This window comes from Salmo salar, chromosome ssa01, assembly GCF_905237065.1.
Source record: "Salmo salar chromosome ssa01, Ssal_v3.1, whole genome shotgun sequence".
Lineage (NCBI taxonomy): Eukaryota > Metazoa > Chordata > Actinopteri > Salmoniformes > Salmonidae > Salmo > Salmo salar.
The window spans coordinates 47,881,813-48,025,991 of record NC_059442.1 but is presented as its reverse complement, the minus strand read 5'-3'; the positions used below and the strand labels follow the sequence as shown (position 1 = coordinate 48,025,991).

General features: G+C 43.3%; 1 protein-coding gene, 1 non-coding gene and 1 pseudogene across 2 annotated transcripts; 2 read left to right on the top strand and 1 right to left on the bottom strand.

The window, feature by feature from the left end:
- Nucleotides 1-49,150: 49,150 nt before the first annotated feature.
- Nucleotides 49,151-57,733, top strand: LOC106603914 (39S ribosomal protein L33, mitochondrial). Its single transcript, XM_014198144.2, has 4 exons — nucleotides 49,151-49,329; nucleotides 49,688-49,706; nucleotides 50,230-50,336; nucleotides 57,227-57,733. The coding sequence occupies exons 1-4, from the start codon at nucleotides 49,308-49,310 to the stop codon at nucleotides 57,274-57,276; spliced, it is 198 nt and encodes a 65-aa protein (XP_014053619.1). The 5' UTR covers nucleotides 49,151-49,307; the 3' UTR covers nucleotides 57,277-57,733.
- A 376-nt stretch (nucleotides 57,734-58,109) lies between these two features.
- Nucleotides 58,110-58,205, top strand: trnat-ugu (transfer RNA threonine (anticodon UGU)). Its single transcript has 2 exons — nucleotides 58,110-58,149; nucleotides 58,170-58,205. It is a non-coding gene; the product is annotated as a tRNA-Thr (tRNA).
- A 3,010-nt stretch (nucleotides 58,206-61,215) lies between these two features.
- Nucleotides 61,216-143,030, bottom strand: LOC106602852 (ribokinase-like; annotated as a pseudogene).
- Between the last annotated feature and the right edge of the window lie 1,149 nt (nucleotides 143,031-144,179).

Genomic DNA, 144,179 nt, shown 5'->3' with positions numbered 1-144,179 from the left:
TATGCTAGCTTGAAAATTGGGTGTCTGATTATTTCTGGCTCGGTACTCTGCTGACATAATCTAATGTTTTGCTTTCGTTGTAAAGCCTTTTTGAAATCGGACAGTGTGGTTAGATTAACGAGAGTCTTATGTTTAAAATGGTGTAAAATAGTCATATTTTTTTAAATTGAAGTAATAGCATTTCTAAGGTATTTGAATAACGCGCCACAGGATTCAACTGGTTGAATCCATAGAGGTTAAGAGGAGTTACTATAGGTGTGATGTAAGGAGGAATAATGTGTAAGAAGTCTGTGCCAAGATTGGAAAGTTAGTTGTATTCATGAACCAGCTCCACTTTTATTGTGTTGTAATAAAAGCCTATTTGAACTCACAGGCTCAGGTATTTGTGAAATATGATTGACCGAATATTTCCACGACATTGGCAGTTGAGGGAATCGCTTGCCAGGTGTCCTAGTTCAAGGACTGCTAATATTGCAAACATTTTTACAGGTAAGAGTCAGAGAAACATACTAAAACTACAAGTGTTTATATGAACATGTTAGGGGGTAGCATAGTTATTTTTTAAAGGTGAGTATGTTTCCTTTATATTATAGAATTTGCATAGCTATTTTTCATTTAACACACACACAGATGTTCTGCAGTTATATTCTGAACTGTGCCCCTCATCTCCTTCCCTCTCCAGAGCTTATAAACAACAATGAGACTGACTACCACAGCAGGCAGCACTGGACAGCCATGCAGGCGACGGTAACACTACACACAGTTTCAGCCTAATTTCTCCCTCACAGATGTTGTTGGTGTACCAGCCATATCCGTTTCCCTTCACACCAACACACATAAGCTGTTCATGTGATGTCACCATTACTCTCACTCTTCTTACAAAATATGACTTTACATTTTCGGTTCCAACAGGTCGTTTGCTGTACATCACACATTTTGATTTGAGCGAGGGGCCCTTCCAGCGGTCAGGCTCATACCCTCAAACTCCAGAGGTAAGAGACAGTCCTCTGACATGGGAGTCCAAATAACAGTCTTTTCCCACTTTGGTTTACATTTTTAGGTTTATGTTAAGGAGGCTGTTACAGTGCACAGGTTATTTGGTTTATATCGATGCATCATTGGGAACTTAAGGTCATAAGTCTTAATGTAAACGGATTGGGGAGTGCCATCAAGCGAAGTAAGGTAATAGCAAAGATGAAACTGGAGAGAGTTGACATACTATTCTGGCAGGAAACTCACTTATCCCCTCCTGAACATGAGAAACTCAAGAAAATGGGATATAGGATATCATTTTTTCATCTTATAAAATCCGTAGAAGGGCTGTTGCAATCTTGATCCAAAATTCAGTTAATTTTGAGTTTATATCAAACATAAAAGACAAGGAAGGTAGATTGATCTTTGTTAAATGTAAACTGGATAACAATGAAGTTACATAAATTAATGTATACGTGCTTCCGGAGAGTGATATGGTCTTCTACAGGAAGGTGTGGCACTCTTATCTGTATCACGGCACTCTTATCTGTATCACGGCTCAGGCTAAGTCGCAGAAACAGGAGGTGGACAGTACGAGTCTCAGAGTTGATTCAAGTACAAGGGGCAGGCAAAAGGTAAGTCAAGGCAGGCAAAGAGTCGTAATCTAAATCAGAGTCAGACATGCACTGGACGGCAGGCAATCGGAAGGTCAAGGCAGGCAAATGGTCGTAATCCAAATCAGAGTTATGCAGGTACAGGACGGCAGTGTCATGGTTCCTGCTGGCACAACAGGGCGGCAGAGACCATCCTAGAGACTTGTATTGGACTCAGGTGTATCTTATTTTTTCATGATTGTGTCCCTGTTAAAAGAGGTGTGTTTTCTGTGGTCCTTTGCAGAAGCTTGAATTGTTTTCCGTGTGCGGTCGTTTCCTGAGTGAGTTTTATTTATTATAATTATTTATTGTGTGGATCAGCTTTAACATGATTTTAAACTCGAAGTTGGACAGCACAAATCAAAATCGGAAAATAAGCCTGGTTGCTAACAAGATCAATAGGATGTTACAGGATTTAGGACCGCTTGATGTATAACATCCATATGTCAGATATGGAATATACTTTTTACTCAGCCCGCCACACTGAATACTCCAGGTTAGATTACTTTTTCATGTACAGTGCAGATAAACAAAGTCTTAAGTCGCTCTGCCCGATCCAACAATCCTTATCAGATCATAATACACCTTGATAGCAAACAAAGAAATACTCTATGGAGGCTTAATACAAGCATGCTGAATGATCCAGCATTCAAGGAATCAATAAAGACAGAATGGAACGTCTATCTGGAGAATAATGATGACTGGGAAGTATCTCCTGCTACATTGTAGGATGCAGCTAAGGCGGTTATTAGAGGGAAGATCATAGCCACATGATCTCTCAAGAAAAAGTTTAAAGCACGGACACTGCTGAAATTACAGGAAACATTAGGAAGCACAATCTCATAGTCATTTCATATACCCTATTATATTATGTGAAATTGAAAAGGTAAAACAGGAAATTGACCAGATTTATAGTGAAGAAGTAGAGAAAAAGCCCAGGTTCCTGAAACAACGATATTATGAAGTAGGCTCAAAGGCATCAAAAATACTAACATGGAGATTCAGAAAACAACAAGCACAAAATACAATTTTATAAATTAAAGACCCCAAAACAAAGAAGATTACATACAAATTGGATGAAATATATTGCCTCGTTATTGTTATTTTATTGTGTTACTTTTTATAATTTTTTACTTTAGATTATTTGGTAAATATTTTCTTAAAATGGTGTAAAATAGTCATATGTTTGAAAAATTGAAGTTTTGGGATTTTTGAGGAATCTAAAATGGACTCTTCACGTGCCCGCGTGCCTGCCCGTCTCATTGTTCTCAGATCGACCACTTACCAAATGCGCTACTGTTTTTCAGCCATGGACAGCAGAGTCATCATTCAACGTTCTGGCGCCTTCTGAGAGCCTATGGGAGCCTTGGAAATTGTCACATTACAGCAGAGATCCTTTGTTTTGGATAGAGATGATAAACAAGGCCAAGAAATGGTCTTGGCCTGCCATTTGAGTTCTGTTATACTCACAGACACCAATCAAACAGTTTTAGAAACTTTGGAGTGTTTTCTATCCAGAGCTACTAATTATATGCATATTCTAGTTTCTGGGCAGGAGTAATAACCAGATTAAATCGGGTACGTTTTTTATCCGGCCGTGAAAATACTGCCTCCTATCCATAACAAGTTAACCAACAGTGCAGTTCAAGAAGAGTTAAGAAAATATTTACCAAATAAACTAAAGTAAAAAATTATAAAAAGTAACACAATAAAAATCCAAAAGAGGGTAAAGATAGGAAGGAATGCAGTTCCGATAGATATATTGCAGTTCTTAAACTTAAACCTCTTACATCTAGGCGTCCCGCCAGCGGAACCCCGTTCCGCCAGCGGAACCCCTAGCCAACAGCCAATGGGATCGCATGGCGCGAAATACAAAAACCAAAAAAATCCTGTAATTTCAATTTTTCAAACATACGACTATTTTACACCATTTGAAAGATAAACCTCTCCTGAATCCAACCACGTTGTCCGATTTCAAAAAGGCTTTACAGCGAAAGCAAAACATTAGATTATGTTAGGAGAGTACATAGACCAAAATAACCACACAGCCATTTTCCAAGCAAGCATATTTGTCAATAAAACCCAAAACACAGCTCAATGAAGCACTAACCTTTGATCTTCATCAGATGACACTCCTAGGACATTATGTAACATGTATGTTTTGTTCAATCAAGTTCATATTTATATCCAAAAACAGCTTTTTACATTGGCGCGTGATGTTCAGAAAATGTATTCCCACCAAAAACCTCTTGTGAATTTACAAAAATACTCATCATAAACGTTGACAAAATACATAACAATTATTTTAAGAATTATAGATACAGAACTCCTTTATGCAATCGCTGTGTCAGATTTTAAAATAGCTTTTCTGCGAAAGCACATTTTTCAATATTCTGAGTACATAGCTCGCCATCACGGCAAGCTATTCAGACACCCCCCAACTTCGGGGTCACCTAAACTCAGAATTAGTATTAGAAATATTGTATTACCTTTGCTGATCTTTGTCAGAATGCACTCCCAGGTCTGCTACTTCCACAAGAAATGTTGTTTTTGTTCGAAATAATCCATAGTTAAGTCCAAATACCTCCGTTTTGATCGTGCGTTCAGGTCACTATCCAAAGGGTAACGCGCGAGCGAATTCGAGACACAAAAAGTCAAAATGTTCCATTACCGTACTTAGAAGCATGTCAAATGCTTTTTAAAATCAATTTTTATGGTTTTTTTAAACGTAAAATTGCGATAATATTCCAACCAGACAATAGTGTATTCATTCAAGGAGGAAAATAAAAAATAGTGTGCTCGCGGGAATGCGCATATCCAATCTCTTTGTCCTCAGGCAGACCACTCAGTAACTGAGCTCCTATACTCTGCCCAGAGACAGGATAAGGCTCAATCCACTTTCTGAAGGCTTTAGACAGCCAATGGAAGCCTTAGAAAGTGCAACGTAACAGCACAGATACTGTAGTTTCGAAAGGGACTAGAAAGAAGAACTACATTTCTCAGATCCTACACTTCCTGGTTGAATTTTTGTCAGGTTTTGGCCTGCCATATATAGTTCTGTTATACTCACAGACACCATTCAAACAGTTTTAGAAACTTCAGAGTGTTTTCTATCCAAATCTACTAATAATATGTATATTCTCGTTTCTGGGCAAGAGTAGTAACCAGTTTAAATCGGGTACGTTTTTTCATCCGGCCGTGAAAATACTGCCCCCTATCCATATCAGGTTAACATGGTGTAACAGTCGTCGTAAGGAGTGGACCAAACTGCAGCGGGTATATTAAACATCTTTTTATTACAAGGAAAAAAAACACTTACACAAAACAAACGACGAAAACAGTCCCATAAGGTGCACAGACTAAACAGGAAACAACCACCTACAAACACAAGAGAAAACTAACCCACTTAAATATGGCCTCCAATTAGAGGCAACGACAACCAGCTGCCTCTAATTGGAGTTCGTTCCAAAACCCCAACATAGAAATAGAAAAACTAGATAAACACATAGAAATAGAATAACATACAACAAAACCCGAAACACACAAAACAAACACCCCCTGCCACGCCCTGACCAAACTACAATAACAAATAACCCCAGGGCTGAGGAGCGTCTCTGGAGACTCAGGGCTGAGGAGCGTCTCTGGAGACTCAGGGCTGAGGGCCGTCTCTGCAGGCTCCGGACTGTGGGCCGTCTCTGCAGGCTCCGGACTGTGGGCCGTCTCTGCAGGCTCCGGACTGTGGGCCGTCTCTGCAGGTTCCGGACTGTGGGCCGTCTCTGCAGGCTCCGGACTGTGGGCCGTCTCTGCAGGTTCCGGACTGTGGGCCGTCTCTGCAGGTTCCGGACTGTGGGCCGTCTCTGCAGGCCCCGGACTGTGGGCCGTCTCTGCCGGTTCCGGACTGTGGGCCGTCTCTGCCGGTTCCGGACTGTGGGCCGTCTCTGGCGGTTCCGGACTGTGGGCCGTCTCTGGCGGTTCCGGGCTGTGGGCCGTCTCTGGCGGTTCCGGACTGTGGGCCGTCTCTGGCGGTTCCGGACTGTGGGCCATCTCTGGCGGTTCCGGACTGTGGGCCGTCTCTGGCGGTTCCGGACTGTGGGCCGTCTCTGCAGGTTCCGGACTGTGGGCCGTCTCTGCAGGTTCCGGACTGTGGGCCGTCTCTGCAGGTTCCGGACTGTGGGCCGTTTCTGCAGGTTCCGGACTGTGGGCCGTCTCTGCAGTTTCCGGACTGTGGGCCGTCTCTGTCGGTTCCGGACTGTAGGATGTCGCCGGAAGTTCTGGACGGGGCACTGTCGCCGGAAGCTCTGGACGGGGCACTGTCGCCGGAAGCTCTGGACGGGGCACTGTCAACGGAAGCTCTGGACGGGGCACTGTCGCCGGAAGCTCTGGACGGGGGACTGTCGCCGGAAGCTCTGGATGGGGCACTGTCGCCGGAAGCTCTGGACGGGGACTGTGCACTGAAGGCCTGATGCGTGGGGCTGGCTTTGGAGGCGCCAGACTAGTGACATGCACCACAGGGCTAGTGCGAGGAGCAGGAACAGGACGTACTGGACTGGGCAGGCGCACTAAAGGCCTGGTGCGTGGGGCTGGCTTTGGAGGCGCCAGAACAGTAACACGCACCACAGGGCTAGTGCGAGGAGCAGGAACAGGATACACTGGGTCTTGAATACGCACTGGAGGTCTGGAGCTCACAGCCTGCACAACCCGTCCTGGCTGGATTGTAACTGTAGCCCTGCACGGGCGGAGTGCTGGCACAGGGCGAACTGGGCTGTGCTGAGGCATGATGGCTGCCGTGCGTAGAGCAGGCACAGGGTAGCCTGGGCCTAGGAGACGCACTGGTGGCCAGATGTGCTGAGCAGGCATACTCCTCCCAGGCTGGATGCCCACTCTAGCACAGCACTTGCGGGGGGCTGGTATCAACCGCACCGGACTGTGCGTGAGGATGGGCGAGACCGTGCGCTCTTCCGCATAGCACGGTGCTCTCAACGCCAAACGCTGTCCATAATAAGCACGGGGAGTTGGCTCAGGGCTAACCCTTGGCCCAGCCAAACTACCCGTGTGCGGCTGCCTCCTCTCCTCCTGAAATGGAGGATATAATGCCTCATACCTCCGTTGTTCTGCCTTAGCTGCCTCCAGCTCCTCCTTCGGAAGCTTGTACTCCCCAGCCTGGTGCCATGGTCCTTTACCATCTAGTATCCTCCCATGTCCATGACTCCAAATAGCTCCTCTGTTGCTCCTTCCTCTGCTGCTTGGTCCTTTCTTGGTGGGTGGTTCTGTAACAGTCGTCGTAAGGAGTGGACCAAACTGCAGCGGGTATATAGAACATCTTCTTTTTATTAGAAGGAAAAAAAAAACACTTACACAAAACAAACGATGAAAACAGTCCCGTAAGGTGCACAGACTAAACAGGAAACAACCACCCACAAACACATGAGAAAACTAACCCACTTAAATATGGCCTCAATTAGAGGCAACGACGACCAGCTACCTCTAATTGGAGGTCGTCCCAAATTCCCAACATAGAAATAGAAAAACTAGATAAACACATAAAAATAGAATAACATAGAACAAAACACCAAAAACCCGAAACACACAAAACAAACACCCCCTGCCACGCCCTGACCAAACTACAATGACAAATAAACCCTTTTACTGGTCAGGACGTGACACATGGATTATGAACTAACCTCAGGTTCTTGTCTTTCAAACATAATTGGTAAAAATCCAAATAACTTCACAGATCTTCATTGTAAATGGTTTAAACACTGTTTCCAGTGCTTGTTCAATGAACCATAAACAATTAATGAACATGCACCTGTGGAACGGTCGTTAAGACACTAACAGCTTACAGACAGTAGGCAATTAAGGTTACAGTTATGAAAACTTAGGACACTAAAGAGGCCTTTCTACTGACACTGACAAACACCAAAAGAAAGATGCCCAGGGTCTCTGCTCATCTGCGTGAACGTGCCTTAGGCATGCTGCAAGGAGGCAGGAGGACTGCAGATGTGGCCAGGGCAATAAATTGCTATGTCCGTACTGTGAGACACCTAAGACAGAGCTACAGGGACACAGGATGGACAGCTGATCGTCTTTGCAGTGGCAGACCACGTGTAACAACACCTGCACAGGATCGGTACAGCCGAACATCACACCTGCGAGACCAGTACAGGATGGCAACAACAACTGCCCAAGTTAAACCAGGAACGCACAATCCCTCCATCAGTGCTCAGACTGTCCGCAATAGGCTGAGAGAGGCTGGACTGAGGGCTTGTAGGCCTGTTCTAAGTCAGGTCCTCACCAGATCTCACCGGCAACAACGTCACCTATGGGCACAAACCCAATGTCGCTGGACCAGACAGGACTGGCAAAAAGTGCTCTTCACTGACGAGTCGCGGTTTTGGAATGAGCGTTAAACCAAGGCCTGTACTCTGGAGTGGGAGCGATTTGGAGGTGGAGGGTCCATCATCGTCTGGGGCGATGTGTAACAGCATAATCGGACTGAGCTTGTTGTCATTGCAGGCAATCTCAATGCTGTGTGTTACAGTCTACAAAGGACCCTCCAGCATGACAATGCCACCAGCCATACTGCTCGTTCTGTTCGTGATTTCCTGCAAGACAGCATGTCAGGCATGTCAGTGTTCTGCCATGGCCAGCGAAGAGCCCGGATCTCAATCCCATTGAGCACGTCTAGGACCTGTTGGATCGGAGGGTGAGGGTGAGGGCCATTCCCCCCAGAAATGTCCGGGAACTTGCAGGTGCCTTGGTGGAAGAGTGGGGTAACAGCTCACAGCAAGAACTGGCAAATATGGTGCAGTCCATGTGGAGGAGATGCACTGCATGTTTTGTTTTACATACATTGCAAATGATAATAGTACCTCACAGTATTTAAAAAATCTTTCCATCACTCTCCCGGCCTTGATAATTATCAAGTGTAAAAGAGCAAAATATCATGATCTGATATATCCAACTGAAACGCCATAAAATTACCACAAAACCTTCTGTGCGAGCTCCCTGGCGCAGGAAACTCTTTAATTTAACTTTTTTGTTACTTTTACCCTGTTTTCTCCTCAATTTCGTGGTATCCAATCGGTAGTTACAGTCTTCTCTCATCGCTGTAACTCCCGTACAGACTCGGGAGAGGCGAAGGTCGAGAGCCGTGCGTCCTCCGAAACATAACTCAACAAAGCCGCACTGCTTCTTGACACAATGCCCACTTAACCCAGAAGCCAACCGCACCAATGTGTCGGAGGAAACACTGTGCACCTGGCAACCATGTCAGTGTGCACTGCACCCAGTCCGCCACAGGAGTCGCTAGTGCACGATGGGACAAGGACATCCCTGCCGGCCAAACTCTCCCCTAACCTGGATGACCCTGGGCCAATTGTGCACCGCCCCATGGGTCTCCCGGTCACAACCAGCTGCGACAGAGCGTGGACTCAAACCCAAAGTCTTAGTGGCACATCTAGCACTGTGATGCAGTGCCTTAGACCACTGCGCCACCCGGGATCCCTTGGCACAGGAAACTCTGAGGGCCCAGAATAGACTGTTGATACAATGTTGCAAGTTCGCTAGCCTCAGGCAGGAACCAGTTGATTGATTTGATACAATGTAGCACTTCACTAGTGATAGCTCAACTCAAGACCAATAGAAATGAAGGCAGACAGGTAGAGTAAAGAGATGAATGCAATTGAAAGAACCTGAATTTTCATCAGTTTATTTTCTACTGTTTTTATTTGTCGGCTTTAGGCCTATTGTCACGACTCCTGCCAAGGGTGACTCCTCTCCCTGTTCGGGTGGCGCTCGGCGCTCGTCGTCACTAGCTGCCACCGATCCCTTTTTCCCTTTTCTGTTGGTTTTGTCTTAATTGTTTGCACCTGTGTATGATTAGTGTTTAGTGGAGTATTTAAGCCCGTTTCCCCACCTGTTCTGTGTGCGGGCTTACTTTCTGTTGTCGGCTGTTGTTTATGTAATGGTACGTGTTATTGGATCATTGTGTTTGTTGGATCACACCCAGTTGTGTTTTCGTGGGTGTACTTTTCTGTTACGGTGCAATTCATTAAAAGCCCGTTAGCAACTACTTCTGTTTCCTGCGCCTGACTCCACACCCACTACTGCAGACGTTACATAAGCCCGCACCATACAAGTATGGAGTCAGCAGGAGCAGCCACCACCCCTCTCCCATCTATGGAGGAACGAGTCCTCCACCACACCACCGTGCTACATCGAATCGGGTCGGCGATGGACCAAATGATGGAGAGGATGGATCGATGGGAGAGGAGTGGTCTCCTCTCTTCACCCCCGACTCACCAGAGTAGTCTACCTACTCCGCTCCCTCCTACGTCGGGTTCTGGAGCATTGTGTCTTGCGCTCCCGAGGGAGTATGACGGAGGAGCAGCGGGATGTCAGGGGTTTCTGCTGCAGATTGACTTATACTTGGCTACAGTGAGACCGACTCCCTCGGGAGAGGAGAGTGTAAGCCTCCTCGTCTCGTGCCTAACGGGGCGAGCGTTGGAATGGGCCAACACGGTCTGGAACAGCCCCAACTCAGCGAGGGAGAATTACCCTGAGTTCACCCGCCGTTTCCGGGCCGTATTCGATCACCCTCCAGAAGGCCGGGCGGCGGGTGAGCGACTGTTCCATCTCAGGCAGGAGACGAGGAGCGCACAAGACTTCGCTCTGGAGTTTCGGACCTTAGCTGCGGGGGCCGGGTGGAACGACAGGGCCCTAATGGATCATTTCCGGTGCAGTCTCCGGGAGGACGTCCGCAGGGAGCTAGCGTGTCGGGACAATACACTCTCCCTGGATGAACTGATAGACATGTCAATCCGACTGGACAATCTGCTGGCTGCCCGCGGGCGTTCAGAAGGGGTCCTGTCAGTTCCACCTCCTAGCCCTCCGGCGCCCATTCCCATGGAGCTGGGAGTGGCTGCATCTAAGGGAACCACCAATTGTGGTCGCCGAGGACACACGGTCGACCGGTGCTGGGGGGGGTCCCTCTGGGAGTCGAGAAGGCAGGCAGAACACTCCTCGTTCACCCCAGGTGAGTCAGCACCAAACTCACCCAGAACCCTCTGTTGGTCATATGTTTGTTTAAATTTTTTGTTCTTGATTTTCTCCCTTGTTCCCAGCATAGGGCGCTAGTCGATTCAGGCGCAGCGGGGAACTTTATGGATCGCGGACTCGCCCTTAAGCTGGGAGTTCCGTTAGTACCGTTAGATTCCCTCTTTCCCGTGCACTCCCTAGATAGCCGGCCATTAGGGTCAGGGCTGGTCAGGGAGACTACGGTGCCACTGGACATGGTAACGCAGGGGAATCATAAGGAGCAAATTAGTTTTTTCCTTATCGATTCGCCTGCGTTTCCAGTGGTGCTGGGAGTGCCCTGGCTGGCCAGTCACAATCCTAAGATTTTGTGGAAACAGGGGGTTCTCCAGGGGTGGTCAGAGGAGTGTTCGGGTAGGTGTCTGGGAGTTTCCATCGGTGCCACGTCGGTGGAGAGTCCAGACCAGGTTTCCACTGTGCGCATTCCCCCTGAGTATGCCGATTTGGCTCTCGCCTTCTGTAAGAAGAAGGCGACTGAATTACCACCCCATCGACGGGGATTTTGTGATAAACCTCCTGGCAAACGCTGCGCTTCCCAGGAGTCACGTGTACCCCTTGTCTCAGGAGGAGACGTTGGCTATGGAGACATATGTCACGGAATCTCTGAGACATGGGTTCATTCGGCCCTCCATTTCACCCGTCTCCTCGAGTTTCTTTTTCGTGAAGAAAAAGGGGGGAGGTCTGCGTCCGTGCATTGATTATAGAGGTCTAAATTCCATCACAGTGGGGTTTAGTTACCCACTACCTCTCATCGCTACGGCGGTGTAATCATTTCACGGAGCGCGTTTTTTCACGAAACTGGATCTCAGGAGCGCGTATAATCTGGTGCGTATTCAGGAGGGAGACGAGTGTAAAACCGCATTTAGTACCACATCGGGCCACTATGAGTACCTCGTCATGCCGTATGGGTTAAAGAATGCTCCAGCCGTCTTTCAATCCTTTGTAGACGAGATTCTCAGGGACCTGCATGGGCAGGGCATGATAGTGTATATCGATGACATCCTGATTTACTCCACCACCCGCGCCGAGCATGTGTCCCTGGTGCGCAGGGTGCTTGGGAGGTTGCTGGAGCATGACCTATATGTCAAGGCTGAGAAGTGTGAGTTCTCCAAACGAGCCGTCTCCTTCCTGGGTTATCGCATTTCCACCTCGGGGGTGGTGATAGAGTGTGACCACGTTAAGGCCGTGCGTAATTGGCCGACTCCAGCCACGGTGAAGGAAGTGCAGCGGTTTTGGGTTTTGCCAATTACTACCGGAGGTTTATCCGGAGTTTTGGCCAGGTAGCGGCTCCCATTACCTCACTGCTGAAGGGGGGACCGGTGCGTTTGCATTGGTCGACAGAGGCGGACAGGGCTTTCACCCAGTTGAAGGCACTGTTCACTGATGCGCCTGTGTTGGCGCACCCGGACCCTTCTTTACCATTCATAGTGGAGGTGGACGCGTCCGAGGCTGGGGTGGGTGCCGTGCTATCTCAGCGCTCGGGTACGCCACCGAAACTCCGCCCCTGTGCTTTCTTTTCTAGGAAGCTCAGTCCGGCGGAGCGTAACTATGATGTGGGGGAGCGGGAGCTGTTGGCTGTGGTCAAGGCTTTGACCATGTGGAGACACTGGCTTGAGGGGGCTAGACACCCTTTTCTCATCTGGACTGACCACCGGAACCTGGAGTATATCCGGGCAGCTAGGAGACTGAACCCGCGTCAGGCACGGTGGGCCATGTTCTTTACCCGGTTCCAGTTCACTATTTCATATCGACCAGGTTCCATGAACGCGAAGGCCGACGCACTGTCCCGTCTTTATGATACTGAGGATCGGCCCATCGATCCTACTCCCATCCTTCCAGCCTCTAAGCTGGTCGCACCGGTGGTATGGGAGGTGGACGCGGACATCGAGCGGGCGCTACAGCTGGAGCCTGCACCTTCCAACTGTCCAGCAGGGCGTAAGTACGTGCCACTTGGTGTTTGTGATCAATTGATTCGATGGGCTCATACGTTACCCTCGTCGGGTCACCCTGGGGTGGCGAGGACAGTGTTAGGCCTTAAGGGGAAGTACTGGTGGCCCACCTTGGCTAAGGACGTGAGGTTTTATGTCTCTTCCTGTTCGGTGTGCGCCCAGAGTAAGGCTCCTAGGCACCTCCCTAGAGGGAAGTTACAAGTTAGTGGAGTATTTAAGCCCGTTTCCCCACCTGTTCTGTGTGCGGGCTTACTTTCTGTTGTCGACTGTTGTTTATGTAGTGGTACGTGTTATTGGATCATTGTGTTTGTTGGATCACACCCAGTTGTGTTTTCGTGGGTGTACTTTTCTGTTACGGTGCAATTCATTAAAAGCCCGGTAGCAACTACTTCTGTTTCCTGCGCCTGACTCCACACCCACTACTGCAGACGTTACACCTATGTATTTTACTTAATTGACGGTGGAAGTTAAAGGCCTACTGCTGCATTGGCCTATAGGATATCTTAGTTCCATGTGCTCATTTCTTTAGCCGCCAATGTATCACGGTGTATCAATGTGTCCATTTGGCAGAGGCTGGTGCTTTCACATTAGTTACATTTTTACTTTGAGATTTTTAGCATTTTAATTAAGATTTGTATGATTAACCACGTGACAATGACTTTGAGATATTGAAACAAATTTGTTCCACGAAAATGGCATGCAGATATAACTGGCACGCAGATCGGTAGAAATGGTAGGATAAAATCTAAGCTTTTCCAAACTTGAAACTCATGTGCCACCCATTAAAAAAAAGTGTGCAGCGCATGCACACATAGGAGCTCCCATGAAAAAAATGTGCCCCCCTTTGGAAATCAAATGCCCATACAACTGATTCGTTCTGGCACCGACCCTTGCATGTCCAATGACTTCTAGGAATGAAACCTCGAGCCACATCCCAGAATTCTTTACAAATGAAGGATAAACATGCTTTCGCCATCCCCTCCCACAGCCCAGGAAGTGATTGGAGTGATTGATCAATACTACTTATTTGTATACGTGTGTGTGTTTTCCTGTGAGTCCAGGTCAGTATGACCTCCTCTTTGATGGTGTGATGGATTACAGGTTAGTGGCCTCCTCTGGGATTGCGCATGCACACACTTAAAACACACACAGACAACACACACACACCACACACACACACACACACACACACACACACAGGAAAAATGAGGGTAGACAATTTCCTTTCAGAATCAACAGATGGCAGCAAAGTAGTGCACCAGTCCGCATCAAAATACATGCACCAGTTGGCATGTAATGCAATCATAAGATTTCAGTCAGTGGTTGAAAAAGTACCCCATTATCATACTTGAGTAAAAGTAAAAATACATTAATAGAAAATTACTCAAGTAAAAGTGAAAGTCATCCAGTAAAATACTACTTGAGTGAAAGTCTAATTTAACCTCTTGTCGTTCGCCTAGGATAGGCTAAAGCGATTTTTGAAAGAAATTCGTGCCCATTTTAAACGGCCTCCTACTCAAACTCAGAAGCTAGGATATGCATATAATTAATACTTGTGGATAGAAAACATCCTAAAGTTTCTAAAACTGTTTGAATGGTGTCTGTGAGTATAACAGAACTCATATGGCAGTCAAAACCCTGAGACCGATCGTAACAGGAAGTGGAAATCTGAATTGCGGACTCAACTTCATCAGTTTGCCTGTAAATCACACAGTGGGCAATGGTTCATTGAGCACTTCCTATTGCTTCCACTAGATGTCCCCAGTCTTTACAAAGTGATTTGAGACTTCTACTGTGAAAACTGAATGAATGAGACACAGTGGAACGTGGTCACACAGAGGACCATCACCATTATGACGCCGGCGCCCATTGGCTACCCTCCCCTTTCGAAACGTTTTGAAACACAATGCAATCGTCCCCCTTGAATCTTATTGGAGCTCTGGTTGAAAAAGGCCCTAAAGATTTATGTTATACAACATTTGACATGTTTGAACGAACCTAAATAAAAAAAAATGCATTTTTTCGAAAGTGGAGTCCCGCGCACGACGGAACTTTTGGAGCAGCCTTCAGAACGCACTAACAAGAACAAGCTATTGGAACATAAAGGATTAACTTTTTCGAACGAAAATACATTTGTTGTGGACCTGGGATTCCTAGAAGTGCTTTCTGATGAAGATAATCAAAGGTAAGGGATTATTGACAATAGTATACAAGACTAGATTTGATATGCGATTGTTCCAAGATGGCGCTGACCTGTAACGGTAGCCTATTTTCTGAGTATCGCATCCCCTTTTATCGCAAAGTGTGATTACCCAGTAAAGTTATTTTTAAATCTGGCATTACAGGTGCTTTCAAGAGATATTCATCTATAAATCTTAGAATGACAATATTACATTTTTAAAATGTTTTCGAATAGTAATTTAGTAAATTGTAGCACTGTTTCACCGGATGCATTTGAGGGAAAATAGTTAGTCAACGTTACGCGCCGATGTAAAATGCTGTTTTTATATATAAATATGAACTTTATCGAACAAAAGAATGCATGTATTGTGTAACATGATGTCCTAGGGGTGTCATCTGATGAAGATTGTTAAAGGTTAGTGCTGCATTTAGCTGTTTTTTGGTTATTTGTGATGCATGTGGTTGGTCTGAAAATGGCTATGTGGCTACTTTTACGATATACTCCTCTAACATAATCTAATGTTTTGGTTTTGCTGTAAAGTCTTTTTGAAATCGGACAACGTGGTTCGATTCAGGAGAGGTGTATCTATAAAACTATATAACATAGTCCTATATTTGAAAAAATATATATTAAATTTCGTTATGCTAATGGCGATAGGATTTTTCGCTGGATGTCGAGCCTGACCAGGGGTTAACCTGTTAGGGCTAGGGGGCAGTATTGACACAGCTGGATAAAAAACATACCCGATTTAATCTGGTTACCACTCCTACCCAGTAACTAGAATATGCATATACTTATTACATATGGATAGAAAACACCCTAAAGTTTCTAAAACTGTTTGAATGGTGTCTGTGAGTATAACAGAACTCAAATGGCAGGTCAAAACCTGAGAGATTCCTTTACAGGAAGTGGCCTGTCTGACCATTTCTTGAACTTCTTTTCCATCTCTATCTTTTACTAAGGATCTCTGCTCTAACGTGACACTTCCCACGTCGTCCATAGGCGCTCAGAGCCCGGGAAAAAACAGAATGTCGTCATTCCAGCCCCAGGCTGAAACACATTATCGCCTTTCTCAAGTGGCCGATCAAGGGACTCTGGGCTTATGCGCGTGACCCGACCGCCCCCGCCTTTGTGATTTTTTCCTCTGTTTGCCGAAAAGGAGATTCCCTGTCGGAATATTATCGCTTTTCTACGAGAAAAATGGCGTAAAAATTGATTTTAAACAGCGGTTGACATGCTTCGAAGTACGGTAATGGAATATTTAGAATTTTATTGTCACGAATTGCGCCATGCGCGCGACACTTCTTTACCATTTCGGATAGTGTCTGGAACGCACGAACAAAACGCCGCTATTCGGATATAACGATGGATTATTTTGGACCAAACCAACATTTGTTATTGAAGTAGCAGTCCTGGGTGTGCATTCTGACGAAGACAACAAAAGGTAATCAAACTTTTATAATAGTAAATATGATTATGGTGAGTGCTAAACTTGCCGGGTGTCTAAATAGTGAGCCCGTGATGCCTTGGCTATGTACTTAGAATATTGCAAAATGTGCTTTCACCAAAAAGCTATTTTAAAATCGGACATATCGAGTGCATAGAGGAGGTCTGTATCTATAATTCTTAAAATAATTGTTATGCTTTTTGTGAACGTTTATCATGAGTAATTTAGTAAAATGTTAGCGAATTCCCCGGAAGTTTGCGGGGGGTATGCTAGTTCTGAACGTCACATGCTAATGTAAAAAGCTGGTTTTTGATATAAATATGAACTTGATTGAACAAAACATGCATGTATTGTATAACATAATGTCCTAGGAGTGTCATCTGATGAAGATCATCAAAGTTTAGTGCTGCATTTAGCTGTGGTTTTGGTTTTTGTGACATTATATGCTAGCTTGAAAAATGGGTGTCTGATTTTTTCTGGCTGCGTACTCTGCTGACAGAATCTAATGTTTTGCTTTCGTTGTAAAGCCTTTTTGAAATCGGACAGTGTGGTTAGATAAAGGAGAGTCTTGTCTTTAAAATGGTGTAAAATAGTCATATGTTTGAAAAATTGAAGTTTTCGGATTTTTGAGGAGTTTGTATTTCCACGCCCTATCATTGGATATTGGAGTGGTGTTCCGCTAGCGGAACGTCTAGATGTAAGAAGTTACAATTATAGACTGATAATTTCTTTGTCAGTGGGCAAACGTACAAAATCAGCAGGGGATCAAATACTTTTTTCCCCCACTGTATTATGGAAGCAGCAGTTGATCAAGGCTTCTTCCAGATGGTCAACGAACAGGGAAACCTACTTTGACAACACCACGACCAGCTGGCTCAACTGGGAACGGCTATTGAAGAGGTCCTCCACTTTCTGCAGCGTCTCCAAGTTACCCAAGGGGTATTACCTCCCTCGGGCGGAGGATTATCTTCCAGTGTCCCAGCCCATCCAGCAGTCTGTCCAGGTCAGCGAGGTCTGTTTGTCCCTCCCTCCCGGACAAATACAAATACATCAAAATGCTACTCCAGTGCTCCCTCTACTGCACTCATCAGATTGGAGCCCCCACCACCGAGAGATCCAAGGTTGCTATGGTTATTTCCCTGCTGACTGGATTGGCAATGGTGTGGGCTACGGCCGTCTGGGAGAGGTGGAGCTGGATTCGTATGAGGGGTTCATAGCTCTTTTCAGTAAGGTCTTCGACCATCCACGATGAGCCGGCGCTCCGCACCCTATTCAGAAGAGGATTGTGCGAAGAGTTCCAGAGGGAGTTGGTGTGCCAAGATGACACCCTCTCCGTGGACACACTTATCGTGATGGCCATCCATCTGGATAACCTTCTTCGGGAGCATTGGCATCACCTCTCTCCCTCCTTCGTTGACCATTCTGAGTCAGAGCCTGAACCTATAGGGGTCATGTGCCTTCCCGCGGCTGAGCGACACCGTCGGAGACAGCTCTGTCCTTATTGCGGAGAGGCGGGGCACCAGCTTCAGTGGTGTCTGATGGTATGGTTCCGTGATTATCCGTCTCCTGGGTTTGGCATGAATATTCTACCATTATAATTTTCCGCCAAACCCTTTCTAGTACCCATTTCATTAGCAGGCTGTCTCTCAGCTGTGCTATCTACTGCTCTAGTGGACTCTGGTGCCACAGGGAACTTTATTGACCAGGCCATTGCCTCCTCCCTGAACATCCCCTCATACCTGCTCTCCTCTCCATTTCCGGTTAAAGCACTTGATGGTCGACCACTGGGATCCGGGAATATCACTCACAGCACAGCACCACTCACCCTTACCTTGGGACCAATGCACCAGGACAGCCTTCCCTCCATCGTCAGTGCATCTGCGCAAAAATGCATCCTCTACCTCCCGTGGCTCCAACGGCATTACCCCACCATCTCCTGGTTGAGGATGATCAACACCTGGGCACCAGGATGCCAGAGGACCTGCTTCCCTTCACCCTGTGCGTCCATATTGGTTGAGAGGCCGGTAGGACCCTCCAGCCACATACTCCTTCCTTCCGTATCGTTGGCCCCGTGTTTTGGGATGTAGATGTGGACATCTGCCAGGCTCTGGAGAGGGAACCTGCGCCTGCTACCTGCCCTCCTGAGCGCATATAAGGGACAGGCTGTTGACTGGAGCACACACATCCCTCATCACTGGACACCCAGGCATTTCCCACACCATTCACTCCATCTCCAATAAATACTGGTGGCCCACTTTCGCACAGGATGTGGCTCACTATGTCAACTTATGTTCAGTATGTGCCCAAACTAAATCATCCTCAGTCCAACGGGCAGGTGGAGAGGATGAACCAGGAACTGGGGAGTTTCCTGAGGAGTAGGCCCGATTCCTTCCCTGGGTGGAAGACGCCCAGAATTAATTACATCACTCCTTCACTGGGCTTACTTCGGCTTGCAAGCCGAAGAACACCATCCCAACCGTGAAGCACGGGGGTGGCATCATGATGTTGTGGGGGTGCTTTGCTGCAGGAAGGACTGGTGCACTTCACAAAATAGATGTCTTTATGAGGAAGGAAAATTATGTGGATATATTGAAGCAACATCTCAAGACATCAGTCAGGAAGTTAAAGCTTGGTCGCAAATGGGTCTTCCAAATGGACAATGACCCCAAGCATACTTCCAAAGTTGTGGCAAAATGGCTTAAGGACAACAAAGTCAAGGTATTAGTGGCCATCACAAAGCCCTGACCTCAATCCTATAGAAAATTTGTGGGCAGAACTGAAAAAGTGTGTGCGAGCAAGGAGGCCTACAAACCTGATTCAGTTACACCAGCTCTGTCAGGAGGAATAGGATCAAATTCACCCAACTTATTGTGGGAAGCTTGTGGTAGGCTACCCGACACATTTTACCCAAGTTAAACAATTTAAAAGGCAATGCTACCAAATACTAATTGAGTGTATGTAAACTTCTGACCCAATGGGAATGTGATGAAGAAATAAAATCTGAAATAAATAATTCTCTCTACTATTATTGTCACGTCCTGACCAGCAGAGGGAGTAATTGTATTAGTTTTGGTCAGGACGTGGCAGAGGGTTTGTGTTGTGTGTAGGTTCTAGGTAGGTTTTCTATGTGTAGGTTGGGTGCTGGACTCTCAATTGGAGGCAGGTGTTTCTAGTTGCCTCTGATTGGGAGTCCTATAAACAGGTGTGTGTTTTTCTTTCTGGTTGTGGGTAGTTGTTTGTGAGCACTGCTTTTGTTTAGCCTGCCACACTGTTCTTGTCGTGAGTATTGTTTATTGTTTTTTCATGTGGATGCTTTACTCGTGTTTTATTAAAAAGATGAGTATCCACCTTCCCGCTGCGTATTGGTCCTCCCTTCAACACAACGACATTATTTGTGACAATTATTCTGACATTTCACATTCTTAAAAAAAAGTGGTGATCCTAACTGACCTAAGACAGGGAATTTTTACTAGGATTAAATGCCAGGAATTGTGAAAAACTGAGTTTAAATGTACTTGGCTAAGGTGTATGTAAACTTCCGACTTCAACTGTAGGTATTCTATACTCATTGCACTGTAATGAAAAGTGCTATACAAATTACATGTATTTTTTTATTATTATAGCTGACATCGCATTCTTTCTGCAGACATCTTCGAATCTTAATTTGGAGCCGATATTTAACAGTTTTGGGAAAACGTGGTCGCATAAAAACCTGAGGGAGATTTTACCGTAATTCCGTTACCAAAGTTTGCATCTGCACAGTTCTAACGCTAAATTAGTTTTTGAAAAATGTTCAGTGGAAATTAAAATGTTCAGCTAAATGTAGTCCTTGTGCATAGAGTTGGTTTGTTAAACTGAAATCAATGGTTTTGTTTGGCATGCATTTTAAAGTGAAAAAAAATCGTAATTCTATTACCAAGGAATTGCACCTCTGCATTTGTGATAGCAATGAATGCTTCACTTTTCCTAATAACGTCATAAGATTTTTACAGATTTCTCCACAACGTAATTCAAGTTCTACAACCTGTCCAATAAATGGGTACACAACATGCATAGCACATATTGTCACAATGAAAAAATTGTATTTTAGGACAGATTGATAGATACAGAGAGAAATGTGATTCAAAATAACCTTTTACATCTCCGTGAGAGAGAGACAGCCAGACAGAGACTGATATAGACAGAGACATAGGAATGGTCAGAGAAAGAGAGATGGGGTACAGTGGAGAGAGATAAAAAACAAAGTAAGAGGGAAAAGGTGAAGAAAGATAGGAGAGCGAGGATAATGTATTGTGTGAGAAGAGAGAATCATGTGGAGTGGTGCAGCCCTCATTATTGACTGGGCGGAAGAAAGCTCCAGTTCATGCAGTGTGACAAACCCTGCTGACTAAGGCCTGCCAAGCAGTAGTGGAAAAAGTACCCAAATGTCAGAGTTGAGTAAAAGTAAAGATACCGTAATAGAAAATTACTCAGGTAAATGTGAAAGTCACATATTAAAACCCTACTTAAGTATCAAAAGTAAAAGTATAAATAATTTCAAATTCCTTATATTAAGCAAACCAGACAGCACCATTTTCTTGTTTTTTTAAAATGGATAGTTAGGGGAACACTCCAACACTCGGACATCATTTACGAATGAAGCATGTGTTCAGTGAGTCCACCAGATCAGAGGCAGTAGGGATGACAAAGGATTTTCTCTTGATAAGTGTGTGTTAGACCATTTTCCTGTCCTGCTAAGCATTCAAAATGTAACGAGTACTTTTGGCTGTCAGGGAAAATGTATGGAGTAAAAACTACATAATTGTCTAGGAATGTAGTGAAGTAAAAGTTGTCAAAATTATAAATAGTAAAGTACAAATACCCCCAAAAACTTCTGAAGTAGTACTTTAAATTATTTTTACTTAAGTACTTTACACCACTGCTGCCAAGATCAATGGAGGCAGGGGGCTAGGGCGCTACTTCCTGCATAACCTTGCCATTGCCATAATAGCCAGGTTGCAAGGAGACAGGCTCATGGAAACAGAAGGTTGTTACATCAGCCCTGGATTTAACAAATGGTAAAATAGCCCTCTTAGTGACAGGGGAGGGTCTGAGGTACTAAAGATAGTCGCGGAAGCGAGATGGACAGGGAAGGATGGAGGGAGGGAGAGGGGGGATAGATGGATGCTGAGTTTAATATGAATGAGTGTGCCCAATGGCTTTGGAGACTCTGTTTGTCCATTTAGGTTTATGTAAGAAGGCTGTAAGGTCAGCACGGCCTCCCACTCAAGGGCATGAAAGAGTTGGTTATTCAGCAGAAAAATGTTAAAGCTCATCTACTTTCTCTCACCCCTTAACTCCCCCTTAATCATGAATCACCCCATCTTTTTTCCTTCTCTCTTTCCCTCTTCCCTCTCACTCTCTTTCTCTTTTCCCCCAATTTTCCCTCCCTCCCTCACCCTCTCTCTCTCCCCTATATCCATCCCTGGCAAGTAGGCTGTACACACAGCAGCGGAGTGCGGAGGCCCACTCAGCACTCTCAGGGAGCTGAAGGCCGTCCACTCCCACTCGGTCTCTGCGTCATGGAACAGAGATCCCTCAGAGATGACACAGAACAGATGGAGGAGGAAAAACACACCGTCCCTCCATTGTTTTAACCACAGATGCATCCTAAATGGCAGCCTTTCCCCTATTTTGTGCAGTACTTTTGAGCAGATTCCTATTTGGCCGCTATATACAGTAGTGCAATACTTTTGACCAGAGCCCTATGTTCCTGGTCAACGGCAGTGCACTATATATACACTCTTAGAAACAAAGGTGCTATCTAGAACCAAAAAGGGTTCTTTGGTTCCATGTAGAACCCTTTCCATAGATGGTTCTGCATGGAACCAAAAATAGCTCTACCTGGAACCAAAAATGGTTATTCTATTGGGACAGCCATATGTGTTGGGAATACAGAGCCATTTGGGATGCACCCATAACAAATGAGTAGGACCACTCTTTATACATAAGCAACGCAAATAAAGATAAAGTTTGATTTAAAAAAAAGACTACATCTGTGTGGTGGTTAATTAACTAGAATATCAATTGATGACCGAATGCTTTGAGGGTAACACCTGGACTTGAATCAGGGATGGAGAAATTCATGCATGTGCTTATACATGTAGCTGATGCATTCTTTCAAAGTGGAATTTTTCCATTTCTCCCTTGTGGCAGGACAATGCTTACAGTATATATTACCTATAGCTAACTATATATGTACAGTACATGACATTCAGGAACAAATGCTCTGAATCGCCCCCCATCACCTTGACTGCACCAACATAGCAAACTGCAATCTGTGATAATTGTCTTAAATGTTCCTTGCTGCTCCTCCACAGCTTTTTTTTAACCATGAAAACAGTTTAGTTCCTTCTCCTGGAAAACAAAACTGTGAGGGCTATGAAAATAATTCTCTAAGCTCAAATCAACTGACCTGTTGCGTACGGAGGACTCAACATCTCAGGGCTCGCTCAATTGCTGTAACCATGGTGACCGAATGCACATCCATCCTTGAAATCACAGGCCATTTAATCAATGACCAACTACGCAGAGACACGACTTGGGTCGTAATGTGTATATTGTGTGGCCACCTGTTGTTGCTATGCTGTCACCTAACCTCTGCTGCTGTTATAACCCCTATTTCTAACCATTGTGTAACTATCATCCAGTAGTAGAAATACACGCCATTGCTGCACTTTGAAGCTCTCTCTAGAATGACCTTTTACAAAGACAGGCTCTTTCTTTGTTCAGAAGTGATGAAAGCTGTTTGCCCATAAACCATCTCACTCACTATATCCTCATATTCATGTGGCTCACAGATGGCCTTTATTATTGGATCGGAGGCTAGTCTGTAACACTAAAAAAGGATAAGCCCATGCAGCATTTGGCTGTTCTGAGTAAGGAAGGATTCAATGAGACTATGGGGTAGCTGGGCAGATCTACACTCCAGGGCTTAGCTTTTGGTAGAACACCCTATTCTTTATGTAAGAAGACGACAAGAAGATGGGGCCGGCAGCTCTGCTTCTAGCTCCGAAGCAACTTTGCATTATTTTGCTTTTTTATGTGTTATTAGCCCAGATTGTTTTTGTGTTATTACATACAGCCAGGAAAGAGCTTTTGGATATCAGAGCGGCGGTAACTCACCAGCAATACGACCAGGGATACGACTTTCCCAAATTGGATCCTTTGTTTGTAACCCCCAGTGCAATTTAATTTATTCCAGAGGCTGCTCCAAAACACTGGAGGCGGAGAAGAGGGATTCGGAGTGGACTTCTAGTCCAACTCAGGAGGCGTGCACACCATCCACCGCTTCCGAGTATATTACTCGCTAATGTTCAGTCTTTGGATAATAAAGTAGACGAGCTCAGGGCGAGAATCTCCTTCCAGAGAGACATCAGGGATTGTAACCTATTCTGTTTCACGGAAACATGGCCCTGTCAGGAAATACTGTCCCCGTCCATTCAGCCATCTGGGTTCTCAGTACATCGCGCAGACAGGAATAAAGAACTCTCCGGGAAGAATAAAGGTGGCGCTGTATGTTTCATGATTAAGAGCTTCAAGTTCCTTGGTGTCCACTTCACCAACAAACTAACATGGTCCAAGCACACCGAGACAGTCGTGAATAGGGAACGACAAAACATATTCCCCTCTCAGTAGACTGAAAAGATTTGGCATGGGTCTTCAGATGTTTAAAAGATTCTACAGCTGCACCATCGAGAGCATCCTGACTTGTTGCATCACTCCCTGGTATGGCAACTGCCCGGCCTCCGACCGCAAGGCACTACAGAGGGTAGTGCGAACGGCCCAGTACATCACTGGGGCCAAGCTTCCTGCCATCCAGGACCTCTATACCAGGCGGTGTCAGAGGAAGGCCCTAAAAATTGTCAAAGACTCCAGCCACCCTAGTCATAGACTGTTTTCTCTGCTCCCACATGGCAAGCGGTACCGGAGGTCCAAGTCTAGGTCCAAGAGGCTCCTAAACAGCTTTTAACCCCAAGCTATAAGACTCCTGAACATCTAATCAAATGGCTACCCAGACTATTCACATTGCCCCTCTCCCTCTCCCCCTCTTTTACAACGCTGCTACTCTCTGTTGTTATCATCTATGCATAGTCACTTTAATAACTCTACCTACATGTACATATTACCTCAATTAACCGGTGCCCCCGCACATTGTCTCTGTACTGGTACCCACCTGTATATAGTCTCACTATTGTTAGCTTCCTTGTGGCTCAGTTGGTAAAGCATGGTGTTTGCAACGCCAGCGTGGTGTGTGCAACGCCAGGGTTGTGGGTTCAATTCCCACCCAGTACAACAAAAATTATAGAAAAATAAAAAAAGGCATGAAATGTATGCATTCACTACTGTAAGTCCCTCTGGATAAGAGCTTCGACTAAAATGTAAAAATGTTATTTTACTGCTGCTCTTTAGTTACTTGTTACTTTATTTCTTATTCTTATCCGTATTTTTTTAAATTGCATTGTTGGTTAGGGGCTCTTAAGTAAGCATTTCACTGTAAGGTCTACACCAATTTTATTTGGATTTGATGTATACAGTCCATTGACCCCACTATGTCCCATCCCTTACAAAAACAAAAAAACATGAAAATGTGTGAATTGCAAATTAATGGAATTCTAAGCATCACTCCAGTCAAAACAGGCTCTGCGAACGTTCAATTCCATGAATTTGCAATGGGCTCGCGCTAGTGTTCCAGTTTAGCTAATGTTCTTAAGATGTTTTTTAGCCTTGGGTGAATTTTGACTCATTCTATTTTCCAGCCTATAGTTAGCCAAAGTGAATTTACGAAAGCACCCGAATGTCCTTTGATAAAGCACGACGACTATACCATTTAGCTAAGCTAAGAATGATGAGAATAATCAAGTCAATAAACGTTGGGCAGTTAGATAGCCTATAGTTAATATACTGGCAAGTTTGGTGTATAACTACTAATGTTAGGTAGCTAGCTAACGTACCGGTACATACTGCTGTAATGATATGCTATGTTGTTTGTAAGGACAGAGTAGGTAACAAATTGTCAGCCAACATAACGTGTAAGGTAACTTATTTGAAAGTCATTACTTTATTACATTGAGTAGCAAGCTACTCCTTGGTTGTTAGGGCAAATCTGGTCTGTGATAGGAGTGGGGTTTTTCAAACCTAGCTCTGCGATTAGACTATTCTTTAGTAAAGGTTGAATAGTCTATTGCTCAGCTATTAGCCCTCCTCCCAAACTTGCAACAAATTTCTGTTCCCATCGCATTCCTTTCCCTCTTCCACACATCATCACTGGTCTTGAGTGGCTCGCTTGTGGGCATGCTGGCAGGATATGGCAGCATCTTCGGTTGTGCGTCAAGAATTCTGCATAGTAGCATGTATGGTGTGATTATTCACAGGCAAATTGTTACATGCTATGGAGGTACATTTGTGTCTTTTTGTTGAGAGCAAAACCTTTTTTTTCCATCAAAATAACTGTTCTGAAAGCAACTTTTTTCCGACACAAAGGAAGTCAAAGCGGACACCTACGAAGATGGCATCTCAGGTAAGCAGCACTGGGCTGTATTGACGTCTCCTAAAAATGACATCTGCTGCTTTAGATTGAACGGTCATATCTCAGTTATTGTTGTCCTATCAATAAAAAAATATACTGTTTACTTTCAGAGAACGAGCTGACCAAGGGGTCGAAAATGTAGATGTTGCCAGATGTTCACTGTCCGAGGAACAGGCCGTGGAAGCTTTATTGCTGGCAAAAGTGTCCATAACCAGAGGTAATTAAACTGTTCTGTGTTCTTTTTCTCCATTTCTGCCTGTCTTGTACATGGAACCTGTCTCACATGCATTAATTAAAAAACCCTTAAGTGTCACGGTAGTCGTAGAGATTAGACCAAGGCGCAGCGGGTTGCGTGCTCATCATTATTTTATTTAAACGTGAACACGAACAAAAAAACAAGAAAACAAAAAAACGACAGAATGACAGTTTCGCAGGCTATACTAACAGCAATGCAAAAATAACTACCCACAAAGGGACAGGTGAAAAACAAGCTCCTTAAGTATGACTCTCAATCAGAAACAATGATGTACAGCTGTTCCTGATTGAGAGCAACACCAGGCCAACAAAGAAATACACAACATAGACAACCTAGAATACAAAAACAAGAACATAAACCAAAAACCCCGGAACACATAAATACAACACCCCTCTAAGTACACACACACCCCGAACCATATAAAACAAATACCCCTCTACCTAAATACCTAGCCCAAACCACATGAAACAAACACCCCTGCCACGTCCTGACCAAACTAAAATAACCAATAACCCCTATTACTGGTCAGGACGTCAGCTGCTAATTTTCAGATTTACACCACATAAACACAGCCATTTTCACTGGACTGTTGCTGCCAAGTCATGATTTCCCTGGGGTTAGCCTTGCAATAACCAAGTGGTGAGACACATAGCCCTCTATATTTAAATGTTTCAGGTACACTCCGATAGGTGTCTGCGTCACATACAGTATCTTCTATTGACATTATCTTCTATTGTTTGTCCTCAGGTGTCTGTTGTTCAGCATAAAGTACTCTGTAGCCACTTAGTGTGCACACCAGGTGAGACCACACACACACAATAACAGTCTCTCTTCTTCACTTCATCCCTCTCCCCTTCTCCGAAAATCCTCTAGGTTTATATCAGCTGTTTTGGTGAACCCCTACCACATCTGAACTGGCTGACACAGAGGGCACAGCATGATCATAGGTGAGATGTCACTTGGTTGGGACAACAGGAAGTATTATTAAAGATATGCTTTACATTGAAATACAGACAGTGTAAGGGGTGCGTACTGGCGGCAGAGAAGTCAGGCACAGGATAGCAAAAACTGTATTTACAACGGAGCAGTTTAAGTTAGGGCTAGGGGGCAGTATTGACACGGCTGGATAAAAAACATACCCGATTTAATCTGGTTACCACTCCTACCCAGTAACTAGAATATGCATATACTTATTACATATGGATGGAAAACACCCTAAAGTTTCTAAAACTGTTTGAATGGTGTCTGTGAGTATAACAGAACTCAAATGGCAGGTCAAAACCTGAGAGATTCCTTTACAGGAAGTGGCCTGTCTGACCATTTCTTGAACTTCTTTTCCATCTCTATCTTTTACTAAGGATCTCTGCTCTAACGTGACACTTCCCACGTCTTCCATAGGCGCTCAGAGCCCGGGAAAAAACAGAATGTCGTCATTCCAGCCCCAGGCTGAAACACATTATCGCCTTTCTCAAGTGGCCGATCAAGGGACTCTGGGCTTATGCGCGTGACCCGACCGCCCCCGCCTTTGTGATTTTTTCCTCTGTTTGCCGAAAAGGAGATTCCCTGTCGGAATATTATCGCTTTTCTACGAGAAAAATGGCGGAAAAATTGATTTTAAACAGCGGTTGACACGCTTCGAAGTACGGTAATGGAATATTTAGAATTTTATTGTCACGAATTGCGCCATGCGCGCGACACTTCTTTACCATTTCGGATAGTGTCTGGAACGCACGAACAAAACGCCGCTATTCGGATATAACGATGGATTATTTTGGACCAAACCAACATTTGTTATTGAAGTAGCAGATTCTGACGAAGACAACAAAAGGTAATCAAACTTTTATAATAGTAAATATGATTATGGTGAGTGCTAAACTTGCCGGGTGTCTAAATAGCGAGTCCGTGATGCCTGGGCTATGTATTTAGAATATTGCAAAATGTGCTTTCACCAAAAAGCTATTTTAAAATCGGACATATCGAGTGCATAGAGGAGGTCTGTATCTATAATTCTTAAAATAATTGTTATGCTTTTTGTGAACGTTTATCGTGAGTAATTTAGTAAAATGTTAGCGAATTCCCCGGAAGTTTGCGGGGGGTATGCTAGTTCTGAACGTCACATGCTAATGTAAAAAGCTGGTTTTTGATATAAATATGAACTTGATTGAACAAAACATGCATGTATTGTATAACATAATGTCCTAGGTGTGTCATCTGATGAAGATCATCAAAGGTGAGTGCTGCATTTAGCTGTCTTCTGGGTTTTGGTGACATTATATGCTGGCTTGAAAAATGGGTGTCTGATTATTTCTGGCTTGGTACTCTGCTGACATAATCTAATGTTTTGCTTTCGTTGTAAAGCCTTTTTGAAATCGGACAGTGTGGTTAGATTAACGAGAGTCTTGTCTTTAAATAGCTGTAAAATAGTCATATGTTTGAGAAATTGAAGTAATAGGATTTTTAAGGTTTTGAAAATCGCGCCACAGGCTGCAAGTGGCTGTTACGTAGGTGGGACGCAAGCGTCCCACCTAGCCCATAGAGGTTAATAATAAAAACCACCGGAAACAGAACAAACAATCAATGGGTACAAAACCCGTCGCACACCAGATTAACGTGCACAAGCACTTACAATAAACAATTCCGGACAAGGACACGGGGGGAACAGAGGGTTAAATACACAACATGTAATGATGTAATTGAAACGAGGTGTGTGGGAAGACAAGACAAAACAAATGGAAAATTAAAAGTGGATCGATGATGGCTAGAAGACCGGCGACCGCTGAACGCCGACCGAACAAGGAGAGGAACCAACTTCGGCGGAAGTCGTGACAGACAGAGATGTAGTAGTCCCAGAGTTGATGATCCAAGGTCAGTTTTGCATTTTACCTCCTGATTTAAGATGACTGACCGTGTTAGAATAAAAAGAAACAAGGCTTAATCATGCTCTCTCGTCTGCAGGTATGTTTTGATGTGAGAGAGGAAGCCAGTCCCGTCATCGCCACCTCACCTGCTCTTATGATAACCTTCGGGCCAACTGGGGGCCCAAGGCTGGTTAGGAGACACTGCAATTGTGATGAACTGAGAGAATATTAGGGTAGTACTGTAATTCATGAATCATATGCTATCTGCCTCTGTTCTTACCTCTTTCCCTTTCTGTTTTCTACACCTCTCTCCCCAGTACGTATTTCTTCCTCGTTTTATAATGCACACCATATGTGCATTGAAGTACAGATTCAACTTGTATTTATAATATTACCAATTATCATAATTATAATGCATTTATGTATTTATAACTCCTGGATAATGAACTTCTTTCAATAAAGCGTTTCACATTCTCCACTGGATGAAATTAAGTATCTCATTGAAATACTATCCTGTGTCCTCAGATTAATGCAGATGAAGGGAGTTAGGTATGCATCGTTTTTTTTCTGTATATGTGAATTACAAATCAATCATGTTTCTAGTCTATTGCATAGTTACAATGTGTAATCATTGATGTCCCAGGAGCAGGAGTGGTAAACACTGTTGACGTGTATCATTGTAATACATAAATGCAGACACAGCATCATTCAAATAATAGAGTTTGATATGACTGAAAAAGAATGTCCCAGAGATTCATACCTGAACCACACCTTTATCTGCCAAGGAAGAATTCATGATCAGTGATGTAAAGGCTACAATGTGGGAATCTCATGCGTGGTAATAACTACAGTACATGTGAATACAGGACTTGCATCCTTGGCACAATAAAAATATTATATTCTACTCTATCCATAGGCTTCATTAATGTCATTCAGACAAGAACTATGATAGCTGAGGTTCATAGATTGGTATGAATATTAGTTATGAACCTAACATTTTAGGGTCCATACACAGATCGGCTACATACTGTAGCTAGCTACACATCCATAGGCATAGTTATTTTTATCCTCCACTACACAATAAGCAAGTAAATAGTTAGCTAGCTATGTTACTTCAGCTGCATTGCAAGGCAAGCTTACAGAATGGTACATTCAATTAGCAGTAAATGCTTTAGCTAGCTAGATTCTTTACATCCACTGTTTCACAAGACTACACCCTGGTTTGCTGGTTTTCTCAGGAGTCCCTAAAACATTAAACAACACTAGCCCTAATTATCCCTAATTAGCATCAATCAAATTAATCTCATGCCATTAAATTCCAGTCAATGGGAAAAGAAAAGCATCAATCAAATGAATCTTATGTCCATAAATTCCAGTCAATGGGCAAAGATAAGCATCAATCAAATTAATCTTATGTCAATAAATTCCAGTCAATGGGAAAAAATGAGTGTCACAGTGTTGATGTCTAAGTGAATACATTGCATCAATGGGGGATGATTAGGATCACAATATGATTTTGAGCCGGGATGTGGACATGAAGCTAGGGTTAGGGATAGGGTTGAGGCTAGGTTTAGGGCTGAGCCGGGAGTTGGTATGAAGCTAGGGTTAGGGGTAGAGTTGAGGCTAGGTTTAGGGTTGAGCCGGGAGTTGATATGAAGCTAGGGTTAGGAGTAGAGTTGAGGCTAGGTTTAGAGTTGAGCCGGGAGTTGATATTAAGCTAGGGTTAGGGGTAGAGTTGAGGCTAGGTTTAGGGTTGAGCCGGGATGTGGACATGAAGCTAGGGTTAGGGGTAGAGTTGAGGCTAGGTTTAGGGTTGAGCCAGGAGTTGATATGAAGCTAGGGTTAGGGGTAAGGTTGAGGCTAGGTTTATGGTTGAGCAGGGAGTTGATATGAAGCTAGGGTTAGGGGTAGGGTTGAGGCTAGGTTTAGTGTTGAGCCGGGAGTTGATATGAAACTAGGGTTAGGGATAGGGTTGAGGCTAGGTTTAGTGTTGAGCCGGGATTAGGGCTAATTGGAAAAGCTGTTCAAAAGAGGACATTGTATTATTTCTTTGTACTCCCTGACGAAGGCCATGCAGCCGAAACGCGTCGAAGAGTGCCTTGGTCCTCCTTTCTTTTTGATAACCAATTCACCCCTTTTACCAAAGAGCACCTTCTGTCTACCAAAATGTATCATTGTGTATCTTAGTAGCGCTTCCCTCCCTCTTCTTTCTACTAGTTAAGCATAGCACCTGGGTGGTGCTAAGAGGAAGCAGTTTCTCTGCCCTCAAAAACACTTTTTAAGCCCAAGTCCACCTTTTGTCCCATCGTCCAGAATGCCACACTAAATACATTTGCCAAGAAGGTTAATTTTGATGTGGAGAATCTATTTAAGGGTAAAATTGACTCCAACTAAACACGACGTAATCTTTCTAAGGCAGAGAGGGATGCAGTTCAATCATTGTCCAGAAATGAATGGACTGTGGTTAAAAAAGCAGACTAAGGTGGCGCTACAGTAGTGTGGAGTAAAGACAAATATGTGACAGAAGACTACCGTCAGTTAGACAATGATGAATTCTACCAATCTCTTACCTTCAACCCTACAGAGGACCTAAAAGCTGAATTGAAAGGGATCCTCACAGAAGCTTAGGAGAATGGCTACATTTCAGACAATGAGTTCAAAATCATTTTCAATGGCAGTCCGCGTATGGCTTATTTTTATCTTCTTCCAAAAGTCCACAAGAATCTTGAAAACCCCCCAGGCAGACTAGTCATTAATGGTAATGAAAGTCTGACAGAACCCATCTCTAAGTATATTGATTACTTTATTAAGCCTTTTCTGACGTCACTCCCAGCCTATCTACAAGATACCACAGATGTGTTGAACAAAATTAAGGAATTTAACAATATAGGTACAGCTTACTTTTTAGTCACCATGGATGTGGAGTCTCTATACACCACCATTGAACATGAACAAGGATTGGCAGCTATGCACCATTTCTTGAGTACCTGAAACTGAGTTGCCTCCTACATAATTCATTGTCTCACTGACTGAATGGACTCTTAATCATAACATCTTTATCTTTCAGGACCGTATTTTTAAACAGGTCAAAGGATGTGCCATGGGAGCTTGCTACAGCCCTTCCTATGCTGGTTTGTACTTGGGTAAATGGGAAAATGACTTCATTTTGGATCCTTCTAATAACCATTTCTTTGACCGGATTATATGGTGGGGATGCTATATTGATGATGTTTGCCTGTTCGCTTCTTGAATTGGGGCTACAGCGTTCAGGTCCTGAAAGATGCAGCTATAAGGGCTGGATTACTTGACAGAGAGAACTTGTTGCGAAGGGGAGTGCCTCGTGATACATCATAGAGTGTATTTTGTTACAAAATACAGCACTGAAGCAGAGAACATTATTAAAAGATTCATAAAAAATAATTGGGGAAAAGTGATACGCTACTATGCCAAGTCTTCCCAGTTTGCAGTTCTCCCAGGGTCAGCTCGACGAGTTGAAACAGGAGAACGGCAAGATGACAGCAATCTGTAAGTCATTGACAGAGGATATCAGTTCTGTGTGTGAATCCATGATAATAATGACAAATAAATCAGACTACCTCGAGGGACAATCAAAGCGAAACAACATGGTTGTGGACGGAGTTGCAGAATCACCACGTGGGACCTGGATGGAGTCTGAGGACAAAGTGAGAGAAATTATCTCTGAGAAATTGAAGATGGACCACAGGAAGATTGAGGTGGAGTGCGCCCACAGGACTGGAAAACCCACCACCGGGCCTAGGTGATAGGAACTTGACCACTATCGGCCTGGGCCTAAGGTTCAAGGACAAGGTAGCTGTTCTGGAAAGAGCCAAGAACTTGAGAGGAACGTATATCTTCCTCAACGTGGACTATCCTGAAGCTGTGCGCCAGAAGAGGAAAGAACTGATTCCAGCCATGAAAGCTGCCAGAGCGCGTGAGGACATTGCGTACATCCGCTACGACAGGCTTGGAAGGGATGAGAGAGCCAAGCCTATGGGTTCGTAGCGTCAATCCCGCAGCACACACACACACCAATTGATTAATGGACTGGTGAATGCAGGGTCTGAAATTAACTTTTTGGCTCACCCGCCAAGTGGACTGGCAGATGAAAAAATCCACCAGCCAAGCATATTTTTTACCAGCCAACATAATAAATTGCCTTTTTGTGTCACATATACATTAATTTCAGTACATTTCATTGAGATAATAAGTTATTATATTGAATACAAACTTAAATTTGAAACAAAATGATTTTAATATATTGATCAACGGTTAATCAAATCAAGTTTATTTGTAGAGCACATTTAAAAACCACTGTAATTGACCAAAAGTGCTGTACAGAGTGAAAAAACGCCAAACAGTGGGCAAACAATGAAATAAACAAAATATATCAGATCTGATGAATAAGAGTACATAGAAGTCAAAACAGGGCAACAATGGTAAGATACAATTATGAGAAGTGCAGTGGACATAGAACTGGTGGTTTCCTGATTCAAAGGGGAAACAGGGGATGCAGGTCTACAAATCCTTTACTTTGAGTAGAAATACCCTGATAAAATATAGGTAAAATAGAGACTTATCAGATGCTGGTTAATTTTGGCTGTTGCTAGATTTAATTTCCCAGCCTGAATACAACTGAATAAGTCTTGAACTCTAAATTCAACTGAAGTATTTTCTATTAAATGTACTTAAGGATCAAACTTAAAAGTACATTTGAAGGTTTTGTAAACTTGCTTAATCATTTTAATCAACTTAAACCTCCTCATCATACTTCTCACTCTCCACCGCAATCACCCTCTTTGCACAGTCCATGAAGTCTGGCCTCCTGCTCCTGACAGAGTCCTGGTGCCACAACATCACAGTTTTTATCGGATCATACTCCCTGATCTCTGGAGAGGACAGGGAAGGCAGGGAAGGACAGGACCAGGTCAACCAATGCCAGCAAATCAGGGCAGGAATGCTGATGGCTCCTGTTGACACGGAACCAGGACATCTTCTGCAGGGACTTAGCCTCTAGGTACATCAGCACCTTCAGGACAGTCCACTGGTCAGGGATCCTTTCAACATGGATGACAGAGGTCTCCGGGACAGGCTTGAAGTGGTCCACCAGGGTTTCCAGTTCAGTGTCACCAAAATCTAGAATAATTGTATACATTACATTACAACAAGCATCATGCAGTTTTAATTCTCAAACTATAAAAATATGATCATGAACCTGAACCTAACCTGACTGCCCTGTAATACAAAACATAAAGTAACCTGCTGCGGCATCTCCTGACTCTGGCCAGTTAGTGAAGCTGACCAGCTTGGTGGCACACAAGACCCGTACACTGGCATCCTGGAACCTGTCAGTCATACTCTCGACTAGCCTGTCAAGCATTTTGTCCTGTGATGTGACGAGGGTTTTGCTGTCACCTCTGGTCAGCTAAATTTCCTCATATCTGTTGGCCATTGTGGCCTTCATCATGAGCCCTTCTCTGATGATAAAAGGCTCATTTTACCATCCTTTCAGAATTTTCCTTTACAACACACTCTAACTCTCTCTCCCTCTCTTATTGATGTAATCCTGTATCTTAATTAAGTTAAGTATTTCTTATTGCAGCTTAAATAAACCTACCTGGTTTTGTACTTCTTAAGTACTACTTGTGTTGAGCACAAGGAGCTGTGGGCTTCTGCTATGGTGATGGTGGACCTCTGCAGACAAGCGGACAGGTTGCTCCGATGTGTTAGTGTGTCATGCAGGAAGCCACAGAAGCGGATAACAACAGCCTCCCTCGCAGTACTGTAGTTTTTCCTGGCCTTGGCCTGCTGGACACCTCGGACATTTTAGACATCAGCAGATTGAATCTGAAATACTTAAAGAACAAAGACATACAAATGGACAATTAATTGCTGACCCCAAAAAAATATATATGACACATTTTATAAGTGCATAAGGCATTGAAACATGATGTTACCAATTGTAACCGTGCTTGTTGTTATTTACTGGACATGACATATTGATGATGACTTTTGGAGTACTTAACATAGCAATATACAGCCACTACCTGTTCCAGGTGCTGGACAAGCCCCTGGTAACCTCACAGGAAGTGGTCCAGTGCACGCAATAGGTGTCCTACCCATTGGGTCTTTCCAATTCTGGTGGGCACCAGTGCCCAAGAGCCTGGAAGCTGTTTACCAGGTTTGCCCTGTTCAGTGGGCTGGTGTGGTAGAAGATGTAGAGCCCACTGAGGTCTTCTACTTTCTGAAACATCACGTTGGACCGGATGGCATCAGAAAAGGTCAGTTCAAGGTGGTCTGCCATACAGTGGACGCCGATGATGTAGGCCCTATCCCCCTTCAGCCGGCTGCCAACACCATTCTTGGCTCCGATCATCACAGCAGCTCCATCTGTTCCCAGAGTGACCAACTTGCTCCCCCACTCATCACACACTCCCTCCAAGATGGCACTGATGGCGTTGCTTATGTGTGCCGTGTCTGCCTTCTCCACTGACCTGATGCCAACAAACTTCGACTCGATCTTACCCTTGTGACAGTTTATTTCAGATTCTATCTCCTCCTCTTCCACAGAACTGTCTGTGGAGCCATCTGACATGATGGAGAGAAATGTTGTGTTTTTTAGATTCTCTCTGATGTTGTTTCTCTCCATCTCTGCAATATGGTGCATAAAGTCTTTGGCCTGCTTCTCATTTCTATATGTTGAGCCCACAGTGATTCCTTTTTTTTCATCCAAACTGCAAAAATAGAACATCAAATTAATTCAATAATAAATAAATATGCAATCATGTTATCCAATATAGCTGGCAGTTGATTGTGCTAAATTAGCCTTCTACCCTTTGTTTACTTAAGGATCAACACTATAATGCAGGTAAAGTCAACTGTGTCACACTGCTTTAAAATGTAAACAGCATCTGGAAACAAACACCAAAAAAGAATGTTACAGAGTCATAGGAAAGCATAGAGATCCATGTCAGCATCAGTAGGCCAATAATTTGATGGTATTTATACACTGCTTTTAGGTGAACCAAAGCTTATCAAGAGCTGAGAAATAACCTACAGTACTGGACCACGTCTGCTAAATAGAATTGAAAAAACTAGCTACAAAAGTACTAGTCTAGCTACATGAGTAACAACATTTTCACTTACTCACACATCCACTCGAAGTCAGAAAGTAGTCTCGCCTTCTTGCCAATGGCATGTACAGTCCTAAACAGTATCTTCATCTTCGTGCTGGTCTGCTCTGATATTTCCATTAGCGCCATCACAGATGGTGTCAAGAGGAGAGGCTCCGATTGAGCCAGGGACACAGACACACAGGCAATGTGACACTTGCTGTGTTCATGGTCACGAATGTTCTCCAGCTTCATCGTTTTATTTCCAATGACAAATGAGTTGTTTCTGCTTTTATCTTTAGCATATTGGCGACACACAGACAACTCATCACCACAGCCTCCGCATCATACTGTAGCCACCCTCTTGAAACTCCTTTATCTCCAAAGTTGTGTGGGAAATGGAGGCATTTCCCACAAAACTTTCTATTTTTATGTGATTCGTACTCCTTTTCATTGGTGGGTTTTCGTTTCAAAGGTTGGCTTACTCCAGGTAAATGTTGCCACATAGCAGCTATTGTTGGGACAGTAGCTAGCAGCAGACCCGTGACTAGTAAGCGATGTCGAGTAGCTGAGGAGCATGAGAGACGGTCTGTGGTAGGCTGGCAAACATGAGTTATTTCCTCGAGCCATCATGCCAGATTTTATTACATGACTATATTGGTACAAACATTTACCCACCAGTGTGGCGGATAGCCTTCTGAGATTTACTCGCCAAACATGGATTGATGAGGAATTGAAAAACTGTATGGTTGAAAGAGATGGGGGAAAAGGAGTGGCTAATAAGTCTGGCTGTACATCTGACTGGCTTACTGCAAATTGAGAAATTATGTGACTAAACTCAACAAAAAGAAGAAGAAACTTTATGAAGCCAAGATCAATGATATAAAGAATGATGGAAAAAAATGTTTGGAGTACTTTAAATTAAATTATGGGCAGAAAGACAAATTCAACTCCATCTTTCATTGAATCAGATGGCTTATTCATCACAAAACCATTTGATGTTGTCAATTATTTTAATGATTATTTCATTGGCAAAGTGGGCAAACTTAGGCAGGAAATACCCACGACAAACAGTGAGCAATTATATTCATGCATAAAAAAACTAATAATGAAAGAAAAGCAGTGCAAATTTGAAATTTTTAAGTTAGTGTGGGAGAGGTGGAAAAAATATTGTTAACGATCAATAATGACAAACCTCCTGGCATTGACAACAGATGGAAAGCTACTGAGGATGGTGGCTGACTCTATAGCCACTACTATCTGTCATATTTTTAATCTGAGCCTAGAGGAAAGTCTTTGTCCTTAGGCCTGGAGGGAAGCCAAAGTAATTCCGCTACCCAAGAGTGGTAAAGTAGCCTTTACTGGTTCTAACAGCAGACCTATCCGCTTGCTGCCAGCTCTTAGCAAACTGTTGGAAAAAAATTGTGTTTAACCAAATACAATGCTATTTCTCTGTAAACAAAATTAATGACAGACTTTCAGCATGCTTATAGAGAAGGTGTTAGGGTTGAACTGGCTATTTGTATGCATAACTTATATATTATACTGGGGAAGCTATGCAAAGTACATAAACTACGAGTAAATCAACTGTTGAAGACAAGAAGAACTACAACCGGCAACAGGAAGTGCGTCACGACGCTGGGATCAGCCTGCACGCCAACGACAGGAGGAGCAAGTTTAAACCACGCTCCTCCTCCCTCTGACAGGCCAGCATTGAGCGGGAACTAACTCTGTCAGAGAATAAAAGAGAGAACAAAGGAGGTGTCGTCCTCTTCTCTGTTTGCCCTGCGAGACCGTATACGAACGACATATTTACCACACACGTGTTTGCATTAATTAAAGTACAGCTAAATCAGAAGTTACTATGTGCTGACTATTTTGTTCTGTTACCAGAAACGAACTGTCGCAACTTTAACATGGTGAACCCCGACGGTCTGGTATATAGAACGTCTTCGCTGAGCATTTAATCAGCCAATTGGACTTCGCTTTCGGGGAAACGGTGTACTTTACAAATTGTCCGGACTACTAAAAACAGGTAAGCAGACACCTATTGTTATAATAACTAAAGATCTGCATATTGGCTTTAACCAAATTAATTTTGTGAAGCACCTGTTCGATAAAAGTGAACAAAATTATGAATTATTATGAGTAGATAAGAAATTTGATAGAGTCACCATTGTGACATGCAAACCTGTTGTAGATGTGTTGTTATTAATGGTACCTTAGTGTATTGTGCACTTGGCGAGATCCGTAAAATATAAAAGGTGCGGTTAGGTTCAGGGAGAATACTGAAATCTATCGGCGAGATTCGTAAGGAAGGATACGATTAGGTTCGATGATATAGGGAATAATTGGGTTTGTAATTGGTATCGGCAATGATTCGTACAATATAGAAGTGCGGTTAGGTTCGAGGAATTACCACGACAAAGATCGTGAAATTTTAGATAAGAATACTGGATGACCGGCAAGATTCGTTCATATAAAGGTGCCGTTGGGTTCGGTAGAGTAATTCTTGGGAAAGGAGGTGAGGTTATAAGGCGAAGTACAAGAGGAATACTGAATTGAGGATTTAAAGATAAGAGAATGATGGTATAATGAAAGGATTGGAAATAAAATAATATGATAAATTTAGGCGTGGAATAATAGGGAATAGTTTACTGTTTGAAACTATTAACGAAAATGCAATAAAAGACAGGAGGAATATTTTAGATAGGACGATAATTGTGGCTATTTGCAAGGCATGTACTGCGGGCATGCGTATATGTTTTGAATGGTGGGGTAATGTTGACGCTAACGGAGAAATATTACTGAATTTGAAATACTAAGGGTGTGGTTAAGTTTGAAGAGTATATGTTTTCATTTATGGGTTATCGTGGGCAATGATAGGGATATATCAATTTATTTGGTGTTTTAAATGTTCAATGGTTGAGGGTGCATGAGCACCACGTTTGAAAAAGGGGGGCTAGAACGGGTTGGTTTATCAATTCATTTGCTGTTTTAATGTTTAAATGTTAAATGGTGAAGAACGGCTTGATTTATCAATTTATTTGATGTTTGTCTAGTGTACGAACACCAAGTTTAGATAGGTGGGCTAGTAGCGGGTTGATTTATCAATTAATTTTGTGTTTAGTGATTGACACGGTATAACAACGAGATTAATTAATAGGGATGGAATAACTTGGATGTTGATTGAATTTGATGTTTTATTGACGGACACTGTATAACACTGATTTTGATTGTATATTGATGTTGTATTGACGGGCACTGTACAACACTGAGTTTAAATAATTTGATGTTTGATGAGGAACGCTGTATATTCTGATTTTAATCTAATGGGTTGGACTAATTTAGATTATTTTTCGATGTGACGGTTGCTGTCTGACATTGTATAACACAAATTTAATTAATTGGGGTGGAATAATTTAGACTATTTTATTGGATGGTTGCCGTTTGACGTGAGGCAACATGGTTTTGGACATTGGGGTTAAAATAGTATGGATTATTATTTAGTTTAACCTCTTGGCGTTCCCCTAGGATAGGGGGCGCTAAAGCGATTTTTTCGAATAGTAATTTAGTAAATTGTAGCTCTGTTTCATCGGATGCATTTGAGGGAAAATAGTTAGTCAACGTTACGCACCGATGTAAAATGCTGTTTTTATATATAAATATGAACTTTATCGAACAAAAGAATGCATGTATTGTGTAACATGATGTCCTAGGTGTGTCATCTGATGAAGATTGTCAAAGGTTAGTGCTGCATTTAGCTGTTTTTTGGTTATTTGTGATGCATGTGGTTGGTCGGAAAATGGCTATGTGGCTACTTTTACGATATACTCCACTAACATAATCTAATGTTTTGCTTTTGCTGTAAAGCCTTTTTGAAATCGGACAACGTGGTTCGATTCAGGAGAGGTATATCTATAAAACGATATAATTTGAAAAAAAAATAATAATAATTATTAAATTTTGTTATGCTAATGGCGATATGATTTTTCGCTGGATGTCGCACAGGGGTTAATGCTGAATGGTTGTTTATATTGAATAAGACCGGTTTTAAATAATTAGGTTATAATAGACGCAGATTTTAACTGAATAAAGTGGAACGATTGGGTTTAAATAAATAGGTTAACATACTTCACATAACGGACTGATTATTAAATTGGTCGTAAAATATACACGGGGATAATACAGTAAAACAAAAACATGACTACCAGTGAAGAAGCGGAGAGAATATTAAAGGCTCTAAAATCCACACTCGAGAGCAACGGAGGAAACGACGGGAAAAAATGGAAGAGACGAGGAGAGAAACTTTATAAGGAATGGATAGAGGATGGTTTGATACTATCCCCCGATGGGGTTCCCACAGGAGGCGAGCCAGGGCGAATACTGGGAACATTGAAGCGAAGAACCCAGAAGGCAGAGGTGGAATGGAAGAAAGAAGGAGAACCCAGAAAAGGTAAAATCAAGGAAACAATGGAGAAAGCCAGACTAAAGGAGAGAATAGGACTGGCGATGTTGGAAAAACTTAAGAAAATATGGGAAGAAAAACAAAGTAACGAGGAGAAGCAGAATAAGAAAGAAAAACACAGATTATACCCAGTTTTACCTACGGCCCCACCCCCGTACGAAGCACCAAAGCTGATGGCACCAACACTGGATATTACGGGACAGGTCCAATATCACAAGAGGCCAGATGAGGAAGAGGGGGAGAAGTGGGTGAAAGTGAGTGATCTGGGCGATCGGAGACAGGAGGTAAGGGTAATGCTAGAAGCAGCTAGAGCTATACGAGAAGGGGTTACTAACATGTCCAGAATGCAGGAAGAGGACAACTGTATGAGGCTAACCGGTGACAGTGAAAGAGGGGGCCTGGTGAACTCGGACTGGAGCTCGATGGAGCAAGTGAACAGAGAAGTGGAGAGAAGTGGAGAACAGGGAGCGTGAAGAAAGAATAATGAATGTGAAAAAGCTGGAAGAGGAAGTAAAAAAACGGGCAATACAGTTGCAGGAATTGGAACAAACTGTGCGAGATCTGAGCGAGGAAAGGAAACGAAGAAGAAGAGCGAGCACTCCATCACCGATAAACAGATCAGGCACACCTCCCAGCAGGCATTATATAAACATGGGGGAAGAAGGTGAGGAGGCAATGGGGGGAGAGCCCAAGATAATATGTGGAACATTTGAAGGAGATGTATGGGAGCAATGCGATGCCCCTGCTATGCACACTCGGGCAAGAGCTCGGGAAAAGGAAACCAGGGGCCAATACCCGATGAGAGACACGCCAGGGGGTGGTGCTGTTTATAAGCCCTGGGCCAATAGAGACGTTAAAGCCCTGGTGGATGCTCTCCCAGCCCCGGAGGAATCTGGAGATAGATGGATTAAAGCTTTTGAAAGCTTAACTGCTGCAGATGAACTGACAATAGGAGACATGGCAACAGTGATGAACAGATGTATGGGCGACCAAGAATGCCGGGACATCTTTATAACAGGGGGAGTGAGAGGTAGGGTGGCTTCAGCGACCCAATTTGATCAGCACCGTGGACAGATATGGGAGACCATAAGACGCAAATACCCGACCCAGCCAAGACCTCAATTGATGAAAACTCTGACACTGGATGTGGATGAGAGTGTACCAGTGTATATGAAAAAGGCCAAGTGCCTGTGGAGACAGGCCTGGAATGAGGAACCAGGGAAGGAAACTACAAAATATTTATTTTTGGCTAGCTGTCTGGAAGGGCTTCCAGAACACGTGAGAGTTGAGTGTGAGAAAGTGGTAGGCATCACTGCAAAGACTGTATTGGAATTCACTGATATAGGCCAACATCATGTGGAGAGATGGAGAGAAGGTAAACGGAAGGAAGAAGAGGAAATTAAACAGCTACAAAAGGAGGTGCTGAAGAAACAGCTGACGGAAGATAAGCCCGGTAAGCAAATGGTTGTGACCAGTACGCCCGTGACTGGCCCTCTAACACCCACTCCAGATGCGGCAACAGTAGCTGCGGTAGTTCAGGCTATGGCAGGACTGATGGCACCGGAACGGGCACCTGTCGCTCCGTATCAACCCCTGCCACCACCCGTAAATATGGTTTATACTGGTCCAAACCCCGCTCCCCAAGTATATTCAGGACCTGGGTATCAACAACCAGCGTACATGCCTTCTCTAAACCAACCAAACCAACCATACACATCTGGGTATCGGAACCAAGGGTGCTTCAACTGTGGAGCATACGGACACTTGGCTAGACACTGCAACCAGCCTAGACAACCATACCAGGCTAGAGGAGGAGGATATGTGAGTCAACCTAGGGGACGAGGACAGTGGGCTCCTCGGGCACGTGGGAGCTGGCAAGGAGGACGAGGTAGTCAGGCACAATGGTACCAGCAATCGCCAGTACAAGACCAGGGGCAATATCAGCCCATACCAAACCCAACACTAGTCCCCAACATGGCATGGGCTGGAGAATATAGTACTGAACAATGAAGCTGCCCGGAAACTCCCAAGCTCCCCTCCACTAGAATCTACACCTTTCCCCCGGATGTGGAGCCGGTGGTGAAGTGCATGATAGGAGGAAAGGTGCAAAATATGCTGATTGACACCGGATGCACATGGTCTTCTGTGCAAGCAGCATATCAACTTACTAACAAAACACAAGCTTTCTCCGGGGTTTCCGGGGCTATAATGAGAAAGTATTTTACGGTGCCACTAGAAGTTGTATGGGATAACCTTGAAGTTACACATCAATTTTTACATAACCCTGAGTGTTCATTTGGACTGATGGGGAGAGATCTCCTTTCAAAATTAGGATGTAGCATCTACTGTAGCTCCAAAGGTTTGCATGCAACCACCCTCCCGATGGAAATACTAGGACAGACCCTTGCTGAGCAAACAACACGAATGTTATACATGGGTAGCTGCGAAGAGGAGGAAGAGGAGGAACAGGCCTATGTATACTGGCTGAAGCTTCTCAGCCCAGACCCGGACTCACCAAGGGTCTGTAGGGAATTCCAACAATGGAAGCCATGGATACAAACGCTCAATGCCTACTATCCACCTGAAGACCCACCCCATGTGACCATGAATTATACCAGTGAGCTCGATGAAATATAGGATGAAGCATGGGAAACTGACATGGAGGACAGACGACCAGTGGTGCTTAGCAACCACATGTACATACTCAAGGAAGGTGTGGCTACAAGCTGCATGGTAATGGAAGGTGAAATGGATCTTAAAGATAACTGGTTTGCTCTCACCGAAGGTTCACATGCTGGATCAATCCCACATGTCACCCTAATGGTTGGGTTTGGATACGAGGCTAGGTCACTTGGACCTGCGATACGGAAGGCTAGCTACCTAAAATGGGAAAAGACAGAAATTCCCAGAATGGAGGGAGCTGTTATGGATGGTGTCAAAGTTTGGAGAGTGAAGCTAAATGTGGATGACGTATCACAACCTGAAGTTGTGAGAAGGTCTAGGCACCATGGGAGGGAGATGACAGACCACCCCGACACCCCAAACATATTTGCCAACCTGCCCGGAAGCCTGTGGTCGACCAGTGCTGAGGATGTGGGACTGGTGGATGTCGAGCCTGTAGTCATCACCGTTAAAGAAGACACCAAATTGACGGTTCCGGTATGGAGGTCTCAATATCCATTAAGTGAAGAAAAGGAAAGGGTATTGAGCCTACGCTGGAGGGACTGGTAACAAGTGCAGTTATCTACCCTACTGTCTCACAATGGAACACGCCTATTTTGCCTGTGAAAAAAAGGGGATACGGGTAAATGGAGGATGGTGCAGGACTTTAGACCAATAAACAAGGTAACCCTACCAGATGTTCGGCCAGTTCCTGACCCGTATCTGGCACTACAGAATATTTCACCTAACCAGGACTGGTTTACCGTTGTTGATTTGGCTAATGCATTTTTTGCATACCCTTGCATAAAGACTCTCAGCCACTCTTTGCGTTCACCTACAGGGGGCAGCAGTACACCTATTCTCGAATTCCACAAGGTTACCGCGATTCTCCGGGAATCTTCAATTCCATCCTCAGGGAACACCTGGAGGAGCTGGTCCTCCCAGAAGGTGTCACGCTGTTGCAATATGTGGATGACCTACTACTTGCGGCTCCTACGGCGGAGTCCTGTTTACAAGCAACGGCAGCGTTGCTTGCTCTTGTGGCAAGAAAGGGATACAAAGTCAAGAGGGAGAAAGTGCAGTGCTGCAGGAGAACCGTTCAGTTTCTGGGTAGGGTGATATCTGGAAGAGGGCAGGCTGTTTCCATGGCTCAACGGATGTCTATTCTGGAACACCCTAAACCTACCACAGTTCAACATCTGTTGTCTTTTCTGGGTCTGATGGGATATAGTAGGACGCATGTCCCAGAATACTGTCTAAAAGTGGAACCACTGAGGAGCATTTTGAGGGAAGCAGGTAACAGGAACCTCACAGGTGTTCTGAAATGGACTACGGAAGCAGAAACAGCGTTTATCCAACTGAAACAGGCCCTGGCCCAAGTTGAAGCTTTGTCCCTGCCAGACTATACGGTCCCGTTTTCTCTGGATGTTTCTGAACAGGATGGGTATGTCCATTCGGTCCTGTATCAGAAACAAAAGGGGGAGAGGAGAGTACTGCACTACTATAGTGCGAAATTGGATAACATGGAAACAGGACAAACTGATTGTGCCAGGCATTTGGCTGCCCTGGCTAAAGCGATTGGAAAAACTGCACACATCGTGATGCGACATCCACTGGAAATCAACACTGACCATGGTGTAACAGCGTTCATTGGATCAAAACTATTTACTCTTTCCAGCAAAAGAAAATCTAATATCACCAAAGCCATAACAGCAAAACACATCACCTATGTCACTACGAACACCAACATGATTGACGGAATGGGAGAAGGTGAACCGCATGTTTGCGAAGACAGAGCAGCAAAGCAAATAAAAATTTGAATGGATCTGGAAAACACCCCGTTAGAAGGGGCAAAAGAGAGTTTATTCACGGATGGATGCTGCTACAGGTCAAAAGACCCGGGTGAAGGAAACATAGCAGCCTATGCTGTGGTAAGACAGGACAAGAACGGTGACTATACAGTGCTGGAAGCAGAGAAACTGGGACCAGCGGAAGCCTTGGCACAGCTGGCTGAGTTAAGAGCACTAAGGAGAGCGCTGGAACTCTGCCAGGGAAAAGAAGTGAATATTTACACAGACTCTGCATTTGCCCATGGCATTGCCCACATTGATGGTCCACAGTGGATGAGAAGAGGGTTTTTGACCAGCTCAAATGAACCGGTTAAGCATAAACAGGAGGTCCAGAAGTTAATAGAGGCTATTAAGTTGCCCGGACGGGTAGCAATCATGAAGTGTAAAGGACACAGCAAGGAGAGCACAAGAGTGAGAGAAGGAAATGACCAAGCAGACCTGGCAGCTAAGGTAGCAGGAGGCTACACTGCTCAACAGATGGTGCAGCAGACAGCCCAGAGCCAGGAGGACCTAACGGAAGATACAGTAAGACAGTTGCAGGAGGCGGCTGATGTCTATGAACAGAATGTGTGGAGCAGACATGGAGCAAGAAGGGATCATAAAGGAATATGGAGGGCCAACACAGGAAAAACAGTGGCGCCTGCCAAACTCCTTAGGTCAATCATTAGAGAGGAACATGGGAAAGCACATGGAGGTTGGAAGAGTGTAGGAAAAGCGATCGAGAAGGCATGGTATCACCCAAACATGATGGACATGGCTAGGGAAATATCGGAAAGCTGTGAAGTGTGCAGAAGTTACAACAACAAAATATCACTGGGAGCAGTGATAGGCAGTTTTCCCATACCTGATGCGCCATTTCAGGACATTTGTATCGATTTCACCGACATGGGGCAGGATAATCGAGTGGAAGGAAAAAGATACTTGTTAGTAATGGTTGACAGATTCACCAGATGGGTGGAAGCCATCCCTACGGCGAGGGAAGACGCTAAAGCAGTCATCAAATGGTTAAATTTCCCTGAAATTTCTTATTGGAGTATGTTCACACCCCAAGGGGTGTGAAAAGGGGGATTGTTAGGGTTGAACTGGCTATTTGTATGCATAACGTATATAATATACTGGGGAAGCTATGCAAAGTACATAAACTAAGAGTAAATCAACTGTTGAAGACAAGAAGAACTACAACCGGCAACAGGAAGTGCGTCACGACGCTGGGATTAGCCTGCATGCCGACGACAGGAGGAGCAAGTTTAAACCACGCTCCTCCTCCCTCTGACAGGCCAGCATTGAGCGGGAACTAACTCTGTCAGAGAATAAAAGAGAGAACAAAGGAGGTGTCGTCCTCTTCTCTGTTTGCCCTGTGAGGTGTCACAGAGAGACCGTATACGAACGACATATTTACCACACACGTGTTTGCATTAATTAACAATCAGATTACCGACCATTTCGAATCCCACCGTACCTTCTCCGCTATGCAATCTGGTTTCAGAGCTGGTCATGGGTGCACCTCAGCCACGCTCATGGTCCTAAACAACATCATAACCGCCATCGATAAGAGACATTACTGTGCAGCCATATTCATCAACCTGGCCAAGGCTTTCGACTCTGTCAATCACCACATTCTTATTGGCAGACTCGACAGCCTTGGTTTCTCAAATGATTGCCTCGCCTGGTTTACCAATTACTTCTCTGATAGAGTTCAGTGTGTCAAATTGGAGGGCCTGTTGTCCGGACCTCTGGCAGTCTCTATGGGGGTGCCACAGGGTTCAATTCTCGGGCCGACTCTCTTCTCTGTATACATCAATGATGTCGCTCTTGCTGCTGGTGATTCTCTGATCCACCTCTACGCAGACGACACCATTCTGTATACTTCCGGCCCCTCTTTGGACACTGTGTTAACTAACCTCCAAACGAGCTTCAATGCCATACAACTCTCCTTCTGTGGACTCCAACTGCTCTTAAATGCAAGTAAAACTAAATGCATGCTATTCAATTGATCACTGCCCGCAGCTGCCTGCTGTCCAGCATCACTACTCTGGACGGCTCCAACTTAGAATACGTGGACAACTACAAATACCTAGGTGTCTGGTTAGACTGTAAACTCTCCTTCCAGACTCACATTAAGCATCTCCAATCCAAAATTAAATCTAGAATTGGCTTCCTATATCACAACAAAGCATCCTTCACTCATGCTGCCAAACATACCCTCGTAAAACTGACCATCCTACCGATCCTCGACTTCGGTGATGTCATCTATAAAATAGCCTCCAACACTCTACTCAACAAATTGGATGCAGTCTATCACAGTGCCATCCATTTTGTCACCAAAGCCCCATACACTAACCACCACTGCGACCTGTACGCTCTTGTTGGCTGGCCCTCGCTTCATACTCGTCGCCAAACCCACTGGCTACAGGTTATCTACAAGTCTCTGCTAGGTAAAGCCACGCCTTATCTTAGCTCACTGGTCAACATAGCAGCACCAACTCGTAGTACGCGCTCCAGCAGGTATATCTCACTGGTCACCCCCAAAGCCAATTCCTCCATTGGTCACCTTTCCTTCCAGTTCTCTGCTGCCGGCCCACACCATAACCCCACCACCACCATGGGGAACTCTGTTCACAACATTGACATCAGCAAACCGCTCGCCCACACAATGCTATACACGTGGTCTGCGGTTGTGAGGCCGGTTGGACGTACTGCCAAATTCACTAAAACGAAGTTGGACGCTGCTTATGGTAGAGAAATTAACATTACATTCTCTGACAACAGCTCTGGTGGACATTCCTGCAGTCAGCATGCTAATTGCACGCTCCCTCAAAACTAAAAACATCTGTGTTGTGTGACAAAACTGCACATTTTAGAGTGGCCTTTTATTGTCTCCAGCACAGCGTGCATCTGTGTAATGATCATGCTGTTTAATCAGCTTCTTGATATGCCACACCTATCAGGTGGATGGATTATCTTGGCCAAATAGAAATGCTCACTAACAGGGATGTAAACAAATGTGTGCACAAAATTTGAGAGAAACAAGCTTTTTTTTTGCACATGGAACATTTCTGAGATATTTTATTTCAGCTCATGAGTCATGGGTCCAACATGTTACATGTTGCTTTCATATTTTTGTTTGGTGTATTTACCCATTTAATAACCAGACCTTCAGACAAACTTGCTATGCTCAATTCTTGATGCACTACCAAAAGTGCTGTTATATGTTATAAAAAAGTAACATTTATGTGGGAAAGGAAATGTTTAGTATTGGTATTACCTCATTGTATTTGGTAGGAGGTTGTTTTCTGGGAGTATTGGAGCCCGATTTGGTCAATCCATGGAGAGTATCTGAAATGGTGAAGAAAGTCGGTGAAAATGATAAGGATAGGTCTTGTATTGATTTTGTGTGTTTCTGCTGATCAGAAGGAATGTTTGTTGGGCCTCATTTGAGTTGATGATTATCCTGTGTCGTGTTTTGAGCTATGGAACAGGGCATCTGTCAAAGGAGTCATTTCTGGAGTGTCAGAAGATGTTGACATTGAAATGTTAAAGAACATTTCTGGAGTGGTTGATATTCGTAGGATGAATCATGTGGTTAATGGAAGGAAGGAGAAGAGTTTGTCTGTTCTGATTTTTTATTTGTGGAGTCCCTCCTGAGCCAAATGCAGCTGGGATATATGTACTACCCAGTCAGTCTGTGTCCTATGCGGAGGCAGTAAAACCAATAGAAAGAGCAGAAGGTCTGATGGTAGTGAATAACAGGAGAGCTATACAGCAACATGCACCGAGGCCTGTGTCACCAGCACAATCCAGACAAGTGAAGAAAGTGACTGTCGCTTTAATAGCAATACTGGTAAAAAAAAGTTTTTAAAAAGTCAAGAAAGATTAGCATCTTTGTTTCTGTAGTTGAGCCATTTCTGGGTTTAAAAAACTTAACATCTGAGGAGCTACATGGATTACTGACTCATGCAGTCCCACCCTCTCAGGCCCTAGAGCCTAAACAGAGGATTTGAGGTTTTGAATGACTGAAGGAGCTGGAATATGGAAACTAATATTCATGTTCATTTTCTCTTTCCCATAGTGGAATTACTTTTCTTTAGGGAATTGTTTTCCTCAACATCCAGTTGGTGGCGACAATACACATTTTGGTGTAGTTCGCCAATAAACCCAAAGAAAAAGAAGAAGAAGCTATCTATTTGTTCTCGCTATTAACGTTACTCTATTCAAAAATGTTCCTCACTGCTGTAAATCGTGAGTATGGTTGAATACGTTGCTGTATATTGTAGTTTTTCCACTTGTATGGCAAAATATTGTATTGTTTGGCTGGCTCTATGCATATTTGGTTGGTCGATTTACCTGTGATTCTATCTTTAGCGTTGAAGCCAGCGTGTCATGTTAACGTTACCTTTCTAGTTTCAGTAGTAAGTTAGCTAGCGACCATTCTTGGGGATTTTTTTTCGTCGTGTTGACTAGCGTTAGATTGTTCAATCAGAAGCTACGTTAATTAGCTATCCATGGCAAGTGTTATGTTAACTAACTAGCTAACATAAGCGGGCATAAAGATCTTGCCCATCTGATTTCACTGTCCTCTGTTTTCCATGCACACAAGTGGCCAAGGCCAAGTCAAAGTAAGTGCTTTCTTTCCTTCTCCACCTCATTATTTGTACATGGACCCGCTATTTATTACTATATCCATGGAGCATGTATTGTACCCTGTACTGTGTACGCTACTTCATAGCCAGCAGATCGGAACCGCTTGCTTACAGCTGCACTAACGTTAGCATTGTTGTGTAGATTAGGACACCGTGGTGACGGCGCGAGATATTTCTCTGAAAAAGTACCTCAACCCAGGGATGAGAAATGTATTGTGCTCCTAATTGTTCCATTATCCCAACTGTTACACCGAGAAGATTGAACGACTGCTATTGCAAGCGGGTCTGATCTGCTGGCTAACTACTTCCTAGTAAAATGTTAATACCGTACAGATTGGAGTTTAGGTTTGATATCTTTCTCTGAAGTGTGTTTGCTGTAATATTATCCTCAATCTGCTCTATTATAAAAGTGACCCAGAGGAATACCAATGTTCATGTAGTATATTCCATAATTCTTTGTGGGCTATCACACAAAGGAACTATTGTATCTGTGTTACAGGACTGTCCTAGTGCAAATGGTGAGTGCTGCAGGGACAGGTTATTGTTTCAACACCAAGAGGAACCGACTACGGGAGAAACTGGTGCTGCGAAAAAATGATCCCCTGGGTAAGCTACAAACCATCTCTGACTGAGGATCATTGTATGGGAGCAAACTATGACACTTTTTCTCTCAGGGAGTTAGCACTGATGCCCAGTGGACAATGGCCTCTCACTGTGTCTGAAAATGTTGCTTGCATAGCCATAACCAGGTCCCCCATTGTCACCTTGGCTGCTCTAGTTTGTCACCTCAGTCGATCTACAATAGGCTTGGGTGATTCCCCGTTATACTGTATATTTTGAAATACCAATGCATTTGGTTTGCTAGCTAGGTGGCAAGATGTCAAGATCAAGTTTCTTGGTTACTGTAGACATTCAATCCCCTCCTAGATCAATATCCCTGTTTTTTATTTTTAATAGCACCCATTGTGTGCACAGTCGGTAATACCGTATACCTCGGTATGGTACAGAAATGGTATGACTGTATGAAAATCTGGATACCGCCTAACCCTAATCTACAAAGATATAGCCTATACAATTGTAGTGTTACTCCCCTGAATGGGGGCAAATATGTAAAAGGATTCACACTGACACAGTGACTGTTCATTCGGTATAATGATGAATTGCAAAAAATCAACTCTTTACATTGCATAATTCACATTTGTATTCCCAGGCATTACTAATCATGCTCTGCACAAACAAACCTCAATGGAGCACACAAATAATCTTATTATCACATTCAGTTATTAGAATGTTACTCATGATTCTATATTAATATCAGTGATGTAATTGTTACATTTAAGTTGGGTAATGGGTGAACTATAAACTCCAGTGGGTGATCGAGATAAGACAAACAACCACTGATATAAATTAAAATGACATTTGTGACTCACCACCTGGATTTGGTCTTGCGTAGCAAAATTTGAATTTCTGTTTTTTACATTGGAGCAACAAATGGTATATCATACACTGCATTTGAGGAACAATGGGAAAGTAATTCTGCCTTGAAAGTTGATCAACTTGTAAACTCACTTTTGAGAAAATCGCCTTTGAATGTTTTATCTAATGAAGAGCTCTTCTGTGTTTATACCCATTCCACATCGTTCACACCCTCTTAAGCTTTAGCCCCACCCATCTCCTTGCGTTCAGAGCGCACACTTGCTGCTCTGACCGATGATTTGTTTACCTCTGGATAACATGACAACAGCCTTACCTAGCTCTGCTGGCAACAATTTCATTATGCTTTATTTGCCGACGTCTTATGGTCGGTGTCAGTAAACGTGTAGCTAGCTACCTAGGTAAACAATTAACCTAGCTAGGTAAACAGCATGTAAGATCACACACACATCACGCCACCTAACGTTAGCTAGGGAGCCAGCCAGCCAGCTAACGCTAGCTAACAGTACACTTGAAATTAAACCACTCTGACAAAATGAGAAAGTATAATATCTGAAAATGTAGCTAGCTACATTTATCTTACCCGTATACAATCATCATGCATGATGGATGCGTCTCCCTGTCACGGATCCATGCCACAAATGCCCTTAGTTTAAAGACGTAATCCGGAAACGGGTGTTTTCCGAACTCTTTAGGTATCCTACTCTAATTCCACTGATTTCAAAACTCGGTCCTCCAGAAAGTGGAGAGCAACACTTATGCAGCTACATAAATGAAAAAAAGCTGCATTCAACAGGATTACCAACACAGACTGACCAGCTCAAATAGACAACCTTCTATATGGCAGACCAATCCTCTCTCGGCATGTCCAGACCATTCATTATCTCAGCCAATCATGGATAGTGGGAAGGTTGCTGTCTTTTTTATGTGGCTTAACCAACAAGGCTCGTAATTTACCAATTTTATTCGTATTTACAGATGGCATGCAAGTTTGTTATTAAGGCACATGAAAGTTCACATGTTCAAAAAGGCATTTCTGCCAAACACTGCATTTTGATAAAAAAATATATTTTTTACGTTCAAACTGCTCTCCTGTGAAGTCGTGACTTGCGACATACGTCTAGTTTCCAAAATCGGGTCACATTTTAGAACTGTAATGTTTGAATTTTGATTGCATTTTAACGTAGGCCTATAAGGAAGATGGGCCATATGGAGATGTTCATATCTGAAACATATGTTATTTTTTTTAAAGTTTCTAACTTGTTTGAAAAGATTAGTACAGATTTTCTCAGGGGGCCCCGGCCCCAAGTTTGGGACACACTGTACTTAACCTCTCTCTGCTTGCATCCTCTCTTTCTCTATGCTTCCTCCTGCATGCATTGCAGCCTGCCTCAGCTTCACCACTGAGCACCACATCACTGTCTGTCTCAGTAGCTTACTCTCTGTAAAATGAAGTTATGATAATTTAGTAGACAATTCTTTTCCTCCTGCTGATGTAGGCTCTCTTTAATGTTAGCTTTTTACTTTATCCTTCTAACCGGCCAAGTAATACTAGCCAGAGCCCTTCAATGTTACTGCAATAGAAGGCTCTGTTGGCAGACTGCTGGATGGTGAAGCATGATTCATCACTCCAGAGAATGTGATTCCACTGCTCCACTGAGTCCAATGGCAGCGAGCTTCACACCACTCCAGACGATGCTTGCCCATTGCGCATGGTGATCTTAGGCTTGTGCCTACAAATTAGTAGGCCACAAAAGCTCATAGAACGGGACCATTGAGTACTGAAGTGCGTAGCATGTGAAAATCGTCTGTCCTCGGTTGCAACACTCACTACCGAGTTCCAAACTGCCTTCGGGAGCTTCATGAAATGGGTTTACATGGCTGAGCAGCAGTTTCCATGGCTGCTTTTGTGCTTTTGTGGCCTACTAATTTGTGGCTGAGCCATTGTTGCTCTTAGATGTTTCCACTTCACAATAACAGTACTTTTGACAAACTGACTTGTAGGAAAGGTGGCATCCTATGATGGGGCCACGTTGAAAGTCACTGAGCTCTACACTAAGGCACGTCTACTGCCAATGTTTGTCTATGGAGATTGCATGGCTGTGTGCTCAATTTTATATACCAGTCAGCAACAGATGTGGCTGAAATAGCCAAATCCACATACTGTGCTCAAAAAAATAAAGGGAACACTTAAACAACACAATGTAACTCCAAGTCAATCACACTTCTGTGAAATCAAACTGTCCACTTAGGAAGCAACACTGATTGACAATAAATTTCACATGCTGTTGTGCAAATGGAATAGACAACAGGTGGAAATTATAGGCAATTAGTAAGACACCCCTAATAAAGGAGTGGTTCTGCAGGTGGTGACCACAGACCACTTCTCAGTTACTATGCTTCCTGGCTGATGTTTTGGTCACTTTTGAATGCTGGCGGTGCTTTCACTCTAGTGGTAGCATGAGACGGAGTCTACAACCCACACAAGTGGCTCAGGTAGTGCAGCTCATCCAGGATGGCACATCAATGCGAGCTGTGGCAAGAAGGTTTGCTGTGTCTGTCAGCGTAGTGTCCAGAGCATGGAGGCGCTACCAGGAGACAGGCCAGTACATCAGGAGACGTGGAGGAGGCCATAGGAGGGCAACAACCCAGCAGCAGGACCGCTACCTCCGCCTTTGTGCAAGGAGGAGCACTGCCAGAGCCCTGCAAAATGACCTCCAACAGGCCACAAATGTGCATGTGTCTGCTCAAACGGTCAGAAACAGACTCCATGAGGGTGGTATGAGGGCCCGACGTCCACAGGTGGGGGTTGTGCTTACAGCCCAACACCGTGCAGGACGTTTGGCATTTGCCAGAGAACACCAAGATTGGCAAATTCGCCACTGGCGCCCTGTGCTCTTCACAGATGAAAGCAGGTTCACACTGAGCACATGTGACAGAGTCTGGAGACGCCGTGGAGAACGTTCTGCTGCCTGCAACATCCTCCAGCATGACCGGTTTGGCGGTGGGTCAGTCATGGTGTGGGGTGGCATTTCTTTGGGGGGCCGCACAGCCCTCCATGTGCTCGCCAGAGGTAGCCTGACTGCCATTAGGTACCGAGATGAGATCCTCAGACCCCTTGTGAGACCATATGCTGGTGCCGTTGGCCCTGGGTTCCTCCTAATGCAAGACAATGCTAGACCTCATGTGGCTGGAGTGTGTCAGCAGTTCCTGCAAGAGGAAGGCATTGATGCTATGGACTGGCCCGCCCGTTCCCCAGACCTGAATCCAATTGAGCACATCTGGGACATCATGTCTCGCTCCATCCACCAACGCCATTTTGCACCACAGACTGTCCAGGAGTTGGCGGATGCTTTAGTCCAGGTCTGGGAGGAGATCCCTCAGGAGACCATCCGCCACTTCATCAGGAGCATGCCCAGGCGTTGTAGGGAGGTCATACAGGCACGTGGAGTCCACACACACTACTGAGCCTCATTTTGACTTGTTTTAAGGACATTACATCAAAGTTGGATCAGCCTGTAGTGTGGTTTTCCACTTTAATTTTGAGTGTGACTCCAAATCCAGACCTCCATGGGTTGATATATTGGATTTCCATTGATTATTTTTGTGTGTGTTATTTTAGTGTTCCCTTTATTTTTTTTGGAGCAGTGTATTTTAAGGGGTGTCCAAATACTTCTGTATCTATAAACGGCTATTTACAAGTTGTGCACTCATTTTCAGAGAGATGTTTTTTGTTTTGGGGATGTCTATAGACCCGGCAGGAGTCGTGGGATGGCGTCTTGCAAAGACACTGTCAGCAGCGTCTCTAAACTGCCTACTTGAACCGAGTCCGAGCTGGGGTAGTTCGGGGTGGAGTTAGCTGTTTGAAAGAGTGATGAATGTGCTGCTAAAAAGGCAAATCCAGGGACGCAGGCGAAAAAAAAACAACAAAAAAAACCACTGTTCCACTCGTTCGCAAAGAGGCAGACACGATAAGAACTCAGTCAGATCAAGAATAAGAGTTTTGAGCTATGATCAACGCTGGGAGTAATATTTAGATGTTGACCTGTAATTTATTTGCTTTGTTTACGAAATGTTTTTTTATTTATTCATACACGACCGATCATTCAAGGGTTTCTCTTTATTTTTACTATTTTCTACATTGTAGAATAATAGTGAAGACATCAAAACTATGAAATAACACATGGAATAATGTAGTAACCAAAAAATGGTTAAACAAATCAAAATATATTTGCGACTCTTCAAATAACCACCTTTTGCCTTGAGAGCTTTGCACACTCTTGGCATTCTCTCAACCAGCTTCACCTGGAATTCTTTTCCAACAGTCTTGAAGGAGTTCCCACATATGCTGAGCACTTGTTGGCTGCTTTTCCTTCACTCTGCGGTCCAACTCATCCCAAACCATCTCAGTTTGGTTGAGGTCGGGGGATTGTGGCGGCCAGGTCATCTGATGCAGCAATCCATCACTCTCCTTCTTGGTCAAATAGCCCTTACACAGCCTGGAGTTGTGTTGGGTGATTGTCCTGTTAAAAAAACAAATGATAGTCCCACTAAGTCCAAATCAGATGGGATGGCTGTGGTAGCCATGCTGGTTAAGTGTGCCTTGAATTCTAAATAAATCACAGACTGTGTCACCAGCAAAGCACCCCTAAATCATAACACCTCCTCCATCCTTTACGGTGGGAAGCACACCAGCGGAGATCATTCGTTCACCCATGCCGCGTCTCACAAAGACACGGCGGATGGAACCAAAAATCTCCAATTTGGACTCCAGACCTCTGAAGTGTCCTCTGAACAGTTGATGTTGAGATGTCTGTTACTTGAGCTCTGTGAAGCATTTATTTGGGCTGCAATTTCTGAGGCTGGTTACTAATGAACTTATCCTCTGCAGCAGAGGCAACTCTGGGTCTTCCATTCCTGTGGCGGTTCTTATGAGAGCCAGTTTCATCATAGTGCTTGATAGTTTTTGCGACTGCACTTGAAGAAATGTTCAACGTTCTTGAAATTTTCCGTATTGACTGACCTTCATGTCTTAAAGTAATGATGGTCTGTCATTTCTCTTTGCTTATTTGAGCTGTTCTTGCCATAATATGGACTTGGTCTGTTCCCAAATAGGGCTATCTTCTGTATCCCCCCCACACCTTGTCCCAACAACTGATTGGCTCAAACGCATTAAGAAGTTAAAAATCCCACAAATTACCTTTTAATTAAGGCACACCTGTTAATTGAAATTAATTCCAGGTGACTACCTCATGAAGCTGGTTGAGAGTGTGCCAAGAGTGTGCAAAGCTGTCATCAAGGCAAAGGTTGGCTACTTTGAAGAATCTAAAATAATATAGAATATATACAATATAGTAAAAAAAAAACAACCCTGGAATGAGTAGGTGTTCGAAAACTTTTGACCGGTAGTGTATGTAGTTATGGCCCTGGTTACTTGCTGTTAAATCCTTGCTTCCTCCGTACTTGTTTCCTCAATTGCGCTCAAAGCGCATTGAAGCAGAGGATCCAAGGTACTCCCTCGGACCTCTTCCTCCAATGAGCTGAGAGAAATTGGTGAAACATATACAGAGGAAGCAAGGTTTTGACACCAAATTTCAGATGTAGCCACGGTGTGGCTTTAACTATGGTCATGTTCCTCTGCATGAATCAACCAGTGATTGCATGCCATGTCATCAAGTGTGCAGTCAGGCACCAGATAGGATGTGGTTAGCTGATACGTTAAATACTTATCCAGGCTTGTAAAATCTGGCATGTCAGCAACGTCTGAGTAGGGCAACACGACCATAGACTCAGCCATATGACATCATCATACACAAAGAGCCAATATTGGGAGTCTTGTTAGATGTATAATTTTGTTGTTGTTCCTCCTGCTGTGTATGAGTGATTTTAATATTCAGCTCATATCAGGTAATGTGTTTTCATGGTAATTCAAGTCATATACTATGTTGGCCTAGTCATTTGCCCCTGCTTCAAAATTTTAATCTCACAATACTTTCCAATTTGTGTGCATAGCTTTTCAGTGTGCATCCACTTACTTCAGATTCTTATTTCTGTCTTTGCAGTGAACAAGCACGTTCTCTTTCACGAAAAGAAGAAGATTAGGTCGATTTAACCGTGAACGGCAAAGAATTAAGAATCTGCAACATCTAAGCAGATTTCACTGACATTGTATTGTCAAAACTGTATTGACCACCATTCGTGAGAAGAGCTAAGGAGTTCCTATTGGACTTTTCCAGGACCACATCAACTCGTGGTAAAACATTTTGGATGAACCAAATGGTGGCATAACCTCAAGCAGTTCTGTTTCCACTCCCATCAATGAGACAGTTATTCCTCAATGAGTAAGATGTATCTTGTTTCATGTTTTCCACTTGTAAACTTTCTCTACCTTAGGCTAAATCTTATTGATGATCTTTGTTCTGTGAGAGGATCATGTCTGGCATCATCTAAGTCAGGGTGCCTACTGGCGGGCCGAATTTGACCCACGAATTTGGCCTCCAAGATTTCTGAGCAAGAAAAAAATCATCATAATCATTTATTTAAAAAAAATATATATATAAAAAAAAAAATATATATATATATATATATATATATATATATATTGCTCAAAAAAATAAAGGGAACACTTAAACAACACAATGTAAATCCAAGTCAATCAAACTTCTGTGAAATCAAACTGTCCACTTAGGAAGCAACACTGATTGACAATAAATTTCACATGCTGTTGTGCAAATGGAATAGACAACAGGTGGAAATTATAGGCAATTAGCAAGACACCCCCAATAAAGGAGTGGTTCTGCAGGTGGGGACCACAGACCACTTCTCAGTTACTATGCTTCCTGGCTGATGTTTTGGTCACTTTTGAATGCTGGCGGTGCTTTCACTCTAGTGGGCCTGAATCGTGTGTGCTACGCTGCTCCTGTGAATGTAAGTAATGTGTTTCTTGCCTTCCCTGTGGCTCAGTTGGTAGAGCATGGTGTTTGTAACGCCAGCATGGTGTGTGCAACGCCAGGGTTGTGGGTTCGATTCCCACGGGGGGCCAGTACAAAAAATGCATGAAATGAAATGTATGCATTCACTACTGTAAGTCGCTCTGGATAAGAGCGTCTGCTAAATGACTAAAATGTAAAAAAAATTAAAAATGTAGTGGTAGCATGAGACGGAGTCTACAACCCACACAAGTGGCTCAGGTAGTGCAGCTCATCCAGGATGGCACATCAATGTGAGCTGTGGCAAGACGGTTTGCTGTGTCTGTCAACGTAGTGTCCAGAGCATGGAGGCGCTACCAGGAGACAGGCCAGTACATCAGGAGACGTGGAGGAGGCCATAGGAGGGCAACAGCCCAGCAGCAGGACCGCTACCTCCGCCTTTATGCAAGGAGGAGCAGGAGAAGCACTGCCAGAACCCTGCAAAATGACCTCCAGCAGGCCACAAATGTGCATGTGTCTGCTCAAACGGTCAGAAACAGACTCCATGAGGGTGGTATGAGGGCCCGACGTCCACAGGTGGGGGTTGTGCTTACAGCCCAACACCGTGCAGGACGTTTGGCATTTGCCAGAGAACACCAAGATTGGCAAATTCGCCACTGGCGCCCTGTGCTCTTCACAGATGAAAGCAGGTTCACACTGAGCACGTGACAGACGTAACAGAGTCTGGAGACGCCGTGGAGAACGTTCTGCTGCCTGCAACATCCTCCAGCATGACCGGTTTGGCGGTGGGCCAGTCATGGTGTGGGGTGGCCTGACTGCCATTAGTTACCGAGGTGAGATCCTCAGACCCCTTGTGAGACCATATGCTAGTGCGGTTGGCCCTGGGTTCCTCCTAATGCAAGACAATGCTAGACCTCATGTGGCTGGAGTGTGTCAGCAGTTCCTGCAAGAGGAAGGCATTGATGCTATGGACTGGCCCGCCCGTTCCCCAGACCTGAATCCAATTGAGCACATCTGGGACATAATTTCTCGCTCCATCCACCAACGCCACGTTGCACCACTGACTGTCCAGGAGTTGGCGGATGCTTTAGTCCAGGTCTGGGAGGAGATCCCTCAGGAGACCATCCGGCACCTCATCAGGAGCATGGCCAGGCGTTGTAGGGAGGTCATACAGGCACGTGGAGTCCACACACACTACTGAGCCTCATTTTGACTTGTTTTAAGGACATTACATCAAAGTTGGATCAGCCTGTAGTGTGGTTTTCCACTTTAATTTTGAGTGTGACTCCAAATCCAGACCTCCATGGGTTGATAAATTGGATTTCTATTGATTATTTTTGTGTGATTTTGTTGTCAGAACATTCAACTATGTAAAGAAAAAAGTATTTAATAAGATTATTTCTTTCATTCAGATCTAGGATGTGTTGTTTAAGTGTTCCTTTTATTTTTTTGAGCATCCACTTATAAAGAAATCAGCCCAAGGCTGAATCTAGTTGAGGATCCCTGATTTAAGGAATAATGGAAGTATTCACACCCCTTGACTTTTTCCACATTTTGTTGTTAAAGCCTAAATAAAAAATAAAAAAAGTGAGATTTGGTGTCATTGGCCTACACACAATACCCCAGAATGTCATTGTCAATGTGGAAACATGTTTTTACAAATTTTATTAAAAAGGAAAAGCTGAAATGTCTTGAGTAACTATTTAACCACTTTCTTATGGCAAGCCAAAATAAGTTCAGGAGTAAACATTTGCTTAATATGTCACATAAGATGTTTCATGGTCTCACTTTGTGTGCAATAATAGTGTTTAACATACATTTTGAATGATTACCTCATCTCTACCCAACACAACACTGTAGTTACTCTACAATACTAACCTAAATGACAGCGTGAAAAGGAAGCCTGTACAGAATAAAACATGCATCCTGTTTGCAATAAGGCACTAAAGTAAAACTGCAAAAAATGTTGTCATTGGCAAGGACAAGGGGAATTTTTGGGGGATAAAAAGAAATGGAATGAAGCTAAGCACAGACAAAATCCTAGAGGAAAACCTGGTTAAGTCTACTTTGGACCAAACACTGGGAGATAAGTTCACCTTTCAGCAGGACAATAACCTAAAACGCATGGCCAAATATACACTGGAGTTGCTTACCAAGATGACATTGAATGTTCATGAGTGGCCTAGTTACAGTTTTGACTTAAATCTACTTGAAAGACTTAAATAGCTGTCTAGCAATGATCAACAACCAACTTGACAGAGCTTGAAGAATTTGAAAAAGAATCATGTGCAAATATTGTACAGTTCAGGTGTGCAAAGTTCTTACAGACTTGCCCAGAAAGACTCAAAGCTGTAATCGCTGCCAAAGGTGATTCTAACATGTATTGACTCAGGGTTTGAATACTTATGTAAATTAGATATTTCTGTTTTTCCATTTTCAATACATTTGCAGGAAGAAAAAAAAAAACATGTTTTCACTTTGTCATTGTGTGTGTGTGTGTATTTGTAGAGAGAGAGTTAGAGAGAATCTATTTTGAATTCAGGCTGTAACACATGGAATAAGTCAAGGGGTATGCATGTTTTACCCTGAATTATAATAAGCTTCACAACATTACGGTAATTCAGTGCACAATTCTTTTTTTTGTCTAGAAACATATACAATCAATTAATGGTACAACCTAATCTGGGTTTGGTGTTTAACTTTTTCAACTTTCTTTTCCGTTTTTCTGACATTTTAAAAAGGAAAATACATTTATTTGTATCCTGATCATAGGTCACAATAAAAGTTGAATAATTCAAGTTGTCTTTTACCTCTTGAATGTTTTACATTATTATGTCCCATTTGTTGACGTTGTCAAGCTTATGAAAACAATGTTTGAGTGTCAAATTGTGGCTATATTTAGTATGAAGCGTAATTTATTAAAAGTATTAATCTTATTCACGTTTCAATGAAATTAGAATATTTAAAGTATTGTGTATATGATAAATACTGGTATTGTAGATTTAATAAAGGACAATGGTCATTACAAATTTATTTACAGTTATATTAGTTGATACAGTACTTGCGACAGTGTTAAATTCTTATGGTTCTGTGTCCATTTAGTGTGCAAGTTGCTGTCTTCTCTAGAAAATTTCCGTGGGTAGATCCTTTTGAGGGATAAGATGCTTGCGTCCCGTTTGTCTACACTCACTCATGCCACCTGATTGGCTCTACTGGCCATCCTCCAGTTGCATTGTGGGAAAGTGAGCCATGTAGAATGCCATGGCACATATCAAGCTGTCTCCATCTCCCTGTGTAGAGACAAACGGTCATTACTACTCCAATACCATACTCGGATAGTAAAACGCACACACTGAGGGTGTCAACAATTCAATTGGGATGTAGGCTGGAAGGACAAAAGTACTTCCCGCAGACAACTATGACCTTGCCCTGAGAACTCACTACCCTTTATGACAAGAATGAAACATTAATTCCCTCATTTTTAGAATTTCATGTTAGCAAATAAAGGGCTATATGACTTAATTTATCATGAAACTTGGAAAAACGAATAAAAAAACTGAGACGAGATGTTATTTTAACTGATCAACTGTTTGCAACAGTAGGGGGTGCTATGACATGTCAATTGTGGCTTTTTGAACAAGGCTCCCCACTGTCAGTCTCAATGTTTTTCATTTTAAGGTGTAGAACTTTGAAACTACATAAATTATCACCGTATGATGCATTTTTCATATGATGCAAAACGCATCATTCTGCGACACTTTCTGTATTTTTAAAGTTCTATATCTTGAACTTGATTGCTGACATGCAAAACATTTTGGGACTGTATCAAAAGTCGACAAAACAAATGCCAAGCGTTTTTGAGTGGTATTTTCCTTTTTAATCATTTTAATTTTCAACTTCAATGGATGAAGCCTATTACTCACCCTTTATGGCAAACAAATGTATTATCACTAATTGTCCTGTCCTATCCTATCCAGTGTGAAATTCCAATTTGTTATAAACAACTAAAGATAAGACATAATGAGACAGATACAAACTGAACATTACGCAATTAGTATGAAGAATATTTAACCTACATTGAAAAATGCTTATTACCGTAACAAAAATATGTCGGTATCATGTATATAATATGCCAGAATAATCAAATAGACTACAATTATTTTTTTCTTACCAACATATTTAGCTGAAGAGATTTATCTTTTGATAGGGTCAACTTGGCAGAATTATACCATATACCAAAATTGTATATGCTCGTAGAGTGTGCGAGACAATATAAGAATGATAGAAATAGTTTTTTTTTAAATATTAATGTTCACTTTCCACTTATTAGCTTAAATTAAGCAAAGCATTATCAACATCTAAGAGCAAATGTTTTATTTTTTTTCAAATGATACCTACTTAAACTTGATCTGTGAAAACTAAATATAATTATCAGAGGCTTTAATGCAAATGCCATAAATAGAAACACTATTTATGGATAAATAGAAACCTTACATTTTTTACTTTCAGGATATTTCAAGGACTACATTTCAGATTTTTTTTTACACAAAATAAACAGTTTATCGTATAAAACAAGATACAAATTTTTACAGTATTAATGAATTACACATTTTTGCTCAATAATAAGCCAGTAGGTTACAATAATAAGAATACAACCATTTAATAATTTCTCAATCGAAATATACTATTACTTCCCATTGCAAAAACATTTTACGTTTAGCACAAAAAGGAAACGGTGACCTAAAGTTTAAATGCAACAATGTTTCAGACACAAGTTATTTTCAAAGAGATGGCTAACACCAAGCGAGCTGCAATAAACACAGTTCTACTAGATGATGATCATTTTAAACTTCTTGTTGAAAGTTATTCTTGGAAAGGGAGAAGCTAACAAATTAGTAACAACATCCTCTTCGATAACACCTGCTGCAGCCACTGCAAACTAGCTGACAACAAAAGCTAGCTCGCTAGACGGTGGGAAAACTACTGCTCGGTATTGCGCAGTGACCTGTTGGCCTTCAAGAAGCCAGTTTCAATACGTTTTTGTAAAAACGTCCCACCCATTAAGTCAATGTGATTGGTTAATTCCACTGTCACTCCAATATGTTGCCCTAATAGAGTTGAATCGCTGAGGCCTTTTATCTAGCTTCTGATGGCCTAGCCAATGGCTGACTTGGCTAGCTAGATTTATCTCCCAATAGATTCTTCAGTGTTAACCATTTCCAACAAAAACTGAAGAGATTAAATCAGAGCATCATTGAAAATAATATTGTTTTATAAATCCTTAGCCCTTCTCTAAAGGCGTAGAAGGCCCATTCTTCCTCATTGTGTTTGGGCAAGTAATAATTTGTAGAGTTGCTCTATTTTCTCTCAGCATATATGAACACAGAAATACTGGACATGGTGATTTGACAAAATTACAATCCTGGTCTTGAAATGGACTAATTTTTCGGGTCTTGGTCTTGACTCGGTCTCAACCGAGAAACCCCCACCCCCACCTTCTGGTCTTGACTCTGACTTTATTTGCTCTGGTCTTCGTCTTGAAACGGTCTCGCTTTAGGTGGTCTCAAACAACAATAGGCAAGGTTGTAGAAAACAACCTTGGTGTAGTAATTGGTGAATTGGTCCCCCTTGTCAATGTCTACAAAACTCCAAGGGCCTAATCCTTGACATCAATGCATGTTTTTTTGCAGAAGTCCAAGTTCAGCACGCAGATCCCAAATTAGAATTTGGCCCTAAATGACAAATGTGTTAATAGACATCTCCCCTATCCCAGTTTTCTGCCATCCAGACAGTTATAGCTATCACTCCTCTGGGATTGCTTATGGGTTGGTCATGGGTTTATTATTTCTTTCTCTGCTATTGACAGGCTTGGGCTTGGAGGAGGGATTGGGTGAGATGAGGGTGTTAGATCGCTGATGGGAAAACGCATGGAGGAATGTGGCAGCGCGCTCAGATTTAACCACAGATGGCCCCCGCCAATGGTTCTCACAGGCCTGGCCGATTACTCACCATTCTGGCTCATTGCACTCATCCACAAACTCCTCCACCCCTCCCCTGAGAATCCACCCCACCTCATCCCCCATGCAAAACTCTCATCAGGCAAGACTAGAGTCAAAGGTGACCAATGGTGAATTACAGGGCTTGCTGGGAGACTGGAAAAAGTGAGTATAGGTGGGAAAAAATCTAACAAAGCTGGTACATTTCCATTTTTACCAATGTACAATACCAGTCAAAAGTTTGGACACCTACTCATTCCAGGGTTTTTCTTTATTTTCTACATTGTAGAACACAACTGATTGGCTCAAGCACATTAACAAGGAAAAATACATTCTAGAAATTAACTTTTATCAAGGCACACTTGTTAATTTAAATTAATTCCAGGTGACTACGTCATGAAGCTGGATGAGAGAATGCCAAGAGTGTGCAAAGCTGTCATCAAGGCAAAGGGTGGCTACTTTGAAGAATCTCAGACGCAGTGGTTCCATATGTGTTATTATAGTGTTGATGTCCACTTATCCTACAATGTAGAACATTGTAAAAAATAAAGAAAAATCCTGGAATGAGTAGGTGTCAACTTTTTACTGGTACTCTATGTTTATGTCACCTGCCTGGATTTTGGATTGGGTTGTGCTAACCATGTGGAAATGCATGATCCCACTTTGTTTATAACAAATTGGAATTTCACACTGGATAGGACAGGACAATTAGTGATAATACATTTGTTTGCCATAAAGGGTGAGTAATAGGCTTCATCCATTGAAGTTGAAAATTAAAATGATTAAAAGGACACAGTTCTGGTTAGTAAATGACTACACCCTGTCCACACCCAAACTCAAGGAGGTTGGCACCCATACTTGAAGTGACAGAATAGTGAGAAAAAATATGGTCCCACATTCAAGTTGCCAGAACAGTCGCAATAAGTTGTAAATATAAACCAAACTCCTTTCAAATTGTGATTATCCCCCTCATAAAGAGTGGAACTGGATAACAACTGAAGTGTTCTGATCCTGTCTTCACCATGCTTCAGTGCACCCAATGCCGAGTCACTGTCCTCTCGTCTTGTGTTAAACAATGCCTCGCTCTCTGAGACTGGCATGTGACAGCGTCGGATCCCCGCGTGACGCTCACTGGAGCTGACAACCACTGCTCCCCTCAGCCCCGCTGCGTCTGCCCCCAACACACTTTGGTGAAGGTTAGATTGGGAAGCCTGTCAGTCAAATGACAGAAGCGGTAGCTGCGGATGAGCGCTGATGCTCTCCACGGTTAACTCCATCCGCTACGCAGCAACCTCTGCTGGTTCTCTTCTTTGTTAGAGACTGGAGTCATAGAAGTTTGAGTTAAGGTGGCAGTATGCGCAATCAATCTAACATCAGCATAACCAACTGTGGTCTACGAGTGTAAATGCATGTTGTGGCTGTAGCTGGGCCTCCTTTTTTCTTTAGTCTACTCAATCAAATCTCAATTTGAGATCAAAACAGGTCTGCAAATCCAAATTCCTTATTGGCCAACTTCATCTGTCTTCTCTTCCTTTCAAAACTGACCCCTGCCCTAACCTTTATCTAATTAAGTTACACAAGGAACCTGTCATTGTGCCTGGGGGTCTATTTTTTTACACTTGACACGCTGCAAGTCCCGCTTCTCCCATTGGTTTTTAGGAGCATATACCCACATTGGTGATTGAAAGATGAACTGAGGTCCACACTCCAGTTGGTGGTGGTAATGCACCTTAAAGTTGATTGACAACCGCCATATAAAGTGCAAAGAAGACCTGGAGGAGAGATTACTAGAAACTAACTAGGTTTACCCATTAATTGTCGGAGTAGAAGACCTTGTGCATTTCAGGTAAAATAACAACCCAATGTTTAAATCCCAGGAAAGAATTTGCTAGCAACAGGAAGCTAGCTAGGGTAAATTGCCATGAATGTTTAATGCATTTCGATCCGTCCCCAAATTAATATAGTTGGTTCAGAGTTCGTTTTGATATTTCAACCAGTGTGTCCTGATCGCATCTGGTGTGGATGGACAAAATCAACATGCGTGCGATGCCGCGCTCAAACGCGCGTGCCCAGTCTAATCACCATGTAACAGCGCAGAGTCTGTGAAAGATGGAAAGCTTGCACTCAATTTAAGACCGAAGGAAAACTTCAGGGAAAGAGGAAAAGGGGCCTTAAATGTTGAGTGGATTTAACTTTGTTACCAGTCAGCTTTGTAGCTGACCCTGACTCAGATTCTAATGTTTTGTCATGTAAAATGTATTGCTCATGGAAGAGCAGGGGGGAGGGTGTTGTGTTTTTGGGTCTTTTTTTTTCTATTCTCCCATATTCAAACCTGGTCATAAATCTTTAAGAAAGCATGCTTTCTCTAATTTTCCAGAAGCTCTGTGACATGCTTCCAATGATGTCCCATGTGTTTGTGATCCCACTGACACCAATATCAAAAGAGTAGCCTCTTTTTGGAAATATGAACACTCAAAGTCCCCTGATGTCACTACTAATAATATAATACAGCACTTCTACAATACTACTGTGTATTATAAGAGTCATAGCAAAAAGTAGCTTGAAAAATGCTTACATCCAAGTGAACAGAGTGGGGTTTCCAAATGCGCAGAAGAGGAGGCTGGTGACGCTGGGTAACACACTGAAGTGAACCGCTGAGAAACACCAAGTGACTCAATGTATTGATACTGCAAGATCATGGCTTCAGACCCAGCCTCCTTTTTCAGTTTGCCAACTCAGTATTACATCGACACCACCAAATACACACAGAGCAAACTTGCTAATGGTGAAAACAATGACAAGTACAGCACTACTACCGTGTTCATCTCAGCGAAATAAATTCCAATGAACAAAACAAAATAATATTTTTGAAGAGGCAATCACCTGACAGGCCTAACAATGCATGGATAAAAAGAAAATAAGAAAGGGCTGTCTAGCCATTCGGACAACAATCCATTTTTTCCTCTTTGCCAGTAAAAACAAAAAACTGGTTTACTGGAAGAGGGATTAGGGCATCCAAAAGAGTTAAACACTCCAGAATTTATGGGGCCATCAAAGTGTACTGGGGCAAGCACCACCAAAAGCCTGACCACAGCCTGTGCTGTGTTGTGTTCTGCTGACTGGTGCAGGGCTGAGAGGTGAGTCACAGGGAGATAGGAGGGGGGTTTGGGTGAAGGACGCTAAGCCAGGTTCCCCTCAGGGCTATGGTTAATTTCATATGCACCGCCAGGGAATGGGGGAGTTGCTGTGTTTGCGTGTTGTGCTAGGGACAGTAAAAGTAAAGGATTATGTCATTATAGACACGTCGAGGCAGATTGCAGTACCAATTGTTTAACATCGATGGTGGAGTAAAGGCTAACTTATGGAGGCTGTGCACATGCAGTCGGGACACTCCAGCAAATGTATTATCAAAGTCCCGTGTGGCTCAGTCGGTAGAGCATGGTGTTTGCAACCCCAGGGTTCGCGGTTCGATTCCCACGGGGGACCAGTACGGAAAAGAAATGTATGAAATGTATGCATTCACTACTGTAAGTCGCTCTGGATAAGAGCGTCTGCTAAATGACTAAAATGTAAATGTAAAAATGTAGCCACCCTTTGCCTTGACAGCTTTGCACACTCTTGGCATTCTCTCAACCAGCTTCACCTGGAATGCTTTTCCATCAGTCTTGAAGGAGTTCCCACATATGCTGAGCACTTGTTGGCTGCTTTTCCTTCACTCAGCAGTCCGACTCAGTGATCCACCATGAGAGGGCACTGAAATACTTGATACACAGGGACACCAATCTCCGACTTGGCGCAACAATATGCGGATATACCAGGTAGCAGAAGGCATTGAAAGAAATTTTATGGTGAGCTTTGTGATTAAGTTACTTAAAACCACTCTGGAGCTGCTATTGAAAATTGTCAAAGACTCCAGCCACCCTAGTCATAGACTGTTCTCTCTGCTACCGCACGGCAAGCGGTACCGGAGCGCCATGTCTAGGTCCAAGAGGCTTCTAAACAGCTTCTATCCTCAAGCCATAAGACTCCTGAATATCTAGTCAAATGGCTACCTAGACTATTTGCATTGCCTCCCCCCCTCCCCCTCTTTACACCACTGCTACTCTCTGTTGTCATCTATGCGTAGTCACTTTAATAACTATCTACATGTACGTACTACCTCAACTAACCGGTGCCCCCACACATTGACTCTGTGTCGGTACCCCCCTGTATATAGTCTCGCTATTGTTATTTTACTGCTGCTCTTCAATTACTGGTTACTTTTATCTCTTATTCTTATCTGTATTTTTTTTTTAACTGCATTGTTGGTTAAGGGCTCGTAAGTAATTATTTCACTAAGGTCTACACCTGTTGTATTCGGCGCATGTGACTAATAAGATTTGAATTGGACATTCAAATTTGAGAGGGTGCACTGGTTAAGAGGCCGAGAGATCCAGAAGCACCGGCGAGGTCCATTTATAGTGCGGTTTCTGGACTTCACTGTTAAAGAAACTATCCTACGCCTGTCCTTGGAACAAAGGTAAGTTACATTTCAAGAGAAAATGATCTACTTTGACCACGATTACCCCAAAGACCTACAGAAGAGTCCGAGAAGCTGAGATGGAAAAAATCCAAGCGAAGTGCCCATACCCAGCACAACTGAGGATGACACTATACTCTGGCATGAAGAACTTCAACACTTTGAGTGATGCGAGCCCAACCCTGAGGGCCCTGGGCATCACGGTACAGATTTAAGAAATAGACAGTCTTGAGAGAGACCGATGGCAAGTGCAAGATGGACGGCGCAGAGGAGGGACAGGATGCCGCTGTCGAACGCAGATCTGAAGCCATTCACCCAGGAAGACGTTTGAGAGTTATGTGCCACAATACAATGATTTTGCACTAGGTAATGAACATATTGACTTGATGTAGCCCACTTTATTTAGTTTTATAATTAGATGAGTTTGTTGACAGATGGTATACATGTTATCCGCTTTAAAATTAACGTTTTAGACTTGCTAAGTTCATTGGGTCAGGTGAGGGGTGGGTGTCAAATTATTTTTTTAGTGCATTTGTATACTCAACCGGGTTTGGACAGCAACTTCCAAAGATGAGGATTTTACTAATTTGGATCGTTGCATCAACACTGAGTGTGTTTACCCCAGAGAGACTGAAGTCACAGCTCTCTGTCCATATGTCAACAGGGGTTGGTTTATTTTAGATAATCAACATAACTGGTCATCTCAAATAAAAGTATTTTTGGGGGGAGACGACACTGATTTTGTTTGTTTGGTTATGTTCTGTGTGTTCCATGTTCCTTTATCCTTGACCATCATTTTGAGCCTAGGAGTGAGTTTCTGCACTTCACAAACATCCAACATAATAAAAAAAAAATAGATTTCTATGATGAGAGGGAGGAGGTATGTATCAATGTAAAACAACAGATTAAACATGACTCGTTTGAATTGTATTAATTATAAAATAAATTGTATAAACCATCCTATAAAGAGGAAAAAATTGCTTAACCAACTTTAAGACAATGCATTGTTCAGTAGCACTGGTCCAAGTGACACATTTGGCAGAGAATGAACATAAAACGTTAAAAAGAGAATGGGTAGATTAGCTTAATACTTAATCTTTTCAAGGTGGGAAAAAGAGGTTGCAGTCTTGTTTAATAGATTGGTGTGCTTTGCCAAGGATAAAGTGTTGCGGGATGATCGGGATAGATATGTGATGGTAGTGGGGTCAATAGGGGGTACAGCAATTACTATTCTGAATCTGTATGCACCAAATGAAGACAACCCAGAATTATTTTAAAGATATCTGTAATCGCAGACAATGCAAAAGGGATGGTTATTGTTGGCGGGGACTTTAATTGCATACAGACTTACAAGCTTTTAAGCAACCCAGATGCTTAAAAGCAGTATTTACATAAAGTAGTGGAATGCAGCGTTGAACCTATAACTACACTATATATACAAAAGTATGTGGACATCCCTTCAAATGAGTGGATTAGGCTATTTCAGCCATATCCGTTGCTGACAGGTATATAAAATTGAGCACACAGCCATGCAATCTCCATAGACAAACATTGACAGTGGAATGGCCTTACTGAAGAGGTCAGTGACTTTCAACGTGGCACCGTCATAGGATGCCACTTTTCCAACAGGTCAGTTCGTAAAATTTCTGCCCTGCTAGAGCTGCCCCGGTCAACTGTAAGTGCTGTTATTATGAAGTGGAAACGTCTAGGAGCAACAACAGCTCAGCCACGAATTGGTAGGCCACACAAGCTCACAGAATGGGACCGTTGAGTGCTGAAGCGCGAAGCACATGAAAAGCGTCTGTTCTTGGTTGCAACACTCACTACCGAATTCCAAACTGCCTCTGGAAGAAACGTCAACACATTAACAGTTTGGGAGCTTCATGAAATTGGTTTCCAGGGCCAAGCAGCCTCACACAAGCCTAAGATCACCTAACGGATGCCAGGAGAACTCTACCTGCTGCAATGCATAGTGCCAGCTGTAAAGTTTGGTGGAGGAGTGATAATGGTCTGGGGCCGTTTTTCATGGTTAGGGCTAGGCCCCTTCAGTTCCAGTGAAGGGAAATCTTATCGCTACAGCAGACAATGACATTCCAGAAGATTCTTTGCTTCCAACTTTGTGGTAACAGTTTGGGGAAGACCCTTTCCTGTTTCCGCATGACAATGCCCCTGTGCACAAAGCGAGATCCATACAGTAATGGTTTGTCGAGATCGGTGGGGAAGAACTTGACTGGCCTGCACAGAGCCCTGACTGCGAGCCAGGCCTAATCGTCGAACATCAGTGCTCGACCTCATTAATGCTTTTGTGGCTGAATGGAAGCAATGTTCCAACACGTAGTGGAATGCCTTCCCATAAGAGTGGAGGCTTTTAGAGCAGCAAAGGGGGGACCAACTCCATATTAATACCATGATTTTGGAATGAGATGTTCGACGAGCAGGTGTCCACATACTTTTGGTCATGTAGGGTATGTCAGACCACAGTCCAATATGTCTCAAGATAAATCTAGGAATGGAGAAGCACTTTAAATATTGGAGGCTTAACGTCTCTATATTGACAGACCTTATTGTAAAGCAATAGTTACAATTGAATGATGACTTTATTACAAATGATAATGATGATGTATCATCTATTTTTTGGGAAGGAGCAAAGGCAGCATTAAGAGGGAAGCAGCGTATTGAAAAACAGCAGGGTTACGAGGATTCATCAGAACAAAAAATATAACCCTTTTGTCTAACTTGAATCTCACTAAATGGTCAGAGGAAGAATGACGCGGTCAGTTACAGAGAACGAGATTGAGATAGTCATTAATGGATTGAAAAATAATAAATCACCAGGGGCAGATGGGTACCAAGGTGAATTTTATAAGAGCTTCATTGAGGATATTACCCCAGTTCTGTGCAGAGTATTTAACTATGCATTATCAAAGGGAGACCCACCCAAAACATGGTCGGAGGCAATCATAACAGCAATCTATAAGAAAGGTAACGATCCTTCCCTGCGTTTGAATACCCATAATAACATACCGTACACTACATACTTAAGGAGTACATACTACTAGTACATTTTAATGTACTGTAAACTTAACGGTATCCTTTCAGTTGAGCGTACTAGCGCTTCGCCTGTTTACCGGAAGTTGATGCTGTTGCAATGCAACCTCTTGCTAGCTTGTTAGCATAGCAAATTACTAGCTAGATGTGTTACAACTTTGGATGTGTTCATAAATTAAATTTGGAGTGCCAGAGTGCGCTCTGGGCGAAAATTTCGGAGCATTTCGCTCTCTGAGCATTCAGGGCGCACACTGGACGCTTTGGCTGAGGAGTAGGGTTGATCCGAGTGTTGGTAACTGTGCTGCTGGCAATGTAATTATGCTATTTTACCGAAGTTTACTGACACCAGCCATATTCAATGGGCGTTGAGCGTTGGTAAATCCAGCAGTTATTCTGCGCTCTGAGAGTGCTCTGAAATCGGAGTAGATAAGCTAAGAATGACGTGAATAATCAAGTCAATAAACGTTGGGTAGTTAGTTAGCATATACTAAATATACTGTCAAGTTCGATGTATTAGTAGCCATTTAATGTTAGGTAGTGTAACGGCCGTCGTTCAAATGAGACCAAGGTGCAGCGGAGGATGTGTTCATCTTCAGGAATTTTTTTCAAGAAAGAACACGTTAGACAAAAACAAGAAACCGACAGCCAAACATCCTGTCAGGTGCAAACACTAAACAGAAACAATTACCCACAAAACCCAAAGGAAAAACATGCTCCTTATGTGTGACTCCCAATCAGCAACAACAAGCTTCAGCTGTGCCTGATTGGGAGCCACACACGGCCCAAAACAAAGAAATACAAAAACATAGAGAAAGGAACATAGAACGCCCACCCAATGTAACACCCTGGCCTAACCAAAATAAAGAACAAAAAAACCCTCTCTATGGCCAGGGCGTTACAGGTAGCTAGCTAACATACCCTGTACATACTGCTGTAATGATATGCTATGCGGTTCGTAAAGATAGCGTAGCTAACATATTGTCAGCCAACATAACGTGTAACGTAACTTATTTGAAAAGTCATTACTTTATTACCTTGTTCAGCATTTTCCCTAATTAGTTAAAGCAACGACATTGTATCCGCTCTCGTCGGACTTCGGCTGCATATTTTCCGCCATTTTCTTCAAATCTGAAAACGTGAAGCCACACCTATTTTCTGAAGAATTGCATTATGGGCCATAAAAGCACAGAAATAGTGTCCACTGCTTGTATACTTCGTATTTTGGCGAATGTAGTACGACATCCGGGAACTTTTGGCATGCTAACTATCATCTATTCTATGACTAATAAGCATACTACATGCTCAATTTACATCACAACTAGTACGGTTAGTATGAGTATTCAAACACAGCTCAAATGTACTTGTTAAGGGTACTATTTGTGATTGTGCAGAAAATGATTATAGTCAATTGGCTCAAACCACAAGTTAATGGACTCAATGACTGAAAAAAATTGTATTTAATGGAAAATATGACAGCCAGGTTGCAACTAAAGATGGATACTTTTTTGTCCAAATGGACTCCCATCAGATTGTGCTTTGCCTCTGTATAGAGAAAGAGGGACATATGTGGGGGTTTGTGGAATAATTATCTTAATTTTAATGACACTGAAGTAAAGTCCTGTAATTATTAGTATTATTACTTATTTTGGTCCTTTTTTAGGGATGTTTTTTCTTAAAGAAATTACTACTAAAATATGTATTCTTGTTTGTTTATTTTTATGGCTCTCTTACTTTTCTCTTCTAAAAACAGAGCATGATGTCAAGGATCGTTCACTTGGTGTTCTATAATGTACTGTATTTAAAAAAAAAAATGAATTTGATTTTTTTTTAAAGAGGAGAGCATGTTGGCTAGATTTTATGCTCGTAACTTTTTATCCTTGTTTTAGCCTTTTGGTTCATGTCCTGATTTTAAACGTTGTTGTATTTATCTTTTTATTCAAATAAATTATTTTGGGAGAAAATGTTTTCCTGACTTCTCAAAGCCTTTTTATGTGCAAGAGGTAATGGCCAACTTTGTCACAGGTGACCATCCCACCACACGCCCACCATTGATTCTGGACAGTGCTGTGGGTGATGGAGATATTGAGGTGCTTTATAAACTTTTTTGGAATGTGAACAGAAGTGACAATCTGCAATATTAAAGCTGATCTGAATGCCAAGCGTCACATCTGGAGGAAACCTAGCACCATCCCTTCGGTGAAGCATGGTGGAGGCAGCATCATGCTGTGGGGATGTTTTTCAATGGCAGGGACTGGGAGACAAGTCAGGATCGAGGGAAAGATGAACGGAGCAAAGTACAGAGAGATCCTTGATGAAAACCTGCTCCAGACCTCAGACTGGGGACAAGGTTCACCTTCCAACAGGACACAACCCTAAGCACACAGTCAAGACAAGGCAGGAGTGGCTTCGGGACAAGTCTCTGAATGTCTGTGAGTGGCCCAGACAGAGCCCGGACTTGAACCGGATCGAAGATCTCTGGAGAGACCTGAAAATAGCTGTGCAGCGACACTCCCCTCCAACCTGACAGAGCTTGAGAGGATCTGCAGAGAAGAATTGGAGAAACTCCCCAAATATAGGTGTGCCAAGCTTCTTACCCAAGAAGACTCAAGGCTGTAATCTCTGCCAAAGATGCTTCAACAAAGTACTGAGTAAAGGGTCTGAATACTTACAGATGAAGTCGGAAGTTTACATACACTTAGGTTGGAATCATTAAAACTCGTTTTTCAACCACTCCACAAATTTCTTGTTAACAAGTCATTTTTCCAACAATTGTTTACAGACAGAATATTTCACTTATCATTCACTGTATCACAATTCCAGTGGAAATTTCCAGAAAATTATGTCATGGCTTTAGAAGCTTCTGATAGGCTAATTGACATCATTTGAGTCAATTGGAGGTGTACCTGTGGATGTATTTCAAGGCCTACCTTCCAACGCAGTGTCTCTTTGCTTGATATCATGGGAAAATCAAAAGAAATCAGCCAAGACCAAAAATTGTTGACCTCCACAACTCTGGCTCATCCTTGGGAGCAATTTCCAAACGCCTGAAGGTACCACATTCATCTGTAGAAACAATAGTACGCAAGTATAAACACCATGGGACCACGCAGCCGTCATACTGCTCATGAAGGAGATGCGTTATGTCTCCTAGAGATGAACGCACTTTGGTGCGAAAAGTGCAAATCAATCCCAAAACAACAGCAAAGGACCTTGTGAAGATACTTTTTGTACCTGTTTCCTCCAGTATCTATTTCGACATAATCTGAAAGGCTGCTCAGCAAGGAAGAAGCCACTGCTCCAAAACCGCCATAAAAAATGCCAGACTACGGTTTGCAATTGAAGAAATGTTTCTAGTCTGATGAAACAAAAATAGAACTGATTGGCCATAATGTCCATTGTTATGTTTGGAGGAAAAAGGGGGAAGCTGAAAATTAGGTGGATATATTGAAGCAACATCTCAAGACATCAGTCAGGAAGTTAAAGCTTGGTTGGAAATGGGTCTTCCAAATGGAAAATGACACCAAGCATACGTCCAAAGTTGTAGCAAAATGGCTTAAGGACAACAAAGTCAAGGTATTGGAGTGGCCATCACAAAGCCCTGACCTCAATCCTATAGAACATTTGTGGGTAGAACTGAAAAAGCTTGTGCGACCAAGCAGGCCTACAAACCTGACTCAGTTACACCAGCTCTGTCAGGAGAAATGGGCCAAAATTCACCTAACTTATTGTGGGAAGCTTGTGGAAGGCTACCCAAAATGTTTGACCCAAGTTAAAACCTGTTAGGGCTAGGGGGCAGTATTGACACGGCTGGATAAAAAACATACCCGATTTAATCTGGTTACCACTCCTACCCAGTAACTAGAATATGCATATACTTATTACATGTGGATAGAAAACACCCTAAAGTTTCTAAAACTGTTTGAATAGTGTCTGTGAGTATAACAGAACTCAAATGGCAGGTCAAAACCTGAGAGATTCCTTTACAGGAAGTGGCCTGTCTGACCATTTCTTGAACTTCTTTTCCATCTCTATCTTTTACTAAGGATCTCTGCTCTAACGTGACACTTCCCACGTCTTCCATAGGCTCTCAGAGCCCGGGAAAAAACAGAATGTCGTCATTCCAGCCCCAGGCTGAAACACATTATCGCCTTTCTCAAGTGGCCGATCAAGGGACTCTGGGCTTATGCGCGTGACCCGACCGCCCCCGCCTTTGTGATTTTTTTCCTCTGTTTGCCGAAAAGGAGATTCCCTGTCGGAATATTATCGCTTTTCACGAGAAAAATGGCGTAAAAATTGATTTTAAACAGCGGTTGACATGCTTTGAAGTACGGTAATGGAATATTTAGAATTTTATTGTCACGAATTGCGCCATGCGCGCGACACTTCTTTACCATTTCGGATAGTGTCTGGAACGCATCGAACAAAACGCCGCTATTCGGATATAACGATGGATTATTTTGGACCAAACCAACATTTGTTATTGAAGTAGCAGTCCTGGGAGTGCATTCTGACGAAGACAACAAAAGGTAATCAAACTTTTATAATAGTAAATATGATTATGGTGAGTGCTAAACTTGCCGGGTGTCTAAATAAGCGAGCCCGTGATGCCTGGGCTATGTACTTAGAATATTGCAAAATGTGCCTTCACCAAAAAGCTATTTTAAAATCGGACATATCGAGTGCATAGAGGAGGTCTGTATCTATAATTCTTAAAATAATTGTTATGCTTTTTGTGAACGTTTATCGTGAGTAATTTAGTAAAATTTTAGCGAATTCCCCGGAAGTTTGCGGGGGTATGCTAGTTCTGAACGTCACATGCTAATGTAAAAAGCTGGTTTTTGATATAAATATGAACTTGATTGAACAAAACATGCATGTATTGTATAACATAATGTCCTAGGGTTGTCATCTGATGAAGATCATCAAAGGTGAGTGCTGCATTTAGCTGTCTTCTGGGTTTTGGTGACATTATATGCTGGCTTGAAAAATGGGTGTCTGATTATTTCTGGCTTGGTACTCTGCTGACATAATCTAATGTTTTGCTTTCGTTGTAAAGCCTTTTCGAAATCGGACAGTGTGGTTAGATTAACGAGAGTCTTGTCTTTAAATAGCTGTAAAATAGTCATATGTTTGAGAAATTGAAGTAATAGGATTTTTAAGGTTTTGAAAATCGCGCCACAGGCTTAAAGTGGCTGTTGAGTAGGTGGGACGCTTGCAATTTAAAGGCATTGCTACCAAATACTAATTGAGTGCATGTAAACTTCTGACCCCTGGGAATATGATGAAAGAAATAAAAGCTGAAATAAATCATTTTCTCTACTATTATTCTGACATTTCACATTCTTAAAATAAAGTGGTGATCCTAACTGACCTAACACGGGGATTTTTACTAGGATTTAATGTCAGGAATTGTGAAAAACTGAGTTTAAATGTATTTGGCTAAGGTGTATGTAAACTTCCGACTTCAACTGTAAATGTATTATTTCAGTTTTCGTTTTTTTTTAATTCCAAGGTTGTCATACGTGAAGAACTTTGGTAGTCAGCGTTCTCTCCTAAGACTTTTGTTCTACTTCACTGTTGCGGTCACTTGTAGCTGGTGACCGAGGAGCTCGAACATCTTCGTCCACAGGTAAGTCCATTGTCTGTTCCACTTCGTTCTGAGTGTCTTCTGGCAGAGGCATTTGGTTGTCAACAGGTGTGTCCGGTTTTGGGTCAACTGCGTATTTTGCAGGTTCTACATCAGTACTTTCACTTCTTTCTGGTTACGCCCAAGACTGTATTTCATATCTGTATTATTCATCAATGTCGTCGTCATCGTTCTGTTTGACTTCTTCCATTTGTCCGTTACTTTGGTTTGTTCCTTTTTTCTTTGGCTTGGAGTTTTGCTGTGTTTGAACTTCAAGGGGCAAGAGTAGGTTGCGATGCAAGACTCTGGACCATCATTTTCCTTGTTCAGGTATCAGTTCATAGATCGGAATGACTTCTCCCACCTGGCGTACAACTGTGTGAAAGTTGTCTTCCCATTTATTTCGAAGTTTGCCTGTACCTCCACGTGCTCTCATGTTTCTGATGAGGACACGATTGCCTGGTTGCAACACTGAGGTTCTGACTTTGCTGTCGTCGTTTCCGATGGCCTATTTCATCATGGCCTATTTCATAATGTAGTACAAGACTGTAGGCTTCTCTGGCAACACCAGTTGCGTTCTGAATACCATCTTGGAAACCAAGTACAGGAGGCTGTACTAAACAGTCTATCAGCCGCTCCATTATCTGTTGAAGCGCATCAGTCCACATGATTGATTTGTAAGAGGGCAGTCCTCTTGTTTTGCTCTTTGTCTGCCATCGCTTTGCTTTGTTGTGTGTACCTGTAACTTCTTCAGGAAACCCTGTGAGCAGGTTGTAGAGCGGGCTAGCAATGTGTGAGAAGTCTTTGATGTATTGCCTATAGTAGCTCAGCAACGCCATGATTCCCTGAGCTTTCCTACTCTACTTGGTCTTTTGTCCTTCAGAGCTCTGACTGCTGCAGTATCAGCTTGGTCAATTTTGCTTCCCTCGGTAGACACTATTCTCTCTAAATAGCGAACCTCCGCTTTGAATATCTCACACTTGCTGGGCTTCAGCTTTATCCCATATTCTCTTAGTCTCTGTAGTACTTTTCTAAAATCGTTGACATGGTTCTCAAAGGTCTTGCTGAAGACGAGGGTGTCGTCCAGATACGGGACACAGATCTCATCTCTCAAGACAACCAAACATTCCTCCATACAGCGCTGGAAGGCTGCTGGTGCATTTATGAGTCCAAACGGAATCTGAACCAAATCATACAGGCCCCAGAGGGTCACAAAGGCTGTCATGGGCTTGTTTTCCTTTGTCATGAACCCCTGGTGATATGCTTTTCCCTGATCCAAGAGTGAAAACCAGGGATTTCCTCCAAGGCTGTCTATGATATCCTGTACTCTGGGTATTGGCTGGCGGTCAGGATGAGTCTTCCTGTTCAGCTCCCTGTAGTCTATGCACAGTCGTAAGCCATCCTTTTCCTTACACATACAATAGGGGAAGAGTAAGGAGATTTGGACTTCTTCACCCAGCCCTGTGCTATCAGGTCATGCAAATAGTTATACAAAGAGATGAAAGACTTGTCATGATGTTGGCCTGTGGGTAAGGTTTATGACCCCCCCCCCCCCCCATAAATACCTTTCTCCCTTCCCCTCTCTTACTGACCCTACTGAAGGACTACTGTCCTGTTAAATATAGAGAGTCTGGGAACATCAAACAAATGGGGAAAGGAACCATATTTTGGTAATAAAACCAGTTGGAAATATGCTTGATAACGTAATGAGTATGGATGTCAGTTCGTTGTTATCTGGGACATTATGATTGATGACAGGACGACATAAACTGTACCTGAGAAAGTATACGCCCTCTAGTTATCAGAGTCACATGGAATTGTTATGCAATTGAAATGTTTGATATTGAAATTGTTTGTTAGGAGATGAAATGTAATTTTAGCTTCCAAATGAGAGATTTGGGTTTTCATAAGGAAAGTGCCCTGCTTGATCAGTGGCCCACCCCTGTGAAGAGGAGGGGTTATAAACGATGAAACACATCCTTCCCCCCTCTCCACTATATAAGCCTTTGACGAAAAGATAACCACGTTGTTCCAGTACGGGAGGTCTGCAGCCTCTACGTTAGAAGGACACACATGTCAAGTACAGAACTAAGCCAACCTCGGCGTGAGCTTTGATGGCGAATGGTATGAACTTTGAGCTTATTCACTACAGAAGTGATACTTCCTAGCCGTTGAGTTTGCAGCGGCCACTGCTAACGTGGGCTAGGAAAGGACGGACGACGGATCCAGTCTAACAACCAGACGAAGATACCACCACGTATCCAATTGACCACCAGAGACATTCTTAAGAGTTTACAGGAAGATCTGTTGGCCAACCCGGCCAGCATCTACGACCAATCTACCGAAGCGCAGCTCAGAGTAAATATTTATTGCATTTTCCTTTTCCAAATGGGCGGTAATTTAGAATGCATAAGATAATGTATTTACGATAGCCTAGCTGCTGTTTCTGTGTTCCTAAATCTTCCTGCTCTTTCATTCAAGCCCAACCCCCTTTCCTTTGTGTAACCAGCTTTCATACAGGTTCCGTTCACCAGGGGTGAATTCTGTATGACATCATTGTATTCTGTGTATTTGTAATTCTGTGTGGTTAGTTAGGTATTTAGTAAATAAATAATTAAACCAATTTTGTATTGCTGATTCAACTTGTTAGCCAGGGTTCGCGAAGATAGCCAAGAATTTACAACTTTCATTATGAGACTGAAAATAAGATAAGAGTTAATATTGACTGCTATCGATGTAAAATATTACAAAGTATTTTAAGAGTTTATTCGGAAGATAACGGCTCTATAAACGTTCTTCCGTGGTGCCCCGACTTTCTAGTTAATTACATTTACATGATTAGCTTAATCAGGTAATATTAATTACAGAGAAATCATTTTATAAATTAGCATGTCATATCACTTAATCCGGCATAGCCAAAGACACGACACTGTCTTTTAATGAAATGCTCAGATTCAGATCCTCAATGCAGCCAATGTCATCACTGTCTGATTTGGAAAATGAGCATGATTCCTCTCTCAACACTTGGCGAATGATTTGTTGCTGCTGTGTGTTGAGGTGACTCAGATAAAAAGGAGGATCCCATAAATCTTCAGTATTTTTGATGACAGTTCTCCAGCATGGTGGCAGGATAGACTGACTTTTTTCCTGAACCGTGCCAATTACAGTTCGCCCTGTTAACATCATGTCGTGGTCTGTGACATTCTGATCATCAATGATGCCATGTGGAGAGGCATCTTTTCTCAGCTTTACTAAAGTCTCACAGAACTCAAGTCCTTCTGCCCACTGAGGGTTTACATAAGGCTCAAAGATATGTGTGGTGTCCTCTAATGGGATTTGTCTGCACTCGACATTGAACCTGAACGGAGGTGCGTTTTGGTATGGTGATCTTCTCTTTTGTAGTTTTCACCAAGTGCTTGTATGCAGTAGTGTAAAGTAAAAATACTTAAGTACTACTTAAGTAGTTTTTTGGGCATCTTTACTATTTATATTTTTGACAACTTTACTTCACTACATTCCTTAAGAAAATAATGTACTTATTACTCCATACCCCCTGACACCTAAAAGTACTCGTTACATTTTGAATGCTTGAAAATTGTCTAATTCATACACTTATCAAGAGAACATCCCTGGTCATCCCTACTGCCTCTGATCTGGCGGACACACTAAACACATGCTTTGTTTGTAAATTATGTCTGAATGTTGGAGCGTCCACCTGGCTATACGGAAAAAAACTAAAACAAGAAAATGTTGCCATCTGGTTTGCTTAATATAAGGATTTTTAAATGATTTATACTTTTACTTTTGATACTGAAGTATATTTAAAACCAAATACTTTTAGACTTTTACTCAAGTAGTATTTTATTCAGTGACTTTCACTTTTACATGAGTCATTTTCTATTAGTTTATCTTTACTTTGTAATGTGAATTTTAATGTTTGTGCTTTTCTTATAACTAATTTCTGTGTTCTATTCATGTGCTGTTCTAATAACCAATTTCTGTGTTCATGCACATGGTTGACTGTACAAATCCTCACAATCAGTAGCTGCAATTTGGCAGTACGCCCGGACCTTGTTTTGAGTACGAACGAAAGATAACTCGGTTTCAAGGTCTCAGCTTAGAGAGAAGAAGTCTAATGAGATATTGGTCTGTAACATGTTATGAACCAGAATTGGTCTGTCACATGAATGAAACAAAACGGTAATGATTAATTAATTATGCTAAATCATGCAAATATAACTTGTCTGTGTATAGCCGTATATAAGACAACTGCTGGGTCTGCAGTGATCCTGATTGACGTGTACTATGGTGCATTGAGTTTGTTGCAACCTCTCCAGTGCGCTGACAATAAACAATTATTCATTTTAAGATTGACTTTGAGTGTCCCTGTGTAAGAATTAACACGACAACTTTTACTCAAGTATGACTGTTCAGCACTCACTAGCTCTATGAAAGCCTGGACATTGGCCTTTCCTATAGCCTAAAGAAAAATATTCTCACTGTCTCATTTAAGTGCTCTGTGCATGTGCCTCCTGACTGTTTACTGTTATTGACGATTTGCTCAAACGCGTTAAAGCCAAAAGTGGGATGAGATGTCTACCCTTCATCACGAGCACTGGATGACTAGTTCTTTAATGTTAGTTGCCTCTGAGGACAGTTTAACCCCTGGTCGGGGGGTTACATCCAGCGAAAAATCCTAACCCAATTAGCATAACAAAATGTAATATTTTCTTTTTTCTAATATAGGACTATGTTATATCGTTTTATAGATACACCTCTCCTGAATCGAACCACGTTGTCCGATTTCAAAAAGGCTTTACAGCAAAAGCAAAACATTAGATTATGTTAGAGGAGTATATCGTAAAAGTAGCCACATAGCTATTTTCCGACCAACCACATGCATCACAAATAACCAAAAAACAGCTAAATGCAGCACTAACCTTTGACAAACTTCATCAGATGACACTCCTAGGACATCATGTTACACAATACATGCATTCTTTTGTTCGATAAAGTTCATATTTATATATAAAAACAGCATTTTACATCGGCACGTAACGTTGACTAACTATTTTCCCTCAAATGCATCCGGTGAAACAGCGCTACAATTTACTAAATTACTATTCGAAAAGATTTTTAAAATGTAATATTGACATTCTAAGATTTATAGATGAATATCTCTTGAAAGCACCTGTAATGCCAGATTTAAAAATAACTTTACTGGGTAATCACACTTTGTGATAAAAGGGGATGCGATACTCAGAAAAATAGGCTAGCGTTACAGGTCAGCGCCATCTTGGAACAATCGCATATCAAATCTAGTCTTGTATACTATTGTCAATAATCCCTTACCTTTGATTATCTTCATCAGAAAGCACTTCTAGGAATCCCAGGTCCACAACAAATGTATTTTAGTTCAAAAAAATGTATCCTTTATGTTCCAATAGCTTGTTATTGTTAGCGCGTTCTGAAGGCTGCACCAAAAGTTCCATCGTGCGCGGGACACCTCTTTCGAAAAAATGCATTTTTTTTTTTATTTAGGTTCGTTCAAACATGTCAAACGTTGTATAGCATAAATCTTTAAGGGCCTTTTTCAACCAGAGCTCCAATAAGATTCAAGGGGGAAGATTGCATTGTCTTTCAAAACGTTTCGAAAGGGGAGGGTAGCCAGGGGCGCCGTCGTCATAATGGTGATGGCCCTCTCTGTGTGACCACGTTCCACAGCGTGTCATTCAGTCAGTTTTCACAGTAGGAGACTCAAACCGCTTTGTAAAGACTGGGGACATCTAGTGGAAGCAATAGGAAGTGCTCAATGAACCATTGCTCACTGTGTGATTTATAGGCAATGAGATGAAGTTGAGTCCGCAATTCAGAATTCCACTTCCTGTTACGATCGGTCTCGGGGTTTTGACTGCCATATGAGTTCTGTTATACTCACAGACACCATTCAAACAGTTTTACAAACTTTAGGGTGTTTTCTATCCACAAGTATTAATTACATGCATATCCTAGCTTCTGAGTTTGAGTAGGAGGCCGTTTAAAATGGGCACGAATTTATTTCAAAAATCGCTTTAGCCCTATCCTAGGGGAACGCCAAGAGGTTAAAATGGTGTAAAATAGTCATATGTTTGAGAAATTGAAGTAATAGCATTTCTAAGGTTTTTGAATAACGCGCCACGGGATTCAACTGGCTGTTGAGTAGGTGGGACGATTTCGTCCCGCCGACCCTAGAGAGGTTAAAGAGCAGCAGTAAAATAACAATGTAATGGTTTTCTTAGTGAAGTGGAGGAGTCAGGCGCAGGACACAGGGATAAAGGTAAACAAACGTGTTTACTAAAATTATCAATAAATCTTCTCATCGTAAAAATTCATAGTTTGGAGAAAACACCTCCAACTACACAAAACAGACAAACAATCACCGACAAGACAAACCGGAAATCAGATGTTAAATAATGAACATGATTAGCGAAATGAAAAACAGGTGTACACAATAAAGACAAAACCAAACGAACAGTGAAACATCGATCGGTGGCAACTAGTAAGACGGTGACGTCGACCCGGAGACGACCCGGAGGATGGAGAGCAGGGTGATCCGGACGGAAGCGGTGAAAATCCAGGATTAACAACGGATCCAGGATGTCTTCTGCCGGTACCCAGCTTCGCTCCTCCGGGCCATACCCCTCCCACTCCACGAGGTACTGAAGGCCCCTCGCCCGACGTCTGGAGTCCATAATGGCTCGTACGGTATATGCCGGGGCCCCCTCGATGTCCAGAGGGGGCGGAGGAACCTCCCGTACCTCAGACTGCTGGAGCGGACCAGTCACCACCGGCCTGAGGAGAGACACATGGAACGAGGGGTTAATATGATAATCAGGGAGAAGTTGTAACCTATAACAAACCTCGTTCAATCTCCTCAGGACTTTAAATGGCCCCACAAACTGCGGACCCAGCTTCCGGCAGGGCATGTGAAGGGGCAGGTTTCGGGTCGAGAGCCAGACCCGATCCCCCGGTGCATAAACCGGGGCCTCACTGCGGTGGCTGTCGGCACTCGCCTTTTGCCGCCTGATGGCTCATTGAAGACGTACATGGGCAGCGTTCCATGTCTCCTCCGAGTGCCGAAACCATTCATCCACCGCAGGAGCCTCGATCTGGCTCTGATGCCATGGTGCCAGGACCGGCTGATACCCTAGCACACACTGAAAAGGGGTAAGGTTAGTGGAAGAGTGGCGTAGGGAATTTTGGGCCATCTCCGCCCATGGGATAAATGATGCCCACTCTCCAGGCCGGTCCTGGCAATAGGACCGCAGAAACCTACCCACCTCTTGGTTGACTCTTTCCACCTGCCCGTTACTCTCGGGGTGGAACCCCGAGGTAAGGCTGACCGAGACCCCCAGGCGTTCCATAAACGCTCTCCAGACTCTAGACGTAAATTGGGGACCCCGATCAGAGACTATATCCTCAGGCACCCCGTAGTGCCAGAATACATGGGTGAATAGGGCCTCCGCAGTCTGTAGGGCCGTAGGGAGACCGGGCAAAGGAAGGAGACGGCAGGACTTAGAAAACCGATCCACAACGACCAGGATCGTGGTGTTACCCCGTGACGGGGGGAGATCCGTCAAGAAATCCACCGATAGGTGTGACCACGGTTGTTGCGGAACGGGAAGGGGTTGTAATTTCCCTCTGGGCAGATGTCTAGGTGCCTTGCACTGTGCGCATTCCGAACAGGGGGAGACATAAACCCTCACGTCCTTGGCTAACGTGGGCCACCAGTACTTCCCCGTAAGGCAGCGCACCGTCCGACCTATACCAGGATGACCAGAGGAGGGTGATGTGTGGGCCCAACAGATCAAACGATCGCAAACATCAAACGGCACGTACACGCGCCCAACGGGACACTGGGAGGGAGTGGGTTCTGCACGTGACGCCCGTTCGATGTCCGCGTCCATCTCCCAAACCACCGGTGCCACCAGGCATGAGGCTGGAATTATGGGAGTGGGCTCTGTGGACCGCTCCTCTGTATCATACAGCCGGGACAGTGTGTCTGCCTTGACGTTCTGGGAACCTGGTTTATAAGAAAGAGTGAAAGAAAAGCGTGTGAAAAACATGGCCCACCTAGCCTGGCGAGGGTTCAGTCTCCTCGCTGCCCGAATATACTCCAGATTTTGGTGGTCAGTCCAAATGAGGAAAGGGTATCTAGCCCCCTCAAGCCAATGTCTCCACGCTTTCAGAGCCCAGACAACAGCTAACAACTCCCTATCCACCACGTCATAGTTTCGCTCCGCCGGGCTGAGCTTCTTCGAAAAGAAAGCACAGGGGTGGAGTTTTGGTGGTTTACCCGAGCGCTGAGATAGCACAGCCCCTATTCCAGCCTCGGATGCATCCACCTCAACTATGAACGCTAAGGAGGGATCAGGATGCGCCAGCACTGGAGCCGTGGTAAACAGAGCCTTCAGGTTACCAAAAGCTCTGTCCGCCTCAGCCGACCACCGCAACCGCACCAGTCCCCCCTTCAGTAAGGAGGTAATGGGAGCCGCCACCTGGCCAAAACCCCGGATAAACCTCCGGTAGTAGTTGGCAAACCCTAAAAACCGCTGCACCTCCTTTACCGTGGTTGGAGTCGGCCAATTACGCACGGCTGAAATGCGGTCAGTCTCCATCTCCACCCCTGATGCGGACAAACGGTACCCAAGGAAGGAGACGGACTGTTGAAAGAACAGACATTTCTCCGCCTTGACGTAAAGGTCATGCTCCAACAGTCGACCAAGCACCGTACGCACAAGGGACACATGCTCAGCGCGGGTGGTGGAGTATATGAGAATATCATCTATATACACCACTACACCCCGCCCGTGCAGGTCCCTGAAGATCTCATCCACAAATGATTGGAAGACGGATGGAGCATTCATTAACCCATACGGCATGACGAGGTACTCATAGTGCCCAGAAGTAGTGCTAAATGCTGTCTTCCACTCATCCCCTCTCCTGATACGCACCAGGTTGTACGCGCTCCTGAGGTCCAATTTTGTGAAGAAGCGCGCCCCGAGCAATGATTCTGTCATACTAGCGATCAGAGGTAGCGGGTAACTGTATTTCACAGTAATCTGGTTCAAACCTCGATAGTCAATGCACGGGCGTAAACCTTCATCCTTCTTCTTCACAAAAAAGAAGCTCGAGGAGACAGGTGAAATGGAGGGCCGAATGTATCCCTGTCCCAGAGATTCAGCGACATATGTTTCCATAGCCGCTGTCTCCTCCTGTGACAGAGGATACACGTGACTCCTGGGAAGTGCAGCACCCTCCAGGAGATTTATCGCACAATCCCCCGGTCGATGGGGTGGTAATTGAGTCGCCTTCCTTTTACAGAAGGCGATTGCCAAATCGGCATATTCGGGAAGAATGTGCATGGTGGAAACCTGGTTTGGACTTTCCACCATAGTGGCACCTAAGGAGACACCTAAACACCTCCCTGAACACTGACAGGACCATCCCTTGAGAACCCTCTGTTGCCACGAAATAATAGGATCATGAGAAGCCAACCAGGGAAGCCCCAACACAACGGGAAACGCAGGAGCGTCAATCAGAAAGAGACTAATACTCTCTTCATGACTCTCCTGCGTCACCATAGTAATGGGAACTGTGACCTCCCTAATCAGCGCAGACCCCAAAGGACGACTATCTAGGGCATGTATAGGGAAGGGAACATCAACGGGAACAATAGGAATCCCTAATCTATTGGCCAAAGACCGATCAATAAAGTTCCCAGCTGCGCCTGAATCTACTAGCGCCTTATGCTGGGAATGCGGGGAAAACCCTGGAAATCTTATAGATAACCACATGTGAGCAACTGGGGGGTCTGGGTGAGTCGTGTGCCTACTCACCTGAGATGAACCACCAGTGTTCCGCCTACCACCTCGACTACCTGGAAAACCTCCCCAGCACCGACCAGCAGTGTGTCCTCTGCGGTCACCTCTGGTGCATGGAACGGTTTCCCCTCCGGTCTCTCTAGAACCAGCCCCGCCCAACTCCATCGGTGTTGGGTCTAAGGGACTGGAGGATGGAACCAACGGACCCCGATCCGGACGTCCGCGGGAGGCCAGCAGGTTATCCAGCTGGATAGATAAGTCCACCAGCTGGTCCAGGTGGAGGGTGGTGTCCCTGCAGGCTAGCTCCCTACGAACGTCCTCTCGCAAACCACACCTGTAGTGATCGATCAGGGCCCGCTCATTCCATCCTGCACCAGCCGCCAGAGTTCTAAAATCCAGTGCAAACTCCCGAGCGCTCCTCATCTCCTGTCTTAAATGGAACAAGCGCTCTCCCGCCACTCTTCCTTCTGGTGGATGATCAAATACTGCCCGAAAGCGGCGGGAGAAGTCCTCGTAGTTATATCCCGAGTCGGGTCTTCCACCTCCCAGATGGCGTTGGCCCACTCCAGGGCTTTACCAGTCAAACAGGAGATGAGGGCGCTCACTCTCTCGCGTCCCGAGGGCGGCGGCTGGACAGCCGCCAGGTAGAGCTCCAGCTGGAGTAGGAACCCCTGACACCCGGCAGCTGCTCCATCATACGCTCCCGGGAGCGAGAGCCGAATCCCACCGGATCCAGACGGCAGTTGGAGATGATCCAGAGGTGTGCCGGGCGGTGGTGTGGCTGGGTTGACGGGACATCCTTTCCTCTCCACTCTCTCCATGGTCAGCAGCACGTAATCCATGGCAGTCACAAGATTCTGTATCATATTCGCCTGCTGCTGAACGCGCTCCTCTATATGACTAGGAGGACTGGCTGCTCCTGCTGACTCCATTGCGTGGTCAGTGATTCTGTAATGGTTTTCTTAGAGAAGTGGAAGAGTCAGGCGCAGGACACAGGGATAAAGGTAAACAAACGTGTTTACTAAAATTATCAATAAATCTTCTCATCGAAAAATACATAGTTTGGAGAAAACACCTCCAACTACACAAAACAGACAAACAATCACCGACAAGACAAACAGGAAATACAGATGTTAAATAATGAACATGATTAGCGTAATGAAAAACAGGTGTACACAATAAAGACAAAACCAAACGAACAGTGAAACATCGATCGGTGGCAACTAGTAAGCCGGTGACGTCGACCGCCGAACGCCGCCCGAACAAGGTGTCATGACGTTGGCCTATTTGGGTACAGGGAGGACAGTTGACCCCCTCCCCTTTGTACCATCCCCCAACCTACCTTCCCCCCAACCCAGGCCCTGTGTGAAAGGGTTGTAATAACTCTAAGAGGAGAATCTCCTAACACATGTTTCATAGAGAGACAAAGGAAATTCTTCCAACTCATAGAATTGGAGAACCGAACGACATTTGTGTTCTGGAGAAGGTATGGAAGATTGGTGAAGAATCCAGCTACGAACTGGTCCGCTTAGTACAATTTTGTGATACTCAGAAGAGACAATATAGCCATATTACCATAAAACGGTTTATATAGTAGACTCAGCCTTGAGACTTGCATACACATGGTTGTATGGAATGTATTAATAAGGATAAAGCTATTTGTAATACATTGAGATGCTATGTACTGATGTTAATGTGATAGAATTGGATTTCTGTACCAGGCTTGACTCAGTCATCGGCACGCCCCCAGGGACACGGACAGGACCAGGCGTCATTTGACAAGCCTGTTCTATGGTCACAATAAAACACACCCTGATTTACATTTCTAACAGACCAGGCCTCCACTCCATGGCCAATAGGTTTTACCATCCAATTCCTCTACTGAAAGTGAACTATACCACGTGGTTAACTTTTAGACTATTGATACTGACAGAATAAGAACAAGTCTTTGATATTAATTATTAGTCTGCAGCTAAGTAAATTATATCATTGAACGCGAAGACCAACGAAACATCCATTCTATAACGACATTAATGAATGTCGCTTTGAAAGATCCATTCTAACCGAGAGAGAGAGAGAGAACTCTCCATCAGAACGACGCTCCAACAAGGATCCCGACGACACACTGAGCGTAAATATATATTGATTGCAATTGTTCCCGAATGAGTGAGCGTTCAATTGTCAATTGTTAATATTAATGAACTCTGTGTACCTCCTCAGCTGACCGTTTATGACCCATTGTCTAACAGACCAGCCATGCCTGTTAGCCATTAGGGCACATTACTCTACCAATCCTTTGTGACAATAATTACTGTTTGTATGTTTTCTATTAATTACTTAGTGTAGTAAATAAATGATTTTAAGACAATTGATGTATGGATGATTTTAGTAAAGACTGGGTTCGTGCAGATACAACAATTTACGACGTTTGGAATGAGACTGGACGCGAGGTAAAATACACCATTTAAACCAGAAGATAATCGGCCTATATTATAATATAGGAAAGTTATATTAGGAAAATGATAACTTTGTAATCAGAATATTTTCCTTGGTGCCCCAATCTCCTAGTTAATTACAATTAAACGATTAACCTGTTAGGGCTAGGGGGCAGTATTGACACGGCTGGATAAAAAACGTACCCGATTTAATCTGGTTACTACTCCTGCCCAGTAACTAGAATATGCATATAATTATTGGCTTTGGATAGAAAACACTCCAAAGTTTCTAAAACTGTTTGAATGTTGTCTGTGAGTATAACAGAACTCAAATGGCAGGTCAAAACCTGAGAAGATTCTGTACAGGAAGTACCCTGTCTGACCATTTCTTCGCCTTCTTTGCCATCTCTATCCATTACAAAGGATCTCTGCTGTTACGTGACACTTCCTACGGCTGCCATAGGCTCTCAGAAGGCGGCAAAAAGCTGAATCGTGGCTTTGCAGGCTCTGGCTAAAACAAAGTAGCGCGTTTGGGTAGTGGCTGGTTACAGTACTGTGAGACTCAGGCTCGTGCCCGCGTCGACCGAAAGCTTTGTTTTCTTTCCTCTGTTTACCTAAAAGGAGATTCCCGGTCGGAATATTATCGCTTTTTTACGAGAAAAATGGCATAAAAATGGATTTTAAACAGCGGTTGACATGCTTCGAAGTACGGTAATGGAATATTTAGATTTTTTTTGTCACGAATTGCGCCATGCTCGCGACCCTGATTTACCATTTCGGATAGTGTCTGGAATGCACGAACAAAACGCCACTATTTGGATATAACGATGGATTATTTTGGACCAAACCAACATTTGTTATTGAAGTAGCAGTCCTGGGAGTGCATTCTGACGAAGACAACAAAGGTAATCAAACTTTTGTAATAGTAAATCTGATTTTGGTGAAGGCTAAACTTGCTGGGTGTCTAAATAGCTAGCCCGTGATGGCTGGGCTATGTACTTAGAATATTGCAAAATGTGCTTTCACCAAAAAGCTATTTGAAAATCGGACATATCGAGTGCATAGAGGAGTTCTTTATCTATAATTCTTAAAATAATTGTTATGCTTTTTGTGAACGTTTATCGTGAGTAATTTAGTAAATTGTTAGTAAATTCCCTGGAAGTTTGCGGGGGGTATGCTAGTTCTGAACGTCACATGCTAATGTAAAAAGCTGGTTTTTGATATAAATATGAACTTGATTGAACAAAACATGCATGTATTGTATAACATAATGTCCTAGGGTTGTCATCTGATGAAGATAATCAAAGGTTAGTGCTGCATTTAGCTGTGGTTTGGGTTTATGTGACATTATATGCTAGCTTGAAAAATGGGTGTCTGATTATTTCTGGCTGGGTACTCTGCTGACATAATCTAATGTTTTGCTTTCGTTGTAAAACCTTTTTGAAATCGGACAGTGTGGTTAGATTAACGAGAGTCTTGTCTTTAAAATGGTGTAAAATAGTCATATGTTTGAAAAATTGAAGTTTTTGCATTTTTGAGGTATTTGAATATCGCGCCACGGGATTACACTGGCTGTTGAGTAGGTGGGACGCAAGCGTCCCACCTAGCCCATAGAGGTTAAGAATTATAGATACAGAACTCCTCTATGCACTCGCAATGTCCGATTTTAAAATAGCTTTTCGGTGAAAGCACATTTTGCAATATTCTCAGTAGATATCCCGGCATCACAGGGCTAGCTATTTAGACACCCACCAAGTTTAGCACTCACCAAAATCAGATTTACTATAAGAAAAATGTTATTACCTTTGCTGTCTTCGTCAGAATGCACTCCCAAGACTTCTACCTCAATAACAAATGTTGGTTTGGTTCAAAATAATCCATAGTTATATCCAAATATCCTCTGTTTTGTTCGTGCGTTCAAGACACTATCCGAATGGTAAAGAAGGGTGACGCGCACGACGCATTTCGTGACAAAAAAATTCTAAATATTCCATTACCGTACTTCGAAGCATGTCATCCACTGTTTAAAATCAATTTTTATGCCATTTTTCTCGTAAAAAGCGATAATATTCCGACCGGGAAAGCGTGTTTAGGTTCAAAGACGAAAGAAAATAAAACATGGGGTCGACTCGTGCACGCGCCTCAGCCCATTGTCCTCTGATAGAGCACTTGCCAAAAGCGCTAATGTTTTTCAGCCAGTGGCTGGAATTACATCATTCAGCTTTTTCCCGCCTTCTGAGAGCCTATGGGAGCCGTAGGAAGTGTCACGTTACTGCAAAGATCCTCAGTCTTCAATAAACAGAGTCAAGAAGCTCAAGGAATGGTCAGAGAGGGCACCTCCTGTACAGAATCTTCTCAGGTTTTTGCCTGCCATATGAGTTCTGTTATACTCACAGACACCATTCAAACAGTTTTAGAAACTTTAGGGTGTTTTCTATCCAAAGCCAATAATTATATGCATATTCTAGTTTCTGGGCAGTAGTAATAACCAGATTAAATCGGGTACGTTTTTTATCCGGCCGTGTAAATACTGCCCCCTACCCCCAACAGGTTAATGTGACTATTCATAAATGATAACAACAGAGAGTAGCAGCTGTGTAAAAGAGGGGGGGAAGGCAATGCAAATAGTCTCGGTGGCCATTTGATTAGATGTTTAGGAGTCTTATGGCTTGGGGGTAGAAGCTCTTTTTAGAAACCTCATGGACCTAGACTTGGCACTCCGGTACCGCTTGCCGTGCGGTAGCAGAGAGAACACTCTATGACTAAGGTGGCTGGAGTCTTTGACAATTTTTAGGGCCTTCCTCTGACACCGCCTGGTATAGAGGTCCTGGATGGCAGGGAGCTTGGCCCCAGTGATGTACTGGGCCATACGCACTACCCTCTGTAGTGCCTTGCGGTCAGAGGACAAGCAGTTGCCATACCAGGAAATGATGCAAACAGTCAGGATGCTCTCGATGGTGCAGCTGTAGAACCTTTTGAGGATCTGAGGACCTATGCCAAATCTTTTCAGTCTCCTGAGGGGAATAGGTTTTGTCGTGCCCTCTTCATGACTGTCTTGGTGTGCTTGGACCATGTTAGTTTGGGGATGTGGACACCAAGGAACTTGAAGCTCTCAACCTGCTCCACTACATCCCCGTCGATGAGAATGGGGGCGTGCTTGGGCTTCTTTTTCCTGTTGTCCACAAGCATCTCCTTTGTCTTGATCACGTGGAGGGAGGAGAGGTTGTTGTCCTGGCACTACACGGCCAGGTCTCTTACCACCTCGCTATAGGCTGTCTCGTCGTTGTCGGTGATCAGGCCTTCCACTGTTGTGCCATCGGCAAACTTAATGATGGTGTTGGAGTCGTGCCTGGCCGTGCAGTCATGAGTGAACAGAGAGTACAGGAGGGGATTGAGCAAGCACCCCTGAGGGGCCCTGTCTTGAGTATCAGCGTGGCGGCTGTGTTGTTACCTACTCTTACCACCTGGGGGAGGCCCGTCAGGGAGTCCAGGATCGAGGTTGCAGAGGGAGGTGTTTAGTCCCAGGGTCCTTAGCTTACTGATGAGCTTTGAAGGCACTATGGTGTTGAACGCTGAGCTGTAGTCAATGAATAGCATTCTCACATTAGTGTTCATTTTGTCCAGGTGGAAAATGGCTGTGTGGAGTACAATAGAGATTGCATCATCTGTGGATCTGTTAGGGCGGTATGCAAATTGGAGTGGGTCTAGGGTTTTTGGGATAATGGTGTTGATGTGAGCCATGACCAGCCTTTCTAAGCACTTCATGGCTTCAGACGTGAATGCTACGGTTCAGTAGTCATTTAGGCAGGTTACCTTGGTGTTCTTGGGCACAGGGACTATGGTGGTCTGCTTAAAACATGGTCCACACTGTTGCTCTCAGCAGCCTCTTCAGAGTCTTCCAGAATGCTTGCTACTCTTCTCCAGGAAATTCAAAATGGTAACAAAGGTCTTTCACTGAAAACTTACACTAAATTGGCTGGACTCCATTCTTCCATTGACGACCTGAAATCCTCCCTGAATTATCTCCTTTTGAGAACGACTGAGGCTGAGTTACACATTAGCACAGTTGAAGATACCGTCACTCGACATGACCAGGTTATGAAACAGGTGCAGAAGGACAATGTCGATCTCAAAAACAATGTGGACCAGATGGAGAACTAGAGCAGACGCAGCAATATTGAAGGAGGACAGCGATGGCCGTGACCCCGTCCGTTTCTTCACTCATTGGATCCCTGATGTCCTAGGCATAACCAACTTCACCAAGCCGCTGTAAATCGAACAGGCCCACAGAACCTTAACAACAAAACCCCCACGAGCCGCCCTGATCAGGTTCCTTCATTTCCAGGACAGGGAGAAGATACTGCAACTTGCAAGAGCCAAAGGGGACATCACCATCGATGGCAAGAGGGTCAGCCCTTTCCCGGATATGAGCGCGGATCTCGCCAGACGTTGCAAACGGTTCAAACCAGTCGCCAAAGCCCTGAAGGAGAAGAACATCACCGGCTACCTCATTCACCCTGCGCGGATGAAAGTTTAGCACAATGACCGAAGCCATCTCTTCGACACACCGGGAGAAGGGTTTACTTTTCTCAAAGACCTGAACCGCATTTGATTCACAAAGGTCTATCCTTGGAATTTGATGCAGTTTATTGTTTTTTTTCTTGTTTGTGCTGTCCTGGGACTGAATGTCTATTTGGAATTTGGATCTGTTTACCCTGCGATTCGGTCGCTACAGTTGATTTGGACATTTTCAACTAACAGTTATTTTTCCTGTGGTGAGTTGTATTACATTTACAGGAGAGTATATTTTATTTTGACAATATCCACTGGACGAAGCAAATTAGTAGCCTTTGGCCCATTGCTTTTCCCTCCATTTATGTTTCTCCTCTTCTCCTGAAAAGAGACTCAAGCAGCTCTTATTGTTGACAGTAAAATATTCAGCCATAAATGTCTATTCACAACATTTGTTTTCAACATAGAGAGCTCGTAGGTTTTAGTTTATGCCAAAGTTTAGCTAGTAAAAGCAAGATGGAAAGTGAGCAATAATGTATCTCTACAAGTGTTTTCCTGTTTGATGGTTGGGATTGTGGTTTTAGTCCAACAATCAGAGTGGATGGGGTTTATGTATTTATTTTTCTAAGTTTAACATTGATTCCTTCCTAAATTGACACACAGGTCACTGAAACATTACCTGACTATTTACATATGAGTGATTACCGATCACTGCACCTGCACATAGCCCATCTGTTACTAGCCCATCCAACTACCTCATCCCCATACTGTATTTATTTATTTATCTTGCTCCTTTGCACCCCAGTATCTCTACTTGCACATTCATCTTCTGCACATCTACCATTCCAGTGTTTAATTGCTATATTGTAATTACTTTCCCACCATGGCCTATTTATTGCCTTACCTCCCTTATCCTACCTCATTTGCACATACTGTATATAGACTTTTTCTACTGTATTATTGACTGTATGTTTGTTTATTCCATGTGTAACTCTGTGTTGTTGTATGTGTCGAACTGCTTTGCTTTATCTTGGCCAGGTCACAGTTGCAAATGAGAACTTGTTCTCAACTAGCCAACCTGGTTAAATAAAGGTGAAATAAAAAATTACCATTTGGTTATATATTTGAAACTCAACCCATGCTTAATCCACAAAAATATGTCACATTCAACGTAAAAGGTCCTAACAGCCCGGTTAAGAGGAAAATATTCTATACATACCTTAAGAAATGAAAGACTGACATTGTGTTCTTACAAGAAACATATCTTACAGAAGAACAGAACAGAATAAATTAAAAAGGGAATGGGTAGGACAAGTTTTTGCATCCTTAACTCTAGACACATCCCCTTCTGTGTGAGCAACATGTCTGATCCCTCAGGCAGGTTTGTTTTGGTGCAGGGGCAAATATATTCGGGGTCTTGGACCTATTGAATATTTATGCTCCTAACTTCGATGACCATATGTTTATTCAGAATGTCTTCCTTCAGGTTGCTTAAGCACCACCAGGATGGCTACTGGCTAGAGGAGATTTCTGTTAAGATACAGTTTTTGATAGGTTCTCTGATAAACCCTCCCCTCTTACCAAGGCCACCAATCTCACCATGTCATTTATGAAGGATCTCAATTTACTAGACATCTGGAGACCGATGCACCCACAGGATAGGGCCTACTCTTTTTATTCACACCCACACACATAGATAACTTTTTGCTATCAACCCAACTGTTTCATTGAGTGTTAGATACCGATTATCTCCCCAGATTGCTCCTCTGGTATTATCAATCTCCATTCCTACTAAGGAAAATGTAGCATATAGATGTAGACTACATTCTACACTCCTGAAGCAACCTGAAATTTGTGCATTCATCAAAGATTAGATCAATATTTTTACTTTGACAAACAAAACCCTCCGCTCCTGACAGTTTCCTTCTTTGGGATGCATTGAAAGCCCATCTGAGGGTTGAAGAGAAAACATGGTGCTGAACTGAATGTACTTGACTCTGAAATCTCTGAGCTAGAGAAAACCTACCAAAGAGGCCTGACTAAAGACCTATACAGGCTAATGGTAAATAGAAAAAAAAGAAATATAATACTCTGAACACATATCAAGCTGAGAGGGCATCACAATCAAAACAGCGTTATTACGAGCTTGGAGAGAAAGCACACAAAGTACTGGCATGGCAACTGAAAGCAGAGGAAAGTAAGAGGACAATTAATGCTATAGAAACTCTTACTAATGAGATATCTTTCGACCCTACTAAAATGAATGATACTTTTAAGAAATATTACAAGGACTATACTTCCCAATCAAGTGATGATCTATCAGAGATCAACTCTTTTCTCTCCTCTCTCAACCTCCCATGCCTGTCAGAGGAAGACAGAGAGCGCCTGAGTGAACAGTTCTCAATCCCTGAATTGTTGGAGGCAATTAAATCTTTACTTTCTAATAAATCTCCTGGGGAGGATGGCTTCCCTCCAGGAGTTCTGTAAAGAATTTAAGGAGCTGTTGGTACCCTACCTTATGGAGGTACTTAAAACTGCTTTCCAGGGACTTTCTTTCAAACTGTGATTACAGTAATTCACAAGAAAGGGAAAAACCTGCTAAAGTGAGCCTTATATAGATCGATCTCTCTCCTTAATACATATTGTAAACTGGTCACCGCAATGCTATCTAAGAGACTGGAGTCATGCCTCCCCCTGTTGGTCAACCCAGATCAGACTAGCTTCATAATTAACAGATTGTCCTCCAATAATCTCAGAAGGTTCTTTGATATAATTCACCTTGCTAACAAAAACAAAATACCTAATGTCACAGCCAAAAAGGCCTTTGATAGGGTGGAATGGTGATATCTCTTTCGCGTTTTGGAAAAGTTTGGTTTAGGCATGGTGTTTGTAAACTTGATAAAATCCCTCTACAAATCTCCTACAGCTAGGATTAGCTAGGATTACTTCTTCCTCTTTCCCTCTCTATAGGGGAACAGACAGGGTTGCCCTGTTAGCCCTCACCTCTTCGCCCTCACCATCGAACCGTTGGCTGAGGCCATTAGAACGTGCCCTGACATACATGGCTTTGAGCTGGGCCCCCAGACCCATAAATTATCACTTTTTGCGGACGACCTTATCTTATTTCTAATGAATCCAGAACATTCCCTCTCGAACTTAGAGAACCTATTACAGTATTATATTTCTTTCTCTGGATATAAGGTCAATTTTGATAAAAGCACAATCTTACCGTTGTCTGTCTTTGACTATCATACCATCCAGGATAAGTTTCCTTTTAGATGGTTGCTTATGGGCTTCACATATTTGGGCATAATGATGGATGGTCACCTGAACAACCTCTATAAACTCAATCTGGCCTGCTTGTTGCAAAAGGTGGAGGGGTGACCTGTGTAAATGGATGGAATGGACTTGTCTCTCACTCTACTGGGTAGAATTGAATGTCCTGCCCAGATTTCTATATTTGTTTCAATCTCTCCACATCCCTGTACCCGCAGCATTCTTTTCCTCTCTCGACAAGCTGACCAGATGGTTTATCTGGCACAGTAAAACCCCTAGGGTTAGCCTGGACAAACTGACCCTTGATTACGGTCAAGGTGGCTTAATACTCCCCAATTTCAGAATGTATTACTGGGCTGCGCAGTCTAGATTTCGGGCAGAATTGTTTTACAAATGGGACATGAAATCTATAAAAACTATCACAGACAACACTTTTTTATGCATTCTGTCCTGGCATGGTGCAAACTGCATGAGCTGTTCAGACGAGAGGGATTTATTTCCCCCAAAACCCCTCTATGGAACAATAGATTGATTCCTATGTTTTTCCAGAATAGTAACTTTAGACCATGGTCTGACAAGGGTATCACTCTTCTGGAACATTGTTATGAGGAGGGAATTCTTATGTCCTTTGAACAGCTGAAACCGAAATACCACTTGTCTAACAACTTACCTACAACTACAACATTTTATTAGGGTGAATCTCAAGGGCCAATGGAACCTACCTAAGATGTCCCCTATTGAACAACTCTGACATGCAGACCAACCACTGTTCAAGACCATTTCCCATGTTTATGATGCTCTTATGTCAGGACTACCACTGCCTGAGCTACATAAACCCCGACTTAGATGGGAAAAAGATCTGGGTATTAATCTTGATGAGGGACTATGAAGTGACCTATGCAGGGATGGTGTTACATCCACATTGAACTCCAGATACAGACTGATCCAGTTTAATTTCCTCCATCAGCTCTATATCACCCCGTCTAGATTGCACAAGTTCAACCCTGATATCTCCTCTGTATGTTTTAGATGTGGCTCAGATGAAGGAACATTCCTCGATTCCACTTGGCAGTATTCAAAACTACACCGTTTCTGGCAAGGGGTATGAAATACCATATCCTCAATTCATGGGGTTGCATTCCCTTTATACCCAGAGGTCTGTCTACTGGGTAACTTTACTAATTCCAATCTTAGGCAAAGCCATACAATAAATCTAACAGAAATATTGGTAGCGATTGCCAAGAAATGTATTGCCTTGAAATGGAAATCAGATTGCAACTGGCAGGGGGGTATCGGAAGTTAATAGTTGTATCCCACTGGAGAAAATGACTTACTGCTTTGGTCACAAACACAAATTGCACTCACCTGAGACTAATGCAGATCCACTAAAGTTAACATTAGCTCTCTAACGGCACTTGATGTAAACAAAATCAAACACACCCAGTTTGGCAGTGCTCCTTGACTGTGCTTGTTTTCCGATATCCAAGGTGAAAATGGAGAACGAAGTTCTCCGAACTCGAATAAACAGAAAACGGATAAACGAGCAGTGGTATAGTTATCCATCTTCTTGTTTCATGTAGGATATCGGATGGCCACGATATACACAGAACTCAAAGGCAGGTTGCTTATCTTTTCTTTTATGGCTATCTTGAGGATTCAGTTCTTAAACATGGAAAATAACATGCATGTAAATGGTTGATATTATTTTTACATTTAAAGAATGCACAAATAAATAATTTATTGTTTCTACCATGCCCTAAGGCACATGCCAAATATGTTAAAAATAAACAACAACAAAAACATGATATACAGGGTTTCAAACACAGGCTTCAAGAAGATTTTATCTGATGTGTTTTTAAATGGATCTTATTACATATCTAATTTTCCATTACATATTTGCCATATCCACTGAGTATTAGGAACACCTGCCTAACATTTTACCCTCAGAACAGCCTCAATTCATCAAGATATGGACTCTACAAGTTGTCTAAAGTTCTCAAATCATGGAAATCATTCTATATTTCTATATTTCCAGTGAAGCTGGGCTGTCTATAATATATCTGAAGGCGCACAGGATGTTTTCCATGTCGACTGCACAGGTGAATACATGATAACAGCCATCCGTCTTCTATGGCTGTGTTTAACTTTAGAAACTCATCACTTATGAAGTACCTTGCCCTGCTGACACGTGGATCCTCCCCTGGTTGTGGTGTCGTCTCGTCAGGCGTAGGTAGTGTACATAAAAAAAACTGCACCACATTTCGGAGTTCCATGTTCAACTGACCTCTGACATTACACAAGCGAATAAATAAATCAATTGTTGTGTCGAAAATGTGCCTCAGGCACCCCTGAAGCTTTTTTCATGTTTTTCACATAATGCATTTTCTCCTCTGCAGTGAGTTCCTCATGCATCTGATTGACTATGTAGGCCGTTGTCGTCTGTACATATTTTAAATGAGTCAGGTTTCAGCAGGCGGTTTCCCTCCTTCCCACTTCGGCTAAAATGAAGTTGAATGTCATACCACACTTTATTCACCAAACCCTCAGTTGTTTCGGTGTCCAGAGCCTTGGATTGCTTGATGAGCGGCATGCTGTTTTCAGTTATGGCTGCGTGATGGGCAGCTTTGTCGCATCCTTCTTTCCTGAACTTTTTAATTGCGGCGACAAACACATTGTTGCTCATTGTGAGTTCTATGTTCTTCTATATATTTCATGCTAAACTGAGAGGGAGGTTGTTGATATGTTGGTTCAAACCAGCTCTGAATTCAGTGTAGCTGCAAATCCCATATTATTGGTTGCAATTCATGTTTCTCATTGTACCATAAAAATCCCGTAGGATGTTTTTCAGCTCCGTTTTTGTTGTATTTTCAAACTCACAATGTATCCCTTTTTCTACACACCAGTCAGTGAAGCAGGTTTGTTTGTCAGTGAAGCCCACTTTGTTTCACTGTGTTCTTTTAGTTTTGGTTTCTCTCAAGTTCATCTACACACTTATTTTCTACATGGGCATGTTGAACTGTTGTTGACATAGCCATTTTAGCATGGTGAAAAGCCTAAACTTCATAGTCATGGTGTTACATCTGCTCCTGCCACGCCCTCTACTGCTCATCCTGTGTCTCCTTGACCTGCCACCACTCCCTCTCCCACTCCCCCTCTCTCTGTGTGTGTGATTGTGTGGGCGAAGACAGGTGTGCTGAAGTCAGAACAGATCCCCACCAGCTGCAACCTGTTCCATAATCAAGACCTCTACAATACTCAGTCATGCCACTTCCACACTGCCAGATCGTAATCTCTGCTCAGTCAGTTTACGTTTCTAGCCGTTTGTTACTATTTAGAATCCTGTTGTGCCTGTTTTCCTTGCCTGACACGTTTTTTTTCTCTGCTACAGTTCTGACTGGTCCCTGTCTCCAGTCCCACGTCTCCTCATCCTGCTACTCTGCCCTGGTTTCCCCACTCTACTGCTCCCATGGATTCCCCTCCAGACCTGCTACCCTGTCCCAACCCCTCTCGCTACAGTCTCAGCTTCTGCACCTGGTTTCCTGCAACCCGCCCAAGCTTCCCCTGGCCTGCACTCCATCTCTCCCCTGTGTTTCAATAAATACCTTGGTTACTTCATCCCAGTCTCCTCGTCTGAGTCTGCTCTTGGGTTTCCCTGTTCCACTCCACGTAACACATGCTATACGGTCTCACATACACACGGCTGAATGCTGTTTTAGCCAATCACCATCCAATATTCAAACGACCCGGTTTATAATATGGTATGAATACTGTAGTATTCTCTGCAATAGTTTTGCGGACTAAAGTAAAAAAAATATGTAAATACTGTAATATTTACTGTAGTGTTTACAGTTAACTATAGTATAAATACTGTAGTAAAAGAACTGTAGTATATACTGTAGCGTTTTGCGGATTGTACATTTTATTCGATTTGTTTTCAGACTTTGCTGTAGTATTTACTATAGTGTTTTTGATTTATTATCTTTGACATAGAACTGGATGTTTTCTCCTTGAGGAAACCTACTGGAGAAACACTAAAAGAGCACATTTTCCATAACCGGTGTCACGTTTCCTTAAGGGAAGGGAAAAGGGGGCAGAGTCAAAAGCAGGAGACTGAGGTCCAGTAGTGCCGAAGTTTTATTGTCACCGTAACAAAGGTGGTCAAAAAGGCACAACACCCAAAAAGAGAGAATACGTTTCCACAAACGATAACGCACGGGGCGCAGCCCGGCAATACAATATAAATAGTACCAAGCTGAAAATCAGAAGCAGCGTAAACTCCTAACTGCCCCATGACATACAAACAATCTCGTACGAACAAAGAACACAAAGGAACAAACTAAATACCCCCCCCACTAATGACAGACAAGGAACAGGTGCAGAACTAGACAGACAAAAACCAAAGAACACAGAAACATAGATCGGTGGCAGCTAGTAGATCGGTGGCAGCTAGTAGACCGGCGACGACGACCGCCGAGCGCCGCCCGACCGAGGAGGGGCGCCTCCTTCTGTGGATACTGTGACAACCGGTAGGTAGTAGGACTGGGGGCCTGAATGGATAGTTCAGAGCCTCTGCTAATTTCTATAACCTGTATGAAACACAATATGGTCTGTACTTGGCATGTAGGTTTCTCACTAATGGGTGGCATAAATTGGGATATGTGGGAGGGGAATAGTCAGGCTATATGCAAATGAAATACTGTAGTATTTACTATAGTTGAAAAAGTGTAGTGTTTTTGCAGACATTACTGTGGTATTTACTATAGTATTCTACAGTATACTACAACATTCTATAGTAAGTATAACACATGATCAAGGGGTACTACAGTGTGTAGTATAGTATTCTACTGTTTACAACAGAATTCTATAGTAAGAACTGTAGTATTTTTTTCATGCTTGTGGTAAATGGTTGACATTTGACAGTATGCCAATGTTTATTGCTGGGGCGAACATATCCACAGCCAGCTCTGTACCCTTTGTGTCAGCCACACAGTTAGTGCTGTGCAAGAGCAAAAATCTGCACCCCCGTGGTTACCTAGGAACAGGAAACTGTGATATTAAGACCTTAAGGATATTTTTACCATGGTATCCACAGTTGTCACTGGCTTAGTGGGGACTCGGATCGACAGAGACGAGGGCTCTTGTGCCGACAGCACCACGCAGTCCCGGGAGCCCAGGCTCCTGTCCAGCCCAACCGACATCCACTATACTCGCCACATCCGCCCCAGTCAGCAGCTCTGCCTGTGGAGACCACCATGGAAATTATGTGTGGCCTAGGATTTGAAGCAGCAACCTTCTGGCTTCTGACCCACCTCTAAGTGATAATCGATGTATGGTGAGTATTTGGGTGTGCTTCGCCCAGGTGGGTGCAACACAATGGTGATGGATGAGATTAGTTATCCCTACAATGTAAGCCTAAAGCACTTCGATCACTTGCAAAAACACTTTATATATCCGTATTAGTTCAGTTTTATATTGTTCTCACTGATCTGTGACTGAGGGCAACTTCTACCAGGAGCTGACAGACACTAGATAGAGCAGAAAGAGATACGGATATTTACTGGACATACGGCCCTTTATTTCTCAATCATTCTTTGGGATGTATAACAATCCAGCTACCCCGGTTCCATTCTGTTATACGGCAGCTAGTCAGTGTGAGGTCCTTAATGGACAGTGGTGCTAATTCCCATCACTATAAACAGGGCAACATACTATGTGGGCTGTGGATCAAAGAATGTTTGCACTTTGTCATCCTTCAACCCTCTTCCAGATTCAGCATGGCACTGGGAGACCACACACACAAGCAAGATAGGGATTTAAGAAAAGGAGTGGACGTCCATCTTATCTGTCAACCATCCACACCTGCCCAGACAGTGAGCTCAGCTAGCTCACCTCTCTGTGGGGGTCAGGGCACCACTACCACAAACACTAAGCACAAATGGAGGCTTTCACTTCATCTAGGAGGCTTCAAAGCCCACAATTGATAGTTGAAAAATAAACTACACACAGTATATTATCAGTGCTCATAGTCTCTGGTGCCACCCAGTTCTGGTCGGCTGCCAAATAAGAAAAAGAGCTATCTGTCTTCTCCGTATTCATCGGAGGAGCCCAGAGGATCAGGGTGTTTGTGTGTGTGTGTGTGTGCTCTGGGCGGGTGAATCATTTCACTGCCTTGACTGAAAGATGAGTAGCGGTGAGAGGATGAAAGCAAGAAGTGTGTGTGTGTCTTACACTCAAACTTACAAGAGAAAAAGACTGACAGTCGACTCCATCTTCAACTCACTCTTTAAAGACCCCACCTGCAAAGCCACCCCCTCCCCAACCGACCACATCAAAGTCCCTCTAAGAGACGTTTCTGGGCAAACTCATCTGTGTTACCCGACGGGTGAATCTGACTCACTCTCAACACATCTGCCCTGTTTCCCATCATTCCCAACCCCTATCTGTCATCTCTGACAGTGGAGGTGTGAGGCTAAGGTGGCTCCATAACACCCTTTACTGTAAAGGAGGGAGGGGAGAAATGGAGGCAGGTAGGGAATCATCTTTTCCATTCAAGCCAAAAGGGGTTACTTACTTGTGAGGCAGCTGCTATGCTATTGATGTGCGGGGCCGTGACCCTGAAGATACAATAGAATGGTTGTGAAGGAGGTGAGGAAGGGGGGCTGGGTTTGTTTTTTAACTGCAGGCTTCAGCGCTCGCCACAGCGCCTCAGGCACATAGGTGCTGAAATGTATTTATTGTGTTAATATTTTTTATATTATTATTCTATTTATTTTTTGAGGGGTGGGGGTATTCTGCATTGTTGGTAAGGGCCCATAAGTAATCATTTCACTGTTAGTCTACACCTGTTGTTTACGAAGCATGTAAGAATTATAATTTGATTTGAATTGACATTGTATGGAAGGAAGTGAGTTATTTTACATATTAGGTGTGTGTGTGTGTGTGTGTGTGTGTGTGTGTGTGTGTGTGTGTGTGTGTGTGTGTGTGTTGCTTCACATTGTCTATTTCACCTCTGATTCGTTACAGCAGAACACATCAGAGGCTCTGTAGAAATCGGAATGCAAGTCTGGAATGGCCGGCGCTGGGTTGAAATTGGTCTTCACTGTAAGATATAGGAAACAGTATCTATATATACAGTGCCTTTGGAAAGTATTCAGACCCCTTTTTCCACAGTTTGTTAGGTTAAAACCTTATTTTAAAATTGATTAAATTGTTTCCCTCATCAATCTACCCATAATGACAAAGCAAAAACTGGTTTTTTGAAAGTTTTGCAAATTTATATAAAAAAAAGAAACTGAAATATCACATTTACATAAGTATTCAGACCCTTTACTCACTCTTCTTGGATATGACGCTACAAGCTTGGCACACCTGTATTTGGGGAGTTTCTCCATTCTTCTCTGCAGATCCTCTCAAGCTTTGTCAGGTTAGATGGAGAGCGTTGCTGCACAGCTATTTTCAGGTCTCTCCAGAGATGTTCGATCGGGTTCAAGTCTGGGCACTGGCAGGGCCACTCAAGGACATTCAGAGACTTGTCCCGAAGCCACTCCTTGGCTGTGTGCTTAGGGTTGTTGTCCTGTTGGAAGGTGAACCATCGCCCCAGTCTGAGATCCTGAGTGCTCTTGAGCAGGTTTTCCTCAAGGATCTCTCTGTACTTTGCTCCGTTCATCTTTGCCTCGACCTGACTAGTCTCCCAGTCCCTGCCGCTGAAAAACATCCCCACGTCATGATGCTGCCACCACCTTGCTTCACCGTAGAGATGGTAACAGGTTTCCTCTCTAGACCTGATGCTTGGCATTCAGGCCAAAGAGTTCAATCTTGGTTTCATTAGACCAGAGAATATTTTCTTTCATGGTCTGAGAGTCTTTAGGTGCCTTTTGGCAAACTCCAAGTGGGCTGTCATGTCTCTTTTACTGAGGAGTGGCTTCCGTCTGGCGCTTCTACCGTAAAGGCCTGATTGGTGGAGTGCTACAGAGATGGTTGTCCTTCTGGAAGGTTCTCCCATCTCCACAGAGGAACTTTAGAGCTCTGTCAGACTGACCACTGGGTTTTTGGTCACCTCCCTAACCAAGGCCATTCTCCCCCGATTGCCTAGTTTGGCCGGGCAGGCAACTCTAGGAAGAGTCTTGGTGGTTCCAAACTTCTTCCATTTAAGAATGATGGAGGCCACTGTGTTCTTGGGGACCTTCAATGCTGCAGAAATGTTTTGGTACCCTTCCCCATATCTGTGCCTCAACACAATCCTGTCTCATAGCTTTACGGACAATTCCTTCGACCTCATTACTTGGTTTTTGCTCTGACATGCACTGTCAACTGAGACCTTATATAGACAGGTGTGTGCCTTTCCAAATCATGTCCAATCAATTGAATTTACATCAGGTGGACTCCAATCAAGTTGTAGAAACATCTCAAGGATGATCAATGGAAACAGGATGCACCTGAGCTCAATTTCGAGTCTCATAGCAAAGGATCTGAATACTTATGTAAATAAGGTATTTGTTTTTTATATTTAATGCGTTTGCTAAAATAAAATAAACTGTCTTTGCTTTTTCATTATGGGGTATTGTTTTTAAAATCCATTTTAGAATAAGGCTATAATGTAACAAAATGTGAATATTTTCCAAAGGCACTGTATCCTACTCAAACGGTACAGTACATATCAGGTAAATGCTACCAGAGAACAATCCATTCCACTGCAGAATGCTGAAACAATGGAACAACTGAACAACTCCATTCACTGAGTTTGATAAAGGGCATAAGAGAAAGCTAGTGTTTACGGAAATATGTTGGTATAAAAAAAAGCTTACAGCACACACCAATGTTGATCCAACCAAGTGGACAAAATCCGAATTACGTAATTTATATGTTGTAAACTGGTTTCCTGGTTGTACAAGATTACAACCCGGTCTTTTATTATGATGACATCAAGACATTTGGGAAATACATATTTTGACTCTTATCCAGTCAGAGAACCAGTTAGTATTTTTTCTGGTTGCTAAAAAGACATCTAGAAAACTCCTTTTTACAATCAGTATACAAGCTAAGCATTTCCTGCTGGGAAAATCCCTCCCTATTGGACAATCAGCAACAATTCGAGTTAAACATAGTAAATAGTCCCTTTTAAACCTATATTGTATATTCAGATATATATCAAAACTAATATCTCGATTCATAAACAAAAATCACATACTTATCAGCTATAAATGGCAAAAATTACATTATTACTAATTTCCACAATTTCTGACGACACAGACTTTCCCTTTACAACTATATGCCAATCAGAAACTCGTTGATTTCTCTTTCAGTGGGTACAATGGCTTCCATGGGGTTCACTCTGCAGGCAAAGCTTAAGTGGATGAATGCTATAAAAAGCAGCCCTTTTAAATATCAAATTAGAATTTCCTGGACAAGAAAAAACAGCAGTGCCCAGAGAGGTGGCCTTACACATGCTCTGTTCTTGCGTGTGTGCGTATATTCCTCTATGTACAAGGTGTAAACCTATGCGTGCATGTGTGTTTGGGAAAGCATCAGTGGAAGGGTGAGCTGTATGTAGTCATGTTATTTTTACTCGTTATTGTTATTAACTGTGTATTTATGCCTCGTGTCACTATTTCTATTTTTATTTTATATCTTTATCTTTAAATCTGCATTGTTGGAAAACTAGGATCCGTAAGAAAGAATTTCACTGTTGTTTATGAAGCATGTGACAAATACAATTTAATTTGTAACCCTGTGCGTGTTTTTGAGGTGGTTATTCTCAGTGTATGTGTTGTATCCCAGTCTACACAGTGCATATTCATGACACTTAAACCTACATATTTTTTATCCAACATCATGTTATTCTGTGTATGTGTGTGTGTGGATGTACATGCAGTGAACTCCAAAAGTATTGGGACTGTGACCTTTTTTGAGAGAGAGGGGGGGGGGGATCTACCCCAGCACATTGGATTTGAACGATAATTAATTAGCTTTAATTTGAGGGTATTTTCATCCAAATCGGGTGAACCGTTTAGAAATTACAGCACTTTTACTACATCATCCCCCCATTTTAGGGGACCAAAAGAATTGGGACAAATGCACTTATACAGTGCCTTCAGATAGTATTGATATAGCCTTGATTTATTCCAGATTTTTTAGATACTTCTGTATTTCATTTTCAATACATTTGCAAATATTTCAAAAAACATGGTTTCACTTTGTCCTTATGGGGTATTGTGTGTAGATGGGTGAGGAACAATATAAATGTAATCCATTTTGAATTCAGGCTGTAACGCAACCAAAAATGTGGAATACATCAAGAGGTATAAATACTTTCTGAAGGCACTGTGTGTGTATTAAAGTAGTCAAAAGTTTAGTATTTGGTCTCAAAACTTGTGTTTCAGAAAATGTTGTTCCAAATAGAAATTAATGGTAAATAATGTATTGTGTCATTTTAGAGGGACTTTTATTGTAAATAAGAATAGAATGAAACGGTATCAACCATATCCACAACCATATCAACACCCCATTTGAATCCGTTCCAAAAATTCCATTCCAGTCATTACAATGAGCCCATCCTCCTATAGCTCCACCCACCAGCCTCCACTGGTTTCTAAACACTTCTACGTTAATGTGGTTGCTACCATGATTACGGATAGTCCTGAATGAATCGGGAATAATGATAAATGAGAAAGTTACAGACGCACAAATATCATTCCTCCAAGACCTCTCACCATTACAATAACAGGGGAGGTTAGCATTTTTGGGGGGAGTATGATATTTATGCCTCTAACTTTCTCACTCATCATTACTCAGGATTTATTAAGGATTACCAGTAATCATTATAGCATTCAGATTAATGTAGAAGGGTTTAGAAACATATTCTCTTCTTATTTACAATTAAAGTAACTCTAAAATGACACAATACATTATTTACCATTCATTTCTATTTGGCACAAAATAACTGTGTATGTGACTAATCTAAATATCTCCCTGCATATTTACTCTAAAGGCCTTTTGTATTCTTGCATGTCTGTGAAATAAAACCCTATTTTGTATCTGTGTGTGAGTATGTGATTGTGTATGTGTGTGGGTGTGCGTAAGTGAGCAGCTGCGTGGGTTTGCTCAGGGCTTTGGCCACCTCGCACTCTGAGGTGGATGCTGGGGCCTCTTTCAAGTAAAATAGGAAACAGCGTGTCACACACACAGACACAAACACATGATACAGATCATACCTTCCTTCCACTTTCCAAGGAGTTTCTGGATCAAAGAAACAACTCTCTTTCCTCTCTCTCCCCTCTCTCAATATCTGCCCCCTCTTCTCTTTCACAGCGGGTCTCAACTTAACTTCCATCTCTCAGCTCATTCTTTCTTTCTATCTCCCCCTCTCTGTCTTTTGTCTATCTCCTCTTTCTAGACTTTGCCCTTCCTTTCTCTCTGAATCTCTATCTCAAATACTGTACTCTGGTCCCTCTTTCTCTAATTCCTCCCACTCTCATCCTTCTCTCACTCTTTGTCTCTCTCATCTATGCTTGTGTATCGAAAAACAGTGTAAACTAAAGAGGCACCGCCAGTTCAGCTGTACGGCCAGCGCTATCACCCTCTTCCTCACCCCTATCTTGAGAACCATCTGCCATCTGTTCACATCGACCACATCACCAGAGGAGGATGTTCAACCACAGTCCAGAGCAATGCTTGTGAATTAGCTACAGTGCACAAAATTGCACAAACAATAACGTGTGCCCAATACACTTGACATTACAGCAGGGTTGGGGTCAACTCTATTCTAATTCAGTCAAATCAAGGTCACGACAGTAACAAATAATGGTAATACTGGACCTAGGCAAATCAAATCAGGAAGTAAAGGAAAATTTGCGTTGTAATTTCACTATAATTCCTGAGAATTGACTAAATGGTAATGGAGGACCCCAACCCTGCAGGGCAGACCCATAATAATCAACAAGTTCCTAATGTCTCAGTCAGTCATAACCATAAAGAGACAATGACTCGGCCCAAAGCCGGAAGTTTACATTCACTTAGGTTGGAGTCATTAAAACTCGTTTTTCAACCACTCCAAAAAAAAATATTGTTAACAAACTATAGTTTTGGCAAGTCAGTTAGGACATCTACTTTGTGCATGACACAAGTAATTTTTCCAACAATTGTAAACAGACAGATTATTTCACTTATAATTCACTGCATCACATTTCCAGTGGGTCAGAAGTTTACATAAACTAAGTTCACTCTGCCTTTAAACAGCTTGGAAAATTCCAGAAAATGATGTCATGGCTTTAGAATCTTCTGATAGGCTAATTTACATAATTTGAGTTAATTGGAGGTGTACCTGTGGATGTATTTCAAGGCCTACCTTCAAACTCAGTGCCTCTTTGCTTGACATTATGGGAAAATCAAAAGAAATCAGCCAAGACCTCAGAAAAGAAATTGTAGACCTCCACAAGTCTGGTTCATCCTTGGGAGCAATTTCCAAATGCCTGAAGGTACCACGTTCATCTGTACAAACAATAGTACGCAAGTATGAACACCATGGGACCACGTAGCCGTCATACCGCTCAGGAAGGAGACGTGTTCTGTCTCCTAGAGATGAATGTACTTTGGTGCGAAAGTGCAAATCAATCCCAGAACAACAGCAAAGTACCTGGTGAAGATGCTGGAGGAAACAGGTATCTATATCCACAGTAAAACGAGTCCTATATCGACATAACCTGAAGGGCCGCTCAGCAAGGAAGAAGCCACTGCTCCAAAACTGCCATAAAAAAGCCAGACTACGGTTTGCAACTGCACATGGGGACAAAGATCGTACTTTTTGGAGAAATGTCCCCTGGTCTGATGAAACAAAAATAGAACTGTTTGGCCATAATGATCATCGTTATGTTTGGAGGTAAAAGGGGGAAGCCGAAGAACAACATCCCAACCGTGAAGCACGGGGGTGGCAGCATCATGTTGTAGGGGTGCTTTGATTGCAGGAGGGAGTGGTGCACTTCACAAAATAGATGGCATCATGAGGAAGTAAAATGATGTGAATATATTGAAGCAACATCTCAAGACATCAATCAGGAAGTTAAAGCTTGGTCACAAATGGGTCTTCCAAATGGACAATGACCCCAAGCATACTTCCAAAGTTGTGGCAAAATGGCTTAAAGACAACAAAGTCAAGGTATTGGAGTGGCCATCACAAATCCCTGACCGCAATCCCATCAAAAATTTGTGGGCAGAACTGAAAAAGCATGTGCGAGCAAGGAGGCCTTTCAAACCTGACTCAGTTACACCAGCTCTGTCAGGAGGATTGGGCCAAAATTCACCCAACTTATTGTGGGAAGCCTGTGGAAGGCTATCCGAAGCATTTGACCCAAGTTAAACAATTTAAAGGCAATGCTACTAAATACTAATTGAGTGTATGTAAACTTCTGACCCACTGGGAATGCAATGAAATAAATAAAAGCTGAAATAAATCATTCTCTCTACTATTATTCTGACATTTCACATTCTTAAAATAAAGTGGTGATCCGAACTGACCTAAAACAGGGAATTTTTACTAGGATTAAATGTCAGGAATTGTGAAAAACTGAGTTTAAATGTATCTGGCTAAGGTGTAAGTAAACTTCCTACTTCAACTGTAAGCGCCAGACACAGTGCTAAATACTTAGCTGTTAGCTAATAGTCATCAGTCAGCCATTTTTCACTCCCGGTGTTGTGGAGAACAGCTGTAGTAGATGTGAAGAGAGAGGGTGGGTTAGAGGCACATCTGTTGTGGCAGATGTTTTGGTAACATCTATAAGAGATGTACATGTTCTGAGTCATGTCTGGAGGTGTTGTGAGTCTGGATGTGCATTCTAAATGGCACCCTATTCCCTATGCACTGTAAAAAGTGGGATGGCGCAGTTGTTCATGTGATGTGTTTTTACTGATTAGAATGATAGAAAATTCCGCTTTGGTTCATTCAACCTATTCTATTCTATTTGTCAGATTTTTTTATATTGAATGAAAGCTTCTGAATTGCTTTCAACACCTCATGCTCATGAGCATTGAATAGCAGTGGAGGCAGTGTAGTAGGCGTCAGCCTATCTGAAGAGTGGCTTATTGGGGGCGTGGATTTCAGTTAGTGCTTTTTGCCCACTTGTAAGAGTGACATTCCAGTTAATGTGGCCTATTGTATTTGTTTTTCAAGCTGGAACTTGTACACTGTCAGTATCTGTAATGATACAGTACTTGCATAATTGCATGTGATACTAAAGAGCCTGATAAGGTTTCTAAGTTAAGTTATCCATAGCTTGGTTATGATATTGCAGTTACTAAATGTGAAGGTCTTCTGTAAAAAGTAAGTTGAAGTATTTCTTTGGGGTTGATCCAAAAAGAAATTTTTAACAGTGTGAGCCGTGGTCAAAAGTAGTGCACTATATTGGGAATAGGATCCCATTTGCAACACAACCTGGGTCTTTTGGTCTGTCGGGTTGGCTGAGCTGCGTGTATTTGTAATTGCCATCCTCCAATGTATTTGCATGCACACACACACACACCACACACACACAGAGCAGAGTTTTTGAAAACTGTAATGATGAGAGACAGAAATGTAGGGATGGAGAAAGTGATAGAGAAAGAAAGAGAAGGCAGGTGTTTCAAAGAGGCAGAAGAGGAGAATGAGAGAAGTAGAGAAAAAGGAGGGATCGGGGCTGAAAGAGAGAAATACTGTAAGCACAGTCTGTATGTGTACACAATGGGAGACAGAAGAGCTGGTTTCAAGTGCAGTGCGCAGTAGGTGTTTATTGGTAAAGGACCACAGGAGGAGACAGGTAGCTGGGTCCAGGGACAGGCAGAAGGTCATACACAGGGTGTCCAAAAAGGCAACAGTACAGGCAGGGAAAAGGCTAGTAACGTTGTCTGGTAGATCAGGCAGTAAATTGATAACAGGAAATCCAATAGGCTAAAGTACAGGCAGGGAATAGGCAAAAGGCATCGTTTGTGAGGCAGGCCAAAACTATCATACACAGGAGGATTAAATTACGGGGGAAAAAAACAGCGCTCCGGATAGAAGTGTCACAAAACAAACAACACCTCTCAATGATGGGGTGCAAATAACTGAACTAAATATTGTGTGATAATGACATACAGGTGTGTGAACAAGTGATCAGAATTCAGGTGATTGGGATCTGGAGAGTGAGCTGCGTTCAGGGATCTATGTGTTTGAGAGTGTGAGTTGGAAGCAGACGTTACACAGTCTCTAACACACACACACACACACACACACACACACACACACACACACACACACACACACACACACACACACACACACACACACACACAGGTCACTGGGGGTGTTTGGAGAGGGTTTAATAATAGGCTCTAATTGTGTCTGGTAAGAAAATAGCAAAGTTGCTTCTTGAACAGATAGCAGAAAAGAAAGAGAGATGGAGAGAGATAGAAGCAGAGGGAAAGAGAGAGTGAAATAGGGAGAGAGAGAGAGAAGGTAAGAGTTAGAAAAAAAGAAAAAAAAAGGGAGAGAGATAGTAAGAGAAAGCGCTTTGGATGGATGCATTACCCCTTACAGGTTCATCTAATTGCCCCCATCTTTCTAATGAGGTAGAGTGAAAGGATATAGAGACAGAGATGGAGAGATGGAGAATAAACAACATATTAATTTGTTGGTGGAAAAGGACACACAGGCAAAAAAAGAAATACATATTCAGCGTATGATTTTTTTATCAAAACAGTGCGTCACAATGAAAGCAATCCCATTGGGCTGTATAGTACATACTGTACACAGTAAATCCATACATAAATATCTTACAAAATTATTCAATCTTTGAAGAATTATTTCAGTGATTATATTTGAAGCTACACCAAGTTTAGATAATGAAAAAGCAAGAAGCAGGACCGCAACCATGGAGAGTTATTTCTACATATCTGTTTAACTTTTCATCCTTGAGGAAATTTCCCGAGGTGTCATATGCGTAAGCCCGGCAGCAGCGAGCCCACCGGGTGGGAGGGGGGACATTCACGTAATCCACTAGCACTGCAATCATCACTATCACTTCACAGTGGCTCCTTTCGCTCCATGCAGTGATGCCAATTAGCGCCTTGGTAGAGGGAGTTTATTGGCTGATTGGCATAATCCATGCAGAGGTGTATGATATCAGGGGTGGCATGTCTGAGATGGCGTGCGGTGCCATATGGGTTGCCCAGATTGCCCATCTGTGGTTGAGTGCCTGTTACGGCATGCTGGTGATGGTTACTAATAACGGGCCTCTGACACCAGGGCCAGATGTTCCTGGATGTCCCAACTCCCCAGATGTCTGTGTGACCCCGACACAGTCCAAGAATAGATCGGGGTGCTAATGATGATAGAGCGTCGTGGCCTACATCCAGATGTACCGTTGTTTTCCAAGACAGACAGACAGACAAACAGACTTAGATAGTACGAAGACAGACGTCCAGACTGACCTGGGCCAGGAGCTGGGCCTGCCGGGAGGTGTTCGGGCTGACTTCCAGCTGGCACACCAGCACCTTGGCATGGATCAGGGCTGACAGGGCCCGCCACAGATCCTTGCCAACCACCAGCAGGTTGGCGCCGGCCACAATCACAATGGCGATCTCCCCTGCGGACGTGACACAACTGGAAGTGGCCCAATGGAAAGATGATGACGGGACAGAAAGCTCACTCGCCCTTGCATACGACAACATATGTATGTGTGTTTCTGTTTGTGTCTTCTCTGCGTATATTGTAAAATTAGCCAGGACTCCCTTTATATCTGCATCTGTATCCACAAAATAAATACATTTCCTGGATTCAGTTCGAACGGAAATGACCATAGACCATTGTTTTCAACGAGAATCTTTATCTATTCAACCTCGTTCAAATCTGTTGGTGCCCACATGCATTGGTTAGTGTACTTTCTTCCATGCCAACTGATTCCATTTGTTAGCCTATTTTCTGCCATACTGACTGATTCTGGATCATCCCCAGTTCTAGACATAACTATTTCTATTTAAACGTCTTAGCAGGCCTGGAAGCAGTTGCTAAAAGATCATAGTCAAACATCTTCCTACACACAATTACTCCATGTGCTACCTGTTTACTGCTTTTTTGTCTTTGTATGGAGACCTAATTAGGACATGAGGATCAATACATTGTCTTCTAGCTAGCTTAATAGGCTATATCACACTTGGTAGCATTATAAAAATCAAATCAAACGTTATTTGTCACATGCGCCGAATAAAAAAAGTGTAGACTTTACCGTGAAATGTTTACTTACAAGCCCTTAACCAACAGTGCAGTTCAAGAAGTGTTAAGAAAATATTTACCAAGTAGACTAAAATAAAAAAGTAACACAATAACAATAACAATAAGGAGGTTTTCTACAGGGGGCATCGGTACCGAGTTAGTGTGCGGGGGTACAGATTAGTTGAGGTTATTTGTACATGTAGGTGGGGATGAAGTGACTATGCATAGATAATAACAACGAGTAGCAGCAGTGTACAAAAGGGAGGGGGGTCAATGTAAATTGTCCGGTGGCGATTTTATTAGTTGTTCAGCAGTCTTATGGCTTGGGGGTAGAAGCAGTTGAGGATCCTCTTGGTCCTAGACTTGGCGCTCCGGTACTGCTTGCCTTGCAGTAGCAGAGAAAACAGTCTATAACTTGGGTGACTGGAGTCTCTGACAATTTTATGGGCTTTCCTCTGACATGCCTATTCTATAGGTCCTGGATGGCAGCTACAGAGGACTGTTCGCACTACCCTCTGTAGCGCCTTACGGTCGGATGCCGAGCAGTTGCCATACCAGGCGGTGATGCAACCGGTCAGGATGCTCTCGGTGGTGCAGCTGTAGAACCTTTTGAGGATCTGGGGACCCATGCCAAATCTTTTCAGTCTCCTGGGGGGGAAAAGGTTTTGTCGTACCCTCTTCACGACTGTCTTGGTATGTTTGGACCATGATAGTTCGTTGGTGATGTGGACACCAAGAAACTTGAAACTCTCGACCCGCTCCACTACAGCCCCATCGATGTTAATGGGGGCCTGTTCGGCCCGCCTTTTCCTATAGTCCACAATCAGCTCCTTAGTCTTGCACACATTGCACAGAGTGCTCTGTAGTTTGCAGAGTTTTATTTTTGCTAAGCATATCTTTTGACCACCAGAACTTGGTCCAGAACAATCGGATGTGTGTCTGTTTCTATCTGTGTACCTCAGCAGGATTCTCCAGATTTACGCCTATTCACACACACACACTCAAGCAGTGCACTCACCCACATATCAGCACCTGGTTCTATTTGCAGACATAGACGCAGATATAGAGAGAGCCCAAGCTAATTTTACACTCTGTGGTGAGTAGGGTTTATATGGAAGTAGTAGAGTGGTGCTTGCTAATCCTTTCCCCATTCAGATGCACCTAGTGTGTTTATGTGTGTCTGTTTGTATGTTAGTACACATCCAACGAATCATGCTCCTAAGTAAAGCATATGTACAGTATGTGTGTGTCTGAGTGTGTAACCAAGTACGTGCACATTCGATGAGTGAGTGATTGTGTGTATGTTATTTGTTGGGGGGGGGTGGATAACATTCCAACAGGGCCTACTGCCCTTGTTTACCTGCATCGTTGACAATGACAGAGGCAGAACCAGTGGCAGCGTCAGCCATCTGCCCCACAAAGTCTAGAGAGGGAGAAAAAAATTAGAAACATTAAGCATTTCAATACATATAATGTAACCATTCATTTCTAATCGTTTGACACTTTTGGGACTATTCCATTGGTTCAGTTATGCTGCGCAACCTCAATTTTAAACCAAGCATAAGAAAACGTACTATTTCGATCAAGGTCTGGGATGATGCATGCCATGAAATCACGTCTATCTGTTCAGTTTTAAGCTAGTTTTGAAATAAGTTTTGGTGTTCCAACCTGTGGATACACCATTGTCCTTGAAATTCAGAATTTAGTTTTCTCCAAAGTCTTTGCCAACCTGAAAGAAAAATGTCATGATGAAACTTTGAAAACACTGATCTAAGCCATACATGAGAAATCAACAGAATTGGTTGTATTTTCTTGTACCCCGCTGGCATACTGGCAAAGTGCCGTCACTCAACACAAACACATGCACACACACACACACACACACACACATATCGACACACACAAACACACACACACACATGGCCATTGCGCCAAGCCTTCAAGATATGACGATCCCACCCGTCCGACGCCTCCTCATGTCCACCTCTCCTCCCTCATCCTCCCCACTTCCCTCCATCCGCTCTGGGATGTCCACATCATAAACTCACTCGGGGGGCATCAACGGGGTCCCCACCTCGCCCTCAGGCTCCCCACTTTTATCCTACGCTTTCAAACAAGAAGCCAAAGAGGCATCTGTGCCCTAACTGCCTATGATGTGTAGTATGCAGCGGTAGTAGCACTACAGTGGCAGCCTTGGCCCCCTTTTTGTTTGAAGTGCGGCCTTCCTCCTTCGATGTTTCTTAAAAGCCTAGGCATCTAGTTTTGGGCTGTGCCCATGCCTGGAGAGCCGCTCTTGCGTTGTACTTGCATATCGATCTGGCCCTTTGTTCTTTACAGAGGTGGGGCTTCAGCTACTTTGGTGAAAGTTTTTCATGCTGTGCTGTGCCTAGCTGATTAGAAACCTTGGGTTGGATGTATGGGAATAATGGGTGTTTGAAGGAGAGTGGTGTTTGGGTGTGTGTTATCTGTGTGTAATGGTAAAGATCAAGAGAGAATGAGGGCCAGGGCGTTGACAGGTGGGGTGAGAGGAGGTCGGCATGACTAAGGTAAAATAGTAATCGACTGGTTGGTAGGTAAGTAGATACATTTCAAATTGTATTTGTCACATGCGCCGAATACAACAGGTGTAGACCTTACTGCGGAATGCTTATATATATATATATATATATTTTTTTTTTTTTAAGTATTTGATCCCCTGCTGATTTTGTACGTTTGCCCACTTACAAAGAAATGATCAGTCTATACGGATCCTTTCTTTGTCAGTGGGCAAACGTACAAAATCAGCAGGGGATCAAATACTTTTTTCCCCCACTCTCTCTATATATATATATATATATATATAGATAGAGAGAGAGAGAGAGAGAGAGAGAGAGAGAGAGAGAGAGAGAGAGAGAGAGAGAGAGAGAGAGAGAGAGAGAGAGAGAGAGAGAGAGAGAGAGAGAGAGAGAGAGAGAGAGAGAGAGAGAGAGAGAGAGAGAGAGAGACTATCACAGTGTCATACCTTGCATACCATGGCAGTTTCGGCTTCTATTCTAGCTGCCAGAATACACTGGTTTGACCCTATGCCTCTGAAACCGATGAAGAACTTGTCAGAAACCCAGCCAAAAACCCCAAACAGCAAGCAATGCAGGTGTAGAAGCACGGTGGCTAGGAACAACTCCCTAGAAAGGCCGAAACCTAGAGAGGAACCAGGCTGTGAGGGGTGGCCAGTCCTCTTCTGGCTGTGCCGGGTGGAGATTATAACAGAACATGGCCAAGATGTTCAAATGTTCATAAATGGCCGGCATGCTCAAATAATAATAATTACAGTAGTTGTCGAGGGTGCAACAGGTCAGCACCTCAGGAGTAAATGTCAGTTGGCTTTTCATAGCGGATCAATGAGAGTATCTCTACCGCTCCTGCTGTCTTTAGAGACTTGAAAACAGCAGGTCTAGGACAGGTAGCACGTCCGGTGAACAGGTCAGGGTTCCATAGCCGCAGGCAGAACAGTTGAAACTGGAGCAGCAGCACGGCCAGGTGGACTGGGGACAGCAAGGAGTCATCATGCCAGGTAGTCCTGAGGCATGGTCCTAGTGCCCAGGTCCCCCGAGAGAGAGAAAGAAAGAAAGAATTAGAGAGAGCATACTGGAGAAATACTCCAGATATAACAGACTGACCCTGGCCCCCCGACACATAAACTACTGCAGCATAAATACTGGAGGCTGAGACAGGAGGGGTCAGGAGACACTGTGGCCCCATCCGATGATACCCCCGGACAGGGCCAAACAGGCAGTATATAACCCCACCCACTTTGCCAAAGCACAGCCTCCACACCACTAGAGTGATATCTTTAACCACCAACTTACCATCCTGAGACAAGGCTGAGTATAGCCTACAAAGATCTCCGCTACGGCACAACCCATGGGGGGGCGACAACCCAGACAGGAAGACCACGTCAGTGACTCAACCCACTCAAGTGACTCACCCCTCCTAGGGACGGCATGGAAGAGCACCAGTAAGCCAGTGACTTGGCCCCTGTAATAGGGTTAGAGGCAGAGAATCCCAGTGGAGAGAGGGGAACCGGCTAGGCAGAGACAGCAAGGGCAGTTCGTTGCTCCAGTGCCTTTCCGTTCACCTTCACACTCCTGGGCCAGACTACACTCAATCATAGGACCTACTGAAGAGATGACTCTTGTGACCACGGATGGTCTCTCCCGCCTTGGGTAGCCTTGGTGCCTGGCAGAGGGAGAAATAGCACAGGTCAAAATATCCCTCACAGACTTATAATACAACACTTTATTAAAAAGTTTAAAAGTAACTTACAAAAGCTATGACACGGGTTCAATGATATGTCCATTATTGAGACAGAAATAATTGTTCTCTGGTGATATGATCTCTGCCAAGACCCAAACCACAACTGCTTTGATTTAACTATGTCAGTGCCAATGCCAGTAATGCCTGACTCACTACAGGGTTGGGCCATGCTTTCCACCGCCCTCTCTCCACCAGGCTACCACCCTACGGGCTGGTGATGTCAGAGAGAGTTGTCTGTCTGCTTTCTCCTCTGTCTGCTTTCTCCTCTAACAGAGACTCACCAGGCGACTTCAGGGTCACAGCAGGTTGGCAAGAACAGGGTAAATAACTTGTTTTTCACCATGACCCTTAGCTATTATCGACATTTGGTTATTGATAAAGTGTGTGTGTGTACTTACTATAGTAAACTGTAGTATACTGTAGAATGCTATACTACACACTGTAGTATACCTCAATCATGTGTAGTACTTACTATAGAATTCTGTAGTATACTGTAGAACACTATTGTAAATGCTAGGGTATACTACAGACTGCCAAAACTCTACAGTAAATACGACAGAAATGTCTATATAAGGTCCCACAGTTGACAGTGGATGTCAGAGCAAAAACCAAGCCATGAGGTCAAAGGAATTGTCCGTAGAGCTCCAAGACAGGATTGTGTCGAGGCACAGATCTGGGAAAGGGTACCAAATCATTTCTGCGGCATTGAAGGTCCCCAAGAACACAGTGGCCTCCATCATTGGAAGAAGTTTGGAACCACCAAGACTCTTCCTAGAGCTGGTTACCCGGCCAAACTGAGCAATCGGGGGAGAAGGGCCTTGGTCAGGGAGGTGACCAAGAACCCAATGGTCACGCTGACAGAGCTCCAGAAGAGATATGGTACATTATAAACAAGTCTAGCTGTTTGGTCGTTAAAACCTCTTACATCTAGACGTTCCGCTAGCGGAACACCTGCTCCAATATCCAATGATAGGCGTGGCGCGAATTACAAATTCCTCAAAAATACAAAAACTTCAATTTTTCAAACATATGACTATTTCACAGCATTTTAAAGATAAGACTCTCCTTTATCTAACCACACTGTCCGATTTCAAAAAGGCTTTACAGCGAAAGCAAAACATTAGATTATGTCAGCAGAGTACCAAGCCAGAAATAATCAGACACCCATTTTTCAAGCTAGCATATAATGTCACAAAAACCCAGAAGACAGCTAAATGCAGCACTAACCTTTGATGATCTTCATCAGATGACACACCTAGGACATTATGTTATACAATACATGCATGTTTTGTTCAATCAAGTTCATATTTATATCAAAAAACAGCTTTTTACATTAGCATGTGACGTTCAGAACTAGCATACCCCCCGCAAACTTCCGGGGAATTTGCTAACAATTTACTAAATTACTCATGATAAACGTTCACAAAAAGCATAACAATCATTTTAAGAATTATAGATACAGAACTCCTCTATGCACTCGATATGTCCGATTTTAAAATAGCTTTTTGGTGAAAGCACATTTTGCAATATTCTAAGTACATAGCCCAGGCATCATGGGCTAGCTATTTAGACACCCGGCAAGTTTAGCACTCACCAATATCAGATTTACTATTATAAAAGTTTGATTACCTTTTGTTGTCTTCGTCAGAATGCACTCCCAGGACTGCTACTTCAATAACAAATGTTGGTTTGGTCCAAAATAATCCATCGTTATATCCGAATAGCGGCGTTTTGTTCGTGCGTCCTAGACACTATCCGAATGGTAAAGAAGGGTCGTGCGCATGGCGCAATTCGTGACAAAAAAAATCTAAATATTCCATTACCGTACTTCGAAGCATGTCAACCGCTGTTTAAAATCCATTTTTATGCCATTTTTCTCGTAAAAAAGCGATAATATTCCGACCGGGAATGTCCATTTAGCTAAACAGAGGAAAGAAAACAAAGCTTTCGGTCGATGCGGGCACGAGCCTGAGTCTCACAGTACTGTAACCAGCCACTACCCAAACGCGCTACTTTGTTTCAGCCAGAGCCTGCAAAGCCACGATCCAGCATTTTGCCGCCTTCTGAGAACCTATGGCAGCCATAGGAAGTGTCACGGGACAGCTAAGATCCTCACTCTTCAATAAACAGAGACAAGAAGAACGACACCTTGTCAGACAGGCCACTTCCTGCATGAAATCTTCTCAGGTTTTTGCCTGCCATATGAGTTCTGTTATACTCACAGACACCATTCAAACAGTTTTAGAAACTTTAGGGTGTTTTCTATCCAAAGCCAATAATTATATGCATATTCTAGTTACTGGGCAGGAGTAGTAACCAGATTAAATCGAGTACGTTTTTTATCCAGCCGTGAAAATACTGCCCCCTAGCCATAACAGGTTAACCTATGTTTTGTTTTTTGTCAGCACAACCTGTTATTTGACTGGTTCATGGAATGAGTTTGGCTGTGGATGTGTTCCGTGTGATGCATTGATGATGAAGTTTGCATTTATCTTTTACAATAAAAGGTCAAATTGAGGAATAAAGTTTAAGACCTTTATTTTCCATCAGTACAAAAAAAATATTTAGATGCTGTTCAGACAACAATGCTGTTTAGACGCGTTTGTTGCGTCATATGTTCTGTGGCTACTGTTCCAATCACATATTTGAGATCGTACGCTGCAGGGACCACTCAACAATGATCACAAATATACGTGATTGTACGCATCAAAGGGTTAAGGTGCTCCAAAGCTTTTTACTATCATTCTTTATGTCATTTATCTTCTTCTTTTTATTCAATTTAGTCACATGATGTCTCAATTTGCAATACGTTTGCCAATCGGTTGTGCAGTCAGACTTATTTGCCGTTCCTTTTACCTCATCCCTCTCAACCAACAAGTATTCTTTACATCAACAATATAGGAATTAACCATAGTATTTAACCATAATATACCATAGTATTTTTTCATGTGGGTGTGTGTGCATGTATACAGTATGTGTGTGGGTGTGGGTGTGTGTATTACAGTAAGTTTACATAAAAAAAATAGGTATTTGTTGTTTTTCCCATCCTCAGAATTTCCAGTAACCTGGGTGTGTCCTCCTCCATTGTGTCCTCCTCCCAGAGTGCTAAGAACCTTGGCGTGACCCTGGACAACACCCTGTCGTTCTCCACTAGCATCAAGGCGGTGACCCGATCCTGTAGGTTCATGCTCTACAACATTCATAGAGTACGACCCTGCCTTACACAGGCAGGTCCTAATCCAGGCACTTGTCATCTCCCGTCTGGATTACTGCAACTCGCTGTTGGCTGGGCTCACTGCCTGTGCCATTAAACCCCTACAACTCATCCAGAACGCCACAGCCCGTCTGGTGTTCAACCTTCCCAAGTTCTCTCACGTCACCCTGCTCCTCCGCACACTCCACTGGCTTCCAGTTGAAGCTCGCATCTGCTACAAGACCATGGTGCTTGCCTACGGAACTGTGAGGGGAACGGCACCTCCGTACCTTCATGCTCTGATCAGTCCCTACACCCAAACAAGGGCACTGCGTTCATCCACCTCTGGTCTGCTGGCCCCCCTACCTCTGCGGAAGCACAGTTCCCGCTCAGCCCAGTCAAAACTGTTCGCTGCTCTGGCACCCCAATGGTGGAACAAGCTCCCTCACGACGCCAGGACAGCGGAGTCAATCACCACCTTCCGGAGACACCTGAAACCCCACCTCTTTAAGGAATATCTGGGATAGGATAAAGTAATCCTTCTAAGCCCCCCCCCCCGCCCCCCCAAAAAAAATATATAGATGTACTATTGTAAAGTGGTTGTTCCACTGGATATCATAAGGTGAATGCACCAATTTCTAAGTCGCTCTGGATAAAAGTGTCTGCTAAATGACGTAAATGTAAATGTGTTGATGCAGGAGATTTGAGGTTATTTGATCAAAACCAAAATAGCGGGGAACATATGGGTGTCCATATGTTCACTGGTTTTGATTAATCATGTTCTATGTCTTATGTCCTCTTTTTTCAAGTACTGTGATATATCAATCATTTGTTGAAACATTCTTGCAGAGGTGGGACCAAGTCACTATTATTCGAAGCACAAGCAAGTCTCAAGGTCCAAGTCTAAAGTCGAGTAACAAGAAGAACGGGTTGAGACTCGAATCAAGTCTAAGTCCTGCATACCATACACGGAACAATAATTGTATCTTCTGTTCTGACTCCAAAGCGTGTGGAGCGCCGGCCAGGTAGCATATTTCTATGCACACTGAGGTGCCCGTGCTCCTATTACGCACAACAAAAATGACAAAGACATAGGAACCGGACACACCGAACTGAAACGTAACTCGGGAAATATGAACAAAGGAAACCATACATTGAATAAACAGAACTTCTACCTCATTAGACTTCATGTGCACAATAAACATTGCGCTCACACAGATCAGAGTAAGAAATGGTTGGCTAAATGAAAATGTGTCATAGGTCTATTAAACATGAAACAGATAAAATAAATGTCTATGTGTAGCATTAAACGGTACGGGGATGGAATGATGAAACGCTAGCAATTATTGTAGTATTACATGGAATATAGATTTACCACATATGCATTAAACGTGTGAAAGCAACAGCAAACATTTCAACAAGAGAAAAAAGCACTCTCCACTGGAGGGAGTTTGGAGAGCCGTGCCTCTTCGCCACAGTAGCCTAAAAATGTATTTTAACAACAAATTCCAAATGCAAGCTTCATAAGTAAATTATACATTTCAAGCTATTTTTACATACCAAAAGACCAGTAGGCCTATGCTAGTAATTGTTGCCCCATTGCTGGTGAGCTTGCAAAGTAAACAGTTAATATTCTTGATCACCAAATATTTTTTGGAGCTGCATATTTATTTACTATGGCAATCCTCTCTCCCTACACTGCACCCAATCCTATAGCTGTACTGCAAATCAGAAATCTGTTTGGTAGCTCACCCGACCAGTGTTGATTGACAGTTTGCTGGTCCAATCAGAGGGCCGGGTGTGTGTTTCACTAGCCAATCTGTTTCAGTTTTTTTGCAAGGGCCATGCTGCAGCTACTGTCTCTGGCTGCGTGTAGAGTAATCCACATAGACTGTGCCACAAAATGAGTGACAAATGATTACAAAACCTGACCAGATAATTTCAAGTCATCTCTCTCAAGTCAAAGTTGAGTCCCGAGTCTTGAGGCTCCAAGTCTCCCAAGTGGACTCCCGAGTGGCGCAGCAGTCTAAGGCACTGCATCTGTGCTAGAGGCATCACTACAGACCCTGGTTTAATTCCTGGCTGTATCACAACCGGCCGTGATTGGGAGTCCCAAAGGGCGGTGCATTATTGGACCAGTGTCGTCCGGGGTAGGCCGTCATTGTAAATAAGAATTTGTTCTTAACTGACTTGCCTAGTTAAATAAATAAAAGTCCAAGTCATTTTATTTTCTATCAAATCGAGTCTCAAGTCATCACATTTGTGACTCGAGTCAGACTCGAATCCAAGTCATTTGACTCGAGTCCACAACTCTGCATTTGTGTACTAATCTATTTTAGCCTATATAATGTAGCATTGTGTACTATGCTTCTTATTGCTCTCCTATATGTCATCAGCCACACATTAAAGTAAACTATGTAGAAGAAATCACTCTATGTAGTCTCACTTTTTTTATTACACTAAGTTTAATTAGCTTATATAATGTATCTACAGTTGATCCCATAGGTTGTTTGTTTTGTTGGAATAGGAAGGAAGCATTTATTGTTAAACTCAGAAAATGTTCTTCTGTGTGTTGGGTGACTAGAAAAGTAGCCTTTTGTCAAAGGATTTCACTTTCTATTCAAGAGCTCGCTCTTGCTCTCTCGCTCTCTGTCTCTCTCTCTCTTTCTCTCCTAACGCACGCATGTGCACACACACACACGAACCAGGGTGGCGATAGTGTTTGTTACTATGCAAACTTGAGAGGAAGTAGGGGAGGGTGTGAGTGTGTGGGCCAAGCATAGTAATTGCACTCTACACACACACACACACACACACACACACACACACACACACACACACACACACACACACACACACACACACACACACACACACACACACACACACACACACACACACACACACACACATATAGATACAAGCACACGCACGTACACACGTAACAACATATACACACACACACACACACACATTCACACACACAGCTTCCAGTCCCACCTTTATTGGCAACTTACTACAGCTATTGGCTTGCTTGGCTGCCTAGCATCTCAACACCTATGATTTACATTTACATTTAAGTCATTTAGCAGACGCTCTTATCCAGAGCGACTTACAAATTGGTGCATTCACCTTATGATATCCAGTGGAACAACCACTTTACAATAGTGCATCTAAATCTTTTAAGGGGGGGGTTAGAAGGATTACTTTATCCTATCCTAGGTATTCCTTAAAGAGGTGGGGTTTCAGGTGTCTCCGGAAGGTGGTGATTGACTCCGCTGTCCTGGCGTCGTGAGGGAGCTTGTTCCACCATTGGGGTGCCAGAGCAGCGAACAGTTTTGACTGGGCTGAGCGGGAACTGTGCTTCCTCAGAGGTAGGGGGGCCAGCAGGCCAGAGGTGGATGAACGCAGTGCCCTTGTTTGGGTGTAGGGCCTGATCAGAGCCTGAAGGTATGGAGGTGCCGTTCCCTTCACAGCTCCGTAGGCAATCACCATGGTCTTGTAGCGGATGCGAGCATCAACTGGAAGCCAGTGGAGAGAGCGGAGGAGCGGGGTGACGTGAGAGAACTTGGGAAGGTTGAACACCAGACGGGCTGCGGCGTTCTGGATGAGTTGTAGGGGTTTAATGGCACAGGCAGGGAGCCCAGCCAACAGCGAGTTGCAGTAATCCAGACGGGAGATGACAAGTGCCTGGATTAGGACCTGCGCCGCTTCCTGTGTGAGGCAGGGTCGTACTCTGCGAATGTTGTAGAGCATGAACCTACAGGATCGGGTCACCGCCTTGATGTTAGTGGAGAACGACAGGGTGTTGTCCAGGATCACGCCAAGGTTCTTAGCACTCTGGGAGGAGGACACAAGGGAGTTGTCAACCATGATGGCGAGATCATGGAACGGGCAGTCCTTCCCCGGGAGGAAGAGCAGCTCCGTCTTGCCGAGGTTCAGCTTGAGGTGGTGATCCGTCATCCACACTGATATGTCTGACAGACATGCAGAGATGCGATTCGCTGCCTGGTTATCAGAAGGGGGAAAGGAGAAGATTAATTGTGTGTCGTCTGCATAGCAATGATAGGAGAGACCATGTGAGGATATGACAGAGCCAAGTGACTTGGTGTATAGCGAGAATAGGAGAGGGCCTAGAACAGAGCCCTGGGGGACACCAGTGGTGAGAGCGCATGGTGCGGAGACAGATTCTCGCCACGCCACCTGGTAGGAGAGACCTGTCAGGTAGGACGCAATCCAAGCGTGGGCCGCGCCGGAGATGCCCAACTCGGAGAGGGTGGAGAGGAGGATCTGATGGTTCACAGTATCAAAGGCAGCAGATAGGTCTAGAAGGATGAGAGCAGAGGAGAGAGAGTTAGCTTTAGCAGTGCGTAGAGCCTCCGTGACACAGAGAAGAGCAGTCTCAGTTGAATGCCCAGTCTTGAAACCTGACTGATTAGGATCAAGAAGGTCATTCTGAGAGAGATAGCAGGAGAGCTGGCCAAGGACGGCACGTTCAAGAGTTTTGGAGAGAAAAGAAAGAAGGGATACTGGTCTGTAGTTGTTGACATCGGAGGGATCGAGTGTAGGTTTTTTCAGAAGGGGTGCAACTCTCGCTCTCTTGAAGACGGAAGGGACGTAGCCAGCGGTCAAGGATGAGTTGATGAGTTGATGAGGTAGGGGAGAAGGTCTCCGGAAATGGTCTGGAGAAGAGAGGAGGGGATAGGGTCAAGTGGGCAGGTTGTTGGGCGGCCGGCCGTCACAAGACGCGAGATTTCATCTGGAGAGAGAGGGGAGAAAGAGGTCAAAGCACAGGGTAGGGCAGTGTGAGCAGGACCAGCGGTGTCGTTTGACTTAGCAAACGAGGATCGGATATCGTCAACCTTCTTTTCAAAATGGTTGACGAAGTCATCCGCAGAGAGGGAGGAGGGGGGAGGGGGAGGAGGATTCAGGAGGGAGGAGAAGGTAGCAAAGAGCTTCCTAGGGTTAGAGGCAGATGCTTGGAATTTAGAGTGGTAGAAAGTGGCTTTAGCAGCAGAGACAGAAGAGGAGAATGTAGAGAGGAGGGAGTGAAAGGATGCCAGGTCCGCAGGGAGGCGAGTTTTCCTCCATTTCCGCTCGGCTGCCCGGAGCCCTGTTCTGTGAGCTCGTAGTGAGTCGTCGAGCCACGGAGCAGGAGGGGAGGACCGAGCCGGCCTGGAGGATAGGGGACAGAGAAACTCAAAGGATGCAGAAAGGGAGGAGAGGAGGGTTGAGGAGGCAGAATCAGGGGATAGGTTGGAGAAGGTTTGAGCAGAGGGAAGAGATGATAGGATGGAAGAGGAGAGAGTAGCGGGAGAGAGAGAGCGAAGGTTGGGACGGCGCAATACCATCCGAGTAGGGGCAGAGTGAGAAGTGTTGGATGAGAGCAAGAGGGAAAAGGATACAAGGTAGTGGTCGGAGATTTGGAGGGGAGTCGCAATGAGATTAGTGGAAGAACAGCATCTAGTAAAGATGAGGTCAAGCGTATTGCCTGCCTTGTGAGTAGGGGGGGAAGGTGAGAGGGTGAGGTCAAAAGAGGAGAGGAGTGGAAAGAAGGAGGCAGAGAGGAATGAGTCAAAGGTAGACGTGGGGAGGTTAAAGTCACCCAGAACTGTGAGAGGTGAGCCATCTTCAGGAAAGGAACTTATCAAGGCGTCAAGCTCATTGATGAACTCTCCAAGGGAACCTGGAGGGCGATAAATGATAAGGATGTTAAGCTTGAAAGGGCTGGTAACTGTGACAGCATGGAATTCAAATGAGGAGATAGACAGATGGGTCAGGGGAGAAAGAGAGAATGTCCACTTGGGAGAGATGAGGATTCCAGTGCCACCACCCCGCTGGCTCGATGCTCTAGGGGTATGCGAGAACACGTGGGCAGACGAAGAGAGAGCAGTAGGAGTAGCAGTGTTATCTGTGGTAATCCATGTTTCCGTCAGCGCCAGGAAGTCTAGGGACTGGAGGGTAGCATAGGCTGAGATGAACTCAGCCTTGTTGGCTGCAGACCGGCAGTTCCAGAGGCTGCCGGAGACCTGGAACTCCACGTGGGTCGTGCGCGCTGGGACCACCAGGTTAGAGTGGCAGCGGCCACGCGGTGTGAAGCGTTTGTATGGCCTGTGCAGAGGGGAGAGAACAGGGATAGACAGACACATAGTTGACAAGCTACATAAGTGTTGTTTCTTGTATTATTGTCTCTTGTGTCTTTAGAGAACTGTTTCACTTTGATATCCTTTTTCTTCTGTCCTGATTTTCTCTTTCTTTTCTTCTGTTAAAAAGATATTCTTTGTTGTTCTTCGTTAGCTAGCTAGCTTCTTCCAAAAGAGTCCCTAGCAACTGCTTAGCAACTGGTAAACAATTCAGCTAGCTAAGATAACTACAATTTTATGAAAAATAGTTATTTTTCAAAAGCCTATCTTCTTTGTTTGTTGCTTGTTTTTTCTCCTCTTCAGTCTTGCAGTTTTCTTTTGCTTTTTTCCGATGTACTTCACTCTAAAAACCATGTAAATTTCAATATTTGTAGGAGCTCATTTTTCAGCTGCTGCTGCTCAAATTGGAGTTCCGGAACATATGATTGACAGGTATGGTAAACCTCTGCCCCTCCCTCACCAGACACTTGCCCATTGTCTGTGTGTTTGAGTGTTTGAGAGCACTCCAACCAAATGGCTGGTTATGTGCTTAAGCTCAACTCCAACCTCAGTCTGTTTTCTCCCACGCCACCAAAAGGCCACCACAGGTATTCGATGATGTCAGCTTGTTATGTCTCTTGTTTTTCTAGGAAAATAACTTGGTCTATTCTGTCATTATGAGCAATAGCTAGAAAGGCTAATATGGCTAAGGAGGCCAGTGGGTGCAGCACAGACAAAAACATTTGCTTTCCATTTAAGTTAACCTTCAGAAAGCATGGATGACTCAGACACAAAAGTAGCCTGACAGCTATTAAGTAGGCAAGTCAGTTAAGAACAAATTCTTATTTACAATGACAGCCTACCGGGGAACAGTGGGTTAACTGCCTTGTTCACGGGCAGAACAACAGATTTTCACCTTGTCAGCTCAGGGATTCAATCCAGCAACCTTTCGGTTACTGGCCCAACGCTCTAACCACTAACCACCTGCCGCCCCACTATTACCACATCGGTATCACTATCAGAAGTAGGTCTAAGAGGGACTGAGGATTGTGCAAACATTGTAACTTTGGACCATTTCCTTATTTCCTTATGCAGCAGTCACGTAGGCTGACATAACCTAGTAGTGCTTTGAGATAGAATAGATTATCAGAAAGGTAATGGCTTTACAAAAGAGTTTCTTCAAAGACAGGAAGGCCTTATACGGTCATGCTGTGTTGACTCATCAGCTAGCTGTGTAAGTTAAGAGACCTTTTCACTTCTAGTCAGAGAGCGGTCACGTGAGAGAGGAAAAAGGAAAGACTGAAAAATACTTTCCTTATTAACCACTTAGGTCAGGGACGGGCAACTTTGATGGGGGTGAAGGCCACAAAAAATCGGAACTCATCATGAGGGGCCGCAGTGGCTCGTGGGTCTGCTAACCCACATCCATACCCACACATGCAATCAGAGCCGGCCCTATCCTTTAGGGGGCCCAAAGTGATATTTTGTTGGGGGGCCCACCTTGCAAGCAAAACATTTTAGCTGCCCCCCTCTTGACAGCGAAGACAAAAAAAAGTTTTGGAGTTAATTTCCTACCATTCTACACATTTTGCCATGGGGCATAGAGAAAATGTTGACGTTTTAAAGCAAGAGAAGACTTTGCAATTTTATAACTAATCTGATGCAATTCTACTCTGGGACAAAAAATGCAATATTTTACAGCTAATTTCCTGCAATTGTAGAAATCTTGCCATATGGTGGAGACAAATGTTAGCAGTTTTTAATATGATATCTGATGATATCGCGGCAGGTAGCCTAGTGGTTAGAGTGTTGGGCCAGTAACTGAAAGGTTGCTGGATTGAATCCCTGAGCTGACAAGGTAAAAATGTGTCATTCTGCCCCTGAACAAGGCAGTTAACCCACTGTTCCTCGGTAGGCCATCATTGTAAATAAGAATATGTTCTTAGTTGACTTGCTAGTTAAATAAAGGTTCAAATTAAAAAAAATATCATGACATAACAACAGAAAAACTGCTGATGCACAACCAAATTTCAAAATTGCACCTTGTTTATTCTATAATTCTAACTCTCAACAGTAAGTTCAGACCCTGACTGAGTTCCAAAAAACTAAAATAATAATAACATTAAATAAAAATACCAGAGGGGTATCGAATCCCCGAGCTGACAAGGTACAAATCTGTCGTTCTGCCCCTGAACAAGGCATTTAACCCACTGTTCCTAGGCCGTCATTGAAAATAAGAATTTGTTCTTAACTGATTTGCCTAGTTAAATAAAGGTCAAATAAAATAAATGAAAATACCCGCCTGTTCCCGATCCCTGACTCAGGTCATTTCCCTCACTGACAGAAATGGCTTAAATTAGCCTATGTCAACAGCCCTCACAGGTTGCATCTGGTAGCAGGTGTAAAAATGTCTACACTCTAAAGGGAAAACACTATGAGGTTAGTTAGGAGGGTTCGTTTGATATGGACAGATAATGGATAATATCACAGCCTCTTCCAGTCAGTGGTACAGTAGGGCCTAATTGATGCAGCTCCTCCTTCCCTTCAAAGCGCAAAGTTGATGACTGAATTTTTAACTAGCAAAGGAAAGATGTTGCCTAAATTGATCCAAACCGTCAGCGAGCGTGTCCATGTGTTTTTGTTTTCGCCACATTAACAGATAAAGGTTGGGATGGAAATTGTAAAATGGGATACTTAGTAAAACGAAACAGGGAAAGGGCATATGACTTGAAGGGTGACCTATGACAGAACAGTACATTTGCACAGACATTTACATGGGAAGTTTTTAGCAAGTGGAAGATCATTCTGTCAAATTAAAGTTCAGATTTACAGATGTTATCGCAGGTACCGCAAAATGCTTATGTTTCTAGCTCCAACCGTGCAGTGATATCTAGCAATACAATAACAATACACACATACATGCAAATAATAAGAAAACAATAAATAAAGAAAACATGAAATTGTTTTTAGAAGTGAAAAAACAAGAAATTGTTTTTAGAAGTGAAAAAACAAGAAATTGTTTAAGGGTCTTGAACAGTCATTCAGGAAAGATGGATGCAGTGAGCAGTGTTGCAGTAAAATCATCTCAAGCAAATTTGGTGATACACAAAGCAACTCAAAAAACATTAACTGTGTCAATGATATATTTTTACTATAAATCTCCCATTTGGCATGTCTCTTGTGATTCACAGCAGCACTGACAGATGTGTGGACTTGACAACTGAGTCTTAGTTTCGAACAACCCTTCCCCCTCTTTAGTTCCATGCTGTCTGAAGACCTAGCTAGCCAGTAACACCAGACACAGATGAAAGGGGAAACATATAAGTAGCTTTGCCATAGGGTAAACTTTTAATTATATTTGCTGGCACCCAACGGTCCAATTTTGGCACCAGTAGAGTAGCTATCTAGCTATATAAACCACGCCCCTATGCAAACATGCCTTCTCCGATGTTGGTTACAAGGCGAGACTTATTTAAATTGGGTAAGAGAATATCATGTTACCATTGGTGATGGCACGTTGTCCCCTTAATAATGAATCCAAGTGTTTGACATGGGGGAGGGGACCAATAACTTTATGATCAAACTTTATCAATGTAGAACCAACAGTCATTTTTCATACTTTGGTCATCATACTTTGATCTGGTTTCCTTCAAATATCATCCAATTTCATGAAAAACATGATTTTGACTGTTCATGACCTATTGTGTTGCACAACACCTTACAAAAGGTAGCCTAAGCCTACATCAGGGGAGACAAATGTTGTCTCGCTTAAGTCTGTCCAAACACTCTTCAATTGTACTTGAGATGATGAGTAATGATGCAATATGTGTGGGAAGGACATTTTCGCTGCACAATTCACACCCTTTACTGAGTTGATGAAACAGCAACAGTTGGGTAAATATTAATTACACGGGATCATGGCGTCATGGTGTCTAAGTTGAATATTTTCTGTCTCAATGTTCATATCCACATCATCAGTCAATGTGCAGATCAATGGATCAGTGTCTGGTTTTCATAGGCAAGATTAGAAGTTAAACGGAATTTGTGGTGCGGGTGATATTGGAAGCCAAGTATTTGTGGTATGAGTGATATGGTGATGCCAACTGTGGAAAAAGCCAATGAACAAAAATATAAATGCAACATGCAACAATTTCAAAGATTTGACTGAGTTACAGTTCATACTGTGTAAGGAAATCAGTCAATTGAAATAAATTCATTTGGCCCTAATCTATGGATATCACGACTGGCAATACACATATGCAGTCGTTGGTCACAGCTACCTTTAAAAAAGGTAGGGGTGTGGATCAGAAAACCAGTCTGTATCTGGTGTGACCACCATTCGCCTCACGCAGCGTAACACATCTCCTTCACATAGAGTTGATCAGGCTGTTGATTGTGGCCTGTGGAATGTTGTCCCACTCCTCAATGGCTGTGCAAAGCTTCTCGACATTGGGGGGAACTGGAACACGCTGGTGTACACGTCGATCCAGAGCATCCCAAAGATGCTCAATGGGTGACATGTCTGATGAGTATGCTGGCCATGGAAGACCTGGGACATTTTCAGCTTCCAGGAATTGTGTAGAGATCCTTGGGACATCGTGCCGTGCATTATCATGCTGAAACATGAGGTGAAGGCGGCGGATGAATGGCACAACAATATTCCACCTAAGGACCTCGTCACGGTATCTCTGTGCATTCAAACTACTATCAATAAAAGGCAGTTGTGTTTGTCGTCCTTAGCTTATACCTGCCCATACCATAACCCCACTGCCACCATGGGGCTCTCTATTCACAACGCTGACGTCAGCAAACCGCTCGCCCATACGATGTCATACATGCCGTCTGCCATTTGCCTGGTACAGTTGAAATTGGGATTCATCCGTGAAGAGCACACTTCTCCAGTGTGCCAGTGGCCATCATAGGTAAGCATTTTCCCACCAAAGTTGGTTACAACACCGAACTGTAGTCAGGTCCAGACCCTGGTGAGGACGACGAGCATGCAGATTCTTCAGTTGTGGAAACCCACAGTATCATCAACTGTCCGAGTGGCTGGTCTCAGATGATCCCGCAGGGGAAGAAGCCGGATGTGGAGGTCCTGGTGAGGCCGGTTTGACGTACTGCCAAATTTTCTATAACGATGTTGACGGTAGAGAAATGCACATTCAATTCTCCGGCAACAGCTCTGGTGGACATTCCTGCAGTCAGCCTGCAAATTGCACACCCTCAAAACTTCAGACATCTGTGGCGTTGTGTTGTGTGTCACAACTGCACATTTTACAGTGGCCTTTTACTGTCCCCAGCACAAGCGGCACCTGTGCAATGAACATGCTGTTTAATCAGCTTATTGTAATGCGACACCTGTCAAGTGGATGGATTATCTTGGCAAAGGAGAAACGCTCACTAACAGGGATCACATTTATGCGTATGGAACATTTCGAAAATCTTTTATTTCAGCTTTGAAACATGGGACCAACACTTTATATGTTGCGTTTGATATATTATTATTGTTCTCAAAGTAGTGATGCTAAGACAGTTACATTTACAATTTCAACAATATTTGGTCGGTTGAAATTTTCAAGACGTGAGACAATATTTGAAGGCACAAAACCAATTCAAAAACACTTTTTCTATTAATTTTAACCTATCAAAATAATGTATTCTATAACAATACCTTGTCATCCTTGCATTTCTGATGTGGCCCTTGGGGGTCTTTACCCCTCTGGCTGAAGTTACGCCTCCATCCCCCTCATGTCCATATCACGTGACATATAGCATAAGGTGGTGACTGGGTCTGGGGGCAGCGGACAGTATTTATCATAGAAATACTATTACTAGAATGACTAGATACTATGGTAGGCTATTAATAATCCAGGCAGGGGTGGAGGAACAGAGCAGTTCCCTTATCTGTGTCTGTATATAGGTCACTTAAGGCTGCTACACACTTTAACTAAAAATGCAGCAACCGAGCATCGTTTTCTGCTTTGTTCGGCACAAATGTATATAAGATGCTCCGTCGTTCTGTTTGAGTAAAGTGTGTAGAGCACTTTAGAGCAACAGTCTCATCCATTTCGAGCCATGAACCCTGAAACACACTTCAGCCCAAATTCCAGTATTTCCCCTTGGCTTTTGTGTAAAAACTGTCATGACAACTGATGTTAAATATAGGCTAACGTGATGCACAGAGCATGTTCGACCATACCTAAATAGGTTTGGAGTCACATGATTTCCATCGGCTCTGAAAATAGGCCTTTCCATGTCATTACATCACAATGTGATGTGTATAAACCAGAACGACCAATAAAGCTTTTTCTAGTGCAAAAAAGATGTGTGGCTGTCAGCTGCAGAAGACAATACAGTGCCTTCAGAAAGTATTCAGACCTCTTGACTGTTTGCACATTTTGTTACGTTACAGCCTTATTCTAAAATAGATGAAGAAAAAAAAAATCCTAGTGAATCTCCACAAAATACCCCATAATGAAAAAGCAAAGATATATATATATTTTTTTTTTACAGAAATATCACATTTACATAAGTATTCAGACCCTTTACTCAGTACTTTGTTGAAGCACCTTAGATAGCGATTACAGCATCGAGTCTTCTTGGCTATGACGCTACAAGCTTGGCACAACTGTATTTCGGGAGTTTCTTTCATTCTTCTCTGCAGATCCTCTGTCAGGTTGGATGGGGAGCGTTGCTGCACAGCTTTTTCAGGTCTCTCCAGAGATGTTCGATCGGATTCTGGGCTCTGGCTGGGCCACTCAAGGTCATTCAGAGACTTGTCCCAAAGCCACTCCTATGTTGTCGTTGTCCTGTTGGAAGGTGAACCTTTGCCCCAGTGTGAGATCATGAGCGCTCTGGAGCAGGTTTTCATCAAGGATATCTCTGTACTTTGCTCTGTTCATGTTTCCCTCAATACTGACTAGTCTCCCAGTCCCTGCCTCTGAAAAACATGCCCACAGCATAATGCTGCCACCACCATGCTTCACCATAGGGATGGTGCCAGGTTTCCTCCAGACGTGATGCTTGGCATTCAGTCCAAAGAGTTCAATCTTGGTGCTTCAATGCTGCAGAAAGGTTTTGGTCCCCTTCTCCAGATCTGTGCCTCGACACAATCCTGTCTCATAGCTTTACGGACAATTCCTTCGACCTCATGGCTTGGTTTTTGCTCTGACCTTATATAGACACATGTGGGACCTTATATAGACAGATGTGTCTTTACAAATCATGTCCAATCAATATAATTTACCACAGGTGGAATCTAATCAAGTTGTAGAAACATCTCAAGAATGATCAATGGGAACAGGATGCACCTGAGCTCAATTTCGAGTCTCATAGCAAAGGGGCTGAATACTTATGTAAATAAGGTGTTTCTGTTTTTTTTGGCAAAAAATGATAATAACCTGTTTTCACTTTGTGATTATGGGGTATTGTGTGTAGATTGCAGAGATTTTTTTTAAATCCATTTTAGAATAAGGCTGTAACGTAACAAAATGTGGAAAAAGTCAAGGGGTCTGAAAACTTTCCGAAGGCACTCTATATAAAGCGATCTGTGCATTTGAGCAACAGCATAAATACACATATTTCACTTTTGCCTGTCAAAAACTGAATGACCACTGCTGCACATTCTGCCACTGTCTTGAACAGATTTGATTATACTATTTAGAACGAGCAGCCAGCTGACGAAAATATGAGTGCACCAGGATAGCTAGCTAACATAATGTCACAAAGCATGATGCTCTAGTTAACTTTCATTCTGAAATTACCTCATATTTCCGAGTTAGTCAGATATTACTTTAAGACTTGAAATTGGCATGGGAGATAGATCAGCAGATAGCTATCTACCTAAGGTAGATAGCTAACTGGTTAATTTGACAAAAAAATCTAAAAAAATATTTATCAATGTTTCTGTAGCTGGCTAATTCATTTGATCGTGCTATAGGATACACCAGGTTTTATGCTGTTTTAGTCCACACAACATGTCGCTCTGTCACCTACAGTAGAACTTTATAAACAGTGGTGTAAAGTACTTAAGTAAAAATACTTTCAAGTACTACTTAAGTTGTTTTTTGGGGTATCTGTACTTTACTCTACTATTTATATTTTTGAAAATGTGTACTTTTACTCCACTACATTCCTAAAGAAAATAATGTACTTTTTACTCCATAGATTTTCCCTGGCACCCAAAGTACTCGTTACATTTTGAATGCTTAGCAGGACAGGAAAATTGTCAAAATCACACACTTATCAAGAAAACATCCCTGGTCATCCCTAATGCCTCTGATCTGGCAGACTCACCAATGTGTTCCTTCTGGTTTGCTTAATTATTTATACTTTTACTTTTGATACTTAAGTATATTTGATCAATTACATTTACTTTTGATACTTAAGTATATTTAAAACCAAGTAGTATTTTACTGGGTGACTCACTTTTACTTCTATCAAGGTATCTTTACTTTTACTCAAGTATGACAATTGTGTACTTTTTCCACCACTGCTTATACATCAGGGGGAAACAATAAAATTGGCCATTTGTACCTGATAGAGCAGATCTAGTCTCATGTGCGGAAGTAAGCCATCTGGCACAAGAGGATATATTGGAAGGTGACTATAGCAGACTCAGAAGTTCTGACTGAACGGATGCACATTTGTGCGCCCCAGGACGGTCCATTTACTTTGTGCTGATATAATTTATTCTATGAAATCCTGAGATTTATTTAAGAAGTCCTGAGGTTTCATTGGGACAGTTCCCCCTCATAGCAAATAACTGGAAAAAGAATCAAAGCAGGGGGACGTGGGATTAATTTAAGATACTCTTTAAAGAGGTAGGGTTTCAGACATTTTCAGAAGATGGGCAGGGACTCCACTGTCCTGATGTTAGGGAGAAGATTGTTCCACTATTGAGGTACCAGGACAGAGAAGAGCTTTGACTGGGCTGAGCGGAAGCTGCCCACCCATAGGGGTTGGAGGGCCAAGAGAACAGAGGTGGCAGAACAGAGTGCCTGTGTTGGGTTGTAGGGTTTGAGCATAGCCTGAAGGTAGGGAGAGGCAGTTCACCTTGCTACTCGGTAGGCAAGCACCAGGGTCTTGAAGAGCATGCGAGCTTTGACTGAAGGTCAGTGGAGTGTGCTGAGGAGCTGGGAGACATCGGAGGGAACTTGGGAAGGTTGAACACCAGGCGGGATGCAGTGTTCTGGATAAGTTGCAAGGTTTCATGGCACAAGGGGGGAGCCCAGCCAACAGAGTTGCAGTAGTCTAGACGGGAGATGACAAGTGCCTGGATTAGGACCTGCATCGTTTTCTGTGTGAGGAGAGGTCATACTCAGCTTTGTGTGTCAGCTTTGGCAGAGGGGAGAGCCTCTGTGACACAGAGGAGAGTGATCTCAGTTGAGGGAGACGTCTGACTGGTTAGGGTCAAGAAGATCGTTCTGAGAGAGATAACAAGAGAGTTGGTAATAGACAGCAGGCTCAAGTGATTGGAAAGTGAAGATGTCAGAGGGGTCGAGTGTTGGTTTCTTGAGGAGGGGAGTGACTCTGGCCATCTTCTAGTATACTGTACTAATTGGAGCAAACATGAGCAGTATAGGAAAAATTATTTCAAATTATGAATTGTAATGCTATTTAGGGGTAAAAAAAATGTGGACGGAATTTGCTTGTTAGTCAATTTTTTTTGGAACTAGGCCTAATTGTAGCCTTTACTCTTTGCTAGGGGCATTTCAGGCAACAACAGCATACCATACTTAAACTGCACAAAAAAAACTCAAAGTCTTTGCCACATTACCATGAACTGACTGGAAGAAAAAATTGAGCATTCACAGCTCTCTCAGAGTTGGACAAGTGCCAAGCTAAAAGGGTGATTATTTCAATGCTGCACCATGTGACTGAACACAGCCCAGAAAAATCTTTAATTAATTCAATCCTCAGCGTGTATCGGAATTAATGCTTGTGTCTTAATCTCTTAAAATCTCCTCCTAGGCAGTAGAAGGCTCAGAAAGCCTGGCCACTGGCTCTAGAACAGCTAGTGTAAATTCTCCCACATTTCTGAGTATATTGTCTTCTTCAGCCAGGGCTGTTAGATGTGCTACCCCCATTTCTACCCCTATTGCAGCAGATACATTTTTTTGCCAGAATATCCGACCACTCAAAACAGTGGGGCCCCTCTCACAATCTTGTTTACTTGCAGATTGTGTTAAGTCAACTTCTCAGTTAGCCTTCTACAACTTGGTCAAAGAGAGCAAAAAATGATTAGGCCATCTTACTTGTTTCATAGTTAAATTGACACAGAAGGTGATATATGACATGCATTCATTATGAGTGCACAATAGCCTTGGCCAAGTTTTGTCATTAAGGATGGAAATGGAAAGTGTATGACTTGAGAAAGTGTCAGTATAATAAATTACAAACTATGTGATGGGAGTAAATTATGAAGTATTACAAAAATTAGGGATTTTCAAATATTTTTCATTTATAAAAAAATATATATATTGTTTAAAAGCTGAGGCTGATAGGCTAATATTCCGGCTACTACTGTTTGGGACTCACTCCTCTCAATCAGGTTATTACTACTTCTCATTCAGAGGGGATCAATGCAATGATGGCAATTCATGATTAATGCCACACTGACACAGTTTGAGCCAATGTGAATGTAGGCTGTATCGTTTGCTTCCTTACATCGTCTGTCCTCCTTATCAAAATGCATCCCAGAAGCTGAGGGAATGGAATAAGTATGGAATAAAAAAACATTGAGATTCCCCCAAGTGTAAGGCATGTTGGTACTGGTAATTCATCTCACCACATTCAAGGTATGCAAATATATGCCTTACATTAATTTTGAGGTGAACTATCCCTTTAAATCAGTGTTTCTCATTCCATTCAGATTTTAGGTAGACACAGCACTGAGTAGCAAAACAGTGGCCTGGTATTCCAGTCCATTGATAGTTGTATCTATAGTCCATTCTTTTCTTGTGCTCGTGTCTGTGTTTTGGTGTCAAACCCTGATCTGCTTCACCTGTCTTTGTGCTTGTCTCCACCCCCCTCCAGGTGTCGCTCATGTTCCCCGTTATCCCCAGTGTATTTATACCTGTGTTCTCTGTTCGTCTGTTGCCAGTTCGTCTTGTTTTGTCTTACCATCTCCCTGCTTTCTCAAGTTCTGTTTTCCCGGTTCTGACCATCCTGCTTGCCCTGACCCCAAGCCTACCTGCCGTTCTATCCCTGCCTGACTCTGACCCGTTAATGAACCTCTGCCTGTCCTGAACCCGAGCCTGCCTGCTGTTCTGTACCTTATTGACTGCCATGGATTACGGACCTCGGCCTGCCTTTGACCTGTCTTTTGCCCGGTCCCTGTTTGGGTCAATAAACATCAGTGACTCTAGTTGTCTGTATCTGGGTCTTAACCTGAGTTCTGATATTGGTTCATTTTCAGGCATGCAAACAGACAAACTGGCTAGCTAAATCAGCACATTGGCATACAGAGGCTATCTAATCAAAAGTTTGATACAAATGTTTCTTTTCACACATTGTATAGCCCGTACCAACTGTTATGGTATCCTGGATTATACTGGAGATTTACCTTCGGTTACTGAAAAAGGTAAACCAGAGGGCTGGTAAATATTGTTGTGGTTTAGCTGGTCTTGTCCTCACATTGAAGCCTCTTCAGTCTTCAGATAACTGTTAGCCATCAGTTAGCTGAACTAAGCTACTATACTGTATGTAGCTAGGTATTCTCTTGTAGATACAGACCTTATGTGTGGATGGTGTAGGAAGAAGGTCCACGACAACCTTCTCTCTTGGTTTCAGATGTTTATTGCAGACAATTATAATACTTTAGTTACTATTTAGCTCCAGTACAGATCACACACAGGTGTCCATACAGGGGCCATACAACAGAACTGACGTACCAACTGAAAAACACTGAACACATACTTACTACGTCATGACAATTGGAACATACAGCTGTTAATCATCTAGGGGTAAAAGTAGGAGGGTATGCTATTTATGTGGCACAACACTACCCCCCTCCAGCAGTGCCGAGTCCCTTTAGCACCTATAACAAATAAAACAGGTGACATTTTTTAAATAACACATGTAAAAATTCATCTGAACACCATTAACATTCAATTGTGAAAAACCTCAAGGTAAGTAAGTATTTTATGTTCTTCTCCAAAACAGGTAAGTAAATAAAGTTGATTGTCCTTTTTGCAACACTTCACTTTTAGGGTAACATAACATTTCTCTCAAAAGGCAAAGGTAAGTAGCTAGTAGAGTCCACTTTTTAACACTTAAACATTCCAGTAACATGGAAACATTGGAACAGTCCTCAACGTTGTTGTTTTTCTCTTTCTGCAGGACCTGTTGCTGATAGAGGGAACCCTGCTCACCCACGTTTAGTCTCTCTGTCTTCGTCCTCAGCCTTGTTTGGTTGAGTGTGGACCCAGAGAACCCAGATGAGGAGTGTGGAACAGGCTGGCGTGTAGGTCTGGGACTCCCTGTGTTTCTGTCTAAATGGACCCATGTTGGGTCTGGATCTAATGTTTTCTCCCATGCCAGCTGCTCGTTCTCCGGCTTGTGGGTTGTCCGGCTGGCCCACTGCTGCAGTTTAGGTGGTTCAGGAAGAACTGCAACACTGTCAGAGGAGACATCCTAAGGCATGTTCATGTCCGAGAACAGGAGAAGCAGAAATTAACACCAGCCACAAACCAAACGCTAGTGGATTTATTACCAGCCACATTGGCGGGTGGTCACACAGAGCATTTGGGTTATTTATTTTTTATCAATCCAATGACCAAATGTTAAAAATATATACACTGAAATATAAATGCAACATGTGTCAGGTGTGTGCGTACTTGTGCTGAAGTCAGGTGCAGGAGAGCAGAGAATTATGAACAGGCGCACACTTTATTTCGGCAGGAGAGATATACAGACGGACGCAGCTGAGTCCAGAAAAACTCCAGCCAACAAGGCAAAGTGTAAAACGCGCAAAACAGTCACAACACATCAAATGTATACAAACAGGATTCGTGAAATAACACGGGAAAAAATGCACGCAAGCCTAGTGCGTACAAAAACACGTAACACACAAACAATCTTACACAAAGAAATGAGGGGGAACAGAGGAATAAATACATGTAGTGTGATTGGGGAATGAAAACCAGGTGTGCTGGGAACAAGACAAAACAAATGGATACATGAAAAATGGAGCGGCGATGGCTAGAAAGCCGGTGACGTCAACCGCTGAATGCCGCCCGAACAAGGAGAGGAGCCAACTTCGGCGGAAGTCGTGACAACATGCAACAAATTCAAAGATTTTACTGAGTTACAGTTCATATAAGCAAATCAGTCAATTGAAATAAATTCATTAGGCCCAATCTGTGGATTTCACATGACTGGGAATAAAGATATGCATCTGTTGGTTACAGATACCTTAAAAATAAGTAGGGGAGTGGATCAGAAAACCAGTCAGTATATGGTGTTTTTTAAGGTACCATTTGCCTCATGCAGCGCGACACATGCCATTTGCATAAAGTTGATCAGGCTGTTGATTATGGACTGTGGAATGTTGTCCCACTCCTCTTCAATGGCTGTGAGAAGTTGCTGGATATTGGCGGTAACTGGAACATGCTGTGGTACATGTCGATCCAGAGAATCCCAGAAATTATCCTTGCAACATGGGGCTGTGGATTATCATGCTGAAACATTAGGTGATGGTGGCAAATGAATGGTATGACAATGGGCTCAGGATCTCGTCACGGTATCTCTGTGCATTCAAACTACCATCAATAAAATGCAATTGTGTTTGTTGTCCGTAGCTTATGCCTGCCCGTACCATAACCCCATCGCCTCTATGGGGCACTCTGTTCACAATGTTGATATCAGCAAGCCGCTCGTCCACACGACTCCAAACACGCTGTCTGCCATCTGCCCGGTACAGTTGAAACCGGGATTAATTTGTGAAGAGCACACTTCTCCAGCGTGCCAGTGGCCATCGAAGGTTAACATTTGCCCACTGAAGTTGGTAACGACGCCAAACTGCAGTCAGGTCAAGACCCTGGTGAGGACTACAAGCATGCAGATGAGCTTCCCTGAGACTGTTTCTGACAGTTTGTGCAGAAATACTTTGGTTGTGCAAATCTAGTTTTATCAGCTGTCCAGGTGGCTGGTCTCAGACGATCCCACAGGTGAAGAAGCCGGATGTGGAGGTCCTGGGCTGGCGTGGTTACATGTGGTCTGCGTTTGTGAGGCTGATTTGACGTACTGCCAAATTCTCTAAAATGACATTATGGTACAGATATTAACATTAATTTATCTGTCAGCAGCTCTGGTGGACATTCCTGCAGTCAGCATGCCAATTGCTCACACCCTCAAAACTTGAGACATCTGTGGCATTGTGTTGTGTGACATAACTGCACATTGTACAGTGGCTTGTTATTGTCCCCAGCACAAGGTGCACTTGTGTAATGATCATGCTGTTTTAATCAGCTTCTTGATATGCCACATTTGTTAGGTGGATGGACTATCTTGGCAAAGGAGAAATGCTCACTAACAAGGATGTAAACAAATTTGTGCACAAAATTTGAGAGAAATAATCATGGAAAAGTTCTGGGATCTTTTATTTCAGCTCATGAAACATGGGACCAACACTTTACATGTTGCGTTTATATTTTTTTCAATGTAGAATCTCTGAGTTACTCAACTGTCCAACAGGCACAGGGTGTATTGGGCTTACCTTGTGCTCTTGTGGAAGACTATAGTCAATGGTGACAGCAGTGGCCACAGGCAGAAGATCACTACCGGATTCCACCGACTTCTCCACCCGATCGTAGCAGGTGAAGTATGGTTTCAACATGTCGACATGACACAGCCATGTTTTTTCCTGCTCTCCGATGTAACAATGACCTAATCCTGATAACAATTTTTTTTCACTATGGGGTAAAGGCCTGAAAAGCAACCCCAGAATGGGCAACAGCACCAGGACATCAAAAGCGCTGCTTCAGGCCTTTCGACCGTACCAACATTTAATTTTTGTTTGCGCCTTCCTCAGATTCTCACTGGCAAATTCAAAGGTGCGGTGCATCGGTTTTGAAAAACACTAACGTGCGCCAACAGATTTGTTTTCATATTTAAGATGTTGTCCGGCAACAACCTCTCTCTCAGCAAGCTCAAATGACCTCTGACACAATGTCCAAACACAAGCTTATTTGGACTAAAACCAAAAGATTTCTGAACAACCTTACGCACTGCAAACAGCACAAGAAGAACCCATTTATCCCAGTCTTTCTGAAACTCATAGCAGTATGCTCTCAACATAGACTTCAAAGTATGATGAAGTCTCTCAAGAGCATTTTGAGACTCTGGGTGGTAGGCATTAGAGGGGCAATGGGTACCACCCAACTGCTGTAGCACTTGTTGGAAAACCTTTGACATGAAATTCACCTTAACAATACTTGGAGCCATGATTTTCCTCAGAGGAATGGCATCCGGGAAACGAGTGGCAGCGCACATGATGATCAAGAGAAACTGGTTACCCCTCTTTGCTTTGGGAAAAGGACCAACACAGTCCACCAGAACCCTGCTGAAAGGTTCGCAAAAAGCAGGAATAGGCTGCAAAGGTGGAACCGGTACAGCTTAGTTCGGTTTACACATTCGCTGGCAAACGTGACAGGATTTACAGTAAGCCACAACATCCTGTTTCAGACCAGAAGAAGTTACACAAGACATGGTCATATGTCTTGACCCGTCCCCAACTATACGGGAGTCCTTTCTTCCCCCAGTCTCTTCCCTGTGTGCTGCCCTTCTGGCAGCTTTATGGGACTCGTACAGCTGGTGAGCAATCAGCCCTTGATTACTCACCAACACCAATCAGCCCCAATTAGTCCTGGCCCGGAGAGCCCGTCGAGACCTAGCATGTCCAGCATAGGGAGCCATCGCCTCGTGATGTATACTCCGTCTGTCACCAGGCCTCGACGAGTCTCCCCCTGGTGGCTGACCTGCTGTA

Excerpts from the sequence above, each read along its gene's own strand:
- LOC106603914 (XM_014198144.2), top strand. The coding sequence starts at position 49,308 with ATGTTCCTCACTGCTGTAAATC. Across the intron at positions 50,337-57,226 it reads GCGAAAAAATGATCCCCTGG|TGAACAAGCACGTTCTCTTT; the intron begins GTAAGCTACAAA and ends CTGTCTTTGCAG.